Source organism: Tyto alba, unplaced genomic scaffold, assembly GCF_018691265.1.
Source record: "Tyto alba isolate M040663 unplaced genomic scaffold, T.alba_DEE_v4.0 Super-Scaffold_13, whole genome shotgun sequence".
Lineage (NCBI taxonomy): Eukaryota > Metazoa > Chordata > Aves > Strigiformes > Tytonidae > Tyto > Tyto alba.
In genome coordinates, this window is record NW_024881275.1 from 27,111,846 (window position 1) to 27,256,024 (window position 144,179).

The window sequence follows — 144,179 nt, forward strand, 5'->3', positions numbered from 1 at the left end:
ATATGATATGATATACAAGTTTTAAAATACAGTCTTTCTTTAAAGATAATTGTTTTCAGGTTTTCTGCATAATACTGATGTCTTCCAAAGTACAGGTCTTCGTGCAAATTTTTGTAAACCTAGAACATATTGAAAATCTTCAAAAAAGTTACAGAATCAATTGAATATGTGCTGTGTGTGAAATTACTCACTATATCTCACTAGAATCCCTGAGACAGACCTGAAACAATCATAGATGGAAGGGTGGTTATTCTATAATAGTAAATTTTTATATCTTATTTTTAGTTACATAAGGAAATAGTGGCATGAACAAAGACATTCATCTTTTTTCATTCTCAGTTTCAGTTGGGTTTTTTGTTTGCTAGGAATGTGTTACTGAAAACAAATCTAACTAGGCTGAGCTGTATCTAGGCTGAAGCATGAACTAGTGAGAAATAGCTTTGTTATTTTAGAATTTCAAGATTCCTTCTGTCAATAGCTAAGCTAAAATATATAAATAACAAATCTAAAATAATAAAAGAGTTTAGAATTCATATTCACGTTATTCTATCCCCACTGTTATCTAGACATAGTAGCTATGTAAAAGCATCCTGGAAAAAAGTAAAAAATATATTACCATCTCTTAGATAGGATTTCTTTTCTCAATCAGTAACTTATTTCTCTACAAAGTGTTAGATGGAAAAAAAAGTGAAAAGTGAACACAGCAAAGTGTAGAAAGGGAAGAAAAATATGTTTGGGGAGTGAAAAGATTAGTAAATACTTAGAGAAATGTTTTGATTATATCTAACATAACTGAAAAGGCAAACACATTTCCACCATTATAGCTAATCACAGGTACCCATTAGTTCTACTAGATAAAAGAGAAGATTCTAATTTAGAAAAACAGAATAAATCAGTCCCTCAATTCCTTATTCAAGGCTGAACTGGGAGATTTGAATGAGCTTGAACATATCCATTCATTCGGATCTATGCTTTCTATTATTTTTACAAGTTTCCTGATAGATTTAAAGTTTGGTTCTGATCACACAGCACTGTATTTCTTTTTTTCAGTTCTGCAGCTATCTGATTTTTCATAATCTTGACCTTTCTCTTCTGCCCTTGCCTGTTGTGTGTATTTTTTCTGCTCATTGTCATGATTGCTCCCATGTCACATGTTCCAGCCACATCTTCTGTTGTTTTATACCTCTTATTCTTCAAGTTTCTTCTTCCTTTTTGCATCTGCAAATCTGTAATTCAATTTTGTTATAATTCTTCTGCAAAACAATAACAGGACAAATCTACATCTGAATATCAGCTGATGTAGTGTTAATTTTTCAAACTTTTTACCACTCTGTCTGTACCCTCGAATGTCTTCGGTGTTCCTCTTCAATTATCTTTCTTCTATTTTCCTATTGTGTTCTGATTAATAGATTGAGTGGGGCTGAACATCTAAGTTACTGTTTCATTGACTAACATAAGATTATCTCAGACCTTAAACAAAAAGTGCCTGCAGATTCCCAAGAGCTTCTGGCTGGGTGAAGTCTTTCCACAAATTTTCACCTATAAAATTCACCGAATTGATAACGGATATAAAAATATTAAATATCTGAACACCTTATGGCATTTTATGCTGAAGCACCTCAGATAAAAGGACTGTTTAAAATAGCAGCAGCAGTAGGACAAAAAGCCTTTATATCAGCAGCAATCAATTTGTTTGGTTGTTTTCTTGTTTATTTAAATGAATGGACACTGCAAGAACCAGAGGATGAGAATAAACAAACCAGAGAGGGAAATAAGGATTATGGTGTACTGATACTTAGGAAACATAGCAGAGATTTGATAGATTTGCTTGAGATTGGATGTAATATGGTCTTCATCCATTATACATGTTGAGGCTTGACCTTCTGAACATAGTTGAATATTGTAAGGATAACAAGGTAGTAATACAATATTAGAAGATGGGGCTGTGGACTTCATTGTAAACCATTTTAGGAGGACAGTTAGGTGAAGATACTATTGCAATTAAAGCAGGAACTAAACTAATTTATAGGAGCTATGTAAACAGGAGACAAGTCCACCACTGAAGATGAAGCTAAAAGAATGCAGAAATGAGACAGCTGCACTTCAAAATGTTCTCATTGGTCAGTAAGAGTATTGCTATTTCTGAGGCATTCATGTTGAAGAATACGAGGAAGAAAATTTCTGTAAGAGGCCAACAAGAGAAGTGAAAAAAGCCAGGCATATATACAGCAGAATACATTCTTCATAGACGTGGAACAAAGGTCAACTTGGTGTTTAAAATGCTAATCAGATTACTTCTACAAAACTATTTATGTTGTGGTGTAATGCTAGCAAAATCATACTCTGAAAGAGGCTAGAAACAAAAATGGGTGGAAAACAAAGGCACTTGCAAAGCTGGAATATGTTACAATGAAAACCACCACTCTTTTTTTAAAAAAAGTTTAGCATAAAAGTTTGGGTTCTTTTCTTGCTATTCCTGGAACAGTAATCAGGACTGGACTTATTAAGCATATTTGTTTTGTCCTGAAACTGTCAGGTTTTCATTTTAATTAGCATTGAACACCATGAACAAAGAGATAGCTTTGTACATGCAGGATCAAATGTCAATGAAGCTCTGGAATTTATACAACCTGAGGATTCTCCAGCCATTTATTTAATACTTTCCACTTAAAATTATCTTTCACTAGCCCGGGTGGCATTCCCAGATCACTTTGAAGATCTGTACTAGACAAATACTTATAAAAAGAAGTTTGGTCTTAGTTATCCTTCATTATGACAGCACTTTGCTTAGCTGTAACACAGTGAAAGTGTCTCAAAGGCCATTTGAAGTCATCTTTCATTGAAAGGCCTGTTTAAAAGGGACTTTAGAATAAAACAAAGATCAAGGCTCTTGTCTTTGAAAAACTAATACCTTTTTACAGAGAAAAAACTGGATAACATCAGCATTTTATCTCATATATTAGAGTGAAAACGAATAGTAATGTTAAAAAAACTTAATGAATTAAAATATATGTATGCAGTTTACCTAGCATATTAACTACGTGGTATAGATGTGCATTTTGAAATTAATGTTATGCAAGTGAACAAATGAATCTTGATCTTTTCTACTGTAAACCTCTTGCTCGGTGAAACCACTGATATTAATGAATCAGTTGAAATTCTTTGTTATGCTGACCATTACTAATGCTACAGCTGCAGGCCATAATTAATCTCACCTCAATATTTTCTCTGGTGCTCTGACTTAAATGTAGCATAGAAGGGGAAATAGTAGTAAATCTTAAGGATTAGGTCTTCTCAAGAGGAGAAGTATCTGTGTATCATAAACCTTGGTCATGTCTGTATGGAATCAGTGACTGGAAGCAACTTAATGTGATTGAACTGATCCCTGTCAGGCCAAACTGGTGTATCTTGTGATTCTTTTCATCTGAGGGAAAAGGGATTAAAGGAAAGCAGTAACATGGTCTGAATGACAGGTGAGGGGGAAAAAATTGGCAGTCTGGATCTATGTTATCACTCAGGTGAAGGGAAGTAAAGTCATATCAGGAGGAACAGTTGTGTTTAATTTTCACTACTGTAGCATGCCTTGTTACATCAAATATAAACTTTAGGAGTATACTGAGCTAGAACACAATTTGTCTAAAATACAGGTTTTTTATATTTTGAAGGCAAACCAACAAAATATTCAAAATTACAATCACACTGACATTTTTGCTATATTCTTCTTCTATGAGTATGACTTAAATCCAATTAATTCTGAAGGCTTTACTGCTCATTTTTAAAATGGCATGTTGACTTCTTTGCTGATGGGCAAACTATGCAATTCTTCAGTTATTTTTAGCAGACGTGGGAGTGTAAGTCAATAAGGCTCATCTTAGTTTTGGTTTTATAATTCAGTATGAAGTAGCAGGGGATTGAAAAAAAAAAAAAAGAAAAGAGAGAAAGCATGCCACTGTGACACGGGCATGACTTTCTACCAGTTTGGCATTGCTCTCATATATAACATTACATTTGTTTTAGCTCCTAAGATTATTTTTCAAAGAAAGAGAAATATAGCCTGTCAATCCTTACAAGACTTGTCTTGAACAGTGCCAGAAGTTAGATCAAACATTCAGTTGCTCACATTTGCAGACTAGAAGATAGAATACATTAAGAGTCTCAGTGACAAATTCAAACCCATCTGCCCCTGGCTTAAATGGCTGTGTAATTAATGTATGTGAAATGTAACATATGGACAAAGCTGTATTATCTTTCTTACTCTTTATTACAGTATTTTTATAATCTATTCCAGAGTTTGTTGGTGTTGTGGTTTAAATTCAGATGGTAACTAAGCACCACGTGGCTGCTCACTCACTCCTTCACCCCTGGTGGGATGAGGAAGAGAAAATATAGTAAAAGTCTTGAGGATCAAGACAAGGACTGAGAAGAATGACTCAATCAGCTATGATCACAGGCAAAAGACAGACTATGTTAGGGAAGACAAAACATCAATTTAATTTACACACCACCACCACCTCCTCTAATTTACAAACCAAACAGAATAAGACAGTAAGAAATAAAACCACATCTCAAAAGCACCTTCACCCTACCCCTGCCTTCTTCCTGGACCCAGCTTTGTTCCCAGTTTCTCTACTTCCTCCCTCTCAGCATCATGGCAGGCAAGGGATTGGTCTTGCAGTCATCACCAGTTGTTTCTGCCTCTCCTTCCTCCTCAGAGGGAGCATGCCTTACACTCTTCCCCTGTTCCAGCATAGGGTCCCTCTCATGGGAGACAATCCTCCATGAAATTTCTCAGATGTGAGTCCTTCCCACAGGTTGCAGCTCTTCCTGAGCTGCTCCAACATGGGTCCCTTGTGTGTGTTGCAGTCCTCCCAGAAACAAACTGCTCCAGCTTGATCTTCCTTCAGAATCCTGGACTACTTCAGACGCAGACACCTGCTCTGACACAGGATCCTCTATGGGAATTAGGTGGGCATCTACTCCACCATGGACCTCCATGGGCTGCAGGGAGACAACCTGCCATCTCACCATGGACTGCAGGGGAGTATCTGCTCTGGCACACCTCCACTTCTCCTTCCTTTCTTCAACTGACCTTGGTGTTTGCATAGGTATTCCCTTCACTGTTCCTCCTCCTCTCAGGTTCCCCTTCTTAAATATGTTATCATAAAGACACAACTACCACTGTTAATTGGCTCAGCCTTGGCCAGTGGCAGGTCTGACTTGGAGCCAGGGAAGCTTCTAGCAGCTTCTCACAGGGACCACCCCTGTAGCCCCTCCCCCACTACAAACGCATTATCCCTATACCCCCTCACACCCCAAATCCAATACACTTGGAAAGAGAATTTTTAAGATATTATTGGAATCTTCTGTTGTATATTACTATCATTGATAAAACCTTAAGACTAAGTTTTAACTGAATTACAATTCACTTTAACCTAAGGGAAAGGTGATTTGCCAGGAATTATAAACACAATTACACGTATATGCATATGCATATGCATATGCATATGCATATGCATAGGTATAGGTATATGTATATGTATAGATGTGCATGTATATGTACATCAGTAGATTCAGAATCCCACAGCTACACATCCATGTGCACATGTAGGCTCTGATCTTATGAAGAAATAGCAATATGCAGGTGATTTGAAGCTTCAGCTTTTCCTTTGCTAAACAAGAAAACCCTGTGCACAGCTTATTGTATTTGAGGGAATAAATAGATAATGGCATATTTACATATAGATTCACCAGGTCAGCATGCTTACTGACATCATTACACTTTCAGCAAAAGCAAGTTGTCTTTTATACCATCTGAGAATGTAGCTCAGTATCAGAATGAAGTCTGTGATGCAAACATAGGGACACATAAATAAGCTTTCCAGTAACAGAAGTAATTTCTGAAAGTATATTTACCAAACTTAATGCACACGTTGAATCCAAATCTGACTATTCTGCAAGGCAGAATGGACTCAAACCTTTTTTCAGCTATCTGAATTTCTCATCAGAATCTCCCAATCAGTCTGAAAAGTCTTGTTTTCACACGACCAACATAACTAATGTAAAATATAGCATAGCTGGTACCTAGGTGTAGTATGGGTTAATATAGTCTTTTTACCCTAGAAGTAAATAATAATAAACTACCAGGTTTCTCAATGCATCTGTGAAGCTTCATTCTGAAGATGACATAGGAGGATTATAGAGGTAGAAGTTAATCTGTTTGAAGAATATGCAATTACAAATGCATTAATTTTAAGTATATATTAAATAAAGCAAGTATAATGGTTGTGGTGTGAACATTCCTTAACTGTAGTTATGTTTTGGTATTTGTTATGAATATATCATAGATATGTGCATACAATTATATATAAAGGTTTAATTACATGTTTGATAAACAGAAAATTCGTACTATAATTATTTGTGTAACTTTATGATAAAGTGAGATAAATAATCATTTTCTGTGTTTATGACAGTCATGTATTCCATAATTAAACACTTAATTTCATCTTGAAATTAATGAGCAAAATAGCAAGAACAATTTCATACATAAAACAAACAACACCATCTATCTGGAGAATTTTCCCATGAAACAGATACCAAATAATGCAATGAAGTACAGTACCTAATGCAAAAGTGCCTGTAGGAAAACTGGGAGTGCAACATGTACTAAGCAGAATGCTGCAATATGCTTAAAAGCCTTGCTGAAACAAAGGCTGTTGCTGAAGGCAGTTTGATGCTAAGGATCGAGGCAATAACTTTTTTCTAGGCTTTGGGCTGTACTTTGTACATTTGGAGCTTTCACTGTCACTTGGTCCCATGGCTTTGCACTCCACTGTGTTGGATATATGCATGTCACAGTTTATATCAGAACAAACAGTCTTATTTCCTTGTGTTATAGAAAAAAACCTAACTGACATTACCTTCATGTTTCTACTGTATTTGATGTATAAAGATTCAATGTATTGCAACTAATTTGGAGCTATGAACATTTCATAATCCATACCCAAACACACCCAGAAGACTTTGAAAAGGATCCTACTAATGATTAGAATGAAGTATTATTTTGATTCTGTATTTCTAGCTGTACCAAATATGTACAAGGGAAAAACTTTTATTTCTGTCATTGGAATATGCTTTGTAAGTCTTACTAGGCCAAATACTCTGTGGAAAAAAAATTATCTACTTTCCTATCCTATATCCATCTGTGCTATATGATACTTTCTAACTGAATTGGTCAGTTAATCATAGGTCACATTAGCAATTTCCTCTAAAACATAGAGTTAATCAACAATAGTAGACAAATTTTTAATTTAAGAATGGTAGCCACACCAGATTGTCAAGCTGATGCTGGTCAAATAAAGACAGAATCAATTTCTGACCTCTCTAGTGGTCCAAAGCCTTCAAGTCCATGGAAATGATTGGGAGAATATTTCTTCTTAATGAATTTTTAGACTTTTATTTTCTTCATTGAAGAGAATCTATAAGTCAGATGAAGTAAAATTTCCATACCTGCAAATCTCACCTGACTGAGATGAACATCCTACTTCATATTAATACCACGGGTGGATTTCTTGGACAGGAGAGGACTATTAATTTGCGTGTAGTGAAGGAACAGTGCAGAAATATTAAAAAACAGAGCATGATCATAGCAGAGTTCACTTGTGAATTAACTGTTTCTCAAGCATGAACCCAGATGAATTCAGCTTACATGACTAAAGTCATAGAATCATTTAGGTTGGTAAAGACCTCTAGGATCATCAAGTCCAACCATAACAATAACACTGCCAAGTCCACGACTAAACTATGTCCTTAAGTGCCACGCGTCCAGGGATGGTAATTCAATCACTTCCCTGGGCAACTTGTTCCAGTGTATGACAACCCTTTCAGTGAAGAAATGTTTCCTGCTATCCAATCTAAACCTCCCTTGGGACAACTTGAGGACATTTCTTCTTGTCTTCTTGCTTGTTACCTGGGGAAAGAGTCTGACACCCAACCCCTACAACTTCCTTTCAGGTAGTTATAGAGAACAGTACGGTTTCCCCTCAGCCTCCTTTTCTCGAGGCTAAACAATCCCAGTTTCCTCATCTGCTCCTCTTAAGACTTGTTCTCCAGACCCTTCATCAGCTTCGTTGCCTTTCTTTGGACATACTCCAGCACCTCAATGTCTCTCCTGTAGTAAGTTGCCCCAAACTGAACCCAGTATTTGAAGTGCAGCCTCACCAATGTAAGGTACAGGCGGATGATCACTTCCCTAGTCCTGCTGGTCATGCTATTTCTGATATGAGTCACGATGCTGTTAGCCTTCTTGGCCACCTGGGCACACTGCAGGCTCATATTCAGCTGGCCGTCAACCAACACCCCCAGGTCCTTTTCCACAAGAGAGCTTTTCAGCCACTTTTCTCCAAGCCACAATTCTAACCTGCTTCAAGAAATATACAATACCGTTTCTGAATAGAGTAGTCCATATGAGACTGTATTCCACCTATGGATTTCTTGAAAAACAAAATTTATTAGCCAAAAATATTTAAAGTTTTGTCTATGACATTTGAAACAGTCCGAGCATGGCCTCCATCCTGTGAGAGTGAAAAATATAAGTAATTTCCCTTTCACCACTCATGTTCTTCACTGATGTTAGAGCAAAAGTAACTAACAGGGTGTTGTGGTTTGAGTTTAGGGGGCAACTGAGCACCACACAGCTGCTCACTTCCCCCTTCCTCTCCAGTGCTGAGAAGGAGAAAATAAGCAAAGACTTGGGATTTGAGATAGGACAGGGAGAGATGACTCACCCATTATGGTCACAGGCAAAAGACCATAGGGGAAGGAAAAAAAGAACATAAATTATTACAAACACTAAAACCAACAACACATAATAGGCAGAGTAGGACAGTGAGAAGCATTACCACATCTGTAAAACATCTTCCCCACCACTCCTTTCTTCCTGGGCTCAGCTTTTCTCCTGGTATCTCTACCTCCTCCACTCAGCAGCACAGGGGACAGGGAATAGTGGATATAGTCAGTGCTGCTGCTGCTTCCATATTGGGCTGGGGGAACTTCTGGAAATTTTTCCACCTGCTCCAGTATGGTCCCACTCTCACAGGAGACAACCCTCCACAAACTTGCTCTGACTTGAGTCCCTTGCATGGACCACAGCATTTCCCTAGCTGTTCCGGCATGGGACACCCCAGCACATTGCAATCCTCCCAGCGCCAAACTTCAACATCTGAGGCTGCTTCTTTCCACAGGATCCCAGCCTCCTTTGAGTGCAGTAACCTGAGATGGACTCCACGGGTGGCAGGGGAGGGATGGACCCTTGCTGTCTCATCATGGACTGCAGGGGTGGTCTCTGCTCCTGCACACCTCCCTCCCCACTTTCCTCCTCCATTTTTCCACTGACCTTTGTGTTCACATAGATGTTGAAACTCCTCCTCACAACTCCAACTCTTCCTCCCAGGTCCCCTTCTTAAATATGTTATCTCAAAGGTGTGGCCACTATCACTAATTGGCTCAGCCCTAAAAATAGGTGCAGAGCAGGTAATTTTAAAATGGGCTGCACTAATATGAATTTTATTGTTTTGACAGAAACTAATCTTTATTCATATTTGTGTATATTTTATATCTAGAAGGAATCGTGATTGCCTCTCCTGACCTCTTGCATCATTTGGAACACAAGACTTACAGATATTAATACTTACTTCATATCTAATAGATGTGCTTGAACATCTTTCAGAGGGAAAAAACATGTTTCAGAGGAAAAAAAAAAAAGTTGAATAATGATTTATAAATTTCCACCTGTTCAAGTCTTGATAAAGTGTCCCAGTATTTAATTACTATCTAACATGAGAATCCGTATCCTGTTTCTGCTCTGAATTCATGTAGCTTAAACACCCACCCATTGCTTCTTCTCCTTTAGATTGAGGAACGCTCCGTTAATCAGATTTCTGTTCCTCAGTAAGCACCTATAGACTGTACTTTGCTTGTATCACTCTTAATGTTTCCCTTGATAACCTAAATAGAGTGAACTCCTTTCAAGTCTGTCATTACCTGTATGACAAAAGGGGAAAACAACAAATTGCTGGTCATGAGTATAAATCAGAGGGTAAGAACTAGGGTTGAGAGGGAAAAAATATAGGGAATGTACAAATCTACACTGCCACCCATATAATTATAAAAATGTGAAATGAATAGTGTGAGCAAACAGTTTTGAAAGACTGCTACAATGTAATTATCTCAACTCTTGAATAACATGTTTGAATTTTCTTTGAACTTCTGAGTTTTTCAACATTATTTTTTGAAAAAATAATGGAGTACAGACACCATAGCTGGAATCAGTATTCCAGTCATATCCATGTCAAAACTAGAGATATATACATGACACAGAGTTAATAAAAGTTCTACTTCAATTAGATTATTACCCCATGGAAGAGGATTCATTCATTCATTCACCATCAAAGTTTTAGCCATCATAACACACATATTTATCATATATTTTTGTTTAAGAACTATAATTTTCTTTCATAATCAGTGCTTTCTTCAATGATTCTCTATTTTACTAGCATGTACTACATTTTTCTGTTTGACTAATTTAGTTTGCACCTATCATATTGTAATCAGCCAGTTTACAAGTGACTTGATTTATGTCAGGGATCTTCATTATTTATGCTTTAATTAATTGATATTTGTTATGTACAAAATTTATTAGTAAAATTTTATTAATGATTCTTTATTTCTGGTGGACCAAGAAGCAAATCCTACTGAGTTCTTCAAGATACACTGCTAAATATACTTTATTCCAAGAGGATTTTGTATTGTTCAAGTCACTGCATCAAAATAGAGTGATTCAAATGAAGAGATTATGTGCATCCCCCAAATTTGCAGTTATATTCAAAGGAGATATTAAATTGATCAGACTTATTTTTCGTAAGTCTGTTAATTAACACTAATTATATTAACTTCCCTTAATTATTTTTTAATCAAACTCTGTACCAGCTGCTCCATTATGTTATTCATGATCAATAGGAGTGACAGGCCTATAATCAACCTGATCTATTACCCAGGTTAATTTACCCTTTCTAAATATTGACACAACATTATCTTTCTACTAGTATTCAAGAATTTCCATAGTCTTCCAAAACTTACTTAAAACTGATGCAAATAAGTATGCCAATTTAAAAACATTTAATGTTAATATGTGTCACTTAACATGCTTCAGAGTTAGTAGCAGAATTAAGAGTGTTTATTGTCATTATCACATGAATACTGCAGCTAGCTCTTCCTGAAATACAGACATACTAACTGAACACTTCTGTTTTCATTGCATTGCTATTGTCAATGTTAGGATGTCCTTCTATAACAGTCCATTATCATGCAGATGATTCCTTAGTGCATGTTAACAAAAGATAGGTCAATGAAATCCATAGACTCTTACACTTAAATGTGGCAACTTAATACATCAAAAAGTAAAGTGGTGTAAATTTATTATGCTGAGACTAGAAGCTGTGTAGTACTATTAAACTATCACTTTGCTTTATTTGGACATTAATAGTAAAAAGTAGTGAGTAGCAAAATTAAAAACACAAGCTCAACTTTTTGATAGTTCAGGCTGAGCCATGAAAGGAAATTGAACCCTCGTCTTCTGAACTTGGGAGTAGCTATTTGCAAGCCATTCCCCTCCATCACTGAAGGTAAGGCTTATTAGCTAACAATGCTCCATAGTGTTTCTGTATTCAGAATGACTTGTTACTAAGCATATTGACACCAGTGGAACTTATTTCTCTTAACAGTGCAAGCAGTCGAGTGGGTTTTTTATTAGCTATTTGTTTTACTTATGAATTTCTACAGTTGAAATTTCTCATCACTATCAATTTTCTTTTCCTTCCCAATCATTTGCTATATTGTAGGATTTTGATTTTGCTTTTTGATAGATGTTTTCAGTTCAGTTAAAAGATTTTTTTAAAAGATTTATTACTTTTTCACTCATGGAGTCTAGAACAGTTGTCATTCATTTATTTAAGTATTTATTGTCCAACCTGATTCCACACAAAATAGTTTCTAAGACTGGGCATCCAACATATTTTTTAGTATCAGCTATATTTATTAATAGTTTGGATCAAAAATGTAGCACATTTAATCATGTAATTTTTATTCCTTTGATCATACTATCTTTGACTGTAACAATATCTAATATCAAATTCCCATATGTCAGAAACAATAATTTATTAGAAACTAGATAATACTTTTAGAAATAGATGCATCATTCTATAGATAGAGTACTTAAAACTTGTCATGTGTATTATAACATGAAGGCATAGTTATCCAAAATTGTTACCTTCAGACTTTTCAATGCTTCACAATTAATTAGTACAATATTTGAGATAGCATACCACCCCTTCTCCACTTTTGTTCACTTAATCTGTAAGTGATTTATAACTATGGATTTTAACAGTCCAATAATGTGAATCTCACAAGTTTCAATATTACTAATTAAGGCAAATTTATGCTCATAAACATGCAGTTCTAATTCTTCTTCTTTATCACCTACACTCTTGGCACAGACATGTATACAATTAATTTTTTTTTTCCTTCAAGGTTCTTGGTGCATCGATTAACTTTATTCTTGACACTTTGACTTTATATGCTAAGTGAACTCTCCTTTGTTCACCTTTTGCTATTAGTTTAGTATCTCCTTGAGGAATTAATTTAAGTTATCTTCTAGTTGATTATCTTACTACTAAATATATGTCACTGAGACTTTTCTCACCAGTAAAGAGAGGACAGCACACCATAAGACCAAGATTTCCTACTTGATGGAACAGCAGGATTTTAATAAAGCAAAAATGTAACTTGAAGACTATGATTGTAGTGAATTCTTCACAAAACAAGTTGCTTGAACATTTAAGGAAAGTAATAAATTTCCAATTCCTATATATAGCTAATTACACATGCAAATATTCTCATAATGCCTAGAGTTCATATATATGACTGTGGTAGAAAATAAACAGAAGGGGTGATATTATACAGAATGCACTATAAATTCTAAACCAACACAGAATTCTGAAATTGTATTTTCAATACAATCAATTCCATTAGCCTTATTCTTCTACAGATCACAGTTTAACTCCAAGATATAGTGTACAGAATCTTGATGTTTCAGGTCTTGACTGGAAGATCCTACTGTACCAACTTAAAAAAAATAATTTATTTTATTTTCCACAGAAAAAAAAAAAAAAAAAGCTGTCAGTGTCCAATTTCTATAATGTAAAATGTTTTAGTTGGACATGTAAGGAATACATTTATTTTTGTTGTTGAGTAAACATTTATCTTCAGATTTAGGTATCCAATTCACATATTCATGAATAAAAAAATTAGTGCTGATTTGTTCAAATTTTTTGCAATAACTACTGTAAAATATTCTTTCTTGATAAGTTGCTACAGGTAACTATTTGGCCTCTGTGAATTTGAAAACAAATTAGATAAATACTTCTGAATAAATATGTATGGGATGTGTTTTACAGTATCCACTCAAGTCATAATCTTTAAAAAACTTAAAAATACACTTTTTTATTTCTTTGATTGATATTGTCTTCCTATTTGATAGGCACCGACTAATACTTTCCTTTACTATTAAGAATCAAAAGCCAGGTTTGGTATTCTTTCTTTGGTTCATTTTCTGTCTTTCCCCACAGATTAACACACTAGGAGAGCTGGAGGCTGACTTGAGCTCCTTCTGCAGGACAGAGTTAAGCCCAGTTTGTACTCCAAAATTTTCTTACACATTTGGAAACACCTTACAAAATACAAATGTCCAGCTTTGGCAGCATTCCAGTAACATCCAGGTCCTCACAGCAGCTTTTGTGTTAACAAGCAAGATTACTTTCCAGACATGAGGAAGGTACATTAACATTCATGGCTGCATATTATCTTCTGGTGAAATCTGGTGCCAGAACATGCATGACTTTGCAGCAGTGGAACTTCATTCTGACACAGGCCCACCACTCTTATTGCTTTCCTTTCAAAACAACATAACTTTGAGAAGAAAATATAGGTTGGTGATCAGTTAATATATTCACGGATATTTGTAGCAGGTGAAAAATTACTTGTATAAACTGACCTTAGTGGCTACCGTAAAACAATCTAATTATTGCATTCTTAGAGTGACTATAATTAATGTAATCTCTAAAGCATTAAGATATTAATATTTCAGGTTGCAGATTGTCAGTAACATTTGCTGCACAATCTGGTGTTTTAATGTGCAGGCTGTGCCAGAATTCACTGCTAATCTTTCAATACTGTACCTTTACCGTGTCAGTTCTTAATAAATTGCAGCTGTAAAACTGTAGATTTGAACCTAGCTCTTGTTGAAAATTAGCAATTAAAAAAACAGAAGTAGCCTAATATAAAAATTTAAATTAAAAAAAAAGAAATAGATACCATCTCTAACGGTAGGAGTTGTAAACAAGAGCAAGGTATTATTAAGCAGGCATAGATTTTACATGGTATTTAAAAAAGCTGACATATTGCATTCATTGTTTGATAAAGATCTTCAAAATCTTAACCACTGCTCAATGGAGTTTAAAGAAACAGAACATAATGTTATTGTTCCCTATTTGAGTGTTATAAAAACTGAAGTGTAAAAGTCTTATATATCATGACTATTTAAAAATAACCTTTTGTCATGGTTTGATCCCAGAGGACAACTGAGAACCATGCAGGCATTCATTCACTCCTTCTCCTCTCAGGAATGGGAAGGAGAAAATGAAGCAAGATGGCTCAGGACTACAGATAAGGGCAGGGAGAAATACTCACCCATTATGGGTCACAGGCAAAAGACAGACTTGTTAGGGGAAGAAAAAAGGTACCTCACTTTAATTCAAACTTACAAAGACAATGCTTAAAAGTCAAAGTGGGAGAGTGAGAAGTGTCACCACATCCAAAAAAACACTTCTACCCCCCACCCTCCATCACTTCTTCCCAGGTTCAGCTTTGCTCCTGATATTTCTACCTCACCTAGAGTCACAGGGGCCAGAGAGTGAGGTGTTACAGTCAGTTCAGGGAAGAAGAGGTGAATGCCATACATTCTTCCTCTGTTCCACATGACTCCCCTCTCATTGGAGACAGTCCTCCATGAACCTTCTCTGAGCTGAGTCCCTCCCACAAGATGCAGCCATTTCCATGCTCATTTGGAGTGGGCCACCCCGATGTGTTGCAGTCCTTCCAGCGCTGAACAACAGCAAGGGCCATTTCTCCCCTCAAAGTCCTGAGTTCTTTTAAGCACAGAAGTCTGTCCTGATGTGGGATCCTCCACAGGCTTGAGGTCCATCTAAGCTCCACTGACTTCCATGGGTGTCAGGGTAGGTGGCCCTGTCATGCTACAATGGGATACAAGGTGCTATACTCTGGTGCATCCCTCCTGCTTCCTTCTCCTTCCTTCTACTGACCTCAGTGTTCACATAGGTGTCTGTCTGGTTTGGGCTGGAATAGAGTTCATATTCATTTGGTAGCTGGAGGAGTGCTGCAACACACTGAGACTCCAGAGGCTCCCCAGGCCCCAGAGTCCTCACCTGTGTGCGGGGGCGGGGAGAGCACAGCTGGAGGGCTGGGCCGGATTGGCCAATATGCCATGTCATGTGACCTTGTGCTCACTATATAAAGGCAGGAGTGGGCCAGCAGGGGCTCTCACTTCTGGGAGTGTTGCCAAGGTGCATTTGTGTTTGGGATCACTGGCCGGGAGCAGGCGGGTGTCGGTCTATGGGTGGTGTGCAGCTGTATTGTACATTACCCGTTGATACTGCTGTCAGTGTATTATTCTGTTACTGTTATTAAACTGTTTTTATCTCAACCCGCGAGTCTCCCTTTGTCCCTCCAATTCCCTCCCCATTCCCAAGTGGGGGGAGGGTGGGTGAATGACTGTGTGGCATTTAGCTGTCAGCCAGGCTCAAATCAAGACAGTTCTTTTTTAGCACCCAACATGGGGCACGAAGTGTTGAGATAATAACAGATTTGATCTGTGCATGCTTAGAAGTTTATTATAAAGTCGATTGCCCATCCTGTTATAATGTCATTTGCTTGACTCCTAAAATCGTGGGGTTTGTTGCTGCAGTTGTGTTATACATCACATTACTTACCATATGTAGTCCCCATGCTGCTGCTTATTACACATGGGAATTGGATTAAGATTTTTGCCTTGCTGTATTATGTAACACTAATCTACGGCATCTTAAAATCGTCAGTCCTGGGAGTAGTGGGGCATTTGTACTCAGCGTGGTCGTCGTCTGTGTAGACAGGGGGGCACCTATTGGAATGGGTTAGTAACTACGCCCTCCACCTTTTCTCCTCGGAGAGCCCACCCAAGGGGAAGATACCTTCTTCCATCTTCCCCTTCTCCAAGCTACTTGCAACTGTACTTGAGAATGCTGAGAACTCTGAATATCCATGGAATGCTCATATTAACAATGTTGTCTTGTTGCTGGAAGCTGTAGTGTTCCTGAATGTGGTTCAGGTTTTGTTTCAGGTTAAGCAACTGTTTCTGAATACCACCCAGAGGTCTACCTCAGGGTTGGAGAGTTAGGAGTGGCTGGGAGTGTGGGGTATCATGGGCAAGTACGTAGGACAGTGGGGACCTCCAATGTTTTGGAGCTTCAGCCCTGAACAAGTGCGAGATCCTGAGAAACTAGTAAAATATTTAGAAAAGCTATGTTGTCATCTTGACACCTCAAGAGAGACACAGAACATTGCAACATGCTGGGGCCTGGCCCATGCCTGCTGAACCGTGCTCACCACTCTGCAGTGTCCTCAAAAGAAAGACGCCTCTGCATCTGCGAGCAAAACCAGCACTGCAACCACTCTGACACCCCCACCACACACTGCAGCCACTCCAACTCGGGCAAAAGACACTGCAGCCAATCTGACCCCTACAATAAGTACTGTGGGTGAACTGGAGCATCAATCCATGACAATGTCTGTTGCTCCCATTCAGAAGAAGAAATACAATAAAAAATCCCCTCACATTGTAAAAGATGATGGTGAACAAGGGCTGTTACAAGAACAGGAGGAGGAGGCAGAGCCAGTGGTAATCACCCGATCTCTATCCCTGAGTGAACTACAAGACATACGAAAGGATTTCAGCCACCATCCAGGGGAACACCTCCTTACCTGGCTGCTCCGATTCTGGGATAGCGGGGCCAACAGTGTGGAATTAGAAGGTAGAGAGGCCAGGCAACCGGGATCCCTGTCCAGGGACGCAGGCATTCACAAGATGATTGGAAGAAAGACACAAACGCTCAACCTTTGGAGAAGACTACCGTCAGGCGTGAGGGACAGATATCCCTTCAAGGAAGATCTTATATGTCAACCAAGTAAGTGGACCGCCATGGAGAGAGGCATCCAACACCTAAGGTAACTAACTGTGTGGGAGATGGTTTATTATGATCCAGACAATGCACAGCTAGCCATTGACCCAGATGAAGTCATATGCACCCGGCCCATGTGGCGGAAGTTTGTATGGAGTGTTCCATCATCGCATTCCAATGCATTAGCAGTATTTGACTGGAGAGAGGAAGAGGGGCCAACTATGGATGACTTGGCTCACCGACTACGGCACTATGAAGAAAGTCTCTCTTCTTCCATTGTCATGGCTGTGGAGAAAATATCACAAGAAGTCTAACAACTCAAAGAGGACATGTCCTGCTCTCCACCTCCACAGACTAAGGTCTCAGCTATCAGGAGCAAATGGTTCCCTACTCAAGCGAGACGATATTCACCACGGGGGAACCTATGGCGTTACCTGCATGACCATGGAGAAGACATGAAAACATGGGATGGGAAACTCACCTACCTCCTAAGATAGCGGATTCAAGAGTTGGAAGGAAGAATGGCTACAAATCAAAGTTCTTCCAGGAGAAGTGCCATTCCAGTCTCTGCTAATCAGTTACCCAAACAGCGTAGAAGAGTTGACTTTGCCCCTGATCCTATGAGGAGAACATACGAGTTGTACTTACAAGAAGTGATTAACCAGGATGAGACCGAGGTTCGCACAGACTGTACTAACCCCTTCATCAATAATGGATACTATGAGCAGCATTAGAGGGGCTTTGCCTCCAGCCAGGTGGAGGAGAGGGACAACCGTGTTTACTGGACTGTGTGGATTCGATGGCCTGGCACATCTCACCCCCAGGAGTATAAGGCTTTGGTGGACACTGGTGACAAATGCACCCTGATGTCATCGAATTTCCAAGGAACAGAGGCTATTTGTATTTCAGGAGTGGCAGGGGGGTGTCAACATCTGACTGTGTTGGAGGCTGAGGTGAGCCTAACTGGAAATGAGTGGCAAAAACACCCTGTTGTGACTGGCCTGGAAGCTCCCTGTATTCTTGGAATAGATTATCTCCGGAGAGGGTTTTTTAAGGACCCAAAAGGGTACCGGTGGGCTTTTGGCATAGCTGCCTTGGAGACAGAAGAAATCAAAGAGCTGTCCACTCTGCCAGGGCTCTCAGAGGATCCTTCTGCTGTGGGACTACTGAGGGTTGAAGAACAACAGGTGCCGATCACTACCACAACTGTGCAATGATGGTAATATCGCACCAACAGAGACTCTGTAGTTCCCATCCACCAACTGATTTGTCAACTCGAGAGCCAAAGGGTGATCAGCAAGACTCACTAACCCTTCAACAGCCCTATATGGCCAGTGCGGAAGTCTAATGGAGAGTGGAGACTGACAGTGGACTATCGGGGCCTGTATGAAGTCACACCACCGCTAAGTGCTGCTGTGCCAGACATTCTACAGCTTCAATATTAATTGGAGTCAAAGGCAGCCAAGTGGTACACCACTATTGATATTGCCAATGCTTTTTTCTCAATCCCTTTGGCAGCAGAGTGCAGGCAACAATTTCCTTTTACCTGGGAGGGTGTCCAATACATCTGGAACTGACTGCTCCAGGGGTGGAAACACAGTTCCACTATTTGCCATGGACTGATCCATACTGCACTGGAACAGGGTGAAGCTCCAGAACACTTACAATACATTGATGATATCATTGTATGGGGGAATACAGCGGAAGGAGTTTTTGAGAAGGGAGAGAAAATAGTTAAAATTCTTTTCAGACCTCACTTCTCCATAAAACACGGTAAAGTCAGGGGCCCTGCACAGGAGATTCAGTTTTTACGAATCAAATGGCAGGAAGGGCATTGTCAGATTCTGATGGACATGATTAATAAAATAACGGCTATGTCCCCACCAACCAGCAGAAAGGAATCACAAGCTTTCTTAGGTGTGATAAGCTTCTGAAGAATACATATTCCAAATGACAGTCAGATTGTAAGCCCTCTTTATCAAGTGACCCGGAAGAAAAATAACTTTTTACGGGCCCCTGAGCAAAAGCAAGCTTTTGAACAAATTAAGCAAGAAATCATTCATGCTGTAGCCCTTGGGCCAGTTCGGGCAGGACATGATGTTAAAAATGTGCTCTACACTGCAGCCGGGGAGAATGGCCCTACCTGGAGTCTTTGGCAGAGGGCACCAGGGGAGACCCGGGGTCAACCCCTGGGATTCTGGAGTCAAGGACATAGAGGGGACGAAGCCCCTTATAATCCAACTAAAAAAGAGATACTGGCAGCATATGAAGGGGTTTGAGTTGTTTCAGAAACACATTGGTACAGAAGCACAGCTCCTCTTGGCATCCCAGGACTGGTCTGGATGTTCAAAGAGAAGGTCCCCTCAACACATCATGCAACTGATGCTACGTAGAGTAAGTGGGTCGCGCTCATCACACAGCGGGCTCGAATAAGGAATGCCAACTGCCCAGAAATAATCACAAATTGGCCAGAAAATAAAGACTTTGGAATGTCACCAGAGGAAGAGGTGACCGAAGCTGAAGAGGCACCGCCATATAATGAACTACCATATAATGAGAAGTGATATGCCATATTTACCAATGGGTCCTGTCACATTTTAGGGAAACATTGGAAGTGGAAGGCAGCTGTGTGGAGCCCCACACAACGGGTCACAGAAGCTGCTGAAGAAGAAGGCGAATCCAGTCAAATTGCAGAAGTGAAAGCCATCCAGCTGGCCTTGAGTATCACCGAGCGAGAAAAATGGCCAGTCCTTTATCTCTACACTGACTCATGAATGGTGGCAAATGCCTCGTGGGGGTGGTTGCAGCAGGGGAAACAGAGTGGATGGCATTGTAGAGGCAAACCCATCTGGGCTGCTGACTTGTGGCAAGATATTGCTGCTCGAATAGAGAACTTGATTGTGAAAGTACGCCACGTAGATGCTCATATACCCCAAAACTGAGCAACGGAAGAACATGAAAACAACCACCAGGTGGACTAGGCTGCAACGATTAAGGTGGCCCAAGTAGATCTGGACTGGCAGCATAAGGGCAAAAAATTTATGGCTCGTTGGGCCCATGACTCCTCGGGCCATCAAGGAATGTCATTTGCTTGGCTCCTAAAATTGTGGATTTTGTTGCTGCAGTTGTGTTATACGTTACATTACTTACCATATGTAGTCCCCATGTTGTTGCTTATTACCCGTGGGAATTGGATTAAGATTTTTGCCTTGCTGTATTATGTAACTCTAATTTATGGCATGATAAAATCTTTGGTTCTGGGAGTTATGGGGCACCTAGTGGAATGGGTTAGTAACTAAACCCTCCACCTTTTCTCCTTGGAAAGCCCACCCAAGGGGGAGATACCTTTTTCCATCTTCCCCTTCTCCAAGCTACTTGCAAGTATACTTGAGAATGCTGAGAACTCTGAATATCCATGGAATGCTCATATTAATGTTGCTGTCTTGATTCTGAAAGCTGTAGTGTTCCTGAATGTGGTTCAGGTTCTGTTTTGGGTTAAGCAACTGTTTCTGAATACCACCCAGAGGTCTACCCCAGGGTTCCGGAGTTATGAGTGGCTGGGGGTGTGGGGTAGCATGGGCAAGTACGTAGGACAGTGGGGACATCCAATGTTTTGGAATTTCACCCCTGAACAAGTGCGGGATCCTGAGAAATTAGTAAAATATTTAGAAAAGGTGTGCTGTCATCCTGACACCTCAAGAGAGACGCAGATCATTGCAACATGCTGGGGCCTGGCCCATGCCTACCGAACCCTGCTTGCCACCATGCAGTGTCCTCAAAAGGAAGACGTCTCTGTATCTGCGAGCAAAACAACCGGCACTGCAACCACTCCAACTCAGGCGACCGACGCTGCAGCCAATCCGACCCCTACGATAAGTACTGCGGGTGAATTGGAGCATCAATCCACAACAGTATCAGTTGCTCCCATACAGAAGAAGAAATACAATAAAAAAATCCCCTCGCATTATAAAAGATGTTGATGAACCAGGGCCCTCACAAGAACAGGAGGAGGAGGCAGAGCCAGTGGTAATCACCTGATCCCTATCCCTGAGTGAACTACGAGACATGCAAAAGGATTTCAGCCGCCATCCAGGTGAACACCTCCTTACCTGGCTGCTCCAGTGCTGGGATAGCGGGGCCAACAGTGTGGAATTAGAAGGTAGAGAAGCCAGGCAACTGGGATCCCTGTCCAGGGACGCAGGCATTGACAAGATGATTGGAAGAAAGACACAAACACTCAGCCTTTGGAGACGACTACTGTCAGGTGTGAGGGACAGATATCCCTTCAAGGAAGATCTTATGTGTCATCCAAGTAAATGGACTGCCATGGAGAGAGGCATCCAGTACCTGAGGGAACTGGCTGTGCGGGAGATGGTTTATTATGATCCAGACGATGCGCGGCTACCCACAGACCCAGATGAAGTCCAATGCACCCGGCCCATGTGGCGGAAGTTTGTATGGAGTGCTCCATCTTCACATTTGAATGCACTAGCAGTATTTGACTGGAGAGACGAAGAGAGACCAACTATGGATGACTTGGCTCGCTGACTCCGGCACTACGAAGAAAGTCTCTCTTCTTCCATTGTCATGGCTGTGGAGAAACTGTCACAAGAAGTCCGACAACTCAAAGAGGACATGTCCTACTCTACCTCCACAGACTAGCGTCTCTGCTATCAGGAGCAAACGACTCCCTATTCAAGCGAGATTGTATACACCACGGGGGAACCTACGATATTACCTGCATGACCATGGAGAAGATATGAGGAAATAGGACGGGAAACCCACCTACGTTCTAAGAGAGCGGGTCCGAGAGTTGGAAGGAAGAATGGCTACAAATCAAGGTTCTTCCAGGATAAGTGCTGCTCCAGTCTCAGCTAGTTACCCAAACAGCGTAGAAGAATTGACTTTGCTCCTGATCCTATGAGGAGAACTTCTGAGTCGTACTTACAAGAAGTGAGTAACCAGGATGAGACCAAGGTTCGCACAGACCGCACTAACCCCTTCATCAACAATGGATACTATGAGCAGCATTAGAGAGGCCCTGCCTCCAGCCAGGTGGAAGATAGGGACAATCGTGTTTACTGGACTGTGTGAACTCGATGGCCTGGCACATTGGATCCCCAGGAGTACAAGGCTTTGTGGACACTGGTGCCCAGTGCACCCTGATGCCGTCGAATTTCCAAGGAACACAGTCTCTCTGTATCTCAGGAGTGACAGGAGGTTTTCAACAGCTTACTGTGTTGGAGGCTGAGGTGAACCTAACTGGAAATGAGTGGCAAAAGCACCCTGTTGTAACTGGCCCGGAAGCTCCCTGTATTCTTGGAATAGATTATCTCTGGAGAGGGTATTTTAGGACCCAAAAGGGTACCGGTAGGCTTTTGGTATAGCTGCCTTGGAGACAGAAGAAATCAAAGAGCTGTCCACTCTGCCAGGGCTCTCAGAGGATCCTTCTGCTGTGGGACTACTGAAGGTTGAGGAACAACAGGTGCCGATCGCTACCATGACTGTGCATCGACGGCAATATCGCACCAACAGAGACTCTGTAGTTCCCATCCACCAACTGATTTGTCAACTAGAGAGCCAAGGGGTGATCAGCAAGACTCGCTCACCCTTCAACAGCCCTATATGGCCAGTGCGGAAGTCTAATGGAGAGTGGAGACTGACAGTGGACTATCGGGGCCTGTATGAAGTCACACCACCGTTAAGTGCTGCTGTGCCAGACATGCTACAGCTTCAGTATGAATTGGAGTCAAAGGCACCCAAGTGGTATGCCACAACTGATATCGCCAATGCCTCTTTCTCCATCCCTCTGGCAGCAGAATGCAGGCCACAGTTTGCTTTCACCTGGAGGGGTGTCCAGTACACCTGGAACAGACTGCCCCAGGGGTCTAAACACAGTCCCACTATTTGCCATGGACTGATCCATACTGCACTGGAACAGGGTGAAGCTCCAGAACATTTACAATACATTGATGACATCATTGTATGGGGGAATACAGCGGAAGGAGTTTTTGAGAAGGGAGAGAAAATAGTTAAAATTCTTTTGAGAGCTGGCTTCGCCATAAAACGGGGTAAAGTCAAGGGCCCTATGCAGGAGATTCAGTTTTTAGGAATCAGATGGCAAGATAGACGTCGTCAGATTCCAATGGATGTGATTAATAAAATAACGGCTATGTCTCCACCAACCAGCAGAAAGGAAGTACAAGCTTTCTTAGGTGTGATAGGCTTCTGGAGAATGCATATTCCAAATGACAGTCAGATCGTAAGCCCTCTTTATCAAGTGACCCAAAAGAAAAATGACTTTTTATGGGGCCCTGAACAAAAGCAAGCTTTTGAACAAATTAAGCAAGAAATCATTCATGCTGTAGCCCTTGGGCCAGTTCGGGCAGGACATGATGTTAAAAATGTGCTCTACACTGCAGCCGGGGAGAATGGCCCTACCTGGAGTCTTTGGCAGAGGGCACCAGGGGAGACCCGGGGTCAACCCCTGGGATTCTGGAGTCAAGGACATAGAGGGGACGAAGCCCCTTATAATCCAACTAAAAAAGAGATACTGGCAGCATATGAAGGGGTTTGAGTTGTTTCAGAAACACATTGGTACAGAAGCACAGCTCCTCTTGGCATCCCAGGACTGGTCTGGATGTTCAAAGAGAAGGTCCCCTCAACACATCATGCAACTGATGCTACGTAGAGTAAGTGGGTCGCGCTCATCACACAGCGGGCTCGAATAAGGAATGCCAACTGCCCAGAAATAATCACAAATTGGCCAGAAAATAAAGACTTTGGAATGTCACCAGAGGAAGAGGTGACCGAAGCTGAAGAGGCACCGCCATATAATGAACTACCATATAATGAGAAGTGATATGCCATATTTACCAATGGGTCCTGTCACATTTTAGGGAAACATTGGAAGTGGAAGGCAGCTGTGTGGAGCCCCACACAACGGGTCACAGAAGCTGCTGAAGAAGAAGGCGAATCCAGTCAAATTGCAGAAGTGAAAGCCATCCAGCTGGCCTTGAGTATCACCGAGCGAGAAAAATGGCCAGTCCTTTATCTCTACACTGACTCATGAATGGTGGCAAATGCCTCGTGGGGGTGGTTGCAGCAGGGGAAACAGAGTGGATGGCATTGTAGAGGCAAACCCATCTGGGCTGCTGACTTGTGGCAAGATATTGCTGCTCGAATAGAGAACTTGATTGTGAAAGTACGCCACGTAGATGCTCATATACCCCAAAACTGAGCAACGGAAGAACATGAAAACAACCACCAGGTGGACTAGGCTGCAACGATTAAGGTGGCCCAAGTAGATCTGGACTGGCAGCATAAGGGCAAAAAATTTATGGCTCGTTGGGCCCATGACTCCTCGGGCCATCAAGGAATGTCATTTGCTTGGCTCCTAAAATTGTGGATTTTGTTGCTGCAGTTGTGTTATACGTTACATTACTTACCATATGTAGTCCCCATGTTGTTGCTTATTACCCGTGGGAATTGGATTAAGATTTTTGCCTTGCTGTATTATGTAACTCTAATTTATGGCATGATAAAATCTTTGGTTCTGGGAGTTATGGGGCACCTAGTGGAATGGGTTAGTAACTAAACCCTCCACCTTTTCTCCTTGGAAAGCCCACCCAAGGGGGAGATACCTTTTTCCATCTTCCCCTTCTCCAAGCTACTTGCAAGTATACTTGAGAATGCTGAGAACTCTGAATATCCATGGAATGCTCATATTAATGTTGCTGTCTTGATTCTGAAAGCTGTAGTGTTCCTGAATGTGGTTCAGGTTCTGTTTTGGGTTAAGCAACTGTTTCTGAATACCACCCAGAGGTCTACCCCAGGGTTCCGGAGTTATGAGTGGCTGGGGGTGTGGGGTAGCATGGGCAAGTACGTAGGACAGTGGGGACATCCAATGTTTTGGAATTTCACCCCTGAACAAGTGCGGGATCCTGAGAAATTAGTAAAATATTTAGAAAAGGTGTGCTGTCATCCTGACACCTCAAGAGAGACGCAGATCATTGCAACATGCTGGGGCCTGGCCCATGCCTACCGAACCCTGCTTGCCACCATGCAGTGTCCTCAAAAGGAAGACGTCTCTGTATCTGCGAGCAAAACAACCGGCACTGCAACCACTCCAACTCAGGCGACCGACGCTGCAGCCAATCCGACCCCTACGATAAGTACTGCGGGTGAATTGGAGCATCAATCCACAACAGTATCAGTTGCTCCCATACAGAAGAAGAAATACAATAAAAAAATCCCCTCGCATTATAAAAGATGTTGATGAACCAGGGCCCTCACAAGAACAGGAGGAGGAGGCAGAGCCAGTGGTAATCACCTGATCCCTATCCCTGAGTGAACTACGAGACATGCAAAAGGATTTCAGCCGCCATCCAGGTGAACACCTCCTTACCTGGCTGCTCCAGTGCTGGGATAGCGGGGCCAACAGTGTGGAATTAGAAGGTAGAGAAGCCAGGCAACTGGGATCCCTGTCCAGGGACGCAGGCATTGACAAGATGATTGGAAGAAAGACACAAACACTCAGCCTTTGGAGACGACTACTGTCAGGTGTGAGGGACAGATATCCCTTCAAGGAAGATCTTATGTGTCATCCAAGTAAATGGACTGCCATGGAGAGAGGCATCCAGTACCTGAGGGAACTGGCTGTGCGGGAGATGGTTTATTATGATCCAGACGATGCGCGGCTACCCACAGACCCAGATGAAGTCCAATGCACCCGGCCCATGTGGCGGAAGTTTGTATGGAGTGCTCCATCTTCACATTTGAATGCACTAGCAGTATTTGACTGGAGAGACGAAGAGAGACCAACTATGGATGACTTGGCTCGCTGACTCCGGCACTACGAAGAAAGTCTCTCTTCTTCCATTGTCATGGCTGTGGAGAAACTGTCACAAGAAGTCCGACAACTCAAAGAGGACATGTCCTACTCTACCTCCACAGACTAGCGTCTCTGCTATCAGGAGCAAACGACTCCCTATTCAAGCGAGATTGTATACACCACGGGGGAACCTACGATATTACCTGCATGACCATGGAGAAGATATGAGGAAATAGGACGGGAAACCCACCTACGTTCTAAGAGAGCGGGTCCGAGAGTTGGAAGGAAGAATGGCTACAAATCAAGGTTCTTCCAGGATAAGTGCTGCTCCAGTCTCAGCTAGTTACCCAAACAGCGTAGAAGAATTGACTTTGCTCCTGATCCTATGAGGAGAACTTCTGAGTCGTACTTACAAGAAGTGAGTAACCAGGATGAGACCAAGGTTCGCACAGACCGCACTAACCCCTTCATCAACAATGGATACTATGAGCAGCATTAGAGAGGCCCTGCCTCCAGCCAGGTGGAAGATAGGGACAATCGTGTTTACTGGACTGTGTGAACTCGATGGCCTGGCACATTGGATCCCCAGGAGTACAAGGCTTTGTGGACACTGGTGCCCAGTGCACCCTGATGCCGTCGAATTTCCAAGGAACACAGTCTCTCTGTATCTCAGGAGTGACAGGAGGTTTTCAACAGCTTACTGTGTTGGAGGCTGAGGTGAACCTAACTGGAAATGAGTGGCAAAAGCACCCTGTTGTAACTGGCCCGGAAGCTCCCTGTATTCTTGGAATAGATTATCTCTGGAGAGGGTATTTTAGGACCCAAAAGGGTACCGGTAGGCTTTTGGTATAGCTGCCTTGGAGACAGAAGAAATCAAAGAGCTGTCCACTCTGCCAGGGCTCTCAGAGGATCCTTCTGCTGTGGGACTACTGAAGGTTGAGGAACAACAGGTGCCGATCGCTACCATGACTGTGCATCGACGGCAATATCGCACCAACAGAGACTCTGTAGTTCCCATCCACCAACTGATTTGTCAACTAGAGAGCCAAGGGGTGATCAGCAAGACTCGCTCACCCTTCAACAGCCCTATATGGCCAGTGCGGAAGTCTAATGGAGAGTGGAGACTGACAGTGGACTATCGGGGCCTGTATGAAGTCACACCACCGTTAAGTGCTGCTGTGCCAGACATGCTACAGCTTCAGTATGAATTGGAGTCAAAGGCACCCAAGTGGTATGCCACAACTGATATCGCCAATGCCTCTTTCTCCATCCCTCTGGCAGCAGAATGCAGGCCACAGTTTGCTTTCACCTGGAGGGGTGTCCAGTACACCTGGAACAGACTGCCCCAGGGGTCTAAACACAGTCCCACTATTTGCCATGGACTGATCCATACTGCACTGGAACAGGGTGAAGCTCCAGAACATTTACAATACATTGATGACATCATTGTATGGGGGAATACAGCGGAAGGAGTTTTTGAGAAGGGAGAGAAAATAGTTAAAATTCTTTTGAGAGCTGGCTTCGCCATAAAACGGGGTAAAGTCAAGGGCCCTATGCAGGAGATTCAGTTTTTAGGAATCAGATGGCAAGATAGACGTCGTCAGATTCCAATGGATGTGATTAATAAAATAACGGCTATGTCTCCACCAACCAGCAGAAAGGAAGTACAAGCTTTCTTAGGTGTGATAGGCTTCTGGAGAATGCATATTCCAAATGACAGTCAGATCGTAAGCCCTCTTTATCAAGTGACCCAAAAGAAAAATGACTTTTTATGGGGCCCTGAACAAAAGCAAGCTTTTGAACAAATTAAGCAAGAAATCATTCATGCTGTAGCCCTTGGGCCAGTTCGGGCAGGACATGATGTTAAAAATGTGCTCTACACTGCAGCCGGGGAGAATGGCCCTACCTGGAGTCTTTGGCAGAGGGCACCAGGGGAGACCCGGGGTCAACCCCTGGGATTCTGGAGTCAAGGACATAGCGGGGACGAAGCCCCTTATAATCCAACTAAAAAAGAGATACTGGCAGCATATGAAGGGGTTTGAGTTGCTTCAGAAACACATTGGTACAGAAGCACAGCTCCTCTTGGCATCCCAGGACTGGTCTGGATGTTCAAAGAGAAGGTCCCCTCAACACATCATGCAACTGATGCTACGTAGAGTAAGTGGGTCGCGCTCATCACACAGCGGGCTCGAATAGGAAACGCCAACCGCCCAGGAATACTAGAAGTAATTACAAATTGGCCAGAGAACAAAGACTTTGGAATGTCACCAGAGGAAGAGGTGACCCGAGCTGAAGAGGCACCGCCATATAATGAACTACCGGATAATGAGAAGCAATATGCCTTATTTACTGATGGGTCCTGTCGCATTGTAGGGAAACATTGGAAGTGGAAGGCAGCTGTGTGGAGGCCCATGCGTCGGGTCGCAGAAGCTGTTGAAGGAGAGGGTGAATCCAGTCAATTTGCAGAGGTGAAAGCCATCCAGCTGGCCTTGAGTATCACCGAGCGAGAAAAATGGCCAGTCCTTTATCTCTACACTGACTCATGAATGGTGGCAAATGCCTCGTGGGGGTGGTTGCAGCAGTGGAAACAGAGTGGATGGCACTGTAGAGGCAAACCCATCTGGGCTGCTGACTTGTGGCAAGATATTGCTGCTCGAATAGAGAACTTGATTGTGAAAGTACGCCACGTAGATGCTCATATACCCCAAAACTGAGCAACGGAAGAACATGAAAACAACCACCAGGTGGACTAGGCTGCAAAGATTAAGGTGGCCCAAGTAGATCTGGACTGGCAGCATAAGGGCAAAAAATTTATGGCTCGTTGGGCCCATGACTCCTCGGGCCATCAAGGAAGAGACACAACATATAGATGGGCTCGTGGCCGAGGGGTGGACCTAACTATGGACATTATATCACAGGTTATCCATGAATGTGAGACATGTGCTGCAATCAGGCAGGCCAAGCGGTTAAAACCTCTTTGGTACGGAGGGAGATGGTTAAAGTATAGATATGGGGAGGCCTGGCAGATTGATTACATCACGCTCCCACAAACTCGGCATGGTAAGCGTTATGTGCTCACAATGTTAGAAGCAACTACCGGATGGCTGGAAACATATGCTGTGCCCCATGCCACTGCTCGGAACACTATTCTGGGACTTGAAAAACAAGTCCTGTGGCGGCATGACACCCCATATAGAATTGAGTCAGATAATGGTACTCATTTTTGAAATAATCTTATAAATACCTGGGCAAAAGAACATGGCATTGAGCGGATATATCATTCCCCTATCATGCCCTGGCCTCCGGGAAAATTGAGCGGTATAATGGGTTATTAAAGACCATGCTGAGAGCAATGGGAGGCGGAAATTTTAAGCATTGGGACACACATTTAGCAAAGGCCACCTGGTTAGTCAATACTAGAGGATCTGCCAACCAGGCTGGCCCTGCCCATTCAAACATTCTACATACTGTAGATGGAGATAGAGTCCCAGTAGTGCACCCTAAAAACATGCTGGGGAAGACCGTCTGGGTTATATCTCCTTCAGGTAAAGGTAAGCCCATACGTGGGATTACCTTTGCCCAAGGACCCGGGTGCACTTTGTGGGTAATGCAGAAGGACAGGGAAGTCCGATGTGTGCCTCAAGGGGACTTAATGTTAGGTGAAAATAGCCAATAAATTGTATTAGATTAATCACCACACCACTCTATCAATGCTTTGTTATGGTAAAAATGAACTTGGATGTAGTTAGGACTGGTTTCACCAACTAATGCCCAGCGACTGCTGCAGACTGTTAATACAGACAGCATCAGATGCATCAGCCACCAGCTCCAACTGCAACAGAGACTGCATGCCATCCTCCTGACAGGTCCAAGGACACCTGTGCCCTACTGACTGAACATTGCCCCTCCTGCCTGAAGGGACTGTTATGACAGACGGAACCTGAAAATATGGACCGAATGAACTCATGATACTTTCTGCAGTAATGGCCCATGGACTGAGGGAATGATATCTGTGTGCACATGTCTATGACCAAGGAAGAGGATAGTAAATAACTAGAATGTATTAGAAATATGGAATGTGAGCATAACGTGAATGATATGGAATAAGGGGTGGATACTGTCCTGGTTCGGGCTGGAATAGAGTTCATGTTCGTTTTAGTAGCTGGAGGAGTGCTGCAGCACACTGAGACCCCAGGGGCTCTCCAGGCTCCAGAGCCCTTGCCTGTGTGCGGGGGTGGGGGGAGCACAGCTGGAGGGCTGGGCCGGGACTGGCCGATATTCCAGGTCATGTGACATTATGCTCACTATATAAAGGCAAGAGTGGGCCGGGCGGGGCTCTCACTTCTGGGAGAGTGGCTGTGGTGCCTTTGTGTTCAGGATCACCAGCTGGGAGCAGGCGGGTGTCGGTCGGCGGGTGGTGAGCAGCTGTATTGTACATTACCTACTGATATTGCTGTCAGTGTATTATTCTGTTACTATTATTAAACTGTTTTTATCTCAACCCGTGAGTCTCCCTTTGCCCCTCTGATTCCCTCCCCATTCCCAAGTCGGGGGAGGTTGGGTGAGTGGCTGTGTGGCATTTAGCTGCTGAGTAGGCTCAAACCACAACACTTGGAAAAGTAATGAATATTGTAATTAGTTCTTAGAATTTACATTAATATGTGAATCGTGTATAAATATCATAAACTCCACTACGGTGGTATGCATACTAGGAGGAATGATCCCCTATGTGTCTCGTGCATTTAATAAAGAATACCTGCTATTACGGCTATTGAGACTGAATTCTTGGCTTCACCTTCCTCTTCCTCTCTTTCTCCCTCTCCTCCCCTTCTTCATGTGTGATGGGCAAATAAAGTTTTGCAACACTTGACCCTGTTTTGAGTCTTAATCCTGTTCCCAAGAATACAAGCGAAACCTTGCTTCGGTCTCTGACCAGCTTGTGACATTTTAATTGCTGTCGGGGACAGGATTCTCAGAGAAACAGGAAATGCTCATTTGCTTTACCAAGGATACTTGTGAGCCTGTGACTGAGACATACAGAAACATTTTAAGGTGTGTCCTTCTGAGAGTAATAGAGGGGGAAGTGTGAATTTAAGGTGTGACCCTCCCAGGACAAAATAACCCCTCTTTGGTGAAATGGGTGCTCACATGCTAATTGATGTTCCTACTCATTCTTCAAAGAATGAATGGAATGTGGATCTATACAAACTGGATGACTTTTTGGGAACCTATTGTGCTCATCGATCCCCCCAAGGGTGAGAATGGACAAAAAAATCACTGGTTCCAACCACAGAGTATAGTGGATAGGATCAAGGTACTGCAGAAGGAGGCTAAAGTTAGGCATGGGAAGGGAAATGACATAATTTGTGCTGTTTTGGGAGCAAGTTTGACAGCTGCCATAGAAGATAGAAGGCAGAAACTGTATCAAGATAATACCATGATAGACTCTCTGAAAATAACAGTTGCATGACAACAGGAGCAGTTAAAAGAGACCAAGCAGGTGTTGAGGAAAGAAACAACAATTCTATACTAAAGGACTCATTGAGAGATAAATTGTGGAAAGAAAGCAATTCATCTGGAGAAGTGGGGGCAAAGTTAGAAGAGAAAGTGATTAGCCAAATTTATCCCCAAGGGGACTTGCAGAAAGCAAAGAAGACAGTAGGAAATCTTCTTCATATGTACCCCCTAGTTAAGATGGAGTATTTTGTATGAGGCAGGTGATGACTATCCCCAAATTGTTACAAAAGATGTTCTGTTTACAGCGACTGAATTAAAAAATTAAAGGATTTTGCAAGGTTTCCTAAGGAATCAGAAACAGAATTTGTCTGGAGAGTATCATTGTCAGGAGGAGATGGAATTTTCTTGTCAGAGAAGGAAGCAGAAGGATACAGAGGTCCCGGTGTGTTTCTAACTACTGGCAATCCTTGGGCCCCATGGTCACTGACAGAGGGCAAAGCATTGGGCCAGAGGACTGAACCCTCTGGAGAGAGGGGACTCCCTAGCTATAATAAGTACAGTGGATCTGTTGCAGTTACCCTAGTAACATAGCCTGAATCCTGGAATACTATTTTGATTTTAGTTTAGAATATAATTTTGATATTAATATGGATTTATAGCAGCTATGAGAATATAAAATATGTTGCAGCCCATAGGAATAGGTAACTAGTATGATCTGTGCCTTGATCACTGTGAGAATCGTTACAGACTCTGAATTAAAACAATGGGTACTGGTTATGGAACTTGAGTCAAAACAATAGGTACCAGATGATACTGTGTTTGGTATGGAAGATCAGCCAAACATGAAATGAGCATGCACAAAGATGGAGTTCAATCAGCAGACGCAGTGAGGAAGACTATTGATGACCACCAGAGGACCTTGTCCAACATAACCACGCATGTGTCAGAGACATTTGCATATCATAATGACTTCCAGGAAATAACATGAATATGCTAATCATTACACTCCCCTTTTTATATTCAAATCAATCAGTAAAGTTGACCAATGATTTCTGTAGAATAGGAATATAGATAAGGTAAGGTAACTGAAAGCCAATCATTATAGAGGTCAAATTAAGAAGCGGGCATTCTATGCATTTAATTGATCTTATGTAGCCATGTCTGTGTTGAAAAAGTGTCTAAATATGTTGTGCTTTGTACCTGTTATTGAACACGTCTTTGATGGAGCTATCCTCGGTGTTCCCCAGTTCTGGAATAAAGGAGTGCCTGCTTATCTGCTTTGTGTAGGTAAGTTCTATTCACGATTGTGACCACTAACAGATCAACTGATAGAAAGTGTGCAAAAGGTGGCTTGTTTGCAGATGATGTATGAAAGAGAACTTAAACTTAAGCAGGGCTCTCCAGTGATGATGCCTGTGGATCCAGAATGGATGACTCCTCTAATCCGAGGACTTCTTGATTCTCTAAAACCCATCAGGATCCAGCTGCAAGGGAGTGTACAAAATACCCTGTAGCAGACAGGGTTATTACTGCTCTCGAGGGAGCAATGACCCCTGATCACCGGAGGTCAGAAAGGAAGGTGTGGACATGGGGAGAAATAGCCCGGGAACTGATTAACTTTGGGAGGAAATATCATCCCGTGCATGGGTACAGGCAAAGACCTGGAACTAGGACAGTACAAGCTATGAAAAACGGCGAAGTGCAGTTGGCACTGGTCCAGGGAAGTCAGGATTCAAGATTGGTCCAATCTAGTAATCCTGGAAGAGACAGACTCCTAAACCAACAGGGATTGTGGCAGCTAGGACTCCAAAAAAGGCATTTCCTGAGATCTAATGGATGGGCTTCCAACCCCAAAATTGGAGTTACTTGTTCAAAGATGGTTGGGACTAAAAGCCAATTCTGAACCAACCACTAGTGCCACACCACTGATAGACCTGGGGAAGAAACTGATGAAGGGAAAAAGGCATTGGGAAACTAGACATTCTGTTCCCTGTAGGTGAGGGGGGAAATGGAGGATGGATGTTTATTAGGCAATTCACCTTAAATGTGAGAAGAGATTTATTGATTACAGTGGCTGTACCGCCACTAAAGAAACCAGTAACTTTTTAAATTGATACAGGGGTACAAATCACCACACTGATGCAGACTGAGGCAGACCAATGTGGAATTCCTACTTCATCTAAAAACCTAATTGTCTTAGATGCTTTGGGGAAAACCCGGTCAGCATCTATGGTCTTGGCAACATTGTGGTTGCCCAGGGAGGAAGACCCAGTTAACATCAAGACTGCAGTAGAGCCATTCCCAACAAATCTCTTGGGCATAGATGTATTGAAGGGTAGACAGTGGTATGAAACTCAGGGAAACTCATGGTCCTTTGGCACTCTTCATATCAGAAGATTAGATGAAATGTCCTGGAACAAAGTACGCCTGTTGCAAGGGGCGCCTGCCCTCACCCCTTCCAAGTTAATTAATGTGACACCCTACCCTTTGCCATTAGGGGCCCAAGAAGGGATAGTCCCTGTGATTGAAGACCTTAAACAACAGGGAATGCTAATGTTTACTCACTCCCTGTATAACTCCTCAGTGTGGCCAGTGTGTAAACCAAACGGGAAGTAGAGACTGACCGTAGATTATCATCAACTCAATATTAATACTGGTCCCTTGACAGCAGCAGTGCCTAATATAGCTGAACTAATCTCACTGACTCAGGAACAAGCTCACTAGGTGATGGCCATGGCTGATATGAAAGATGTTTTTCATTGTTCCCCTGCAGGAAGGGGACAGTGATCGTTTTGCCTTCACATGGGAGGGACAAAAATATACCTTCACCTGTCTCTCTCAGGATTATAAACAACCACGACAACCATGACAGTTGGAATGAATTATGGTCTTAGTTACCAGAGACTCCATTGGTGAAATGACTTTTATCAGTTGTGTGGACTAGCAGCTTTAATGTTTTCACCCTGCATTATACCATGACTGGTACAGTTAATCCGAAGTGTTGTGAGCAACATGCAAGCAATTGCTGTGACTTTACCTGACAGAACAAAAGAGGTTAGATTTATGAAACAAGACAAATATGACACCATCCAAATCATATGAGTTGTAGCTTTTGCATTTTTCTTCATTTTTTTTTTCTTCCCCTTCTTCTTTTTCCTCTCTCTGTTTCTTTTTCTTTCCTTGTTCTATACCACCCTTGAGCGATGTCAGTCTTGGGCCACGGGATGGAAAAATTGGTGGGCACAGATAGAAATTTATTGCCCTCACCTAACTTTGGGGTAGAATATTCTATACCCAGACTGCACATGCACCTTAAACCAAAGCGGGGAGTGGAAATTTATTTTCTTGCTGTGTATGTCATTCCCAACTCCGGCGACACAAGGTAGTGGACATGTGGACCACGAGGGCCTACACTATGTGGTGTTGAACTGAAAAGTATGGAATGCATGGATGCACTAACTGGAATTCTTTCTATGACATCAACTGTCTTTATAATTGCTCTAATACTCCTTTTGAAATTGGTGTTCTGCCTTCATAAATGCCTGCCTTGCAATAATCCATGTAAATGATCTCCCCCCTCTTCTCCTTCTGATGTCACCAAACCTTAAAAAAAAAAAAAAAAAATAGTTTTATAGAATGGTCTGGTTTTATAAAGTTTGTTAAATTTAAACATGTTATACTTGTTGGCTGTTGTTAACTAGATGTGATTAGTTACTGTGTTTATAAGGTTACTGCTCATGTGCTACCTCTTTCCTTTCTTTATCTCTTTCTCTTTCTACCATCATGGAAAACCTTCTCTGAGGCAGAAGTGTCGAGTCACAGGGTGGTGTCAGAGACTGTTTATTTTCCTCGGCATTGCTGAAGCAAGACTCCCAATATCACCACTGCCATAGCAGCAGCTACCTCACGCCCATGCATGCACCCAGACCCAGGGCCACCTAAAACTCCAGAGTCAGACCCTCCTCCCCAGAGACAGTACTGGGCATGTGCACCACTGCTAGTGGTAGGTGGGGTTGAGGGAATAAAACAGAGATGAGGACCGAGAGCAGGGTCTTTCTCTTCGTGCCACCACCACTCTGTTTCTCCTTGCCACCAGTCTCTTTCTATTCTCCACACCACCACCGCTCCACTTCTCAGATCTGCTTCTCCTCACCACCACCACCACTTCTCCTTGCCACCATCATTGTTTCATGGACATCTCTCACCTTCGTTGCATGGACTCATCTCCTAACCAGACTGTTAAGCTTCAGTTCCATGGTGGTAGCTATCACAAACTCTTTCCCTTTTCTCTTTCTCTCTTTCTTCCCCTTCTTCATTTTTGATGGGCAAATAAAGTTTTGTGGCACTTGATTCTGTTTCGAGTCTTAATCCTGTTCCCGAGAATACAAGCAAAACCTCGCTCCAGTGTCTGACTGGTTTGTGACAGTGGCTAAATGACAAGACTGATAAGAATGTGCAATTTTGTGTCCGTTAATTCCACAATATAATGAACCACATTTTCGTATTTATCTCAAAACCAATCTTGTTTCCTTAGAGTAAGCCAAATGAAATATTGAACCTGTTCAGATCCTTATGCCTAAGTAAACAGTGTCCTAAAAACTTCAACAGAATATTATTATTTTTTTTTTATTCATAATAATCAGTATTTGGAGTAATAGATTTGATTGTACTGATCAACAAGCTAGGTAGTAAAGCATATCACTTCCATATCTAGTAGTCTCCAATATGTATTAACTAATCTAGATAGAGCAGTGTAAAAATGTTAACCTAGAGGATATAAAATGCACCAACCCAAAAAACCCCCAAACAAATGCAGTGGAATATTACTTTTATCCCTCTATATCTACCTTCTAGCTTGCTTTCAGACTTTCAATGCCAAGGGCAATTTTTGAAAGTAAGTGGCATTTTACCCATTATACTTCTAAAAAATGTATTTACAGGAAGCATGTCTACTAAAACTCTTCATAGTTTCACATATTAGCAGGATAGACATAAGCTGAGCAAGAAGGTTCATTTGTAGCTCAAATCCCTTTCAACACAAATATAGTACCTCCTGTTAATTGCTTTTGTAGTTTAGATCCTCCTGGAAACTGCTAAGGCACACAGAAAATAAGGATGTGATTGATGACAGACAAGATGACTTCACTAGGGGCAAATCATGTCTGACAAATTTGGTCACCTTCTACAACAGGGCTACAGTTTTTGTGGATTAGGGAAAAGCCACTGACATCATATACCTGAATTTATGCAATGTATTTGACACTGTCCTGCACGACATCCTTGTCTTTAAATTGGAGAGACATGGACTTGATGGATGGACCACTTGGTGGATAAAGAATTGTCTTAATGTTCCCACTCAAAGAGTTGTGATCAACAGCTTGATGTCCAAGTAGAGAACAGTGACAAGTGGAATTCCTCAATGGTCAGTATTGGGATCTATGCTGTTTAACATCTCTGTCAGTAATGTAGACAGGGGGATTGAGCACACCTCAGCAAGTTTGCTGATAATACCAAACTATTTGGTGAGGTTGACAAGATGGCAGGAAGAAATGTCATCCAGAGGCACCTTGACAGGCTTGAGAGGTGGGCCCATGCAAACCTCATGAAGCTCAACAAGGACAAGCACAAGGTCCTGCACATGGGTCAAGAAAGGTCAAGGGATTTGGTTCTCCTGCTCTGCTCTTCTCTTGTGAGACCCCACCAGGAATACTGTATTTAGCTCTGGGGCCCCCAACATAAGAAGGACATAGACTTGTTGGAACAAGTCCAGAGGAAGGTTACAAAGATGATAAGGGAGATCAGGATTGTGGTGGGTTTGAGTGAGTGGTGGGGTTTTTTGGTAGCAGGGAAGGGGGCTACAGCTATGGCCCGCTGTGAAAAACTTCTCAAAGCTCCTCAAGATCCAAGTGAGACCCACCTCTGCACCAAGGTTGAGCCAATCAGCTGTGCCTCTGCAATAACATATTTAAGAAGCAACCTGGTGGGGAGGAGTTGGACTTGTGAAGAGGTGGTGTGACAGCTGTGTGAATACCAAGGTCAGTGGAGGAACGGAGAAAGAAAGGAAGAGGAAGGTATGCTGGAGCAGAGGCCCCCATGTATCTTGTGATGAGAGGGAAGGCAGCCCCCCTGCCACCCATGAAGGCTTACAGTGGAGCAGACACTGATTTTTTGGCAAGTAAGGGGCCCCATGCATCCAATTAAGGTGTCTGCACCCAAAGCCAGCCTGGAGCTGTGGGAAGAAGCAGCCCTTGCTGTTGTAGTTTCTCACTGGGAGGATTGCAACATGTGGGGACATCCCTCGCCGGAGCAGCTTTGGAAGGGCTGCAGCCCGTGGGAGGGACTCAACTTGGAGAAAGATAGTGTCCCACACCAGAGCAGCTAGGGAAAAGCTGTATCCCATGGAAGGAACACAAGCCGGAGAAAATTTGTGGAAGACTATCTCCTGTGAGAGGAGGACCACACTGGAGCAGGGGGAAGAAGTTCCAGAATCTCCACCCACTGAAGAGAGAAGAAGCAGTAGCACTGAGTGCACCCCCTTTTCCTTGCCCCCTGTGCCACTGGCAGGAGGAGGTAGAGATATCCGGGGCAGAGTTGAGCCCAGAAAGAAGGGAGTAGTGGGGGCTGGTGTTCTCAAGGTGTGGTAATGCTTCTCACTGTCCTACTCTGTTAAGTGTTGTTGTTGTTAGTGTCTGTAGTAAATCTGTGTTCTTTTTCCCTTCCCCTAATGAGACTGTCTTTTGCCTGTGACTGTAATGGGTGATTTATCCCTCCTTGTCCTATCTCAAGTCCCAAGCCTGGCTGATTTTCTCCTTCTCAGAGGAAGGAGTGAGAGACTGGTGTTCATTTGTCCTCTGAGCTCAAACCATGACAACGGGGATGGAGAAGCTCCCCTGTGAAGACAGGGTGAGAGAGTTGGGGGTTGTTCAGCCTGGATTAGAGAAGGCTCAAGGGAGACCTTATAGTGGCCTTCCAGTACTTAAAGGAGGTCATACAAGAAAGGTGGAGAGGGACATTTTACAAAGGCATGTAGAACAAAGGGTAATGGTTTTAAACTGAAAAAGAGTAGATTTAGACTAGATGTAAGGAAGAAGTTCTTCACAGAGAAGGTGGTAAGGCACTGGAACATGTTGCCCAGAGATTTTACAGATGCCCCCTCCCTGGAATTGTTCAAGGAAAGGTTGGATGAGACTTTGAGCAACCTGATCTATTGGAAGGTGTCCTTGACCATGGTGGGAGGGATTGGAACTAGATGATCTTTAAGGTCCCTTCCAACCCAAACCAATCTATGATTCTGTGATTTATTGAACTATGCTTGGCCTGTGTCAGGTATTTCATTGTTAACAGCACATTATTTAACCAAGGCGCTTCATGCTTTGTAAAGATATAAGAAATGTGTGCTGGGTTTCTGCGGTGGGGTTATTGGTAACAGGGGAGGGGGGTTACAGCAGTGACTCCCTGTCCTGACCCAGAAAAATCCAGTGTGAGGAGATCCGTTGTTATTCCCAGAGTGAGATTAAGACACAAACAAGGTCAGATGCCATAAAGAAAAGAAGTTTAATAGTTACATAAACATTCGTATATATGCAAAAAAGAAAAAGAAAGAGAGAAGAAAGGAAAAGGGAAGTAAGGGTTCAATAGCTACCACCATGAAGCTGCAGCATCCCATCAGTACAAATAGACTCCACATCAGGTGGGCAATTCTATTTGATGCTGGTCATCGTGGTTCTTTTATTGAGGTGTTGTCACTATTCCCAAGAATTGATTAGCATATTCCATGAACTCACCAACCACTTGGCATTGAGGCAAGATGTTCCAGCAATGTTGAGACAGATATCCATTGAGGCAAGATATTCCAGCAACTTTGAGACAGACATTCATTGAAGCAAGCACAGTCCCAACACAGTCCTTTACACCCCCTGTGAGAAGCTTCTTGAAAGCGCCCCCAGCTCTAAGTCAGACCTGCCTCTGGCCAGGGCCAAACCCATTAGCAACAGTGGTTGTACTTCTGTGAGAAAGTATCTAAGAAGGGGAATGTTCTGGGTTGAGTGAGTGGTGGAGTTTTTTGGTGGCAGGGGAAGGGGCTATTGGGGCGTCCCCCTGTGAGAAGCTTCTCGAAGCTCTCCCAGCGCCAAGCCAGCTCCACTTCTGTTTGGGAAATTGAGCCAGTCAGCTGCGCCTCTGCGATAATGTATTTAAGAAGGGACGTGGTGATGTGCAGTCGGACTTGTGAGAAGGAGTTGCTGCAGCTGCATGAACACCAAGATCAGTGGAGGAATGGAGGAAGAAAGGAGGGGGGAGGTGCGCCAGAGCAGAGACCCCCCTGTATCCTGTGGTGAGACGGCAGGGCGGGTCCCCCTGCCACCCATGAAGATCTACGGTGGAGCAGACATTGATTTATGGCCTGCTGCTCCTGCTCGGCATATTCAAGGTTCTGTGCCCGAAGAAGGCCACGGTCTCATGGGAAAAGGTAGCCCCGCTGCTGTAATTCAGTGCTGGGAGGATTACAGCATGCGGGGGAGTCCCACGCTGGAGCAGCTCGGGAAGGGCTGCAGCCGTGGGAGAGAATCCAGTCGGAGGAAGTTAGTGACCCATGATGGAGCAGTGTGGGGAACACTGCGGCCCATGGGAGGAACTCGTGTTGGAGAAAGTTTGTGGAGGACTGTCTCCTGTGAGAGGGGGACCACGATGGAGCAGGAGGAACAAGTTCCGGACACTGCCCTCACCGAACATGAAGGAATGGCAGCGCTGACTGCACCCCCCATTCCCTGCCCCTGCGCCACTGGGGGAGGAGGTAGAGATATCGGGAGTAGAACTGATCCTGGGAAGAAGGGAGGGGTGGGGGGAAGGTGTTCTCAATATGTGGCAATGCTTCTCACTGTCCTACTCTGTTATGTGTTAGTGTCTGTAATAAATATATGTTATTTTTCTTCCCCTAACGAGTCTGCCTTTTGCTCGTGACCATAAAGGGGAATTTTTCCCCATCCTAGTCCTATCTTGAACCCCAAGCCTGGCTCTCTGTCCCTTCTCATTGCTGGAAGGGAAGGGAGAGAGAGCTGCTGCAATGTGGTTGGCTGCCAACCAGGCCCAAACCACGACAGGGAACCTGAGAGGGGGTTGGGGTACTTGTAAAGGAGGAATTAAGAGAAGGACACTGTCATGGTTTGAGCCTGTGCTCAACAGCTAAATGCCACGCAGTAGCTCACCCACCCTCCCCCCACTTGGGAATGGGGAGGGAATAGGAGGGACAAAGGGAGACTTGCGGGTTGAGATAAAAACAGTTTAACAACAGTAACAGAATAATACACTGACAGCAGTATCAACGGGTAATGTACAATACAGCTGCTCACCACCCGCCGACCGACACCCGCCTGCTCCCAGCTGGTGATCCCGAACACAAAGGCACCACAGCCACTCTCCCAGAAGTGAGAGCCCCGCCCGGCCCACTCTTGCCTTTATATAGTGAGCATAATGTCACATGACCTGGAATATCGGCCAGTCCCGGCCCAGCCCTCCAGCTGTGCTCCCCCCACCCCCGCACACAGGCAAGGGCTCTGGAGCCTGGAGAGCCCCTGGGGTCTCAGTGTGCTGCAGCACTCCTCCAGCTACTAAAACGAACATGAACTCTATTCCAGCCCGAACCAGGACAGTATCCACCCCTTATTCCATATCATTCACGTTATGCTCACATTCCATATTTCTAATACATTCTAGTTATTTACTATCCTCTTCCTTGGTCATAGACATGTGCACACAGATATCATTCCCTCAGTCCATGGGCCATTACTGCAGAAAGTATCATGAGTTCATTCGGTCCATATTTTCAGGTTCCGTCTGTCATAACAGTCCCTTCAGGCAGGAGGGGCAATGTTCAGTCAGTAGGGCACAGGTGTCCTTGGACCTGTCAGGAGGATGGCATGCAGTCTCTGTTGCAGTTGGAGCTGGTGGCTGATGCATCTGATGCTGTCTGTATTAACAGTCTGCAGCAGTCGCTGGGCATTAGTTGGTGAAACCAGTCCTAACTACATCCAAGTTCATTTTTACCATAACAAAGCATTGATAGAGTGGTGTGGTGATTAATCTAATACAATTTATTGGCTATTTTCACCTAACATTAAGTCCCCTTGAGGCACACATCGGACTTCCCTGTCCTTCTGCATTACCCACAAAGTGCACCCGGGTCCTTGGGCAAAGGTAATCCCACGTATGGGCTTACCTTTACCTGAAGGAGATATAACCCAGACGGTCTTCCCCAGCATGTTTTTAGGGTGCACTACTGGGACTCTATCTCCATCTACAGTATGTAGAATGTTTGAATGGGCAGGGCCAGCCTGGTTGGCAGATCCTCTAGTATTGACTAACCAGGTGGCCTTTGCTAAATGTGTGTCCCAATGCTTAAAATTTCCGCCTCCCATTGCTCTCAGCATGGTCTTTAATAACCCATTATACCGCTCAATTTTCCCGGAGGCCAGGGCATGATAGGGGAATGATATATCCGCTCAATGCCATGTTCTTTTGCCCAGGTATTTATAAGATTATTTCAAAAATGAGTACCATTATCTGACTCAATTCTATATGGGGTGTCATGCCGCCACAGGACTTGTTTTTCAAGTCCCAGAATAGTGTTCCGAGCAGTGGCATGGGGCACAGCATATGTTTCCAGCCATCCGGTAGTTGCTTCTAACATTGTGAGCACATAACGCTTACCATGCCGAGTTTGTGGGAGCGTGATGTAATCAATCTGCCAGGCCTCCCCATATCTATACTTTAACCATCTCCCTCCGTACCAAAGAGGTTTTAACCGCTTGGCCTGCCTGATTGCAGCACATGTCTCACATTCATGGATAACCTGTGATATAATGTCCATAGTTAGGTCCACCCCTCGGCCACGAGCCCATCTATATGTTGTGTCTCTTCCTTGATGGCCCGAGGAGTCATGGGCCCAACGAGCCATAAATTTTTTGCCCTTATGCTGCCAGTCCAGATCTACTTGGGCCACCTTAATCTTTGCAGCCTAGTCCACCTGGTGGTTGTTTTCATGTTCTTCCGTTGCTCAGTTTTGGGGTATATGAGCATCTACGTGGCGTACTTTCACAATCAAGTTCTCTATTCGAGCAGCAATATCTTGCCACAAGTCAGCAGCCCAGATGGGTTTGCCTCTACAGTGCCATCCACTCTGTTTCCACTGCTGCAACCACCCCCACGAGGCATTTGCCACCATTCATGAGTCAGTGTAGAGATAAAGGACTGGCCATTTTTCTCGCTCGGTGATACTCAAGGCCAGCTGGATGGCTTTCACCTCTGCAAATTGACTGGATTCACCCTCTCCTTCAACAGCTTCTGCGACCCGACGCATGGGCCTCCACACAGCTGCCTTCCACTTCCAATGTTTCCCTACAATGCGACAGGACCCATCAGTAAATAAGGCATATTGCTTCTCATTATCCGGTAGTTCATTATATGGCGGTGCCTCTTCAGCTCGGGTCACCTCTTCCTCTGGTGACATTCCAAAGTCTTTGTTCTCTGGCCAATTTGTAATTACTTCTAGTATTCCTGGGCGGTTGGCGTTTCCTATTCGAGCCCGCTGTGTGATGAGCGCGACCCACTTACTCTACGTAGCATCAGTTGCATGATGTGTTGAGGGGACCTTCTCTTTGAACATCCAGACCAGTCCTGGGATGCCAAGAGGAGCTGTGCTTCTGTACCAATGTGTTTCTGAAGCAACTCAAACCCCTTCATATGCTGCCAGTATCTCTTTTTTAGTTGGATTATAAGGGGCTTCGTCCCCTCTATGTCCTTGACTCCAGAATCCCAGGGGTTGACCCCGGGTCTCCCCTGGTGCCCTCTGCCAAAGACTCCAGGTAGGGCCATTCTCCCCGGCTGCAGTGTAGAGCACATTTTTAACATCATGTCCTGCCCGAACTGGCCCAAGGGCTACAGCATGAATGATTTCTTGCTTAATTTGTTCAAAAGCTTGCTTTTGTTCAGGGCCCCATAAAAAGTCATTTTTCTTTTGGGTCACTTGATAAAGAGGGCTTACGATCTGACTGTCATTTGGAATATGCATTCTCCAGAAGCCTATCACACCTAAGAAAGCTTGTACTTCCTTTCTGCTGGTTGGTGGAGACATAGCCGTTATTTTATTAATCACATCCATTGGAATCTGACGACGTCTATCTTGCCATCTGATTCCTAAAAACTGAATCTCCTGCATAGGGCCCTTGACTTTACCCCGTTTTATGGCGAAGCCAGCTCTCAAAAGAATTTTAACTATTTTCTCTCCCTTCTCAAAAACTCCTTCCGCTGTATTCCCCCATACAATGATGTCATCAATGTATTGTAAATGTTCTGGAGCTTCACCCTGTTCCAGTGCAGTATGGATCAGTCCATGGCAAATAGTGGGACTGTGTTTAGACCCCTGGGGCAGTCTGTTCCAGGTGTACTGGACACCCCTCCAGGTGAAAGCAAACTGTGGCCTGCATTCTGCTGCCAGAGGGATGGAGAAAGAGGCATTGGCGATATCAGTTGTGGCATACCACTTGGGTGCCTTTGACTCCAATTCATACTGAAGCTGTAGCATGTCTGGCACAGCAGCACTTAACGGTGGTGTGACTTCATACAGGCCCCGATAGTCCACTGTCAGTCTCCACTCTCCATTAGACTTCCGCACTGGCCATATAGGGCTGTTGAAGGGTGAGCGAGTCTTGCTGATCACCCCTTGGCTCTCTAGTTGACAAATCAGTTGGTGGATGGGAACTACAGAGTCTCTGTTGGTGCGATATTGCCGTCGATGCACAGTCATGGTAGCGATCGGCACCTGTTGTTCTTCAACCTTCAGTAGTCCCACAGCAGAAGGATCCTCTGAGAGCCCTGGCAGAGTGGACAGCTCTTTGATTTCTTCTGTCTCCAAGGCAGCTATACCAAAAGCCTACCGGTACCCTTTTGGGTCCTAAAATACCCTCTCCAGAGATAATCTATTCCAAGAATACAGGGAGCTTCCGGGCCAGTTACAACAGGGTGCTTTTGCCACTCATTTCCAGTTAGGTTCACCTCAGCCTCCAACACAGTAAGCTGTTGAAAACCTCCTGTCACTCCTGAGATACAGAGAGACTGTGTTCCTTGGAAATTCGACGGCATCAGGGTGCACTGGGCACCAGTGTCCACAAAGCCTTGTACTCCTGGGGATCCAATGTGCCAGGCCATCGAGTTCACACAGTCCAGTAAACACGATTGTCCCTATCTTCCACCTGGCTGGAGGCAGGGCCTCTCTAATGCTGCTCATAGTATCCATTGTTGATGAAGGGGTTAGTGCGGTCTGTGCGAACCTTGGTCTCATCCTGGTTACTCACTTCTTGTAAGTACGACTCAGAAGTTCTCCTCATAGGATCAGGAGCAAAGTCAATTCTTCTACGCTGTTTGGGTAACTAGCTGAGACTGGAGCAGCACTTATCCTGGAAGAACCTTGATTTGTAGCCATTCTTCCTTCCAACTCTCGGACCCGCTCTCTTAGAACGTAGGTGGGTTTCCCGTCCTATTTCCTCATATCTTCTCCATGGTCATGCAGGTAATATCGTAGGTTCCCCCGTGGTGTATACAATCTCGCTTGAATAGGGAGTCGTTTGCTCCTGATAGCAGAGACGCTAGTCTGTGGAGGTAGAGTAGGACATGTCCTCTTTGAGTTGTCGGACTTCTTGTGACAGTTTCTCCACAGCCATGACAATGGAAGAAGAGAGACTTTCTTCGTAGTGCCGGAGTCAGCGAGCCAAGTCATCCATAGTTGGTCTCTCTTCGTCTCTCCAGTCAAATACTGCTAGTGCATTCAAATGTGAAGATGGAGCACTCCATACAAACTTCCGCCACATGGGCCGGGTGCATTGGACTTCATCTGGGTCTGTGGGTAGCCGCGCATCGTCTGGATCATAATAAACCATCTCCCGCACAGCCAGTTCCCTCAGGTACTGGATGCCTCTCTCCATGGCAGTCCATTTACTTGGATGACACATAAGATCTTCCTTGAAGGGATATCTGTCCCTCACACCTGACAGTAGTCGTCTCCAAAGGCTGAGTGTTTGTGTCTTTCTTCCAATCATCTTGTCAATGCCTGCGTCCCTGGACAGGGATCCCAGTTGCCTGGCTTCTCTACCTTCTAATTCCACACTGTTGGCCCCGCTATCCCAGCACTGGAGCAGCCAGGTAAGGAGGTGTTCACCTGGATGGCGGCTGAAATCCTTTTGCATGTCTCGTAGTTCACTCAGGGATAGGGATCAGGTGATTACCACTGGCTCTGCCTCCTCCTCCTGTTCTTGTGAGGGCCCTGGTTCATCAACATCTTTTATAATGCGAGGGGATTTTTTTATTGTATTTCTTCTTCTGTATGGGAGCAACTGATACTGTTGTGGATTGATGCTCCAATTCACCCGCAGTACTTATCGTAGGGGTCGGATTGGCTGCAGCGTCGGTCGCCTGAGTTGGAGTGGTTGCAGTGCCGGTTGTTTTGCTCGCAGATACAGAGACGTCTTCCTTTTGAGGACACTGCATGGTGGCAAGCAGGGTTCGGTAGGCATGGGCCAGGCCCCAGCATGTTGCAATGATCTGCGTCTCTCTTGAGGTGTCAGGATGACAGCACACCTTTTCTAAATATTTTACTAATTTCTCAGGATCCCGCACATGTTCAGGGGTGAAATTCCAAAGCATTGGATGTCCCCACTGTCCTACGTACTTGCCCATGCTACCCCACACCCCCAGCCACGCATAACTCCGGAACCCTGGGGTAGACCTCTGGGTGGTATTCAGAAACAGTTGCTTAACCCAAAACAGAACCTGAACCACATTCAGGAACACTACAGCTTTCAGAATCAAGACAGCAACATTAATATGAGCATTCCATGGATATTCAGAGTTCTCAGCATTCTCAAGTATACTTGCAAGTAGCTTGGAGAAGGGGAAGATGGAAAAAGGTATCTCCCCCTTGGGTGGGCTTTCCAAGGAGAAAAGGTGGAGGGTTTAGTTACTAACCCATTCCACTAGGTGCCCCATAACTCCCAGGACCAAAGATTTTATCATGCCATAAATTAGAGTTACATAATACAGCAAGGCAAAAATCTTAATCCAATTCCCACGGGTAATAAGCAACAACATGGGGACTACATATGGTAAGTAATGTAACGTATAACACAACTGCAGCAACAAAATCCACAATTTTAGGAGCCAAGCAAATGACATTATAACAGGATGGGCAGTCGGCATTATAACAAACTAGATAGTACCCACAGATCAAATCTGTTATTATGTCAACCTTTCGTGCCCCACGTTGGGTGCCAAAAAGGACTGTTGTGGTTTGAGCCTACTCAGCAGCTAAATGCCACACAACCGCTCACCCACCCTCCCCCCACTTGGGAATGGGGAGGGAATCAGAGGGGCAAAGGGAGACTCACGGGTTGAGATAAAAACAGTTTAATAATAGTAACAGAATAATACACTGACAGCAATATCAGTAGGTAATGTACAATACAGCTGCTCGCCAACCGACACCCACCTGCTCCCGGCCAGCAATCCCAAACACAAAGCCACCACAGCAACACTCCCAGAAGTGGCAGCCTCTCCCAGCCCTCTCCTGCCTTTATATGGTGAGCATAATGTCACATGACATGGAATATCAGCCAATCCCGGCCCAGCACTCCAGCTGTGCTCCCCCCCACCCCCGCACACAGGCAAGGGCTCTGGAGCCTGGAGAGCCCCTGGGGTCTCAGTGTGCTGCAGCACTCCTCCAGCTACTAAAACGAACATGAACTCTATTCCAGCCTGAACCAGGACACCAAGGAATCATTGGAATATGTTGCCGCCTGCTTTCTCATGCACACTACAGTCTCTAGGTGGTCTCCTAGGACCCCTGGTGGTTGTTTACTTCATCTCCCTCATCTTCATCACAGTGTCCCTTCTGTGAACTTGGTTCTGTCTTCCCCTTTCCCTTATAAACCCAATTACATCTGGTAGGTCTGCAGGCTTCAGTGTCCTTCTGCTGTTATCTCGTTTTTCCTAGATAGGAGTATACTTAAATCATGTAAGCAGACAGGCTCAAGGCTCGATCCTGTTAGTCATAGATAAGGTGTACCCTGTTCCTTCATTAGGCAGATTTCTAAGCAGAACTATAAACAAAATATTATTAGATTAAGCAGTCCTGTAGACAAACCTTGTTGCTACTGGCAATTTATATTTTTCCATATGTCTTTCCTCTTAATTCCCTCCCTTTTCTTTTATTCTTGAAAATTCTTTTGCAACATTTCACATCCCTGGTACCGCTGTACTGCTATACAGGCCCACATTTGCTGTGCTATTCTTACTATAAGGTTTTTAGTGCAAAAAATCATAATGTCTACTGCTACTATTACTATGAGAACTGTTATTATGTTTTGCAGCAATGATGATATCCATTCAGATAAGGAGAATCCCAACTTTTTTAGAATAGTATTTAATCTGTTTCCCTCCAGTCCTTCTCTAATTCCCCTACTGTGTTGAGCAACTTGTATTTTCTCTGTTTGATTCCCTAGATCCTGGGTCACATTTGGAATGTGAATACAAGTATCATTATTTAGATCAAGATAACCACATAGTCTATGTTCTTCAACAAGTATAAAATATGAAGCTAATCTATTCTGCAGAGTCATTTTACTTGTGGCTTATAATTGAGCACTTAGGTCTTGTAGGCTTTGCTCAGTTGCGTTAGATAGGCTCTGTACCTGAAAGGTTAGATTATATATAACCAGTTTGTTTTCCAGTGTTGAAACACCTGGTAAAAATAAGGGTTCCAGTACCCATCTTACCCTAACTCCCGTACTGGGTCTTCGCCAGGTATCTTCCGTTTTTGTTCGTAACCACCATTTAGGTCTTAAGGAGGTTTATTTCCACAGGGGACATAGAATTAATAACCCAAAAGTCCATTCTTTAATTTGTCCCAAAAGGGGAGCATGGGTGGTCCATTCTCCATCACTACTAACCCATACCTTTGGACCTAAGCTTTCTACTCTATCCGCAGTACAATCTATGTTAAGCCAGGTGTTATTGTTAGTCAGGTACAACCAAGTATTATTAATTGTTGTTGTCCTGTTTCTACATGCACAACCCAGCCATAATAACTTTGCCACAGGGTAGAGCCTCTGTATTTCTGGATCTGTAGAGTTGCAAGTAAAGATATTTCTATGGTTCCACTTCCTGTTTACCTTACCATCTGGAATATTGTTTAAGTTTATATTCCTGCATCTGATTGACACTTGTAGAGGATCTTTGGGCTGTCCAAGAGGTCCTTCAAATCTCAAGCACCACTTGATTTCCTCAATATGATCCCATTCTCCCTTCTGAGGCCCTTTCCAGATTGATGGAAGATGACAACCCCATGGTGTATTTGTACATTCATTTCATAGGACAGAAAGTGATTTCCTTTGCCCATAGTATAGGAGGTTTAGTTATGTTACAATCCACAATAGTACCACTTACTCTGTTGAAACTGAGAGAATAATTGCCTTCCTGATTGGTACACTTTAGACTGCTCACATTGCCTTGCCACATATGCTGCCATGTAGTGGTAAGGTTAGTAGTAAGAATTCCCCAAAGGACTTGATTTTGTGCTGATTTAGGGAAGGGTAAACATGAAGTTACTGATGACACATTCTGAATCTGCCCAAATCCCTGGATTAATTTTAAAACCTGATTATCATCAAGTGTCTCAGAACTTTTCACACCACATGTAACTAACAACTTTATTTTAACAATGTCCTGTATAGTTACTGTCGTCGTTTTTCAGCTTTTGTGGTGATATAGGAAACTATCTGATTTGCAATTTCTTAATAATCCTGTTTACCTTGAATGTTATTTTGAAGCCTTGAATGTTCTTTTGAAACGTGTTTACTAGAGACTGATGCTTAAGCTTACCGGGGACTGGTATTTGTCAAGGACTGTATGTCAGATACAGGGGGAGATAACAAGAATAACGGAGTTAGCCTGACCATAAAACTGGTTAGAACCTGTCAAGAAACTGCTGAGATCACCAAGTACAAAGAGATCATGTGTAAATGACTAAAGTTCATCTAAAGGACAAAAGAGGAAGAGGAAGATAAGACCCCTGAAGAAGTAAATGACCACCAGTGACATATCTGAGTCTGTGCAAACTAACCCCGCCTCGCTTATGCATATGTATGTTTGTGCTGCGTAATCCCATGAATATGTATACTTGCGCAGCATAAATTTCTGGCAAAATGTGCTGTTGGTGTGCAAGCTAGGAGGAGTGATCCCCCTTGCACCCAGCACTGCATTAAACATACCTGCTTTATAACTCTTTGTGAGCTGTAAAATTTGTTTCTGTGCTTCAGTGGTCCTGAAGATTCAGATGTCCATTACTGACTTGGAGCCTTCTTTATCTGGAAGTAATGAATCCAATCAGGTTGTTCTTTGACCTTGATTGCAGTGAAGGTAGTCATCAGTGTTTGGTGTGGTCCATTCCACTTCTGTAGCGGATCACTTGAAAAATTCTTAACATAAACTTAGTCCCCTGGGTTGAAAGGATGGATAGGATGGTCCAGTCCTTTCACTCGAACTCCCAGTACAGTTTCGTTAATTTTTTCCAATTGTTTCCCCAGTGCTATAATATAATCTTGCAGATACAGGTTTCCTAATTGATTTAAATATTCCCCTCTATATTTAGCTGCATAAGGCCGTCCATAGAGGATTTTGAAAGGACTTAGACCTTCCTTAGCGCATGGTTTTACCTGTATTCTCAATAAGGTAATGGGGAGGGCTTGATGCCAAGACAAATTTGTTTCTTGACATATTTTGGATATCTGTTGCTTCAGCATATGGTTCATCTTTTCTATTTGCCTGCTAGTTTGAGGCCTATACGGTGTATGCAACTGCCAGTCTATTTCTAGCAGTTTACTGTCTTGTTGTACTACTTGTGCACAGAAATGTGTGCCTCTGTCTGATGAGATTACCTCAGGAACCCCAAACCATGGTATGATCTTGTTTAATAATGCCTTAATAACCTCCCATGCTTTATTTGTTCTGCAGGGGAAAGCCTCTGGCCATCCAGTAAGTGTCCACCAACACTAACAAGTATTGGTAACCCCCTTTTCTTGGGAGTTCAGAAATATCTATTTTACAATGTTCTCCCAGGATAGCTCCTCTTCTGATAATTCCTAGTTGTACCTTATTGTCTGTATTGGGATTATTTCTTAAACAAACTTCACATTGTTGAGTTACCTGCTTGATAATGGTATATAAGTTTTTCCCTACCAGGCTTTGATTTAGATAGTTATACAATGAGTCTACACCCCAATGTGTCCTATTATGTTCCTCTTTAATTATTCTCCAGACTTGTTTGGCTGGGATCACTATTCCACCATCTTTCAAATATACCCACCCTTTATCCTGGACTGTCTCTCCTAATTCTTGACTAAGTTCTCTATCCATCTTTGAATATTCAATTTTCTTAGGTTCTAAGTTAAAGCTTTCTGCACTTGTTGTCTGGAATTAGGGCTAAGAGATTTTTCTTCACTCTTTCTGCTGCCCTTTTGGCCTCTCATCTGCCATTCTATTGCTTTTTTTTGAACCAGTGTCACCCCTCAAATGTCCACCACAATGTATAATAGCCACCAGGGATGGCAACTGTACCGCCTCCAATAAGCAGAGTATTTCCTCAGCATACTTAATTGGTTTTCCCTCTGTGGTAAGCAATCTTTGTTCTTTCCAGATTGCACCATGAGCATGTACTACTTCAAAAGCATATTTTGAATCTGTTCATATGTTTATCCATTTTCCTCTGGCCAATTCCAAAGCCCTAGTGAGTACAATAAGTTCTACCTTTTGAGCAGCTGTTCCAGCAGGTAACAGCTGCGACTCTATTACCTTGTCTGTAGTAGTCACTGCATAACCAGCCTTACTAATCCCTTGCCAAACAAAACTGCTTCCATCTGTAAACCAGGATTCTTCAGCAGCTTCCAGAGGCTCTTCTTTCATATCTGGTCTGCTAGAATAGATGGTTTCTATGGTCTCCAGGAAATCATGAATCAAGGGATCTGCTGTTGCTCGGCTGAGAAAAGAAGCTGGGTTCACATTAGTTACTTCAGTATTGACATCATCAGATTCAACGAGTATGGCCTGATATTTCAGAAACCTAGATGGTGAAAGTCAATGATTCCCCTTCTGTTCCAAAACTGAAGATACAGTGTGGGAGACTAGTACTGTAATCTTCTGACCTAAGGGAAATTTTCGTACTTCAATATTCAATATTACTGCCGCCATGGTCCATAAGCACCCAGGCCAGCCCTTGTTTACTTCATCCAGTTATTTAGAGAAGTAAGCTACGGTTCTTCTTCTATGTTGTGGTTTGAGCCTGGTCAGCAACTAACGACCACAGCTAGTCACCTACCCTTCCCCCTCCCCACCTGGGAATGGGGGAGGGAATTAGAGGGGTAAAGGGAGACTTCCAGGCTGAGATGGGAACAGTTTAATAACGACAATAAAAGGAGAATAATGACAATAATAATAATTAAATATATATATATATAAACAGGCAAAGCACAATGTAATTGCTCACCATCCTCTAACCAATGCCCAGCCTGTTCTAGGCTAGCGACCCCGAGATACCAAGATCCCACAATCGCAATCCTGGAAGTGAGAGAGAGAGAGCTCCTTCCTGACCACCCTCCTCTATATAATGAGCATGACGTTCCATGATATGGAATATTTCATTGGCCAATTAGGGTCAGGTGCTCTGGCCGTGCTCCCTCCCTGCTTCCTGTGCCCTTGCGCACAGGCAGAATATGGGGAGTTGGAGAGTCCTTGAAGTCTCGGTAGCAGCTGAAAACATCAGTGCACTATCAGCATTTTTCCCATACCAAACCCAAAACTAAATCCAAAACACAGCACTCATCTAGTCCCTGAAAAGGAATATTAACTCTATTTCAGCCCAAACCAGGACATTCTGGTTCCTAATTGTTGACCAAGGACCCCAAGAGCTGTTCCCTGTCTTTCATGAGAGAACAGCCAAAAGGGTTTAGTCACATCCAGTAGGCCCAAAGATCGAGACATCCTAAGTTCATTTTTGAGGGTCTCAAAGGCACTAAGTTGTTCCAGCGTCCAAATTAACTGAGTATGTGTCCTGGGTTGAGTGTGTGGTGGAGATTTTTGGTGGCAGGGGAGAGGGATATCGGGGCGTCCCCCTGTGAGAAGCTTCTCGAAGCTCCCCCAGCTCCAAGACAGCTCCACTTCTGTTTGGGAAATTGAGTCAATCAGCTGCGCCTCTGCAATAACGTATTTAAGAAGGGATGTGGTGACGAGCAGTCGGACTTGTGAGGAGTAGTTGCTGCAGCTGCATGAACACCAAGGTCAGTGGAGGAACGGAGGAAGAAGGGAGGGGGGGAGGTGTCCCGGAGCAGAGACCCCCCTGTATCCTGTGGTGAGACGGCAGGGCGGGCCCCCCCTGCCATCCATGAAGATCTACTGTGGAGCAGACATTGATTTATGGCCTGTGGCTTCTGCTTGGTATAATCAAGGTGCTGTGCCCGAAGAAGGCCACGGTCTCATGGGAAAAGGTATCCCCACTGCTATAATTCAGTGCTGGGAGGATTGCAGCATGCGGGGGTGTCCCATGCCGGAGCAGCTCAGGAAGGGCTGCAGCCGTGGGAGGGAATCCAGTCGGAGAAAGTTAGTGACCCATGACGGAGCAGTGTGGGGAACACTGTGGCCCATGGGAGGAACTCGTGTTGGAGAAAGTTTGTGGAGGACTGTCTCCTGTGAGAGGGGGACCACGATGGAGCAGGAGGAACAAGTTCCGGGAACTCCCCTCACCGAAGACAAGAGAAATGGCAGCGCTGACTGCACCCCCCATTCCCTGCCCCTGCGCCACTGGGGGAGGAAGTAGAGATATCGGGAGCAGAACTGTGCTCGGGAAGAAGGGAGGGGTGGGGGGAAGGTGTTCTCAATATGTGGCAATGCTTCTCACTGTCCTACTCTGTTATGTGTTGTTAGTGTCTGTAATAAATGTACGTTCTTTTTTTTTTTTTCCCCTAACGAGTCTGCCTTTTGCTTGTGATCATAAAGGGGGATTTTTTCCCCCATCCCAGTCCTATATCAAACCCCAAGCCTGTCTCTCTGTCCCTTGTTATTGCAGGAAGAGAAGGGAGAGAGAGCCGCTGCGTTGTGGTTGACTGCCAATCAGGCCCCAACCATGACAGTATGTCTTTCCTTTAAGAGTTCATATAGTGGCTTTGTCACTTTGCCATAATTATAGATCCATAATAGACACCAACCTGTCATTTTCAGGTGTCTTGGTTTGGGCTGAAATAGAGTTAATATTCCTTTTCAGGGACTAGATGAGTGCTGTGTTTTGGATTTAGTTTTGGGTTTGGTATGGGAAAAATGCTGATAGTGCACTGATGTTTTCAGCTGCTACCGAGACTTCAAGGACTCTCCGACTCCCCATATTCTGCCTGTGCACAAGGGCACAGGAAGCAGGGAGGGAGCACGGCCAGAGCACCAGACCCAAATTGGCCAATGAAATATTCCATATCATGGAACGTCCTGCTCACTATATAAAGGAGGGGTGGTTAGGAAGGAGCTCTCTCGCTTCCGGGATTACAATTATGGGATCTTGGTCTCGGGGTCGCTGTCCGGGAACGGGCTGGATATTGGTTAGTGGGTGGTAAGCAATTACGCTGTACATTGCCTGTTTATATATTTCTTTTTGTTTTCCCCCTATCATCGTCATTGTTCTTGTTTTATTGACATTATTAAACTGTTTTTATCTTAGCCTGTAAGTCTCCCTTGACCCTTCTAATTCCCTCCCCCATTCCCAGGTGGGGAGGGGGAAGGGTGGGTGACTAGCTGCGGGGGTTGGTTGCCGACTAGGTCCAAACCACAGCACCAGGAAAGCTCTGAGCTACTTTACTGTCTGAGTGAGCGGTGTCCTGCAGATAGGGTCCTTTTTTTCTATTCCAAGTCCTCGTTGTCTTCCCAGCAGTTCATATCCCAGGTAAGTCACTTGCTGCTGTATCATTTGGGCTTTCTGTTAAGAGACTCGATATCCATTTAATCCAAGAAAATTCAGTAAATTTACAGTCCACTGAATGCATTCAGATTTAGTCTCTGTTGTTATTAGTAGGTCATCAACATATTGCAGGAGGGTTCCATTCTTCAAAGGGACCTGCATCTTTTCAAGATCTCATGCCAACTGATTTCCAAATATTGCTGGGCTATTTTTAAAACACTGAGGTAACACTGTCCACGTAAGGTGAGTTTTTCTGCCTGTGGTGGGGCTCTCCCATTCCATTCAAATGTAAACAATTTCTGACTTTCTTTGGCCAGGGACAGACAGAAGAAGGCATTCTCTAAATCCAGCGTGGTAAACAATGTCTGGTTATCTCTTAACTTGGTAAGTGATTATGGGATGTAAATCTTTAGCAATTTTGTTAATTTCCCTTAAGTCTTGTACTAGCTAGTACTAACAATCTGGTTTCTGTACTGGGAGTACTGGGGAATTATATTTTGACTCGCACTCTATCAGTAACCCATGCTTGAGAAATTTATTAATTGGACCTTCAATTCCTTTACGGTCTTTCGGTCTCAAAGGGTATTGCCTCCTGTGTACTGGTTCTTTTCCTTCTTTAAGTTCTATTACTTTAGGAGGTGCATTCTTGTCTTTCCCTGGAATCCCAGTATCCCATACTGCTGGATAGGCCTGACCAATAATTTCTTGAACTTCCAGTGTCAATTCCTGTGTCTTTTCTGGATTCATTAGAGCTAGACTAAGTACCTCCATTAACTTTTGATCCCTTACCTTAAACTCCATTTTTCCTTTCCACTTAAAAGTGATTTCTGCTCCCAATTGTTCTAATAAATCTCGCCTTAATAAGGATTTAGGGGCATTTGGCAAATAGAGAAATCGATGTATTCTAATATGCTTTCCCAATTTATAGGTAAGGGGTTTTGAAAAGAACACTTTTTCCTGTTGGCCAGTGGCTCCCACTACATTTAAAAAATTGTTGTTTATGGGTGTTAATTCTTGATTAAGAACAGAAAGGGAGGCACCTGTGTCAATTAGAAATTTCCTGCCCCCCTAGTTTAATGTTAACCAGGGGAACTGTTAAGGTAGATACCCCAAGTCCCCTTCAATCTGATGTCACCATTCCTGGTACTAAAGCTGGTGGGTCAGAGGAGTGTTTAGGGCATTTGTTTTTCCAATGTCCTTCTTCCCAAAAATAAGCACACTGATATCTTCCCAACATCCGTCCCCCCACCTCATCCTCCCCTCATACCAAAACATCTATTTCTGAACTGTAGTCCCCTTCCCCACCCCCTAAATCCCTTGTTAAATACTCCTATTTTCTTTAAAGCTTCAATAGTAGCTGTAACCATAACCTTAGTTATTTTCCCTTTTCTTTATCCTCCCAGTTCCTGAAAATGCCCCACACTTCCTCTACCAATTTTTCTAAGTCCCTTATGTCAGGTTCCTTTATTTTCTGGAGCTTTTTTCCTTATATCAGTAGCTGATTGTCCCAAAAACAGAGAGACCAGGTGCTGTTGCCCCACATCGGATGAAGGGTCCAGAGTGGTATATTTTCTCATGTCCATCCTTAACTGATCCAAAAATTCTGTCAGAGATTCTTTTGACCTTTGTTTGACAGTGTAAAGTGCTGACCAATTAACAGCTTTTGGGATTGCATTGTCTAGCCTGAAATTAATCCAATCTCTGTATTTTCATAACATTCTGTAGTCATTTCCATCATTTGGATCTCAGTGTAGGTCAGTTAATGGAACACGATCATCTACATTCCCTTACAATGTTCCACCAGTAATCTGGGTTTGCACATGGGTTTGAGCTGTTTTTAAAACTAGCTGTTTTTCTGTCTCAGTCATTTCTTCCAATATCAAATCCACATCTGACCAGTCAGGGTATTGATTCTTAATTATTAATTCATATCTCCTTCCTACTCTAGCAGGATCATCTCAGTTCTCTTCAACTATTTCTCTCCAGTTTTCTAAATAATTTGTAGAGAATGGGACCTTTATCTTTGCTAACCTATCTGCACCCATTACTTCCCTTTAGGGAGCAAGGAGTTGTGCCTCCTTTTGAGTTTTACTCCTGGTGTGTGTCATAACTGGAGTGGAGGCAGAGTCAGTAGGTCCACCTTTTTCCTCCTCTCTACTGCTACTACTATCCCTGCCATTCTCAGTAACAAGAGGTGATACCAGGGATACTGGAGGAAAAGCAGGGGGGAGGCAGGAAAGGCTGTACTAAATCCTCCAGTCAATCTTCCACCTCCTCTTGACCTGGTCTGACAACTTTCAGACATTGCTGCCCAACATTACGTGCCGAACAATACCTCCTTAGGTTTTCTTGTTCCTGTCTCTCAGGTTTTTGTGCCTTTTCTAAGGACAAAACAAGAGGGTCCTGAGGTGCAATATTTATTCCACAATCTTTCTGCCACTCTGGATGGCTTCGCAGTGTGAAAAATATATCAGCATACAACACTTCATCCCATTTCTCTTCCCTTTGTAAAAACAATATTAATTGCAGGAGGGTATTATAATTTAAGGACCCATTAAAGGGCTATTTTTCCTGATCTTCTGGTTTATATAGGAACTACCACTGATTACCGTATTAGTTAGAGTTTTCTTATTTACATTACCTCCCAGTGGTCCCCCTATTTCTTTCTATTGTTCCATAACACACACTAAAGGACTTTTCTTTAGAATGCTACCACTCTGACTTCCACCCATTGTATGACTCTAATGACCAGTATAAATCAATTGAAAAGAATACCAAGGCAGAAGGGGGGGGGGGAGGGGAAGGGGGGGAGAGGGGAGCAGTTTTTAACACAAGCAGGGAGGATAGAATAAAGATTTACAGTACAGGCATGAAACAACAAACAAATAAATTCAAATTATCTCCATCTCCATTCCTAATTCACTTCACATGAAAGTTTGTAATACCAAACTTATAATCATTACTCAAGTCCGTATATCCATATTCCAAATCCAAATACTGAAATTACAGTCAGTCAATACCAAATAAAACAAACACCAAATAACCAGACACCAAATAACCAGAAGTGTATTCAGAGCTAGCTACCTGATACACCCAGCCCAGCATGGGACATCTCCTCAGAATTTATGGGTCTTTTACTCAGAAGACCGGTCCCAATACCAGAAACCCAGAAAAAATATAAAATAATAACTTATTGCTCAGACGGTCCTTGTGTGCCCCTGCAATGATCCAGATGAGACGAGAGGTCCCTCCAAAAGAAATCTCCGGGAGTTGTCTTCTCGATGGGTTGAGCAGAGAGAGATTGTCCCATCTGGGTCGCCAAAATAAAGCTGAGAATTCAGTCTCAATAGCCGTAATAGCTATTAAGCAGGTATTCTTTATTCAGTTTGTGGGATCATTCCTCCTGATATGGGTACCACTGTGGTGGAGTTTATGATATTTATACACAATTCATTTACATATTCATGTAATTTCTAAGAACTAATTACAATATTAATTACTTTTCCAAGAAATCATTGTAATATGTTGCCGCCTACTTCCGCACGCACACTACAGTTTCTAGGTGGTCTCCTAGGACCCCTCATAGTCATTTACTTCGTCACCCTCATCTTCATCACAGTGTCCTTTCTGTAAACTTGGTTCTGTCTTCCCCTTTCCCTTACAAAACCAGTTGCATCTGGTAGTTCTGCAGGCTTCAGTGTCCTTCTGCCATTATGTTGTTTTTCCTAGGTAGGAGTGTATCCTCTTCAAAGGCGAAAGGGTCTGTGATAGCTATCACCATGGAACTGAAGCCTGACAGTTTGGTTAGGAGATGAGTCTGTACAACGAAGGTGAGAGGCATCTATGAAGCGATGATGTTGGCAAGGAAAAGTGGTGGTGGTGGCAAGGAGAAGCAGAGCTGAGGAGAAGTGGAGCAGTGGTGGCATGGAGAAGAGCAGAGTGGTGGCGAGGAGAAGTAGAGTGTTGGTGGTGTGGAGAAGAGAAAGAGACTGGTGGCAAGGAGAAACAGAGTGGTGATGGCACGAGGAGAAAGACCCTGCTCTCGGTCCTCATCTCTGTTTTATTCCCTCAACTCCACCTACTACTAGCAGTGGTGCACATGCCCAGTACTGTTGCTGAGGTGGAGGGTTTGACTCTGGAGCCATACATATCATAAACATTTTCTGACTTCTCTGACTCTCATTTAAGGGTGTTTTTAAAGTTTGAAACTTAATATGAACCTCACAACAGTTTTGCATTTCTCTTCTGAGTGACTATCCTTTTTACTCTGGAATTGACCCATTAGAAGGAGGAAGAGCTTCCAAGATGACACTTTGATTCATTTTGTTATGACTCAGGCAGCCTATGATAGCCAGCTTCTTTCTTCCCGTCCTCTACAAGTATATTATAGATATAGTGACCTCCAAAGAGGACATACTTTGTTTCTCAAAAGTCAATCACAATGAGAAGATTGTTCACCTGTTGGTAAATTATTTATTTCTAGGACTTACAGTATCCTACAAAGTCATTAATCACATAAATACATGCATATATAGTCCAAAGCTTTCTTTGTCCCTTTCTTTAACAAATGAAGTAAATTACATGCTTTCAGATACATTTTTTTCTCAGTAAATATATATATGTTGTATCCATTCTGGTAACATTTTAGCGTGCTTTCTGCTACTGTTTGTACTGGTGTTTAGAAAAAGGTATTGTTTTAAACACCTTAGGGTTTATGCTGTTTTCCATCAAGGGTGTCAGTAGCCTCTACTTGCAACATAACATTTTCCAGGATTTTTTCCATGTTATATGTATGTCAGCACCTTTACATATACGCACAGCCTTCATTATTCCAAAGATGACGAGACCCAAAGACTGGTTGGTCAGCTGGAAGCACAGCTGTGGGATGTTAAAAGCAAGTAGATAATCAGAGATAATGTATTAGACATTTAAAAACAGCTAACAAACTTTTGAAGGTAGAAGGAGTAGTAGAACAGAGCTTAGCTTAGCTCAGCTTAGTTTATGTGCACTTCTCTTACCTTCTCTTAGTTTCTCTTTTCTGCATTTACATTTAGTCAGATCTACTGCCCAAGTCAGTGACATGTGGTGTCATCTATCTATCTATCTATCTATCTATCTATCTATCTATCTATCTATCTATCTATCTATCTATCTATCTATCTATCTATCTATCTATCTATCTATCTATCTATCTATCTATCTATCTATCTATCTATCTATCTATCTATCTATCTATCTATCTATCTATCTATCTATCTATCTATCTATCTATCTATCTATCTATCTATCTATCTATCTATCTATCTATCTATCTATCTATCTATCTATCTATCTATCTATCTATCTATCTATCTATCTATCTATCTATCTATCTATCTATCTATCTATCTATCTATCTATCTATCTATCTATCTATCTATCTAATCTATCTATCTATCTATCTATCTATCTATCTATCTATCTATCTATCTATCTATCTATCTATCTATCTATCTATCTATCTATCTATCTATCTATCTATCTATCTATCTATCTATCTATCTATCTATCTATCTATCTATCTATCTATCTATCTATCTAATCTATCTATCTATCTATCTATCTATCTATCTATCTATCTATCTATCTATCTATCATCTATCTATCTATCTATCTATCTATCTATCTATCTATCTATCTATCTATCTATCTATCTATCTATCTATCTATCTATCTATCTAATCATACTATGTATGTATCTATGTATCTATCTATCTATCATATATGTATCTATGTATGTATGTATGTATGTATGTATGTATGTATGTATGTATGTATGTATGTATGTATGTATGTATGTATGTATGTATGTATCTATCTATCTATCTATCTATCTATCTATCTATCTATCTATCTATCTATCTATCTATCTATCTATCTATCTATCTATCTATCTATCTATCTATCTATCCATCCATCCATCCATCCATCCATCCATCCATCCATCCATTCATCTAACTATCCAACTATCACACTCAGGAGATCCCTAAAGCTAATTGTTCTATCACTTCTGTAGGTTTTTTATGGCCCTGCTCCATAAAATTTCTTGACATGAGTTTAGATTTTACTATATGACTAGTCTTATTTCAAATGTTTAAAGTGAAGCATATGTTAAATTATACTGTTGATGTCTGAGGCTAATTACAGAAAGTAGTTATTCAGTATATATATTCTGAGCAATTGACTTCCCCTACAGAAATAATAGCAGTATCAATAAATCTGGTTTTAAATACATATATATATAATCTTTGATGTTGATGCAGTTGCAATAAAGATAACTCTGACCTAGTAAAATTGTCATTTTTTTTTTTTCAATAAAAATGAAAGTGGACAAAGAATAAAGCTAATGGCAAATATATATAAATATCTCCATATCACTGTGTTTTTCAAAATTATTATATTTATTTTTGCTTTCAGAATAAAAGTACTTCAGACTGCCACAAATATACAATGTTTGGAGGGGCAGTTGTACAGGAAAGAAATAGCTGGGCAAGAAAGTGAGCTAAGATAAATGAACAGTGTGTAACTTCAAAAATGAAGTGAAAATGTTAAATTCATACAAATTTAAGGTAATTCTTGTTTCTGTGCTTGATACATTGCAATCCATTGAAGAAACTAAGAAAATTCAAAATCTGAGCTGAAATTCTAACAGCTCAAATCATATATTAAGAGATTTAATCCTGATCTTGATTATTTATGCATTATATTTCAATTTACAACTCCTAAAAGTACCAAATAACTATGTATTAGATATACAGTTCTGTCAGGATTTATCTAAAATCTGTTTGAACAAATATAAGTAATCAGCATTTTGCAAGTGAACTTTATTAATAGAAGATGTGTGAAAATCATTAGCAAAGGAGGAGGAGTTAAATTTGTGACTTCATAACAACCAATTTCCCAGGAAACTTTACTTGTCTAAGAATGCCAGGGTCAAGAAAGATATGTCCAAGAAATCTTGGCTGTGCTTCCCTCTGCCTTCTGTTTCTCTTAAGAAGAAATTATTAAAACAGTAGCGTACTTTGCTTATCATAGTTTAAAACCAATTGAAAATATTTTCTGGCTAATAGTTTGGAGGAAACTAGAAACAAAGGTATTTAAACAGGCATTTAGAGGTATTTTAAGCAAATAAAAAGTAATTGCTTTACAGCAATTTGAAGGGAAAAGGTCAATAAAATTAATACTAGGGAAGAAAATCTGCAGAAACATTAAGAAAATCTGCAGAAGCATTATAAAGGACATGAAGCAAACCACAAAAACTCTTTGATTGTCAAATTTCTTGGCAAATTGGTAATATTTTTCAATATTGTAGTTTAGCAAAATATTTTGTAGACATAATTTACAAAAGTTACTATATTATCAAGTTAAGGTATGAGTGTTTAAACTTGGCTGAAATCACAGATTTTTTAACCAATTCATGTGAAAGAAGAAAAGCTCTTGAACCAAGGCAAAAAGAAGTTCTCTGTAACACTGCTGAAGCTTGGATATCTACAGGCACATCAACTGAATTGTAAAGAGCCTGGTAATGAAAAGTCATATGAAACACTGAACTTCCTTGGATCTCCACTGGTACAAAGACAATTAACACTGCATGAAATGGAATATTTGAAGTTTATGAATCAGTATCCTTAAACCAGGAAATCTTCATTCAAACACAAAGAAGTCAAGACAGTTGTTACCCAGGTACATTGATCTTTCCAAGCATGCCAGTTGTGTTGTAAAAAAAGGCTGTTGTATTAAATCTCTCTGTCACATTTCCCTGACAAAATGATTGATTGATGAACTTCAGTATGCTTATTGTCTACAACCCGTATCTGAATTTATTTTTTTTAGAGAAGGAAATATACACAAGTATGTCCAAACTGAAATCCATTTGTAGCACAGAAACAAAATGTCAGAGTTATGTGAAAGAGACCTTCCCTGACTTCTCTCAGATTAAATTAACAGTGTTGACATTTCAATTATCATCACTGGAAATATATATGAAAACTTTTAGCTGAAAGAAATAGAAAATTTCACACATTTCATAGCTGCTTTTCATAGCTACATTTCATGCCTCCCTACAAGCTTAAGCAGATGCCTCAGAGATGTGCTGAGGTTTCCTTTATTACAATCATAAATACTAGACAAATTTTTAAAATGGAAAGTCAGAACTGGAATAAAAGGACAGAAGTTTATTTCTCTGTTTCCTAGCAACAGTGAATAGTCACAAAAAGCCATAAACACATAATTATATCATTTGCCCTCTTTTCAGAGGTGTCAGAGTCACATATTTTAAGACCCTGGGAAATAAACTATTCTTTTTTGCTTGAAGTGATTATATCATTCAAAGGTAAATTTTCTACCCAATAAACAAATAATATTTCCATATTTTTTTTTATTTACCTTTCTGATGAATCCACAGTTCTGCAAAATTACCTAAAAATAAAAAGAAATTCTGTTGTTATTCTTTCAGGAACACTAGCATGTGTTTTTACCAATTCAAAATCCGTATACTTAAACTCTACAAGTTTATGTCCCGAAGTGAAAGATTTCTCTGTGTTTCATTCCTATAAATTTCTACATAAAAGCAGTCCCCAAACCAAGATTGAAGGTTCTAAACTTTATAAAGGAGAATTACCAAGTCTAAGGCCACCCTGGTACATCTGGTGGATCCATCCTTCTTTGATGGGCTGTTTGCCATGCTTAGTCAGACTATTAGTGTCAAACAGAGTTTAGAAACAAAATCAGCTGGAATTTCTCAGAAGATGTGTGGAAAGAAGACAATTCCTTGAAATCTTTCACTGATGGTCCATTGTACTGGGTTAGTATGGCAGGGTTTTTGGTAGGAGGGGAGGGGGCTACAGTGGTGGTCCCTTGTGAAAAGCTTTTTGAAAGTTCCCCTGACTCTAAGTCAAACCCACCCCTGGCCAGGGAAAAACCAATTAGTGGTGGTGGCTATGCCTCTGAGACATCACATTTAAAAAGTGGAACCAGAGAGAAAGAAGGGGGAACTTGTTAGGAGAAGTTGGGAGGACACCTTTGTGAACACTGAGATCAGTGGAAGAAAGGAGGAAGAAAAAGGGGAGGTACACCAGAGCAGACACCTCCTCTGTGTCCCATGGTGAGATGGCAGGGCCACCCTCCTGACACCCGTGGACGTCTAAGGTGAAGCAGAGTCTGTCCTGCACCCTGTGGAGGACCTCACATCAGAGCAGGTGTTTGCACTTAAAGGAGGCCAGAATTCTAAGAAGGCTCTAAGCCCCTGCTGTTGTAGTTCATCACTGGGAAGACTGCAACACATGGGGGTGTCCCACACTAGATCAGCTAGAGAATGGCTGCACCCTGTGGGAAAAGACTCACACCAGAGAAAGTTCATGGAGGACTGTTTCCTGTGAGAGGGGAAGCCTGAGGAGGAAGAAGTGATGAACTGACTGCACCCCCTCATTCCCTTCCCCCTGCAACACTTGGCAGGGAGGAGGTAAAGAGATTGGGAAAAAAACTGAGCCTGGGAAGAAGGGAGAGGTGGGGGGGAAGGTGTTTTTAAGATGTGGTAATGCTTCCCACTGCCCCCTCTGTCTGTTAAGTGTTGTTGTCGTTAGTGTTCTTTTTCTTCCCCTACTGACTCTATCTTTTGCCCATAACCTTAATGGTTGAGTCAGCCCTCCCTGCCCTTATCTGGATTCCCCAGCCTTTTACTTTATTTTCTCCTTCCCATTCCTGAGGGGGAAGGTATGAGTGAATGGCTCCATGATGCTCTGTTGCCTTCTGGGCTCAAACCATGACATCCATCAGCAATTTTTGAAAGAAAATATGCTCAAGCATAACTTTGTAGATTCTCTTTGATACTACTTTAAAATGATAATAGATGCTTATTGTTTACGAACTGTCCTATTTGTTAAGGTGTATACTCCCTGTATAAGAAGTTTGGTTCATTTTTATGTGCCTACACTGTCTTGTGCACAGTTGCACATTGAATGTTCATGCTTTGTTAGGGGAACTGATAGAAAAATGTAAACACAGTTATGTGTAAAGTCCAAATATGGGGATCTATTATGGTTTTACAACTTGTTCTTGCTCTCTTTGCACCGAAAAGTAACAAACCTCTATGTCTTCTCTTGTAAACAGCCTTCTGGAGGAGGCTGGCTGAGAGTGGATAGCAGCTGGCTGGACAACTTAAGTACAGATGGAAAGATATTTATGTGTGGAATCATGGTCCCTATAAATGTTAAGTTTCAAGACTTGTTATGTTTAACATAGCATGACTTATTGAGGAGAGCCATACGCAAATGTAGGTGCTGTCTAATTTTGTGGAACTAAGTGCAAATTTGTCTGCATATTCACCATTAAATATGCTACCGTACCTGTGAAAACGGTAGCAAGTAAAAATCACTTAGTACTAAGGGTGAAAGTGAGTAGCAAATGGTACCTGAGACCTAGTATTTAAACTATTAAACTACCAAAAGTTTTCAGTGAAATATATGTCATCATTGCCTTTTGGTTTTCACCAGAACATTTCTCACAGTGTTCAGCATTCTCTTTCACTTTGCTCATCAGACACATTATCTTTCACCTCTTCCATTTCCCTTCAGTCAATAATATTGAAATTTTAAAATGAAGGAACAGTAAAATTTGTTAATAATTATCAATTTAGTTCATTCAAAACCACCATTAGCCATTTGGAGGGAAAATGTGTCTGCTTTTCTGCTCCTTGTTATTAATTCCCTGATATATAAAAATTCACAAGCCATAATGATGTATGAAGTGCACTTTCTGTTTGCTAGGAATAAAGCATAAATTTCATTTGATGTGTAGTCATTAAGGTAACAATATTTTTAGTGATTTTGGTAGCACAGTGAAGCAAAGGAGGATGAAAAAGATGTAAATCATCTATATGTCAATTATTATTTTTAGTTTTCTAAATGCATAAAAATATATATATCCTGATCATTATCCTGTTTTTAGCAATTGAAGATAAGAGAACATATCATTAAGATATCACAGTGGTTGCTGTCTATTTATGGTATGTGATGAAAAAAGGAATGAATGAAAAAATAAGGCTGAGTGATGATCATATAAGTTTGTTTTGTTTTTTTTTTTTTTTCCTTCTTACTTTTCTCCCCCTTTACCCTGCTTTATGAAGTACAAGTGCCTGAAAAGGGGATTTTAGCTTCATTTGCCTGTTCCCTATGAGCCTGTATTCAGTGATGTGATAGCTGGTTGTTATGGAAATTATTTTTATTTCTGAAAAACTGAGGCTAATAGGGAATAAGCTATAGGAAATGATGAGTTCTTTAAGTGTTTCTCTTTTTTCTAATGCAAATGATGATTTTAAAAAATAGTCTAGAATATTCAAAACAATGGTAGACTTTATCTGTAATAGCCTTCAGAGAGACTTAATACTCTTACATCTGTTTATTTAGAAGTGTTACAGCAAGCAGAAAGACATCACAGAGGCATGTGTGTCTGTGGTGGCAGCACTTGAAGAGACCTAGGTGCATGTGTATAGTATGGCTATGCATGTGTGGTATTTCTAGTGAACCTGAGGCTGAATGAGAGAGCAAGTAGGATGGGAAGCTGAGGAGGCAGTGTCAAAGTGGTCATAAGACTGGGCTGGCTACTGGATTGATGGGCTGAGGCCAGTTGTAAGAGATTCAACAAGGCTAGGTCCTGGGTCCTGCACTTGTGTTACATCAACTCCATGCAATGCTACAGGCTTGGGAAAGAGTGGCTGGAAAGCTCTCTTGTGGAAAAGGACCTGGGGGTGTTGGTTGATGGCCAGCTGAATATGAGCCTACAGTGTGCCCAGGTGGCCAAGAAGGCCAACAGCATCGTGATTCATATCAGAAATAGCATGACCAGCAGGACTAGGGAAGTGATCATCCCCCTGTACCTTACATTGGTGAGGCTGCACTTCAAATACTGGGTTCAGTTTGGGGCAACTTACTACAGGAGAGACATTGAGGTGCTGGAACATGTCCAAAGAAGGGCAACAAAGCTGATGAAGGGTCTGGAGAACAAGTCTTAAGAGGAGCAGATGAAGAAACTGAGATTGTTTAGCCTGGAGAAAAGGAGGCTGAGAGGAGACTGTACTGTTCTTTATAACTACCTGAAAGGAGGTTGTAGGGGGTAGGTGTCGGTCTCTTTCCCCAGGTAACAAGCAAGAAGAAAAGAGGAAATGTCCTCATGTTGTCCCAAGGGAGGTTTAGATTGGATATCAGGAATCATTTCTTCACTGAAAGGATTGTTACGCACTGGAACAGGTTGCCCAGGGAAGTGGTTGAGTCACCATCCTTGGAAGTACAGGATTAAAGGATTAAGTGCACCCTCAGTAAATTTGTAGATGACACCAAGTTGGACGGGAGTGTTGATCTGCCTGAGGGTAGGAAGGTTCTATGGAGGGTTTTGGACAGACTGTACCCAGATGGGCAAGAAGGTTAGTAGCATCTTGGCAGTGACTTACACCAATATCCATGTTCAGCTAGATGTTAATTAACACCACCAGGTCCTTTTCTGTCAGGCAGCTTTCCAGCCACTCTTCCCTAAGACTGTAGCATTGCATGGGGTTATTGTTACACAGGTGCAGGACCCAGTCTTTTTGAATCTCACATAATTGGCCTTGGCCCATTGATCCAGCCTGTCTAAATCCTTCATCCAGGTCATTGATAAAGATATTAAACAGAACTGTCCTCAATATTGGGCCTGGGGGAACACCACTTGTGACTGGTCACCAACTGGATTTAACTCCATTTATTACAAATCTCTGGTCCTGGTCAACTAGCCATTTTTTTACCCAGCATAAACTACACACATCCAAGCCACAAGCAGCCTGTTTCTTCAGCAGAATGTTGTGGGAAATAGTGTCAGTGGTTTTATTAAAGTCCATCAGCCTCTTCCTCATCCACTAAGGAGGTCACCTTGTCATAGAAGGAAAATCAAGTTAGTCAGGCAGGACCTGCTTTTCATAAACCTGTGTTGACTGGGCCCGATTGCCTGATTGTCCTGTATATGCTTTGTGATTGCACTGAAGATGATCTGCTCCATAACCTTCTCTGGCACCAATGTCAGAATGACAGGCTTGTAGTTCCCCATGTCCTTCCAGCCCTTCTTGTAGATGGGCATCACATTTGCTAACCTCCAGTCAAATGGGACCTCCTCAGATTACCAGGACTGTTGATAAAGGATGGAAAGTGGCTTAGTGAGTGATTTTGCCAGCTCCTTCAGTACCCTTGGGTGGATCCCATCCAGCCCCATACACTTGTGTATGTCTGAGTGGTGTAGTAAGTGGGCAATCATTTCCTGTTGGATTATGGGGGCTTCATTCTGTTCCCCATCCCTGTCTTCCAGCTCACAGTGCTGGGTACCCCAAGAAACATTGAGCATAGTATTAATACCTGAGGGAAAGAAGGCATTAAGTACCTCAGCCTTTTACTCAGCCTTTGTCATTATGTTTGACCCCACATCAAATAAGGGGTGGAGATTCTCCTTAGCCTTCCTTTTGTTATTAATGTATTTATAGAAACATTTTTTATTTCTTTTACAGCAGTAGCCAAATTAAGTTCTAGTAGGACTTTGGCCCTTCTAATTTTCTCCCTGCATAAACTCACAGCATCCTGAGTTGTCTGTCCCTTCTTGTGAAGGTCATAAAATTCTTTTTTCCCCTGAGTTCCAGAGAAAATTCTCTGTTCAGACAGACCAGTCTTCTTCCCTGTTGACTCACCTTTTAGCACATAGGCACAGCCTGCTTCTGTGACTTTTTAAAGAAGATTTTCTTCCTGAAGAATGTCTAAACTTGCTGGACTCTTTTGCCTTGAGGACTGCCTCCTAAGGGACTCTGTCAACCAGATGAAAGTTTGCCCGCTAGAAGTCCAAGGTAGCAATTATAATAACACTCCTCCTCACTTCTCTAAGGATCGAAAACTATAATTTCATGATTTATGTTCTCAAGACAAACTCCAACCCTCACATCACCCACAAGTCCTTCTCTGTTTGCCATCAACAGGTCCAGCAGGACACCTTCCCTAGTTGGCTGCCTCACCAACTGCATCAGGAAGTACCTTCCACAGACTCCAGGAAACTCCTAGACTCTTTCCTCTCTGATGTATTATATTTCCAGAAGACATCTGGTAAATTGAAGTCCCCCATGAGAACAAGGGCTAATGTTCATGAACCTTCTCTCAGCTGCTTATATAATACTTCATCCGTCTCTTCATCCTGGTGGGGTCATCTATAACAGAATTCCACTATGATATCTGCCTTGTTGGACTTTCCCCTGACTCTTACCCATAAGCACTTGGCACTTCATCACCATTGTCAAGTTCTAGATAGGCAAAACACTCCCTAGAATACAGGGTTACACCACCACCCCACCTTCCTTGACTACCTCTGCTGAAGAGTGAAGCACTCCAGTTGTGTAAGTCATCCCACCACGTTTCCAGGACTACAATTACATCATAGTTTTCCAGCTGCAGAATGGCTTCCAGCTCCTCCTGTTTGCTGTCTGTGTTATGCGCATTGGTGTAGTTGCACTTCAGTTGTGCTACTGATCCTGCCACCTTATTTGGGGAGAAGCCCTAATTCATATGTGTCTGTTCTCAGGTGCTTCCATGGTTTCTAACACATCAACAACACTTGTATCATTTCTGCTGCATGGATCTGCATACCCTACCTCCCCTAAGATGGCTAGGGTACTTCATGAAGTAGTAGAGGGACATTTCACATGTGTTCCAGTGTACTCAGCACCTTGTAGAGCAAACCAAGGAACCTCAATAACATACTATTCTTCAAATATTGGCATGGCATCTCTTTCCTCCACTCAAATCTAGTTTAAAGCTCTTTCAATGAGCTCTTCTAACTCCTGCTGAAAAACCCTTTTTCCCCTTGGAAAGAGCTATATGTCAAATGGTGTCATGTAGACCAACCCGTGATCAAAAACCTCAAAATTTTGTCGGTGTCACCAGTTACAGAACCAGGTATTGATCTGCTGAGTCTTCCTGTTTCTTCCCTCATCATTCCCTGCAACTGAAAGGGTAGAGGAGAACACTGTTGTGTTCCTGATCCCTTAAGCAGTCATCTCAAGGTCCTGAAATCTCTTTTGATTACCCTTGGACTTCTTATTGCAACTTTATCACTGCCTACATGAAAAATGAATAATGGATCCAAGGGCTGTACCAGTGTAGGAAGTTTTCTTACCACATGTTTAACTTGGGCTCCAGGTAGGCAGCAGACTTTCCTAAGAAGTGGGTCCAATCATTATCTTCTATTATTTCAGAGGACCTTGTTGCAATTTTCAGGTTTCCTAAATGAATGGAATGGTGTTTCTTCACTCCTTATAGTATTTTCTGCCATTTTTACATCTCTTTATTTCTTATATTCTTTGGTTTAACTTTTTTTTTTTTTTCTGTGATTTAGAATATATTCCCTTTGATTCATTTACTTGATCTGCCTGTTTTTTTCTATCACACTAACTCCTGATAAAAATTGAACTTGTAGTCTGCTTCTTTTCAGCTGAAAATGACTGCCTCAGTTGATTTTATACAAACTGCTTTACACAAACTGAAACAAATTAAATAGTTAAGTAAAAACACAGAGCTTGGCTTTAAGTACACTGTGGATACTTCAAGAGCTTTCAAACACTCAATTGCTGTGTAATTAACTCTGAATTGTGACCAAATGTGAAAAATAATAATAAAAAGAAGTAATATAAAAAAAAACAGCATCTACTTTGATGAAAGTTATTTCTATTCATTAAGAAAGTCTATTTTATTTTATTTTTAAGTGCCAGGGTAATCCTGACAGTTCTGCTAACAAATTGTACACTCCTCTCCATTTATTTCCATGAATTTAATTTACCATTTTAAGAAAGAATTGACCATTTATGATAACAACAAGATAAAAGCCAGTAATTGACTGAAATGCATGGGTCCAGATAGCTAAAAACACTTTCAACTAATGGAAACCTGTATAGGTGGTATGAAAGCTTCGAATAACAAAAAAATAACAAAAAAGCTCACTTTTTTTTTTTTTTTTTTTAAGGAGGAATGAAGAGAAAATGTTTTGTATATGAATTATGGACACTATGACATAAAAAAAGAAAAGATGGAGAGAACAAATGGTGATGTTTGAAAATAATGTTGCATCATGCCTGATTACTTCAAACCACACTGGATATAATATGAAAAATTGATATTATTTAAAAAGCTTTCTCTGGTATTATTATGCTGTCAGCACAAAGCTATTTGATGTGCATGCATTCAGAAAAGTTCTCTATTTTTTTCAAGAGCCAGTACTTACAAGCATAATGGTATTCAAACAATGTTTTGGTAGGTTTTATGCAACAGGCAAGCCAAGCTCCTGAGAACAAATATGTCTTCTGAATAAGAGTTTTACTTGTAAACAATTCCAAAAGTACAATTTAAAAACCAGGTTTGCATAGCTAAGACAAAGGCATAATCTGCACTACCACCTCTCCCCCACATCCCCATTTTCTTTTTTTCCAATCCTAGTAACAAAAAAAAGACAACTCTTGAGGAAAGTAAATTATCTTTGTCCTTCTGCAAGTACCTCTGTGTCATTTGGGATTTGACAGACTAGAGAACAAAGCAGAACAGAATAGTTCAACTTCCATTCTACATAAAGCATGAAAGAATCATCCTAAAATTTTATTAATGCCTTATATGTGATGTCCCCCTTCTTGTTTTAAGTTCCTTCTGTGCTTTTGTCCTGGGTTGAGTGAGTGGTGGAGTTTTTTGGTGGCAGGGGAGGGGGATATCGGGGCGTCGCCCTGTGAGAAACTTCTCGAAGCTCCCCCAGCTCCACGTCAGCTCCACTTCTGTTTGGGAAATTGAGTCAATCGGCTGCGCCTCTGCGATAATGTATTTAAGAAGGGATGTGGTGACGTGCAGTCGGACTTGTGAGGAGGAGTTGCTGCAGCTACGTGAACACCAAGGTCAGTGGAGGAACGGAGGAAGAAAGGAGGGGGGGAGGTGTGCCGGAGCAGAGACCCCCCTGTATCCTGTGGTGAGATGGCAGGGCGGGCCTCCCCTGCCATCCATGAAGATCTACTGTGGAGCAGACATTGATTTATGGCCTGTGGCTTCTGCTTGGTATAATCAAGGTTCTGTGCCCGAAGAAGGCCAGGGTCTCATGGGAAAAGGTAGCCCTGCTGCTGTAATTCAGCGCTGGGAGGATTGCAGCATGCGGGGGTGTCCCATGCCGGAGTAGCTCGGGAAGGGCTGCAGCCGTGGGAGGAAATCCAGTCAGAGGAAGTTAGTGACCCATGATGGAGCAGTGTGGGGAACGCTGCGGCCCATGGGAGGAATTCAAGTTGGAGAAAGTTTGTGGAGGACTGTCTCTTGTGAGAGGGGGACCACGATGGAGCAGGAGGAACAAGTTTCGGACACTCCCCTCACTGAAGATGAAGGAAGTGACAGTGCTGACTGCACCCCCCATTCCCTGCCCCTGCGCCACTGGGGGAGGAAGTAGAGATATCGGGAGCAGAACTGAGCCTGGGAAGAAGGGAGGGGTGGGGGGAAGGTGTTCTCAAGATGTGGCAATGCTTCTCACTGTCCTACTCTGTTAAGTGTTGTTAGTGTCTGTAAAAAATGTATGTTCTTTTTTTCTTCCCCTAACGAGTCTGCCTTTTGCTTGTGATCATAAAAGGGGGATTTTTCCCCATCCCAGTCCTATCTTGAACCCAAGCCTGGCTCTCTGTCCCTTTTTATTGCCAGAGGGAAAGGGAGAGAGAGCTGATGCATTGTGGTTGACTGCCAACCAGGCCTAAACCACAACAGTTTTCTATTAATATTCACTTATATTAATCTTTAAGGTGCAAAACTACAAACGTTGAAATATCTCATAAAATGTGAGAGTGTTCAACAGAGAAACAGAGCTCTGTAGGTGTAATTCTTTCTCTCAAAATAATGAAACATAATCCAGAATTTTTCATTATTTTTATAGAAACTCAACCAGCATGCAAGAAATGTGGGCCAAGATAAAGTTGCTTCAGGCAGCCATGCTACACATTATGAAGATAGTGACATTAATTTCTGTCAGAGTAATAGGAAAATAGTATTGTGACCCTCAATTCAAACTGTTCACACATCTAGGAGGAAAAGAGCTGTGATATTACAGACATAGGGAGTGAAAACTGGATAAGGATTCTGTTCATGCTAAACTATTACAGCTAAAACCAAATGCAATAGTTAAAAAGCATATCAATGAAAGCATTTGAAGTAACTATAAATATCATGGGGCCAGATCTGCATTTTTGTTTGGGAGATCAAAGTGTTGAAAAGAGATGCAGAAAAGGAAAGGAGAATGAATTCTGTGACAAATTATTGTCTTCAGGACTGTGACTAAGGCTAATGTGCTTCAGATATTTGCCTTCGGATGTCTATTGCTTTTGGCAGCTGTCACAGGGGGACTAAAAGAAACAGTCTGGCAAAATCATTCTGAGACCAATCTGTATTAATCAGTTGGCATTCAAGTAAAATATTATGCTTCTGTAAATCATTGGTACACAAAGATAAAAATGTAACCAATGAAACCTAAGCCTCAGCAGATGTCTTGATATTGTTTGGAGCAGCCAATGCATTATGCAAAATGTGGATCTATTGTCCATTCTATGGGCATTCAAGAAATCTCACTTCCACATCACAGTATGTTAATTTATTATTCCATCCAGGTAAACATTTCAGTTTGGCCCAGGAGTGTGCATTTGCTATGATTGTCCTGGTCACATTCACTGTCATACTTTTAGGTCACATCACAGGTGGGTCTGAGAGGGCAGGACCTGGTATGATCTTGTAAGCAACTAAACATATGCACGGCAAGGTTTGGTGTTCCCTCATGACTAATGAGTGTTAAGTCCAGATTGTCAAAGTAAAGATGCTACAAAAAAACCCACCACAAACAAAATCACCCCACACCTCCAAAATGCACACAGTGTGAACATAAAACACTAATTCTCCCATTTTCATATGTGCTCCTACTAGACTACATTTTTCATTACTGTAGATAAAATTTTTATCATACAGATTTCAAACATTTTATGCAAATAACTCATAAATGCAATAATCCATAATGTGGATAAAATAAATCCAGGATATAATTTTACTTATATACTCATGGCTCTAAAAGGGGAAAAAATAAGCTGTTAAGTATACTAAATATGAATTGCTTTAAAATTCAGCTTGCATTTTATAAAAGCAAGTCCAAATCTACTTTGTATGTATCTAATTCTTCATTGTGTTTATGAACCACACTATAGAACTCAGTAATTTTACAAAAAGAATTAATATCACAAGAGATTATTTTTCTCAATTTATAGGCAGATAAAGCCATATATACTCTGATTATTACAAAAGAAACACACAAAAAACACCTTTTTCCTTTGTTCTGAAGAGGCATGTGGCATCTATATTTTTAACAAAAATTAGGAATATGGGCATTACATTTGGTTCTGGTACTTCAGCCAATTTTTAAATCATGTAGTGAAGATGTGCCTTTTGATGATTTAACTCATATTGTTCCCAGTGATAAATGCAAATAAAATATTCTGAAATGTGCTCTTTAAAGACTAATCTATGAGAAAATAATTCATCTTAATATCAATATTTAATTCCCATATGGATTATGGGATGTTAAATTTTGCAGACAGATATTTATATAAATTAGGTCTATATTTCTTTGGCAGTCCTTATTTTCCACCCTTCCACTCTATCACTCAAAAATGTAAGTGAGGGGAAAGAAGGGGTTTATTTTTGATTAGAACTTTACCTGATGCCATGGAAATCAATGTTTGATCCTCACTGACTCTCTTCACATATACCTTCACACATACCTAATAACAGCCAAGTTCATTATCCATAGTCCTGGCCTGAGTTCAGAAATTACTCAAGAATACCCAAATAAATCTGATAGGTTATGAATTATTGATGTTTTCATAAAAATAGGGGTCTGAAAATGAAGTCAATTACTTAGATATACCTAGGATTTCATATAGAGAAAATCTGTATCAGGCTAATACACCCTTAAAATGTAGTTACAACATGAAAATAATGGGTCTGTACATCTGTTATTATGCAATTTAAACTTAAACTAAAGGTCTCAATGTTTAAGAAAAATATTATTCTAACTGCATATGGCAATTAGCTTCACATGCTTTCATGGTTCAGATCAGGCTTTCCAGATCCATTAAAAAATTTATATATCTACTGACACTGAATGGAGATTAGAAGGCTACTTGATACTTCATGTATTTTTAGTAGCTATCACAGTCCCTTCCTAACAGAATCTGCACTGGTCTAATTATAAACATGTTTTGATAATTTTATTTCAAAATACAATGGATGTTCAGACATGTATCTGCTTTTATCTCACTCAAGAAACAAGGGACCATCATCATTTCTCTTCAGAGCTTTCTTCAGAGCTGTCAAGCCATTGTATAAAGCACCACGGACGAGGGTACTTCTGTTCCTTCTAACTGTTTTGAAGAGTTCAAGACAGCTGAACCAGAGAAGAGATATGTTGTTAATAAATAGATATTTTTATCATTAATGATGTTACAAAGATAACATGTATGTGCTACCTTTCACAATGATGAGTACTAACTTAAACATTGAAAACTACTTCACACAAAACTGGCTGTGCCATTTTTCTTCTCCCATTTTTTACTTGCCTTGTCTTTCCACATATATTAGCAACCTCTGCGAAGTTTTTCCAGAAAATCTACTTTTTGTCATTGTGATGACCTCAGAAACTTTATCAATCTGTAAAAAGGCTGTAACAGTAGTAACAACATAGTCTGTGACCGTCTTAAACATTCAAACTAGAAGCAGTAATCACTACTGGAAATAAATTATAACTTTCAGTTTTGCTAATCACTTTCTTCTAAACAAGAAAGATAAAGTAGATTGTGAATGACTCTAACCTGGTTAGGGTGTATGGATGCAGGAAACAAAATGCATTGGGTTAGCTTCTGGTAGTTCCAGGCAACTCTTTCATTTTCTGGTAGAAAGATAAGACATCTATAACAATATTATAAAAAAGTTTTTAATTGCCATCACAGATGGTTTTTGCTTTCAATATAATCTTTTGACTCTCTTAGGCCCACAGATCCATATTTTGATTCACCAAGAGGACTGTTATTTATTTTCTTTTTTGCCAGCTATGACAACAAATGGAAGTGAAATAAACAATACTGCAGAGTTCAAGTTTTACATGAAGTCTCATTTCCTACCCAGTTCATGTCATGTAACAGTGTGACCATAATGCTTGTAGAATCATTTCACTCTGACATGAATCAGTGGATTTCTGTGTAAAAGGTGTAATTGCAGCTGCTACAGTTGGAAGTACACAGCCTGAGTGTAAGGTAATGCTTTTACAAATAATACAGATTTGTATATAATATATAGATAGCAGATGACAAGAGAACAATACTGGGATGACTTGAGCTTTAAATCAGTATGTTAGTTGGTTCATCAAATATAAGTCAGTTGCACATACAAAGAAATTTCCAGCACTTTGCATGATCTCTTAATTTCTTGCTTTTATAATGCCTTATTAGAAGGAACCTTTTTAAACCTGAGATATTAATAATAGTGTCCACCCCTGGGTTTTGGCATATGCTTTCCAAAACTTTTGCCTGAGGACTTTGAATTATGCTTGAATGTTCTCTATTAGTACAAATCATAAATAAAACTGGGAAATATTTCAGAGATAGAAGAAATAAAATACTGAAAACCAGGAAACTATGTTTGTCATGACTTGCTTTTCCATATTTTATATGTGCATGAATGTAACCTAATTAGTATAGAATTTTTCTCTCACACTGTTACAAATAGGTTTTAAAAATTCTTTTGCATCTTTTATTAAAAAAGTAGACTAGCCATGTATATTATGCTAAACCCAAAGAAATTGTTTGGCATGTTTTCTCTGATTCTGTGCAATGTTAATAGCCCTATATCAGAAGCAATAAACATCAAACCAGATCTACAGATACTTGAAAATTATGTATACATTACAGTGGAAAAGGTGACACATCTCTATATCTACAAATGGGTGCAAACATTTCACTAATTTTTAAAAAGGGTAGAAAGAAAGATCCTGGGAATTACGGACCTGTCAACCTGTGGAGGTGCAATTCTCAGTCCCCCTGCCCTTCTTTTCTGGGCCAGTTTCCTGCTGAGTGTGATTCTACCCACATCCTTGGGCTATATACCAACCTGGGGAGATAAGGACTGTTAATGGTAGTGAATCAAGTGTTAAGGTACCGCTTTAACAAGACTAGTTCCTGCCCTCCCTATTGCTGGGAAATGCTTATAACAGTTCATCATCTCCTAACAGCCTGACACACTCGTACCTGGGATGTGCTCAAATGAGAATAACAGAGTTGCACATTCATCAAGTTCTTGTGCAACTGTTGGAAGATGCCAGAATACTTCATTGTTTGAGCATGGCCTGAGCAAAAAGTACCTGACAAAAGTCAATTAATTTGGACCCTATAAATTGTGACTCCAAGTGAGACCCTTTGAGCTCTCCTGGATAACAATGGGCCTGTGACCAGTATCTCCCTTGAGCTGGGATGCCTCTTATGTATCAAAAAACTTAAGTTGTCATCTGCTGTCAGAACTGATGGGAAACCAGGGCAGTCAACCTGCTCAAGTCTCAACTATCACTCACTGAGGAATGCCAAGGCATTGTGAGTATTTACTCTAAACTCGAGAGGAGGGAAACTTTTACTTTGAGCTAGCTTCTCTTTCACATACTCTTTATCTGCTTATTGATGTGTGGGGTTGCATACTTCATTCTACTGGATCTGAATACTTTTGTCTGTGTGTCTGTGTTTGTACATTTTTTGTTTGTGTATGTACATGTATGTATGTATTGGTTTAAGATACCATATAGTAAGTTAGAGTGAATCTTGTCATCTTAGAATCTGTAAATAAGTCGCTATTTCAATTGTAACATACTTTTCTGAACTATTTTATACATCTTTAAATCGGTTAATGATCAAGTGCTGTTGGTTATTAATCATCCTTGATTTGCTGTTAAATCATTACCATGTTAATACTTTCATCCACAACACAACCTCACCTCTGTGCCTGGGAATATCATAGAATAGGTCCTACTAGAAGCTATGCTAAGGCACATGGACGACAAGGAGGTAATCTGAGACAACCAGAATGGCCTCACCAAGGTCAAGTCTTGCCTGGCCAACCTACTGGCCTTCTATGATGGACTGACTACATCAGTGGACAAGGGAAGAGTACAGATGTCATCTATGTGGATTTCTGTAAGGTCTTTGACATCGTCCCCCACAACATCCTTCTATCTAAATTGGAGAGATATGGATTTGAGGCATCGACTCATTGGTGGATGAGGAATTGGTTAGATAGTCACATCCAGAGAGTAGTAGTCAATAGGCTCAGTATGCAGATGGACATCAGTGATGGGTGGTGTCCCTCAGGGGACCAGTACTTGGACTAGTACTGTTCAATATCTTAATCAGTGACATAGGCAGTGGAATTGAGTGCACCCTCATCAAATTTAAAGATGACACCAAGATGAATGTTGTGGTTGACACACCTGAGGGATGGGATGCCATTCAGAGGGATCTGGACAAGACTGAGAAATGGGACCATGTGAACCTCATGAGGGTCAACAAGGCCGAGTGCGAGGTCCTGTCACTGAGTCAGGGCAAACCTTGGTATTAATACAGGCTGGAGGATGAAGGGATTGAGAACAGCCCTGTGGAGAAGGACTTGGGGGTGCTGGTGGATGAAAAACTGGACATGACCTGACACTGTGTGATCAGAGCCCAGAAGCCAACTGTATGCTGGGCTGCATCAAAAGAAGCATGGCCAATAGGTTGAGGGAAGTGATTCTGTCTGCCTATTCTACTCTGGTAAGACCCCACCTGGAGTACTGTATTTAACTCTGGAGTCCTCAGTACAAGAAAGACACCAACTTTTTAGAGCAGTCCCAGAGGAGGCCCATGAAAATGATCAGAGGGATAGAACAACACTCCTATGAGGACATTCTGAAGGAGCTGGGGTTGTTTAGCCTGGAGAAGAGAAGGCTTCAGGGAGACCCCACTGCAACTTTTCAATACTTAAAAGGGGATTATAATAAAGATGCGAACAGATGTTTTAGTAGGGCCTGTAGTGATAGGACAACGAGTAATGTTTTTAAACTAAAGGAGAGTATATTCAGACTAGATGTAAGGAAGAAATTTTGTATGATGATGGTGGTCAAACACTGGAAAAGGTTGCCCAGAAAGGTGGTAGATGCACCATCCCTGTCAACATTCAAATTCTGGTTGTACTGGGCCCTGAGCAACCTCACCTAGTGGAAAATGTCCCTGCTCAGTGATAGATGACCTTTAAAAGTCCCTTCCAACCCAAACCATTCTATGATTCTATGATTTTGTGATAAGACACCCATTAAACAATCTGAATTGTTTCACCACTTTTTGTAGTTGTGCGGAATTTGTCATATTAAATTGAAATTTAAATTATAAATTATAAATACATACAATTAATTCATTCAATAAAAGCCAAGAAATACTATTAAACTTTCGATGTTTAAAATGTGACTAAAAGTTTCTTCTGAAAAAAAGTGTTGGAAAAATCACTGTTAGTTTTGAAAGTTCTTAATTTAGTCTCCAATGTTAAACAAAAGAATGATCATTTTAGTTCAGTGTACTATTCCAGAAGAATCAGACAAAATAATCAAGCAAATTTATATAATCTCTTAATCTACTGTCTTTACATATTGCATCACCATTTACAAACTATGGCAACTGAATTGCAATAGGTAGGCTAATATAATGACAACTATAGGGAGAACACAAAATTCATTTGTAGTATTTAAATACAACATTTCCATACCCATGCTCACACAGATGAAGTTGTAGTCTTTATGAAATAAGGATAATTTACTACTGATGTCAATAATTACTTGTAGTGGTTTGAGCCTGGTTGGCAGCCTAACAACATGCAGCCACTCACTCTCCCTTCTCTTCCAGCAATAAGAAGGGACAGAGAGCCAGGCTTGGGGTTTAAGATAGGACTGGGATGGGGAAAAAAAAAAATCACCCTTTATGGGCATGAGCAAAAGGCAGACTCATTAGGGGAAGAAAAAAAGAACATATATGTATTACAGACACTAACAACCCGTAACAGAGTAGGACAGTGAGAAGCATTGCCACATCTTGAGAACACTTTCCCCCCACCCCTCCCATCTTCCCGGGCTCAGCTCTGCTCCCAATAGCTCTACCTCCTCCCCGCAGTGGCGCAGGGGCAGGGAACGGGGGTTGCAGTCAGTGCTGCCACTTTTTCCATCTTCAGTGAGAGGAGCTTCCGGAACTTGTTCCCCCCCTGCTTCATCATGATCCCCCTCTCACAGCAGACAGTCCTCCACAAACTTTCTCCGATGTGAGTCCCTCCCACTGGCTGCAGTGATTTTTTACACTGCTCTGTCATGGGTTACTAACCTTCTCCAACTGGAGTCCCTCCCACGGCTTCAGCCCTTCCCAAGCTGTTCCAGCATGGGACACCCCCGCATGCTGCAATCCTCCCAACACTGAATTACAGCAGCGAGGATAACTTTTCCCACAAGACCCCGCCCTTCTTCAGGCACAGCACCTTGACCAGCTAGGTGAAAAACACAGGCTATAAATCAGTGTCTGCTCCACCGCAGATCTTCATGGGTGGCAGGGGGGGCCGCCCTGCCGTCTCACCACAAGATACAGGGGGGTCTCTGCTCCAACACACCTTCCCCCTCCTTTCTTCCTCTGTTCCTCCACTGACCTTGATGTTCACGCAGCTGCAGCAACTCATCCTCGCAAGTCTGACTACTTGTCACCATGTCCCTTCTTAAATACGTCATTGCAGAGGCGCAGCTGATTGGCTGAATTTCCAAACAGAAGTGGAGCTGACTTGGAGCTGGGGTGAGCTTCGAGAAGCTTCTTACAGAGAGCCGCCCCTATAGCCCCCTCCCCTGCCACCAAAAAACTCCACCACTCACTCAACCCAGGACATTACTCTAGATGATTCTTAGTATTGCTAGATGATATCAAAACTAAAATTATACAGAGGAACATGTAAATATCAACAGTACTGAAATTTATGGTAGAGGCCTGCACCAAATTTTGTTTTGTCTAATATATTCAGAAAATTTATTAGCAACAGTTAAAAATCAAGCTTACATTTTTTAGATAAGGAATCTTGACTTTTTACTTTGTATCTACTCCAGACTACTCCAGGAGCAGGACTTTTTATCTTCTGTTGATAGTTCCAGTTTATATCAACACATATGTTTTTATCTGAGTGAGCTAATAAGTTTTTGTTTGTTTCTTTAATATTATTTATTTCCTTGATTTTACATGAAGACTTTTCAAAGCACTATCAGTAATCCTGACTCATAAAAGAAAACCATACCAAACCAAACAAACTTTTCTGGTTTAATAAAATTGTTTTCATACTCGTTTCTAACAAGACTTATCAGCCCAATAACTCTCTAGGGGAATCACTAATTTGAATTGGACAGTAAGACCTACTTTAGTGGATTTGATCTAAGGATCCACCAAATCAATATAATCTTGTCTTTGATAGTAGCCATGAGTGATTTTCTTGCTAAAATCACTGCATATATACAACATATATACTAAATATATAACTCTCTAATCTTGCCTGCATAGTCTACTTTTTCTTCAGAAAGGAGGACTATGGCATCAATCCCTTTTTTTTCATTATAATAACTGTCAACAACCTGTAATCTTCCAACAAATGCTGATTTTTCACAGTTAGTTATTCAGTCTGAACTAGAGGGATAGATAGAAAGCTTATTTGCACTTCTATGTGTGAAGACAGGCAAAAGTTGATTTCAACTTTGAGATGAATCTGTGACATTTCTAGAGGATCTCATGGTTGGAAAAAGCTATTCAAGGACATAGAAATTGCTGGAGTTTAAAAGATTTGGGACAGATCCTCAAGAGATATGGAGACATGGATATACTGGAGAGAGTCCAATGAAAGGCCACAAATATGATTAAGGGATGGACCGCCTCCTCTATTAGGAAAATCTGAGAGAGCTGAGACTGTTCAGCCTGGAGAAGAAAAGGCTCAGGAGGATTTTACCAGATCTTATCAATATATAAAAATACCTGAAGGAAAAGTGCAAAAAGGACAAAGCCAGGATGTTTTCAGTGGTGCCCAGTGACATGGCAAGAGGCAATAGGCACACAGGGAAACACAGGAGGTTCCCTATGAACATCAGGAAACACATTTTCACTGTGACTGTGACCGGTCATTGACATGGGTTGCCCAGACAGGTGGAAGCCTCCATCTTTGGAGTTAATGAAAAACCATCTAGATAACAAAGCCCGTCCTGGGCAACTGGCTATAGGTAGCCATGCACTATCAGTGGGTTCGGACAAGATGACTTCCAGAAGTCACTTCCAACCTCAAACATTCCGTCATCTTGTGATTCTGTGAATCCTGCTCAGTATGTATTTCTATTTTGACAGCGGACTATTGAAATATTCACATTTTTCTGATTGTGGTTTCACTTAGACTACATACTCCCAACTTCTTCGTAAAACAGTGTTTTACAATCTTGCTTGCTGTTCCAGCCCATCCACTGTGTAAGTCACTACAATATAGAAAGGAAAACAACTCCTTCGATATCTACAGCTGATATCAAAAATATGGGCTGAGAGGACTTTTACAGATTCTCTCTTTTTTATTTAACCTACTCCCCAGAAATCTTATGTCAGCAAAGCATCTTCTGGACCTGAAAGCTTAGTATGTAAATAAAATTTATTCCATAACTTAATGAAGAAATGGAATTGAAACAGGTGGTTATTCCTAGATGTTAGTTTAAAAGTGCCTAGTACTGCCGCTCTTACCAGTTTCCATGTTAATAATTTGACCTAGTAATTTTACTCTACAGAAACAAATTCACCTATCTTGGGTACAGAGGAGGACTAAAGTTTCACATTATGGTAGCTATTGGACTTTTAGAAAGCTGTGCTGCCAAGATACAATGTAACACATAGGGTAGTAGAATACCGTGAATAAGCAAGTATTTACTACCTTGCAGAAAAAGGAATGAAATCCATATACTTAGTAACATTAAAGAGAAATATATGTAGATTATATAGACAAGTCTTAAAGGACAAAGCTGTGGAAAAAATCCAATGACCGCATTTTATAAAACCAATTCAGCCACCTTTACAATAGAGATGTACCATACAGCACTGCACCATAGTTATCTCTGAAATAGATGATCTTTGAGTGCTTCTGTATTGAGAAGCTTGTTGGTTTTTTTTTTTTTTTTTTTTCATCCTGTATTTATTTAAGATCACAATTCAGAGATATGGAATAGGAAAATGCAACTCTGATCTGACTGCCTGGCACAGCTCCTTTTTCAAAGAAAACACAAATGCTTTTGGAAGGATCACTGTGTCTGCTTTTGTGTACTGTCAGAATGAAATGTACTTTTTATTTTTTTTTCCCCCAACAGTTGCCTGAGGCACATAGAACACTGGACAAAAAGGTAGCATGTACATTCAAAATAATTTTAAAATTTCCCTAGTTAAAAATATCCCAATGATACATAAAATATTAATAGATGTGCGTGCGTCTGTGTCTTTTCCCAGAGCACCTCATAAGTCTTCAGGCTGTGAGAACTGTTCAGCTTTACTTTGTGATTCACCCAGCCTTAAAAGCTACATACATGCTCTGACAAGAAAAAAGAAGCATGTCTATACAGATATATAATAGTTTCCCTCTGTGATAAATTCTTTGGATGAAGACATCAGTGGCTTTGGATACAGGAGAATCAATAGAGAAAAAAAAAAAAAAAAAAAGAAAAAGGTTGTTACAACACACAGTAAGAGAATGGTAACAGTTTATGTTTGATAAAAGGACCATCAGCTTGTGACTGAAACTTTGCCCTCAGAAAAAATGAGTAATACTACAATAATAAGATCCTGGTGAGGACACACATGGCAGGGTGTCTGTTTAAAAATAAATACAGTTTTCAAGTTAGACTATTTGCTAAATATTGAGTAAGTCTGACCTTAAAAGCTGTCTAGATAAAGATTTTTTTCTGATATTATATCACGGAACAAATTAATCACAGGAAAAATGACAAAAATCTCCTTCACATAGACAAAACATCAGCTTCTCCTCTTTGCCAAACTACTAGAGCAGAAAACTTTCATTTCTGGAAGTTACTTTTTTTCTGTATACAAGGAAGAGACTTAATTCCCCTTCTTTTGAGTATGTTTCTCAGATGGTAGGATGTTGTTAGCAGGTAAGAGGAAGCTACTTTGAACAAATGTTTGTCAGAATAAACCATTTCTAAGTTACTGAAAACCATTTAAAGTCCCAGTGTTTTTTACTGTCTCTTGAGAAAACAACTATTGAATATGATCTGGCATTTGCCATGTATTACAGTTATTGATGTAGCAGTACACAGGATTCTCAAGCAAAACTAAGGTTCAGTGCCGTTGCTTTAACACAGATGTCATTAAGACTTGTTGGCGTATCTAAGATAGCAGCATGAAACTGTCAGATTTCACCCAGATCCCGTCATAACCATGTCCTTTTGTAAGCCAAGAGAAGTACTCCAGGGAGTTTCAATTGACTTTTGCTTAGGCAGCTGAATCTTGCCCAAGTGACAAGAGGCATGGAAAGGAAGAGAAGGAAGGTGACTTTTAAATTACAAAGCAGGCCAGCAACAGTCTTCAATCACTTTGAGTATGGGTTTCTTGATCCTTCAGGCACTAATCCATTTCCTAACAATCCCTTCCTATCTTTATATATATCAGAAATATTTATTTAAATGCATTATGTACTAATTTATTTAATACTTTGCAGCTATTTCCTTCACCTCTCCCATAAAGGAATAAAAAATTCAAGTATCTGTTGATGAATTTACATTACCTTCTTCTAAGGACCTTGTACTACTCATCTGTTTAACCATTAGATTTTTAAAAAAAACTAACAAATGTCACACATATATTAAAGAGCATAATTGTAAGAAGAACAGCATTTGTCTTAAGTAAGGAGTTGAGGATATATATCTTGGCTGCACAAATGTGTCATATTAGAAAATTACATATGTGCCCAGGTGTTTTATTACCAATGAAGCATCAACCAATATAAAAATGTGTGCTTCCTTTTGCCACTGTCATGTTTCACTTTTTATTAGTCTGTCACTATGGTTTTTACATAGAAAGCATGCAAGCTGTGATAGAATAAGCCATTTTACTAGAGCTAAATAAATGCACTTGTCTATACTGTCTAACCCAGTTTAGTCAATACTTAGAATACTGCCTTTATCTCAGGGTGATTTTGTTTGGCAGAAATTCTTTTAGAAGAATGCAATTAAACAAGTAAAAAGATTAAGCCAGTGACATGCAGTAAAGATATATCTATGGCAGGATTTTATGAATATATAATGAAATAAAAGAATACAGTACAAGTTAGTTACTCCGGTGAACCAAGAATTCAGATATAACTGCCCTTCAGGTAATAAGCTAGATCCCCAGCTGATTAAAAATTGTATTATTCTTTTAGATTATCAACAATTGAGTAAATTGCAGAACAGTATAAAATGGACTAAAACCTATCATATTAAGGAAGAGAAATTATATGGACAACAAAAAAGACAGCTAGCTGTTAGCATTTTGAGGACAGCCTTACACTTTCTATCATAAAGTATGTGCCAAGAGCAGAAGAGGTGTGGAGATTCAAGCAATACTAGTGTCTTATCCTCCAGGTATCTAAATTGCTGTCAAAAATCAGTCACACTGTATAGATAAAGAGCAAGAAATGTGGTCCCATTACCAGAGTTTAATCTTGAGTTGACAGTTGGCTGCTATACTGCTCAGTAGATGCAACAGTGCAAGTCACACAGCTATTACTTGGGAGACATGCAGTTAGCTGTAACAGCACACCTGTGTAAAACATACAGTTGAATTGAATTTTTAAATATGCAAATGTCTATAAAGGTATAGATTAGCTTACATGTGATACATTAATGTGATATTTGATTTATAGCCTAAATACCATGGTTTCAGTCAAGACAGAGGAACTCTTGTGCTAAAGACTTCTAAATAAAGGTATCTTTATTATTTTTTTCAGTTAGGGATGTCAATTTATTTTTTAATCCTTTTAGATTTTCTGAATATATGGCATATTTTTGTGATATAACTTTATGGTTAACTGACTTCAGAGACTACATCCCATTTTCAAGATATTGTTCATTACTTACAAACTTAAAATCCATTAAGTGATATGCTTTCAGAGATACTTTTCTGAAAATGGATTCTATATGGTCTTCATTACTTTTTTTTTATTTTCTCATAGATTTCTCTACCTCATTTTGGTTTTCACTGTTTTTCCACTTTTTTCCTATCATTATCTTTTTGTACTCCTCTTATCTGCTCATATTCCATATATCTCTGTACCTAGAGCTGTTGGACATCAGAAAACTTACTATTAAAGCAATTGAAGTAGCAGTAATTTAAAAGTTTTAAATGGTTTTGCTTTCTTTGGGTCCTGGCTAGTCAGGTGGAAGCACAAATTTCCACAATATGTCAGTTCCCTCTTTTTTGTTCTACTAAGTTCTACAAAGATTTATTGATTTCTATCTGTAGATTGTTCTCTCCTTCTATCATTCAGATCGAACAACAGTTGTAAAGTTTTTTTGAGTAAAGCCTGTTTTATGAAGTGAGCTGTGATTAATCCTGAAATATATAAGTACCTCATCTGAAAGAAGGAGACTAGAATGACACAATAGAGAAAAATGAATGCCAATATATCTAGAACAGATTGTCCCCTTCACAGTAGAGATGCAAAAGGCAAGAATTCATGGACTAGCAAACAGTGAGTCAAAAGAATTACTTTTTTGAAATTGGTATATATTTACCATTTTCTGATATGGTTCATTCATGTTATGTTTTGAGGTGTAGATCTAATGTGAGGCTTAGGTTTTTATTTGCTTTTTTTTCCTGAAACAGTCAATTAATAAAGAGATCTTTTTATGCAGAAAACCAGAAATATAACAAGGAATAGCTGTATGAGAGCTTTTAAGATCCATTTTAAGAGAATTTCAACCTAAGACATTATTTACATACTGTAAGTCTTCCTGAGAAGTAGTTTTGACTTTTGACCAAGAGACAGATCAACTTTTCATATTCTCCAGTTACATTATTTTTGATCAAGAACAAGAATACTTAATTCAAAGTAATTTCAGCCTCTCTATAAATAGATAGCTATTAAGATATAAAAAACATGTAAAAAAATAAAAAAGAAAAAAAAAATTAAGACGTGTTCCAAATATGAAACTTTATCTGTGTTCCAGTCCATATCTGTAAATAATTAATGGAATATGCTTTTTTAGTGTAAACCTGATCCTAGAAATGCCTGTACATATAAGCAGCTTTATTCATTTAAGAATTCCCCTTAATTTCAAATTACTTACAGAATAAATATTTTCCAGATCAAGAGCAGAAGTAGAATGTTATCTTTCTCATTTATACCAAGTAATATTAATGTGGAAATATTAATAATATTTTATTGCAAATAATCTAAAGCAAATTTTTCCCTTTGTATTTTTTTAAATTAAATCTGTTGAAATGCAAATATATCGGTCACTTTATGAAGATGAGGTCACAAATCTAGAAAAACATAGAGTGGCCTGTATCGCTATGTGTTTTGCATATATGACATTCAGCTCCCTGGATCAACAACAGTCAATACAGGGACATTCAGAGGGTCATAGTCACTTGCACTTAGTGACTACTGTAGGGCTCTAGATTCTGAACCAGGAACAGCATGGAGTGTGGTGCTAGGGCAATACATCTCCTGAGATGTTTCACATTAGTCTGGTGTATTCCTGTTTTTGAGCATGAGAGGCTATTGCATCTACTCTGAACAGGCTGAGTTTTGCCAGACCAGAGCAAAGTAAGAGATTAAAGTGCACAGTGTCTAAACCAATCTTATGTCAAGACTGAACACAGTCCTGTTAAGCAGCAGTTAGAAAACAATATTCTGCTAAGCTAGCCAAGCTATTATTTTTCATTTTTTATCTTAGAAGTGAATTGTTTACAAAGCTAATCTTTTCTCTATAACTTTTGATATAGCACTATGGACATTCCTAGCTGTTTCTCTGACATTTTTAACATAACTGTTTTCTCCAAGTTTGAATTTTTCTGACTGTAAAATCGTGACTATGGTGGTCTATTCAACACCTGCAAAACAAGAGATGAGCACTAAGCTCATCAAATATATGAGTAACATACAGTAAAGGTAATTTTATTCTGAAAAGTTGTATTTTCTCTTTCGTATGACATTATTGATAATTATTGATTATTCATAAATGGCTACCATTCTGATGCAAAACCTGTGACCTTGTAATTGTTAGTGGCTTTAGAAAATGTGCATTGTTCTGATGATTCTTACTCTCAGTAAGTAGGAAACCTCACTTGCAACAGAGTTAGCACAGCTGTTTCTAGACTTCTGATCCTCTAAACTCTCCTCTTTATATGCCTTATTTTTTTTTTCCTAGAAGAGATTTCTTCAGAACCTTCAGTAGACTCCTTTTCACTCAGGGAGAAAAATCAATAAGCTTTATTCTTATGTAAACTCCCTCCCCCAAAATTTATTTTCTGTGACATCATGAGATCAGTTGTCCTTTTCTTTCATTAAACACATTATTTCTTATATGGCGATTAAGTCCTTCTTTTCATAAAATTTTCCTACTAGGCATCCTTTTCACTTTCCAACCTAATTTTCTGAATCTTCTAGTAAGAAGGTAATTTGTCTATCTATATGCTGCCATTCCTTGTTACTCTTTTGCTACATTCACTACTTGTATCTTATTTACATTAAATTTTAAGTAACTAAGTATTAAGGTCTTTTTCCAGTAAGAAAAACTGGAGGGGTTTTTGATCCTGACTGGATCTTTTAACCATTAAAGTTCAGAAAATATTAAAAACAAACATTCTTTCTTTTCATGCAGTGACATCATATATTGTTTGCAGCTGATTTCTACTCTTCAGAGGATGTGCTCTGCTGTCATATTCTGGCTAGTAACCACTAATTTTCATGACAATTTTCTTGATCTTACTTCATTATTTCACAGTAATAAACAAATACTTTTCATAACAATCCTCAGATGACAGCAGTTATATAAGCATTCATTTAATTATTATATAATCATTCAGTTAATTAATCAATTATCAGAAGACCAGTCTCAATTCTGGTAATGAAAAGCTGAAGTTTTGCATAATTTCAATGCTCATACAGTAAAATCTTGATATATAGTGACTTTACAAGCTTTTTGAATGGGAGTTGGAAGAATGAGACTGTAGAAATAAGGATGTATCAGCACACAAAAATGGAAGAGATGGACCATGGTCCAGGAAATCTTTGAAAGCTTCCAAACCCATCTAAGTTGTGACAAATGTTATTCCATGGGCTGAAGCTTTAACAGGTTCAGATGTTTCTTTTCATCCTAATTCAGCTCTTTTTCCAAACTGATATTTCTGGACTGAATTTCTTAAAAACAGTATATGTTATCCCAGAAGTTGTATGAGAGCTCATAACAGTAACAACATCATACTTATATTTTATCTTGTCATACTACTATTGCTACAATTGCTGCTGGTTTTTGTGATGCGTTACACAGGGAAGGTAGTTGTTTATTAAATCTGCTTCCATTAAAATGGATGGGAAATTACACAAAAATGCACTAAATACTTTTGAGTTAAAAAGCATCCCGTGTCAATAGGTAACTGAGCGATAGGACTAAGAATGCCCCTCTCAATTTGTCAGTGGGCAGACTGAATAATTTGCCTATGAATGACTATTGGGGCTGGTGATTTAAATGTCAAAATTTATGAATAATGGGAAATTAATGATATTTTAACCTTTTTTGACCAGTTTATCTTTCTTTTTGCCAGTTCACCATTTATATGGTTTGATCTACATACAACCAAGTTCACGAGCACTAAACACTCAAATCTTATTTTAAAATTTTTCTTGAGAGTATAAATATGTTTAGCTTTATAAGAAAAACTACTCATTCAGGTTGTCCTGGATTAAAAAAAAAAAAATAAAAGAAGTATAAAAATCTAAACTATTTTGTCACTATTATCATGAAAACTGTAAGTACTTTTTTTTCACATCCTTAGCAAAAGGCACAGTCTGTCTTTTCTGCTCTTTTGTGCTATTTAAAGATGGCTTTTCTACCTTCTTCATGGATATTTTGTGTGAACAGAATTAGTTCTGTATGCTAATAATCCCGCATCTGCTATTTCTAATGCTGTGAGAAAGTGCAAACAAATCACCTAACTTTAATCACGTGTGCCCTAATTTAGATTGGCAGTGTAATAGTAGTGATTTGGTATGACAGCACATCTGCATGCAGATGAGTTTGTATATTCATCCACTTATATCTCTCTTTCATAGTAGAAAAATTACATTAGGTTTACATTTGCAAAAGTAATCTTCAGTATGATACCCCAAAAACGAAGATGAAAGACGAAGAGTTGTGTCTGTGGTGAATGTTGCTTTTTTTAAGTTTAAATTATCATTGCAAAAAACTGAATTGTTTCCACAGACATAAGTGTCTCAGTGTAAATGAAATTGCAGCTGGCACTGAAGTCAAACTCTGAAGAAATTCTTATGGTGATTCTACGGTGTAATCAACAGATGGGAGTGGGAAAAGGAAAAGCAAATAAATATAAAAAGAAGGAAGAGAGGTGAACTGAAGCACAAGCTCTCTAGGAAATTAAATCATAGCTTCTACTGTGATGGGATAATTTAACAAGCTTCTCTGAATTTTGTGAAAACTTTATAAAAATTTTATTAAGCCTCCAATACTTATCATGAAACAATTCAGAATTAATGTTATGTCAGATATACTGGTATTTCTAAATATTTAGTACAGCAGTTTTGTTGTACATCAGCAATGCAGTTAAGTCTTTTTAATTGTCACAGATTTTCCCAAACAAGAGAAAAACCTAAACAAAAAAACTTTCTACTTTTTATTCCCATGGTCCAGAGCCAAATGTTCTGGATTTGATTTTGATTAGTCTTATTTTGAAATAAACACTTTTCTTAAAATGAAAAGAACATTTCATCTGAAATGAATATAACAAATACAGTGTCTTTCTTGGTGCAACAGCATGGCACAGAAAATGGAACCTCTGTGTTTCTGTGTTAAATGCACTATGTGTGTATTAACTGTGAATTGTGAATTATCACCATCAATTACACAGCATAAAATTGGTAACTACAGCACATTCTCATGGATATTTTCTTCCACATAACTGTTCAGCGCTAAGGATAATTAGGACCATGGAAATTCTCTCTCAGTTATACTTCTTTCTCTGTTCTGTTTTGGTTTTGTGTTTATTTTGTTGCCACTAGTGTTGTTTTAGGCAATCTAAATTTGTTAGAGATGTCTATGTTTTAGATTATTTTAATTTACATAATTAGATCTAAGAAATTACAGCCATGAGCTCTCTGAAATCATAGAATACTGCATAAGAGCATTGTATAGGCATATTTACTCACGTGAACCTCACTCCTTCAATATATTACCAGTTGGAAATTTTTGCTTTTTACATATTAGGTTACAGTAAAGCAAGATAATTCATTTTCAGTTTTCCACATTAAAAGTATTTTGTATATTTGAAAAGTTTGGATTTGTTCTTTTACACAAGCTTTTCCTGCCCATGTGTATTTATTTACATTGTAATTGTAGATTTAATGATGCAGTTTGCACACAATTCTTCCAGCTTCTTGGTAAGAGAGCTGTAAAGTAGCTAATAGGAAAGGTTATAGCATGAATGTTGTAGTTTGATTTCCAGGATTTTACAGAAATCAGGAAAAATTCTACAAATTAAGTGCTTTCAGGATTATGTCCTTGATAACTTCCTTCACAGTCTGTGCAAAGTAGCTCTGAAATTCAGTGGATTTGTCTACAGATAAAGTATGACAAATTGATAAACCTTATATTGTTACATTCTGGTTTATTGATAAATCATGTTTACAGAGTAGTACAAGCTTGGATGTCCTCGAGAACTCACAGAAAATTAATGGTTGTTGTTGGACCCCATGATCCATCCATCTCCTCTTGCTGAATGATTAGGAAGCTATTTGTTCTCTTTTGCTCACTTCAGTTATGGACAATCAGGTTTTTCTTCTTACCACAAGTGCAGATACAACAAAGAGATTAAAGATAACTTGATGCTTCTTTGTATTTTGCCCATTTCTTTGTATCTTGACCAAGAGGAACAAAGTACCTCTAGCACTGTGTAAGACAAAATCTGAGTTTAAATGAGTTTATCAAAAGACAATCATATGTGACTGCAAATTGTTTATCATGGTTCCCTGCCAGTGAGGCAGATCCCCCGTTTATCCTGGTGAAAAATACAGATAATGTAAATGTGAAATGCAAACCAGGAAACTGGAAGGTAGTTTCAGAAATGAAAAATCATTTGGTCCTGCAGGACTTCAAATAGATCTCAAGACTGTAATTGGGAATTTTTTCTGCACTATGCATAGTCCTAAAACTCAAAGTACTTAGCTCAAATTGTGAAACCACCGTACCTGCTACCATCTGCAAACAAAAATTTTCTATAGGAAAAATTACATTTCTGTTGAATGCAATAAATATTTTCTATTACTTTTATTACAAAATATATCAAAACTGTGCTAACAGAACTAATGTATAGATCATAATTTATGGATTCTTGACATTCAGGAACAATAAAAAAAATAAAGTTTTCTTCCAATTTTATATTATTGGGTTTGAGGGTTTGGGGAGAGTTGTATTTTTTTGCTCATTTATTTAGTTATGTTTGTAAAGCTTATTATATATCTATATAATATATATTTTTATATGTTATTTGAGAAGATGGTTTAGTGAAGTTTTTTTCTGTCCAGGAAGTACCAGAATAAACAACATATAAGGGATAAGGAGATGTTTTTCATTTTCGTATAATCTATAATACCTTCAATGTACCTATGTTTGAATATGAAAAGGTTTTGTTTTGATGTCCTTTAGTAACGTTCTTAAAGATATCATCTGATAATACTTTCTATCACTAATTGTTTTAATGCAATGAGATTGGTTAACAGGCTTTTAATCCTTATAGTGGATTCTTATATTAATTTCTACCAATATTTAATTAATAAGCTTTCCTCTTTTTGAGTGTTGGTTGGAAATTAACACAATTTACTGATTATCTTTATCTCTGACTAGAACTTATTATCTTCTTCAGAGCCATCAAGTGCTTCTAAGACATAGTGTCTGAGTATTAAAGAACAGCGAAGTTGAGGCCAACAGCATATACTGTAAGTCTATTACTTGGAACCCTTGGATCCTATCTTATTGAATAATAAGGATTAAGATTGTTGATGTTTCTGAGATTGAAACTTTCTACTACAGAAAATAGGAGAATACTTCATCAGACTTTAAACCGTCTTTAAAACCCCTTTTTGTTATTAAGAAACCTTTCTCAACACAGATGGCAGAGTTATTTTCATTTCTGATATATACTTCTTTCAAAGGTATTTGGAAAGATTACTTGTATTCCGTTGCAAACTGAAGTTAGTTTGATCTATTAAACTTCAGGTTCACTTATACCTATCTTAAGTTAACACTAGAACTGTATTATGTGGGTTTTAAATTGAAACCAATGTGGCTATCTAGAAATACAAAAAAAAAAAAAAAAAAAAAAAAAAAAACCAAACCAAACCAAACCCCTAAACCGAAACTTTTAATTAACAACTTATTTTTTTTCTGCCCCTTGACATGGTCAAAATACTGGTGTTTTTTAGGTGTTTTAATATTGAACTCAGGAACTTAAAGAGTATAGAGTATTTTGTATTTTGTGCTAGCTTTCTGTTGCTCACTATTATAAGGATTTTCTATAGCTGGCTTTACCACTTCTATAAGGCCAAAGCCTCTATCTGTATTCCTTCTGCCTTTCAGGAAAGAGCTAATTCATTCTTTCTCCTTATGATTCCATTTACAATCTTCTTTATGTACCTAGTAATGGTATCTCTTGTCTAAATGCTTACAAAAGTGTTAAATTCTATTGGAAGAATATTGGAAGAGATGGGGTGATGTTATTACAGAGGAATTAATTTCTGTCATTGATGTTTTGATCTGCAGAAAGCTGCAGAAGTACTTAAGTCATGAGCAGCTGATAAGAGATGCATTTTTCTTCTCAAATATTTCCACACTTAAACTAGAAAAAAGATTGAAGGCTCATAAAGGGAGAGCTATTATCCTCTCCCCACTGCCATTTCATTTATGAGCTCTAGTTATTTCACTTGAACTTATATCTTGCTAACAGTACAAAGTTCATATGTAGTCAATTACAGAATCAGTTTCTTCAGCTGTCACAAGAGCTTATTTGGTGTTTCATAGAATCATAGAATAAATCAGGTTGGAAAAGACCCTTAAGATCTTCAAGTTCATCTATAATCCTAACACTACCAAGTCCACAAGAAAACTGAGTCCCAATTTAACACATCTGCATATCTTTTAAAAACCTCCAGGGAAGGTGACTCAATCACTTCCCTGGGCAGCCTGTTCAAATGTTTGGCAAAAGGATCTATAAACAGATGCTTGTTTATTAAGAAGAGACACATTTATTAACAATACAAATAAATGCATTTCATCACTTTGGGTTTTTAGAACAGCATAAAAATATATATCTCAAAATAAGCTTTGGAAGTGAATTTTTGAAAACTTCTATAAAATCATCAGTTTTGCTTGTATACAGTTATGTACCATTCTGTATCATGGCTAGATCACTATGGATTACAGCTCTCTTGTAATACACCCATCAATTCTGAAACTCTCTCCATGATAATATCAGTTGCATCTAAAACCATTATAATTCCTATCAACTTGATTATTAGTAACACAGTTGACATTGAACCTGATTGAGCAAATATCTTTGTGGTTTAATTTCTAAAGTTACAATGAAGTAACAATAATCTCAACCCTGAATTTCATTGAAGGAGGTAGTACCCTTCCTTGGTGAATCTATTTCATCTATCACAACTGTAAAACAATTTCGAAAAGTTTTCTCAGAAGTATTCCTGTGATTATGAACTCTTATCTTCCATTACCTAATTATGAATAATTGAAAGTGTGAATTTACTTTATCTCAGTGTGGCTGAAAAAGTGTCCCTAGATCATGTCCTGCTCTCAAACAAAATTGATAAATTTGAAAGAATTCAATAAAGGTAGGGATTTTTTCTTATTATTATTTTTTTCCATATAGCAAATTTATAGCCCAAATTCTCATCTGCTATGGTAATACAGACATTTAATTCTAACTTTGCTGTGACAGATTATGTAGCCTGGTGGTTAAACTCTGCAGAGATGAGGCAGACGTATGTAAAGGCCTGAAAACATGACTAAACTGTCTCCAAAACCAATATTATCATAAAAACATCTAGCATCTCAGCTACTCAGACAAATGCCTCAGCATCACATTTGTAGGACAGAGGTGTGTGGTGCACAGACATCATTGGGGTATGAAGTCAGCCCAGCTGTGTATATTGATAATGGCTTACTAGATCTCTGGTGTTTAAGAGATGTTACTATTTTCCAATAATTCATGAGGAAAAGGAACAGTCCAGTGTCATCAGGTTTTCTCTTCTGTTCAAATGTAATTGGATTGTAATCAAACTGATATTGATAAAGCTGACAACTTCCTTACAGAGAATCTAGAAAAATTACTGTGTTTCAATATTTCTGGGTTGCTTCATATTGCCATTTTCCTGGTGAGTGGTTTTACTACAGCTAAGAATTTTATGCTTTCCCATTTCTTTGATAAGTACTTAAAAAAAAAATATGTTACAAGAAAACTCAGTAGTTCCTTGAAAAAATATCAGCTTTGAACTTCACTCGGTATTCAGTACTTTCATAACAATAATGACATACTGTAATTAAACATAGGCATAATACTTTCTGAAAAAGTTACATGTTAAGTTGTCATCTGAGATTTCTCATAGTACAGATTACTGTGTAGGACAAATGAATATAATGGCTTATAGTTTATCTACTGAAAAAGATGAAAAAACCTTTTTTTTTGTTTTCAGTTTCATATCTTTTCTCTCTTGCATAGATAACTGGTAGCCTGAACAAAACTAGTGGTCTTATGACTATCAAACTAGTATTGGATTCTCAGGAGGCAGCTGAATGTGTATTTTTCAGGAATGAGTAAGAAATTATTGGTGATTCCACCCCATCTGGTTAGAAGACTTAAATGACGATAATTGTCTCTTTTAGATAAATGTCATAATAGTGACATTGAAGTTTTAATTAATATTTCACTTTAATCATCATACCATGTGCCCAAATAATAATACTTAATAAAAAATACTTATATAATAAAAAAATATTCCTGTCACCGGTATTTAAAGATATATGTCTTACAACAGAAATGTACTGGTTTGAAAAAATCAGTTCATCCAATGGCACTCACAATAAACTTTATGAAGATTAGATACTATACTCCATATTAGTTTGACAGGGAAAAACATGTGAAATCACAAAATGTAACAATACTACATCCTATATACGAAGCTATTTAAAATTTAGATGGGTAAACACTTTGTTTTGCTTTTTAAGATTTAAGAATTTTTTGTCAGCAATGTGGTAGCAGTGGAAAGGTTGCTATTTGAATACCAGTCTAACAGAAACAAAGATGACTGCCTTTGACGATAGCCTGTGTGATAAATGATTTGATCATAAATCCAAGATACAATGCACTTCATTGATTAAAACAACCTTTTGTGTAGTTATTGTATACTATAGCTTTTTAAGATCCATTTGCCATTTTTAATTCAAACAGTCTGCAAATTGCCCCAGCATGGAGGAAAATTAACATAAAGGGAAAAAAAATATTTAATTAAATATTGAATTACTCTTCATAATATTCAAAGTAGAAAAACAATATTAGCAACACCACAAATCTTTCAGACAAAAGTATCTTGATTCTGGGAACAGATAAGTTGAAAAAAAAAAAAAAAAAGTATGCATTTATTAACAATAATTTGCTTGCAAGATCACTTATTTTAATAAGCCCAGAAAGCCAAGAATGAACAAAGGAAAGACTGAACTAAAAGCAGCATACTTCAGAAACATTCCAAAATGCTTCATATGAGATTGGGTGTGGGGTTAGATTTTATGCTCTTATAAAAACAGATTTTTTTTTTTTTTGACAAAATTTTGGATGGAATTCTGCTTGTACAGAATAATAAATATACCTGAAAGACTATTTTAAGAATGAATTTTCATGCTGATCACCTACGAAACAAAAACATCACCTTGACTATTAGTAACAGAAGAGCCTGTTATTGAGAGTTATATTTGACAACAAGCTGCAGACATAAATCTTGTCTTTATAACCATTCTCTTTCCCATAATGACAAATCTTTCAGCTTAGCTTCTGTCTCACACCACTGATCAGATGATCTTGCTTGTCTTTAGTGTTCCTTCCTATTTTCTGTAGTGTTTTCCTGTGCTACACATCAAAATAAACACAGCGCATACCATTAGGGTAGGAGAGAGATTTTCAGTGATATTTCGTTTAATAAATGCAGTCCAATGTTTTGTCATTATATGCAAATAGACTCCAAATTCCGCAGAATAGTTAAAAACTTACAGACAGATGTACTTCCCTTGCAAATGAGTCAAGAACTATCTAGCACTTATCATATTTGTTGCTCATAATGCTATGTTTTTATGTCTCTTCCATTTCACAAATACTTCTGCTCCCTATGGATGGTACTTTAAAATAGTTGCAAAAATATTGGTTACATTGCAAATGTTCTACACTCTCCTCCCACAATGTTCCCTTCAATCAAATGTATCATCTCTAATATCTGAGAGACAATAAAGATTACTGCAAAGCAAATGAAACAGCACCGTATTTAAAGTTTAAATAAGTTTATTTAAAACTCTTTAAATAAAGTATCTTACACCACTATTCCATGTTGTACTGCTTATTAATGCAAGACAAAAAGCTGAAAAGTACAATAAACATCGCTCACTGTGGAATGACAGTTTAGCAGTATAGTTCTGGGTTGAGTGAGTGGTGGAGTTTTTTGGTGGCAGGGGAAGGGGCTATTGGGGCGTCCCTCTGTGAGAAGCTTCTCGAAGCTCCCCCAGCTCCACGTCAGCTCCACTTCTGTTTGGGAAATTAAGCCAATCGGCTGCGCCTCTGCGATAACGTATTTAAGAAGGGACGTGGTGACGTGCAGTCAGACTTGCGAGGAGGAGTTGCTGCAGCTGCATGAACACCAAGGTCAGTGGAGGAATGGAGGAAGAAAGGAGGGGGAAGGTGTGCCGGAGCAGAGACCCCCCTGTATCCTGTGGTGAGACGGCAGGGCGGGCCCCCCCCCCCCCCCCCCCCGCCACCCATGAAGATCTACTGTGGAGCAGACATTGATTTATGGCCTGTTGCTCCTGCTCGGCATATTCAAGGTTCTGTGCCCGAAGAAGGCCAGGGTCTCGTGGGAAAAGGTAGCCCCACTGCTGTAATTCAGCGCTGGGAGGATTGCAGCATGCGGGGGAGTCCCACGCCGGAGCAGCTCGGGAAGGGCTGCAGCTGTGGGAGAGAATCCAGTCGGAGGAAGTTAGTGACCCATGATGGAGCAGTGTGGGAACGCTGCGGCCCATGGGAGGAATTCAAGTTGGAGAAAGTTTGTGGAGGACTGTCTCTTGTGAGAGGGGGACCACGATGGAGCAGGAGGAACAAGTTCCGGACACTCCCCTCACCGAAGATAAGGGAAGTGGAGGTGCTGACTGCACACCCCCCATTCCCTGCCCCTGCACCACTGGGGGAGGAGGTAGAGATATCGGGAGAAGAGCTGATCCCGGGAAGAAGGGAGGGGTGGGGGGAAGGTGTTCTCAAGATGTGGCAATGCTTCTCACTGTCCTACTCTCTTAAGTGTTGTTAGAGTCTGTAATAAATGTATGTTCTTTTTTTCTTCCCCTAACGAGTCTGCCTTCTGCTCGTGATCATAAAAGGGTGATTTTTTCCCCATCCCAGTCCTATCTTAAACCCCAAGACTGGCTCTCTGTCCCTTCTCATTGCCGGAGGGGAAGGGAGAGAGAGCTGCTGCAGTGTGGTTGGCTGCCAATCAGGCCTAAACCACGACAAGTATGAACCATGGAACGACCCTCAGTCAGTCTTACAGCTAATAAATTGAAAGATGAGACATGGCTGAGAACCTATTACACATTGACAAATCAGATACGGAATAAAGTTATCAACTCCTTAAAAACCTGCTTATTTACATGTATGAAAAAGAAGTCAATATAAAATTTCTGTAAAAAACAATAAAACACACTCGGAGTTTCTAGGAATTATAAGAATTTTCATTCTAGCAGAAAATATGCAGCATAATTTTATATCAGCTTTGACAGAAAATTAAAGATAACAGATCAATAAATTGAAAGTGAAGGCTCACCTTGCTGAAGAGACTATTTAATTAGCCATGCACAAACAAAAAACTACTCTTGATTTGAATACACCAATAATTTTGGCCTAATTTTCCAGAGTTTAATTCAAGCTTACAAATACTAATATAGTAAAACTTTAGCTGATAATAAAAATGTTTTCAGAATGATTTATTATGTATTTAAAAGATATAGTTCTGAAAAATAATTTGTATAAATACTTATTTAATATTCTGTTAAAATGGAAGGAATATATGACAAAAGCAAAATACTTAGCTACTATATGTTCAAGACAACACCAAATAAAAGAAATAGGGAGTAAGAAAGTGTCTTAATGTGACAAAAATAGCTGTAAGAAAATGTACTTTGATATTTCATTGTACACAAAAAAGATAAAAAATAAATTTCTTACGTTTCCCCTATATTAACAGTGTGAGATACCTTAATCTCAAGAGTATTAAACTCAGAAAGATTGTCTCTGATTTACTAAGTCTCTGGGTGTTTGTTTTTCTTTTTGTGTTGTCATGGTATGAGCCTGGTCAGCAGCTAAATGCCACCCAGTCGCTCACCCACCCTCCCCCCACTTGGGAATGGGGAGGCAATTGGAGGGGCAAAGGCAGACTCGTGGGTTGGGATAAAAATGGTTTAATAACAGCAACAGAATAATACACTGACAGCAGTATCAACGGGTAATGTACAATACAGCTGCTCACCACCCACCGACCGACACCCGCCTGCTCCTGGCTGATGATCCCAAACACAAAGGCCCCGTGGCCACACTCCTGAAAGTGAGACCCCCTCCCAGCTCACTCCTTCCTTTATATAGTGAGCATAACATCACATAACATGGAATATCGGCCAATCCCGGCCCAGCACTCCAGCTGTGCTCCCCCCACCCCCGCACACAAGCCAGGTCACTTGGACCTGGAGAACCTCTGGAATCTCAGTGTGCTTCAGCACTCCTACAGCTACCAAAACGAACACGAACCCTATTTCAGCCCGAACCAGGACAGTATCCACCCCTTATTCCATATCATTTATGTTATGCTCACATTCCATATTTCTAACACATTTTAGTTGTTTACTATCCTCTTCCTTGGTCATAGACAAGTGCAGACAGGTATCATTCCCTCAGTCCATGGGCCATCACTGCAGAATGTATCATGAGTTCATTTGGTCCATATCTTCAGGTTCCGTCTGTCATAACAGTCCCTTCAGGCAGGAGGGGCAATGTTCAGTCAGTAGGGCACAGGTGTCCTTGGACCTGTCAGGAGGATGGCATGCAGTCTCTGTTGTAGTTGGAGCTAGTGGATGATGCATCTGACACTGTCTGTATTAACAGTCTGCAGCAGTCGCTGGGCAACAGTTGCTGAAACCAGTCCTAACTTTACCCAAGTTCATGTTTGCCTTCATTAATAGGATGTGGATAGCCTAATATATATCAACCATAACAAAGCATTGATAGGGTGGTGTGGTGATTAATCTAATACAAATTATTGGCTATTTTCGCCTAACATTAAGTCCCTTTGAGGCACATATCAGACTTCCCAGTCCTTCTGTATTACCCACAAAGTGCACCCGGGTCTTTGGGCAAAGGTAATCCCACGTATGGGCTTACCTTTACCTGGAAGAGGTATAACCCAGACAGTCTTCCCCAGCATGTTTTTACGGTGCACTACAGGGACTCTATCTCCATCTACAGTATGTAGAATGTTTGAATGGGCAGGGCCAGCCTGGTTGGCAGATCCTCTAGTATTGACTAACCAGGAAGCCTTTGATAAATGTGTGTCCTAATGCTTAAAATTTCCACCTCCCATTGCTCTCAGCATGGTCTTTAGTAGCCCGTTATATGGCTCAGTTTTCCCAGGGGCCGGAGCATGATAGGGGATATAATATATCCACACAATGCCATGTTATTTTGCCCAGGTGTTTATGAGATTATTTCAAAAATGAGTACCATTATCTGACTCAATTCTATATGGGGTGCCATGCTGACACAGGACTTGTTTTTCAAGTCCCAGAATAGTGTTCCAAGCAGTGGCATGGGGCACAGCATATGTTTCCAGCCATCCGGTAGTTGCTTCTAACATTGTGAGCACATAACGCTTACCATGCCGAGTTTGTGGGAGCGTGATGTAATCAATCTGCCAGGCCTCCCCATATCTATACTTTAACCATCTCCCTCCGTACTGAAGAGGTTTTAACCGCTTGTCTTGCCGGATTGCAGCATGTCTCACATTCATGGGTGACCTGTGCACTAGTGTCCATAGTTAAGTCAACACCTGGGTCAAGAGCTCATCTATATGTTGCGTCTCTTCCTTGATGGCCGGAGAATTCATGGGCCCAGTGAGCCATAAACTTTTCACCCTTATGTTGTTAGTCCAGATCTACCTAAGCCACCATAATTTTTGCAGATTGGTCCACCTGATGTTTTTATTGATGATGTTCTGTTGCTCGATTTTTGGGTATATGAGCATCTATGTGGCGTACTTTCACAATCAAGATCTCTATCCGAACAGTAATATCTTGCCACAAATCAGCATCCCAGATGGGTTTGCCTCTATGCTGCCAGCCACTTTGTTTCCACTGCCGCAACCACCCCCACAAGACATTTGTCACCATCCATGGGTCAGTGTAGAAGTAAAGTACTGGCAACTTTTCTCGCTCAGTGATAATTAAGGCCAGCTGGATGGCTTTCACCTCTGTTTTCTGGACTGTTTGTGATTACTTCGAATATTCCTTGGTGGTTGGCATTTCCTATTCGAGCCCTCTGTGTGATGAGCACGACCCACTTACTCCACGTAGCATCAGTTGCATGATGTGTTGAGGGGACCGTCCCTTTGAACATCCAGCCCAGTCCTGGCAGTCAAGGTGCCAAGAGGAGCTGTGCTTCTGTACCAATCTCTTCAGAAGCAGCTTGAACCCCTTCGTATGCTGCCAGTATCTCTTTTTCAGTTGGAGTATAATGGGCTTTGGATCCTCTATTTCCTCGACTCCAGAATCCCAGGGGTTGACCCCGGGTCTCCCCTGGTGCTCTCTGCCAATGACTCCAGGTAGGGCCATTCTCCCCAGATTCAGTGTAGAGCACATTTTTAACGTCATGTCCTGCCCGAACTGGCCCAAGGGCTACAGCATGAATGATTTCTTGTTTAATTTCTTCAAAATCTTGCTTTTGCTCAGGGCCCCGTAAAAAGTTATTTTTCTTCTGAGTCACTTGATAAAGAGTGCTTACAATCTGACTGTCATTTAGAATATGCATTCTCCAGAAGCCTATCACACCTAAGAAAGCTTGTGCTTCCTTTCTGCTGGTTGGTGGGGACATAGCCGTTATTTTATTAATGATGTCCATTGGAATCTGACGAGGTCCATCTTGCCATTTGATTCCTAAAAACTGAATCTCCTTCATAAGGCCCTTGACTTTACACCGTTTTATGTGAAAGCCAGCTCTGAAAAGAATTTTAACTATTTTTTCTCTCCCTTCTCAGAATCTTCTTCTGATGAATTCCCCCATACAATGATATCATCAATGTATTGTAAGTGTTCTGGAGCTTCACCCTGTTCCAGGGCAGTGTGGATCAGTCCATAGAAAATAATGGGACTGTGTTTCCACCCCTGGGGCAGTCTGTTCCAGGTGTATTGGACACCCCTCCAGGTGAAAGAAAACTGTGGCCTGCACTCTGCTGCAAAAGGGATTGAGAAAAAGGCATTGGCGATATCAATAGTGGTGTACCACTTGGCTGCCTTTGACTCCAATTCATATTGAAGCTGTAGAATGTCTGCACAGCAGCACTTAGCAGTGGCGTGACTTCATTCAGGCCCCGATAGTCCACTCTCAGTCTCCACTCTCCATTAGACTTCCACACTGGCCACTGTTAAAGGGTGAGCGAGTCTTGCTGATCACCCCTTGGCTCTCAAGTTGACGAATCAGTTGGTGGATGGGAACTACAGAGTCTCTGTTGGTGCGATATTGCCGTCGATGCACAGTTGTGGTAGCAACCGGCACCTGTTATTCTTCAACCCTCAGTAGTCCCACAGCAGAAGAATCCTCTGAGAGCCCTGGCAGAGTGGACAGCTCTTTGATTTCTTCTGTCTTCAAGGCAGCTATACCAAAAGCCCACCAGTACCCTTTTGGGTCCTTAAAATAACCTCTCCAGAGATAATCTATTCCAAGAATACAGGGAGCTTCCAGGCCAGTCACAACAGGGTGTTTTTGCCACTCATTTCCAGTTAGGCTCACCTCAGCCTCCAACACAGTAAGCTGTTAAAAACCTCCTGTCACTCCTGAGATACAGAGAGACTGTGTTCCTTGGAAATTCGACGCCATCAGGGTGCATTGGGCACCAGTGTCCACCAGAGGCTTATACTGCTGGGGTTCAGATGTGCCAGGTCATCGAATCCACACAGTCCAGTAAACACGGTTGTCCCTCTCCTCCACCTGGTTGGAGGCAGAGCCCCTCTAATGCTGCTCATAGTATCCATTATCAATAAACAGGTTAGTGCAGTCTGTGTGAATCTTGGTCTCATCCTGGTTACCCACTTCTTGTAAGTATGACTCAGAAGTTCTTCTCATAGGATCAGGGGCAAAGTCAACTCTTCTACATGGTTTGGGTAACTGATTAGCAGGGACTGGAGTGGCACTTCTCCTGGAAGAACCTTGATTTGTAGCCATTCTTGCTTACAACTCTCGAACCCGCTATCTTAGGAGGTGAGTGGGTTTCCCATCCCATGTCTTCATGTCTTCTCCATGGTTGCACCCGTAACGCCATATGTTTCCCCATGGGCTGGGTGCATATGACTTCATCTGGGTCAATGGCTAGCTGTGCATTGTCTGGATCATAATAAACCATCTCCCACACAGTTAGTTACCTTAGGTGTTGGATGCCTCTCTCCATGGCGGTCCACTTACTTGGTTGACATATAAGATCTTCCTTGAAGGGATATCTGTCCCTCACGCCTGACAGTAGTCTTCTCCAAAGGTTGAGCGTTTGTGTCTTTCTTCCAATCATCTTGTCAATGCCTGCGTCCCTGGACAGGGATCCCGGTTGCCTGGCCTCTCTACCTTCTAATTCCACACTGTTGGCCCCTCTATCCCAGCATTGGAGCAGCCGGGTAAGGAGGTGTTCACCTGCATGGTGGCTGAAATCCTTTTGCATTTCTCGTAGTTCACTCAGGGATAGGGATCAGGTGATTACCACTGGCTCTGCCTCCTCCTCCTGTTCTTATGACAGCCCTCGTTCACCATTATCTGTTACAATGTAAGGGGATTTTTTATTGTATTTCTTCTTCTGTATGGGAGCAACAGACATTGTCATGGATTGATTCTCCAGTTCACTCTCGCTACTTATCGTAGGGGTTGGATTGGCTGCAGCGTCTGTTGCCCAAGTTGGAGTGGCGGCAGTGTGTGGTGGGGGTATCAGAGTGGTTGCAGTGCCAGTTGTTTTGCTGTCAGATGCCGAGACATCTTTCTTTCGAGGACACTGCAGAGTGGTGAGCAGGGTTCAGTAGGCATAGGCCAGGACCCAGCACATTGCAATGATCTGCGTCTCTCTTGAGGTGTCAGGATGACAACACAACTTTTCTAAATATTTTACTAGTTTCTCAGCATCCCGCACTTGTTCAGGGCTGAAGCTCCAAAACATTGGAGGTCCCCACTGTCCTACGTACTTGCCCATGCTACCCCACACTCCCAGCCACTCCTAACTCTCCAACCCTGGGGTAGACCTCTGGGTGGTATTCAGAAACAGTTGCTTAACCTGAAACAGAACCTGAACCACATTCAGGAACACTACAGCTTCCAGCAACAAGACAACAACATTAATATGAGCATTCCATGGATATTCAGAGTTCTCATCATTCTCAATTATACTTGCAAGTAGCTTGGAGAAGGGGAAGATGGAAGAAGGTATCTCCCCCTTAGGTGGGCTCTCCGAGGAGAAAAGGTGGAGGGTGTAATTACTAACCCATTCCAGTAGGTGCCCTGCTGTGTACACAGATGACGACCATACTGAGTACAAACGCCCCACTACTCCCAGGACGGACGATTTTCTCATGCCATAGATTAGTGTTACAGAATACAGCAAGGCAAATATCTTAATCCAGTTCCCACGGGTAAAAAGCAGCAAGATGGGGACTACATATGGTAAGTAATGTGATGTATAACACAACTGCAGCAACAAAACTCACAATTTCAGGAGCAAAGCGAATGACATTATAACAGGATGGGCAGTCGGCATTATAACAAAGTTGTTAGCACACACAGATCAAGTCTATTGTTATCTCAACCCTTTGTGCCCCAGACTGAGTTCCAAAAAGGACTGTTGTGGTTTGAGCCTGCTCAGCAGCTAAACGCCACCCAGTCAGTCACCCACCCTCCCCCCACTTGGGAATGGGGAGGAATCGGAGGGGCAAAGGGAGACTCACAGGTTGAGATAAAAACAATTTAATAACAGTAACAGAATAATATGCTGACAGCAGTATCAGCGGGTGATGTACAATACAGTTGCTCACCACCCGCCGACCGACACCTACCTGCTCCCAGCTGGCGACCCCGAACACAAAGGCCCCACAGCCACACTCCCGGAAGTGAGAGCCCCTCCTGGCCCACTCCTGCCTTTATATAGTGAGCACAGTGTCACATGACATGGAATATCGGCCAATCCAGTACCAGAACTTGAGTTGTGCTCCCCCCCACACCCCACGCACCCATACAGGCAAAGGCATGCAGAGCTGGAGAGACTCTGGAATCTCAGTGTGCATCAGCACTCTTCCAATTACCAAAAAACTATGAACTCTATTCCAGCCTGAATCAGGACATGTATGTGGACGGTTCTTTAAATAAACATAGACCGGTAATGTAAATCATGAGGTTTTATTGTTTTTAAAATAGTTTTAACATAAAATGAAAAATTTTTAACCTATTCAACTGAAGATTCACGTTATTAAAGTATAAAAATATGCTAGCAGATGGCTTCTTAGTTTGCCAGATAGAAATCATAACAAATCAAGGGGAAGATGAGATTGTTAGAAATAGAGAATTTGTTTTTATTCAATGTAAAACAGTCTGGATTGAAAACTTCTGATAATAGCATTGACATCTTGTTTCACTGTTTTCACAATTAAAGTTTTAAGTTAATGATTTGACATTGAAAAAAAAAAATAAAAGCCTCATTGCAGTACTTATAAAGATAAACAAAAGTAAATAACCATAACGGAAATATTTTCTCTTTCTGAAAGTAAAATAAAATAGCTAATAAAAATGTAAGAATTTTTCCAGAATTTTTGTCTCGGAGCATTAAAACTTCCTGTTTGGTCTTACCTGACATGAAGCTGGATGTAGAAAACTCAAAACCTTTGCAAAATGAATATTGTTTACTCTACACAGCTTTCAGGAATTTATTTAATGTTGTTGCCAAGACCGGAAAATATTCCTCATGGAATAGAAATATGCAATATATTGCATACCTGAACAAGTCTGAAATGAGAATTCATGTGCAGAATGCTGTTTCCAAATAACACACGAACCACAGAAACATTTACAACATGCATGAATGTAATTTGTCTCTATGGTAGTGTGAATATTTGTGTATGTTTTTACACTTTATTTCCCACTTAGAAAATAATAATACAACTGAAAATATATGAGAGAGAAGGATAATTTTAACTTTGTAAAGCATCATCTTTTTCTTACATGGATGGAGAACATGGAAAGGATATGGATAAGTACTAGCTGGAGAATATTACTTGAGTACAAAAGAAACAATAAAATATATAAAAATCGAGTAGAAATATTTTGGTGCAAGAAAAGGTGCTTGGATCAACTATTACATTAAAATCAATTTAGATTTCCATTCACTGGAAGATATTGGGACATTAGAATAACAGTATCAAAACCAAAACCTTGTATGTGTAATCAGTAGTCAGTGATGACATTTGTGCCTGAACTGATTTAATTTCATACTGAAAATTTTGATTTTGGTTTTTGGTTTTGGTTTTTCTTTTCCTGAACATCTTACTATTGCTGAAACAATCTTTTCTATTTGTGTTCCAAATGCTAAACCAGCAGTGCTGTTTGCTGATCAGATATTTGCAAAGTACATTTATGTTAATAATGTCTGCTTTGTGTAGCTACAATTATAGGATCCCCTTGAAAAGATGCACTGAATATGATTTCTATTTCATAAAAATCATATCTCCTCATCAGCAAAAGAACTTCCCATTGAAAAATCACCTTCATTTACCATATATGTAATTTTTAAAAATGTGATCCATCAAACTTAAACAGTAACTCTGCAGTTTATCTCTTGAAACAATGAATGATCTCAATCTAAGTGGGAACGTAACCTAACCAAGACTGGAATCAAATCTGAGCCTTAATTACTTAAATCATCTTAATAATCTAGTGTTTCATGCATGAAAAAAAAAAAAAAATCTGAACATACTTTAACATTTAGCTTATGAGGAATGCATGTAAACTCAGTGGATTTGGCTAAGATAAATAAAGATAACTGTGGCTATACCGATTCAGAAGCTCTGGGTCTGACATGAGCTTGCACAGTCTATATTCAGTATGGTTTTAGTGTTGCAATTATCATAATAGAATAGCTTGAATCCCAGAATATTATTTTGATTTTAGTTTAGAATATGACTTTGATTTTAATATGGAGTTATAGCAGCTATGAGAATATAAAGCACACTAAGGCCCTTAGGAATAGGTAGCTAGTGTGGTGTGTGCCTTGAACACTGTATGAATCGTTATGGACTCTGAATTAAAACAACGGGTACTGGTTATTGATCTTGAGTCAAAACAATAGGTACCAGAAGAGACTGAGTTTGTTTTGGAAGATCAGCCAAAGAAGAAATAAGCATCGGCCAAAGATTAAATGAGCATGCGCAAGGATGGAGTTCAATCAGCGGACACAGTGAGGAAGACTATTGGCGACCACCAGAGGACCCTTGTCTGACATAATCATGCATGCGTTAGAAACATTTGCATATGATAACGACTTCCAGGAAATAACATGAATATGCTAATCATCACCCTCCCCTCATTCTATTCAAATCAATCAGTAAAGATGACCAATGATTTCTGTAAAATAGGAATATAGGTGAGGTGAGGTAACTGAAAGCCAATCATTATTAAGGTCAAACTAAACTATGAATTTTGTTGATCTTATGTAACCATGACTCAGCTAAAAAAGTGTATAAATATGTTGTGCTTTGTACCTGTCGGTGAACACGTCTTTGGTGGAGCCAAAGCCCCGTGTTCCCCAGAGCTGGAATAAAAGAGTGCCTGCTTATCTGCTTTGTATAGATAAGTTCTATTCGCGATTGCAACCGCTAACATTAGGATGTATGATTCTGCAGGTTTCATGCACTTTGAAGACAATAAGGTCACTCAACATCCATAAGGATATTAGGTCAATGACAGTCATGGTTTTCTCTGAGTCTGCCCTGTAGTATATGAATGCATTCTGCTGAGACGTGGGATGGGAGGTATTAAGAGAGAGAGGATTTTAATTAAAAGAGGGAAGCTTTCTGAAGCCTTGACTTTAGAAACTACAATTATGTCTTCCTGTTTTAGTCAGAAATGGTACTCGTTTCAATGTACTTAATTGTCAGTATAGCTGACAATGTCAGCAAATAATAATTAACAAATAGTAGTAATATAATTAGTAAAATTAACAATTAACAACAACAAATAAATGAAATCTGGAGCCCAGCCTACCAGTTTAAGTAGAATCTTAACTTTTCTGTTCTAGAAGTCATATATCTGTTATTTACTGTTATACTTATAAGCCACATAGTCTCTCTGTGCGTTAAATTTTTTTCTTGTAGAAATAAATATAATGACTTAAATGTTTTTATGTAAATAAATATAATTTACAAAAAATCTTGGGTAATTTCACATGATGCGTGAAAATGACTCTTTATATCATTTATTTTTTTTTTGCCAAAGGAAAATCTCTGCCAAAAGAAGAATTTATACCAGTAGCAGATATGACTCTGAGATCTGCTCCTATAGGATTTCATCAGACAAAATATCAGTTTCTTTTCTATCTGTCCATACCAATCAACAGTAATTAAAGTGTAACTAGATTCATTAGGATAACTTGTGTTAATGAACAGTGCCCATGAACAGTTCTACAAAACGTGAAGATAACACTCGCTCTGTAAAAGACTGATTTTTTATTATAGCATGTCTGTATTTATACTTAATCTATCAGCAGAATGAATGAACTACACACATATAGTTTAATGGAAATATTACAGAATGAGTCCCATCAACTTATTTGACTTCTGCTTTCACAGTTATGATATGTTAGTGATGTCTTCCTGAATTTGATGAGTTCATTTAGTAAGATTAAAAATGTCTGATGTGACACAGTAGAGTTTGCCCACCAGCACAGTAAGGTTTTTTCATTCTACTTTACTGAAAAAACTGTATTGGCCAATGTGAGTGAATCTTCAGCCTGAGCTGAGTGTGCATTGCGCAAGGCCAATTACATGAGTTGTCTAAACACAAACACCATTTCTATTGTTTTCTGTCATGCATTTTGCTCCATGTCAAGTAAAGAAATTAATCCTGAAACAGAGAATATTCTGCTGTTTCTCAAATCACACGTGTAGCTGAAGAAAACAGATTGCATATGTAATAGTTTATACTCTAAAAGTAGAATAATAGTTCAGTAAAGTGTGCTATCATTTATTTTTCAATAAGCAGAGCCTGGTATCTCTGATTCAGTTCCTTTACTTCTTGAAAGCACAAACAAGAATTCATTATTTATAATATGTCACATCATGATGTAAACATGTCTTGTACGTGTTTCAGCTCACTGGACTTGGAAGAGTGCCCCATTAGAAAGGAAATGCAGATTTGTGATTTTTCTGTTATAATAAATGCCACTGAGTGTGCTTTACTTCTTATCATCAAATGTGTAGAAAACAGACTCTATCTTCTCTTTTTGATAAGCTCAGATCAACCAGGTCAGGCAATATACCTTTTACAAGGTACATATAAAAAAAAAGCCCAAAACAAAACAAAAAAACAACCAAACCCAAAACCAGGAACACAGTGAAAAAAAATTTCTATACAATATTTTATGCTTTGCCTCTTACCCATTTTTTTCCTTACGGAAAATTATGGTCTTACCTGTTATTCATTTCTTAAAATCAAATTGTATTGATTAACAGTAGAAACTAAGGCTTTATAACAGTTTTCAAATTAAGAAATAGTGATGGTATTCTGGATGTCTTGCTCTTGGTATAGGACAAAAATTATTCAATGGCTATGACAACAGCACAAACGTGCAAGGTGATCTCAATCATAGCCTCATTCTTCAATTAGTGTCTCTAAAACTAGGCTATTAGAACTCCTTTAGTTCTCATATCTCTGAAAGATATTTTAGAAATTGTTAGGTGCTTTCAGAACATAGCAAAGTATGTTTTGAAAATAAACCAGAAATGCAGATTTATTGGGGGTGAGGTGATTCTAGAATTTATTTTATTATATGTATTCAATGAGTGTTAACTTTCATTGCGATCATCTGGATAATGAGTGTTAAATATCTTCACTCTCCTTCGGAACACTACAGGATGCAAAAAGCCCCAAACCACCTAATTCATATAGTTTCCCCTTACCTTCACATAAGCTTAGCTTTAAGGATAGGGGTAGACAAGGTTTAGGATTAGAGCTAAAAGTATATTATGAGGAAATCCAAGCAATGACATGGACTAAACTTTTCAGTTTTCATCCGGTTATAGGAAATGGGTTAGCTAGATATTTATAAAGATTTATTCAGAGATGCTTTCGTTCCTGACAAAATTATTCTTTTCCCACATCATTCAGAGATTCATCTGCAAACCTAAAACTAAATTCATACTTTGCTTCTTCCTACTTTAATAAAGGGGTTTTTGAAGCCTTCATAACTCTACTCTCCTCCTTCCTCTACTTTGACTGGCTTTTAAAAAAAATAATAGCAAGTTTTCCATAACACTATTAATAAAATAGTGAAGTAAAATGCCACAAACTTTTCATGACTGTCCCATGGCTTCAGAACAAAGAATAACAAAGAGAGAGAGAGAAGGGGGGAAAACAGCCACTATTCTAAAATGTTACCCAAGCTGAAAAAGAGTTGTTACTTTCCAGTGTAATAGAATGCTGATATCATCTTAAAAAATAGCAAACATGGATATCCTCCATCTGGATGCAACATATGTTTTGCTTTCAAACCCAAAGTATTAGAGAATAAAGTTCTAGGAATGTGCTAGAGGCAGTATTCAGAAAAACGTAGGCAGCCAGAGGTGAATATACAAGGCTAATTTTTACTGACTAGTTAAATGAAGTTTCCAAGAGTTTCTTCTGATCTTTATAGAATAGTATGCCATAAAATATCATGTGATTATAGTTATTTCTCTGTAACATGGTGGTGTAACACTGAACTCCTGCATTAACTGTATTTATTTTAGCAGGGCTTGACTTGCTCATACTTTTTCTGAACAAAAATTTCTGTTCCTTCTCTTTATATATTACAAAGCATCACTGCAAGGGATATCTTAATGTTAAGCTAGTAGAAATTACGAGTCAGACACATAAAGGTTTTCTATCAGAAACAAGGAGAGTAGGATAAAATATTGCATACCAAAAGACTCACAACAGTAGTCACAATAACTGTGCTACTTTCTTCATATATTTAATTGACTGGTTGATGAGGTCTTCTCCAGGTCTGTGACTTGGGACAGATTTATTCTTATGCATTGGACAAACCTTCTTACCAGTGACAAGGACATGTACAACTGAATAACCAATACTACCAGCAGCAGTGAGAAGGCACAATAGTCCAGATCCAGAGACTATTTTATTCAACTTTGCATGCTTACTCTCCAGATTTTTTTTCAAGCCCAATAAGGATAGGATTACACTTGACAATGCTTTTCGGTATGCCTGATTTCTTGTTTCATGGAATGACAGTGAAATGGGAAGAAATCTAAGATAGTGATAAAGAAAGAGATATTGACTTGTATAACATATCAAATCAAAAACCTCAGTGACAGCCAGTGATTCTGTTCACCTTTTTTCTAAGACCAAAAATGTAAGAGATTTCAAAGAGTTTCTCTTTATGAGGCTATATAGAGGTCAAAGTGGTCATCTATCACTTTATTCCTTGAACTATAGCAATAGGGTGAATTTCAATAACATTTCAAAGACTTTCCATTTTAATACAATAATAGGCAATAAGTCAATGAATGCCAAGAGAAACCTAACTGTCAATTAATGATCCAAGGTCCTACTCTCAGTTATGAACTCCTTCAGCTAAATTCTTGGGGAGAGGTTTTGGATTCTGTTTCTATTTTTCTAAATATTAGTAATAAATAAAGTAGAAAAATTAATGGACATTTCTAAAAAATATTACAATAATATGGTGTGTAGTGTTTCATATGGCAATCCACAATACAAGATCATAATTTGATGGGAAACAGAGGGTAAAATTTGTAATACGCTGATGATTTTAATTTTATTTGATATGTCTCTAACTAGAGTGACAAAGGATTAGGACTAAAGGAAAAAATATTCATCTTTAAAGTATGACTTAGTAGAAAAGAGTTCTCAAGTGTAAATTTATTTGTTGTAGCTACATATGCTTTCCTTTAATCAGAAATAAACCCTGTTCACCTTAGCAGTTACTCCACTGTAAGAGCAAACTCTCTGAATGTAACATAATCCAGGTACCAAACAATGTCCACTAACATGAATAGTTCAATGTCAAGCTTTTGAGATGAGGGGTTTTTTTTCAGTTTTCCCAAGGTACTCACTCCAACAGACATCTCACAGTACAACTTGCACACAATTGGCAGAACTATTGTTGCACAAATTGTGTGAACTTGTGGATTGGCATGGTGGCTTTTCAAAATCAAAACAAAGCAGACAACATTGGTGACTAAAACAAATAGTTAAGATGTGGGTACGATCCTCTTCAATGATAGAGAAAACAAATATTCAAAAGACCAGGTCCTAAACACCAACTATGGAGCTGTTTAGAGAATATAAATTTTAGAAGGAGATAACCTTTGTAAATTCAGTTGCATAAATAAATATATTAAAGAAGACTGTGATTACATTTTGACACTCAAATAATTTTCTTAGGAACAAGAGAACTGTGTGTTCTGTTTCCTGGTTTCTCTCAGGATTTTGCATCAAAATATCAGTAGAATAAACTCAATCCTGGGAAAGAAAACAGGAAGGTAGCTTTTTTTTTTTTTTTTCCCACTGTAACCTGTATTTTTTTTTTTTTTTTATTACAGGCATTTTAGATTTAGTAGTACCCAGTGTTATGACATGGACTGGGTACCCAGACAGCTGTAGAGGATTCATGATCCCCTTGGGTTAAATTAAGATGAAATAACATCAAACAACTGATTAAAATGTTTTATTTGTGGCAAAACCAACTTAAACTTGCAAAAAAATAGTATGTAATATGGCCACTTATTGAAAATCTGTAAGAAAAAAAAAAAAAAAAGAAATAAAAGAAAATTAAGGGAGAGAAAGAGAGTCAAAGAATACAGATCACCATCTTTGGTTCCAGTGTTGTCTCAGGTCCAGTAATCTTGGGTGGTGGGTGCATACACAGCAAGGTTCTCTGTCACCTTTTAAGTTCCTCTTATCAGCTGATTTGCATACTAGAAAAAGAGAGGTGTGTTTTCCACAAACTCATTTGCATGAGAAGGAAGGAAAAGGCAGAGCATGGGTCCTGTGCAATAGTTGAGGGGGGATGGGGTGCATTAACCCTTTTATCCAATTAAGTCAGGTGTTGCGATCTTCCCCTGTTCCCTTTACCTTTCCCCCAGTTTCCATAAATTTTGATGAGTTTGTGTTTCTTGAGCAATCATCCAGCCTTTGGATCCTTCTGGGGCAGTATGTTCCCCTCTTATCAATCTTGTAGTTCTTCTTCAAGTGTATAGTCATTAACAAAGCCTGCATTGTTTATACAAAGTATCAAGGTTACACAATAGAATCAGTGTTTAGCAATCCTCCTTAGAAATCAGTGAAGTTCTAAATTAAATTTTAAGCATTAATTCAAAAATATAGTTTTACTCAGCCTACATTTTCCCACCTTGAGACTATTTAGAGAACATGGCAATACAACCACAAGCGAGAGGAGCCATGTACCCTTTGATGAACTCAGTGTTTCCTTAGGCAGATAGTTTGTTCTTTGTATGAACCATAAAGGTCACAGCTTATCTTTCCACATCCACAAATGTTTGAGGCATTAACTTCTTCAGTTTCTCACACCATGTGTGACTCAAATACTCAGTGAAACTTCAAGGTAGTGATTGTCAAGAGTGGCAATCTGGACATATCAAACAGAGGGAGAAAGAGAGGAAACAATGTGGAAGCTCATATATTTCACTGTAGGAATATCTAGCATTATTGAAAAAAATATTGTCAAAATTATAAATTCAATGCTTGTTACATGATTAGTAAAACACTGGTACTTTCACAACTATGTCTCTAAGCTATGCAACTTCATGGGAAATCAAGGTCAGCATCATGTTACTTGTCTTTAAGGTTACTCAGAAGAGAAGAAAGAGAGAGAGAGAAAAGAGAGAGAGAGAGGGAGAAAAAGAGAGAGAGATGTCACCACCCTTAGATCCCATGATGATCATGTCAGATGTGACAATACTTTGTTTCCACTATCTTTCTTGCCCTCCTCTGGATGCATTCAAGGACCTTCACATCATTTTTAAATTGTGGGGCCCAGAACTGTAGACAGTATTCAAGGGGAGGCTGCATCAACTCTAAATACAGCAGGATAATCACCACTTTTGATCATCTGGCTGCACAGTGTTTGATGCACCCCAGGATGTGGAGGTTTGCCCTCTTATCTGTCAGGGTACACTGCTGACTCATACTGAACTTGCTGTCAACCAACATCCCGAAATTCCTTTCTGCAGGGCTTCTCTCCAGCCAGTCCCCTCCCAGTTTATACTTGTGTCTGGTGTTATTCCATCCCAGGTAGAGAATCTGGTATTTGTTCCTGTTAAATTTCATGCTGTTAATGATTGTCATTCTCCAATCTATCTAGATCTGCCTGAAAGGCCTCTTGTCCCTCAGGAGAGTCAACAGCACCTGCCAGTTTGGTATCATCAGCAAACTTGATGGTGGAATCAACTCCTGTAACCAGATAATTGATAAACATATTGAACAGAACCAGTCCTAGAATTGCAATCTGAGGAACATCACTGGTGGCTACTTGTCAGCTAGATGTAGCCCCATTTGACCTGTTAGTGGAGAGTGTATTTTGAAAAGAGATGAAGAAGAATCTTGGGAGACTATGTTTTTGTGTGACAGGTGCACCCACCCAATAAAAATGGGGCTTCCTCACTGCTGAAATGTGGTGGTCATCTATCTATCTATCTATCTATCTATCTATCTATCTATCTATCTATCTATCTATCTATCTATCTATCTATCTATCTATCTATCTATCTATCTATCTATCTATCTATCTATCTATCATCTATCTATCTATCTAATCTATCTATCATCTATCTATCTATCTTATTTCATTTATTTATTTATTTTTCAATCTAGCAATCCATTTATTTATTTATTTATTTATTTATTTATTCATTTATTTATTTATTTATTTATTTATTTATTTATTTATTTATTTATTTATTTATTTATTTATTTATTTATTTATTTGTGTGTGCTTATTCTCAGGGCTTTACAGTAATTGGAGTCCTCAGACAATAAGGGTTGATACTGACCACAGATCAGATTTGGCTTGGGTATAAATGAAGTCTCCTGGGGGACCCATTTTGAGGCAGTCCCTCCTGGAACAACATGCTGTGGTTCAAGTCCCTTGTTTCAGGATGCCACCCAAGGAAACTGCTTGAGCTTTTCCCTTATGGGTTGGGAAGCTACCCAAAGAAATTCCTCAAGATTGAGAGCCTTCACTTTTTAGGTGAGTGACAGCACATTTTGGATTGTCATTAAATCCTAGGATTCTGTGTAGTAATAGTTTTGTTCTCCTTTCATGGACATCTGGATCTGCCATTTGTATCTTTATTGGAGTGTCAGTTGACTGTATTAAAAAAAAAAATAATTATTATCTGTTTATCTTGAGAGCCTCCACAACAATTTGAAAATAATTCTTCAAAAGCGTTTATCCTTTCTTAGTCTTTCCCTTCCCGTGTAAGCCACAAAAAAAATGTTTCCTGTAGGTGTTTTAGGGTTTGTATTTTTTAATTATTATTTTTATTTGTTTATTTATTTACTTTTTAATGGACATTGAATTAGGGCTCAGATAACTAGAATAGGCATATGTGTTCCATAAGCAATACCACTAAGTCTTTTCATTCCTTCCTTGTCTTCTGAGACATCAAGAGTGAGGATAGTCCTAACCTTATTCCCATAGTTCTGTTGTATTCTATTTTCTCCCACTTTACTTTCCCCTAACATTTGAATTCTTACAAACTTGCTTGAGGTTTCTCATCTTAGCTTTTTTTCCTTCTAGATCAAAAGAGAGGAATATACTTGAACTTTAATGTCTTGGAGTCTATAAAAGTATGATGTATTTACAAGTGATATCTATAAATTGAATGACAGTTTTGAGACATACCTGTGTGCTCTCACTCTCTTCAGTACCTATTACTAGATGAAATATTTTCTGGCAGAAGATCCACCAAAGAGGATCAAGGAACAAAAAATTTGAGCACATGTTTAAGAATGTTATCTACGGAAAAGGAAAACTCTCAAAAGCATTCTGAATAGAAACAAAAGAGCTTTACCATCCTATGATTAATCCAGCTCTTAAAATTTCCCTTGTTGTGATTTAGTGGTTTAAAAAGTCCTACTCTCTTATTCCCTAATGGTATCATAAATTTAATCTTTCTACTGTTTTTATTTTATTTATTTACTTTACACATAACTTGAGTGTGAATTGCCATTTTAAGATTGCATTTTACCTATTTATCTTCTCCACCCTGCAGCCATTATTTTAGTTTCTGTATAAACTTTTGGCACCCTGCTGGCTTGTCTACCAACTAAAAATTTAAAAAATTCTCAATTTAACTTCAGTTCTTTTATCGTGTCTGTAGTACTGTTTCTTACTTGGGTTTCTTTTTCTGAGTTAACAAAAGCTTAAAATATCTTACAGTTCATTACTGGTTATTGTCACATAAAAGCATACTTTCTAACTTCCATTTTACTACCACTTATTTCTTGAAATTCAGGATTTAAAATACTCCTTCAGTCTAATCATTCTAACTTTTGCATAGCTTTTAACTGGTCTCTTTTACACTTGAGATTTTTTATTTGTTCATTTGTTATGTTGCAATTCATTTGTACATAACCTTAAGCCTTGAAAATCAGCTCTTCTAAAGGAAATTCCCTGATTACATTTTACCCATAGGACCGTTAAGTGCCTCCTATCTCCTAAACATATACCAGAGAAATGTCTCAGTCTGACAGCATGAGACCTTCTGACACACCAGAGCCCCTATCTCTTAAAGTCCTATAGTTCAAAAGATCAGAAAAAAACAGAACATATAGGCCAAAATCAAGCTCTGAATTGCTCTGTCTGGGTATCTGAGAGATACACCTGCCCACTGTCTTGACATTAGTTCTGTAGTTAAGCTTTTTAAAACCCCATGTACAAATTGGCAGGAAGAGCTTTCTTAGGCTTCAGGAAATGTTAATCTATACATATTTTTTAATGCCTTTAGAATACAAGCCTATGATGGGACCATTGTAACAGCTACTCATCGGAAAACGTCTGAGTGTTCCTACTGATTCAGGATGTGTTATTTTTTTCATGTTCTAGTAACATAACAGCTCCTGAAGCTTTTTATTTTCTTTTTGGAGTTGATACAAATTCTTATTTTTAGTCTTAAAGATATAGATTATTTGAGTCCAAATACCTTTATCCCAGTGAAGCTTTGTCACACTAGTCTTCACTTAATCACTTTTGATAATTCTTTTGAGTATTTTCAAAGATGGGATACATGAAATGTCAACAGTGTTGGAGTTGAAGATGTAATAGAAGATCTGCAGGAAACCTGTGTTGTTGAAATAGCCAGGGAGGTTGTTGTAACTCATGTAGCACTAAACACCAGTGCTCAGGTAGCTGAATTGAGACCCCAGATGTTGAGACCCCTGGCATGCCTGCAACCTGTATGTTAACTACTAAACTACTATTAACTCAGTAGATTTATGAGTATCTTAAAAGATGTTCTGTAAAGTTATTTAGGCTTCTGTCTTAGTAAGGGTCATACATACATTAACAGGAATGTATGTTTTTCAGCCATCACCTCAAATCCTGTTTTTCCCTTTTTAACAATAAGAAATCTAGATGGCCCTTAAGAAATTACATTTTTTAAGGAAAAGTTTTAGGTATCATTATATAATTAATCAACTATCCTCTCATTATTTTCTAAAACCACTGCCCGTTTTTGACAAAGTGCCTATTCTTTAAAGCTTTATAGAGGTGTAATTTTTTCTGAATAAACTTCAGAGAAGATTGCAAGGAACAGCTATAGTTTCTGAATATCTAATAACTATCTTTACTATATATTCATCAGTCACACACCTTGTATAGTTTGACTATATATGCTGACTTATTTTAGGAGAAGACTGATTTATGAATCAGCATTTTAACTCCTTTCATATTAACTTATTACGATATATAATTTTTCTGGAATATGATTTTTTTCATAGGAATGAAGTATACATTTTAAAGGATTCTATTTCTGCAACAATACATCTCAAGTTGATGTTATTTTGTGGTCAGTAATTCCTGTTATACATGAAATTTTATAGTATAGACTTTGCTATAATTAATCAGAATAATACTGTCTCTTTGAAAAGAAATTAAATGTCTAGAAACTACCTCTACACTATTCTAAAATGTCCCTACTCTCTTGTATCCTAGCTCAAAGGGATAATATTTAATGGTGACTAATATTTTGGAGTCACTCTAACTGCCTTTTCTGTTAAAAAAGTAGAAAAAATACTAAATTCTGAGGACAGTCTTACAGATTTTCAAAACCATAGTTCTGTGTGAAGTTTGGCAGGAACTCAAATCTCACATAGGATCTCACATGTGTATAAAGTACAGAAGGACTTTTTTGCGCAAGAAATTTTCAGGAGTATTATCTACAAATGAAGGTGTGTTTTCTGTAAGCTTCCATGTTTCATATGAAAATATTACTAAAACAGTCTTACATAAAGAGAATAATTGAAACAAAACTTCTCCTATTTCCATTCTTGTTTGTTATTCAGAGATGTCTGTTTATTAAGGTAATCAAGAGAACTGAGCTTCAAAGTGTTCCTCAGGTAAAATTACTTTATAGGGTTTTTTCTGATGTTACTGAACAAAGTGGAATTCATATGAAGATTTTTTTATATAAAGGAAAAGATAAAATTATGTAGCAGAACCGAAGACACTTGTCTCATTGAGAGATAATATTTTAGGAAGGAGAGAGATACCATTTTCATCTTTTATTTTATTATGAAATAAATAGTTCTGCCTACTACAATGGAACACAAAAGTGTGCCACTGTTCTCACAGTTTTAGCAATATCTGAAGTAAGTTCTTGATTTTGGGCAGAAATGTCAGTATTTTTTTTTAATCTCCCATGAGGAATTCTATAAATTAGAATAATGGAATTTTTTAATGAATTGACACAAAATCACAAAGTATTCAGTACATATTCTTCTTGTAAAGAATTTTCATTAGTCTTGATTTATTTTAGTTTGTCTGCATTATTTTCCAGACAACATTCAAAATTCCCAGGTGTTCCAGACACCCACACTAGTATGGTTAATTGTATATCACTAGGAAATAATATTCCTTTAAAAAAAAAAAAAAAAAAAACACAACAACCTGACTTTAAAAATCATCTTCCTGAGGCTACCACCCAAAGAACAATAAAACCCCCATACATTCATTTTTGTGTTGGAAGATTTCATTAATATTGGAATCACTGTTATTACATTTGAACTAATTGAGAGCAGCTGGTTTGAGATAGCAGTTTTTACAAAGAACAAAGGCTAAGACAAGTCTGTCATGACCTGTTCAGACGAGGGAGACAAGTGACTTAGATTCTGTCCTGGTTGGGGCTGGACTAGTGTTCCTGTTGGTTTGGCAGGGGGAGGAGTGCTGGAGCACACTGAGACCCCAGGGGCTCCCCAGGTCCTAGTGCCCTCACCTGTGTGCGGGGGTGGGGGGAGCACAGCTGGAGGGCTGAGCCGGGATTGGCTGATATTCCATGTCATGTGACACTGTGCTCACTATATAAAGGCAGGAGTGGGCCAGGAGGGGCTCTCACTTCTGGGAGTGTGGCTGTGGGGCCTTTGTGTTGGGGTTGCCAGGTGGGGGTCGGTTGGTGGGTGGTGAGCAGTTGTATTGTACGTTACGCGTTGATACTGCTGTCAATGTATTATTCTGTTACTGTTATTAAACTGTTTTTATCTCAACCTGTAAGTCTCCTTTTGCCCCTCCAATTCCCTCCCCATTCCCAAGTGGGGGGAGGGTGGGTGAGCGACTGTGTGGCATTTATCAGCCAACCAGGCTCAAACGATAACAGATTCATAAATCCCCAGCAGAGAGAACAATGATAAATCAAGTCTCAAAGTCCACACACAGACATTTATTAATTTCTCACTATGTACTTATTGCATACATAATAATTGGTTAAGTATATACTGAATTATGACAAGCAATATAGTACATCTTGTGTTACTTAATGGTAATATAGGAAAAGAGGAAAAAGAAAATAAAAGATAAGGAGAGTAGAGAAATAGAGAGCACTGGTCAGGGGTCCTGTGTTGGTCCCATCTGAGTTCCTCAGGGATGCATCCGTCTTCTTCGTTTCTTCATGTCCTCTTTTTTCTATCTATTGCTTGATTGCATTCACTTCTCACCCCACCTCAATTTATACACACTTTCCTTGAGTCCCTCCCCTAGGTTGACCCACATACCTATGTATCATATGTATGGTGGGGAGGAGTAAGGTGCTTCATGGGATGATGTAATTAGCATGTTCTTGTAAATCTTCATTAGCATGTTCAGAAGCATCAATTTTAATATGCATTTTGTGAATAATGAAGCAAAGGTCATTCATTGGACAGATGGTCCCTGAAACTTTACAAGATGCACCAGAGCAGAGCTATCCTGCTTTCACAGGACTCCCTCACCCACTGCATCTTGTGCTATTTGGGCAGCCTTATCATCCTCAGACTCCAGAGTAATCACCCTGTAACTATAGTTTTGTAATTGCTAGTGTTTGAGACATTCTTCAGCTGAGAGGGCCTCCGCTGGCTTCCATCCCATATCTCTTTTTCAAGATGTCTATCTCAGTCTCTGTTTTGGGGAGTTACAGGTTGTCTCTCACAAAGTCTTAACGCAAGTTACATTATTAGAGTGTTTTCTGTAAGTAAGGAGATAAAGTAGGGCATATAAGTTCACTGAAACTAGACAATGTAAGGGAGAGGACAAATGTAAGGCAGAAAAGGATTGACCAGCTTAACCCTAATGTGACAAGTGATGAGCAACACCTGTCCTTGCTGCTGCCCACCGCCTCTACATTTGGCTTATGTAGTTTAGGAATGTTTGTAGTTTCACAGGGAAGAATATTATGTCTGTTGTTAGTCCCTTTACCCACTTGCTCTGCCTTGGCATTCACTCTCACAGTACCATGTCACAGCTTTTTCCTGTGAGACCAAGGCATCCAAGAAAACTCTGGTGCTGCATTAGCAGCAAGGAACATTGCAGATGTGGGAAAATGAAACTAGTGCAGTCAAAGAACCCACAGGGACATTAAACTTTTTCTAAGTTTTACCCTTGTGTCATCCTTGGTAAATCAGTGTATTAAACAGGCTGGTAGAAAGAAGCCCTGAGACTGGCCTGCAAGCAGTCATGGCCTGAGACTGAGAAAGGTGAGAGATATGGTAAAAGAAAGTGTCATAGAAACTAGGATTACATGTTGAGTAGATTATGAAGGAACTGACTGCAGTTCCTGGCTTGGAGGGCCAGACACCACCTCTGCCTACACCTCCAAGAGCCCTACTTTCGACTCTATAGTAGGCAGAGATCTGATAAGAATCCCCAAAGCATCTTAGAAAAAGTTAATAACACCTATTTTAAGCCATTGAGAATAAATAGATTTAAAATATGTTTGAACTGTCACATAGTATTCCAAACTTCTGCCACTAGTAAGGGAAGAAAGATTTGGAATTATAAGGTGTATCAGTGATTCATCAGCAAGTCTTCCCTCTTCATAAAGATTAAGAAAACATTAATTTTGCCATTTCACAGGAACTGGAGAACAAGAGAGAACTTGTGTTTCTTGCATATATTTCTTGCATAAAATGCAAATCTGCTCTTTCACAGAATAAAACCCCATGCACTAAGCCAAAGGGTTTGAGGTCTACTTAAGAATAGTTCCACAAAATATTAAATTACATACTGATACAGAGTATTAGCTCTGTATGTAATCTATTTTATAGATTAGCTATGAATTATACAAAGTCTAGCTGAGAGTGAACAATTACTTTGGAACATTAATTATAGTATTTATTAGATTTAGATTTATTAGATTTCTTTTAGATTTAGATTTAGATTAGATCCCTAAACTGGAATCTGGGTTCTCTCTTTACTCTTAGTGACACACTTTGATTGGAGGTAATATTACTAAATGTTCAGTATGACATCAAAAGAATCAACAGAAATTTAACTTCTGGGGATCAGTGAAAGCAGTGTGGAACTCTTCAGACATGTAATGCTGATGGTAAAGTAGTATGTTGTTTACTCTTCAAGGTCAACGTGAGATGTAAAATTAAGCAGAATAAAGAGGTAGTAGTGAAGGGTAAGCTCCAGTGTTTTAAGGAGAAGAAAGTAGGTGGCTAGGACAATCCTGTTCTTATCTAATGCAAGCTTCAACAATTGATATGGGAATAGACTTTTTTTGATCTTGTTTTCTTGTCTTGATGTAGAAGATTAACATTGATAGAGCTTACACATAAAGATCCTGACCCAGGACTATATGTGTTCTTTACACAAATACCAAACAAACAAAAATGCTAATAGATACATCTAGCCCTTGTTTTCAACAATTGTTTGTTTCCAACAGTTGTTATTATTAGTTATGTGCGGAGCCGCGGACGAACGACACGCTGAGACGGGTTCAGTGTGAGTGATAGAGCATCAATCAACGTGTGTCTTTATTGGTCCAGGGTACATATATTTATACAGACAATGATAATTATTATGCCTACTAGTCACTAGCTGATTGGCTTAAGCTCTAAAGGTCGTATTCGCACGGTCCACCTACTTGCAGTTAGCTTACAGCACAAGCTTCTCATAACACTAAGTTTCTCATGCTACTATTTCTGATTCCTGTTGACTTGTTTTCGACACACGACAGTACCGTAACACAATGTTTCTCAGACCACCATTATCATAACACTAGGTTTCTCAGACCACTATTCCTAATTCCCCTTAACCTGTTTTCGACACACCACGGTACACAGGGCTGAAGCGTCCTTGACATTCCTCCTGTATCAGCAGCTGCGAGCAGCTGCAGGCAAACCCTAGTGAGGCTCAGCATCAGCAGCTAGAGCAGGCTCTGATCATACAATTGCTCGGTGGGCTCAGGACCCTTGTCTCTGAGCCATTCTCCAACAATTCCCCCTTTTTCTTTTTGTATGAGCAGAGCCTGCGCTAACGTTCGTTCAAAGATTTTCTTAATACATGACAAGGCACAACTTAGGCATGCAGGCTTACAATCTACTGGCTAAAGGCACTTATCACGCACCCGGAAGTGCTGTGATAGGTCTGCATCGTTAGTACGCGTGAACAAACTAAATCTACTTTATGGTTAGTGCATCCAGGCATTCAAACAGGGAGGAAGCACTAGATTGACTTCCTCATTCTTGCCCTTCCAGGTGACCTCAAGGGCAGGATTACCATGTGGCAGTTTTCTGCTCAGAGACCCAGCCTGGATTGTCCAAACCCTGTAGGATCAGTGCATAACCCTGATCCCCCCCAAAAAAAAAATTCCTACCAGGTTTTCCCCCTTTTTCTTTTTTGGACAATCCAGACTCCTTTTAACGTTTGAATCGTAGCATTCATAAAGCATTTCCACACAGACCCCAATACCATCATGACAATCATAATGACAATCAGCATTGCCAGTCTATGCATCAACAAAGCTTTCAGCCACCCAGTAATTTCCAAGTTTTGTAGATTTGCAACCATCATCAGTCCATTATCCAAATTCCCAAGTCTCGTAACCAGTCTGTCAGTCCATGTTCCAATCTTATGCAGTCTTATGTAGCAAGAAAACCATCCTTACAGTTTTAAAAGTGTCCGCAATTGTAACAACAGAGTATGCAATACAGAATGTAATACAGGTTTCACCATGCTATGTTCTAAACATTGCAATGAACCCACAACATACAATGAATCTGATACTACATGAACAAGTTTTTGATACCAGTGTCGATGTTGAAACACCATACAATGAACCTGATACTACATGAACAAGTTTTTGATACCAGTGTTGATGTTGAAACACCCAAATGACAGTTCAGAGTTGTAAAGTTCGTAAGGAGTCTCCAGACCCCCTGAGGAGAATCTTGTGATCTTGAGTTCCCAGGTGTCCCCCATTTGTTGTCACTACCGGGCAAGCCAACGCTCCAGCAGCATGCCTGTCCACTTTTAACAAGGCATCATGAATCACCCCACTCCATCGGGACTGAGCTAAAAGCGGAGCTGGTTCTGATAAAGGTGATGGGAGTGGGTGTGGTGGGGCTGCCAGCAGCGTTTCCTCTTCTTGTAATTGTAAATGCAGAGTTCTGTTCTGTAGCTCAACTTCTGTAATTTTCTTTCAAGTTCTTGGACTTTGTCACTGTCCCTTACCGATGTGTGACCCTGTTGCTTTAATTCGGACAGAGCCGCCGCTTTTCTCTCCGAGCCAGACACTGATGCGCCGTCAGGGGCGGAACAATCCGAAGGGTGGGGGGGCAGGCAGAGTTTATGGTGGCACGCCGCTCCACCTGGTACCCCTGCGCCACCTGATTTCTCTGCCGCTTCTTGCACGGTGGAGCAAACAGGAATACTTGGTGACATGCCCTTAATAGAGCGGAGCTGTTGATTATACCCGAGGAAGGTGGTTAATCGTGACGGACGATTGGTTTCGGAAGGGACCGGTGGGGATGGTATAGCGCTGACAGCCGCCATAGCAGCAGCAGCTACTTTCTTTTCTGCTTGCATCTCCCCCAGAGCTTTTACGATCGTTCGCCAGACCACCCCGTGCTGTCGTGCTTCACTGCCTTTATTGCCTCCAGTGATAGTCTCGTCCCACAGTAAATCACCTACTTCGCGCCACTCCTGTTGGCTACATACTAGCGAGGGGCCATCGTCCCTCTGCCCCTCCGCCTCCGAGGTAGGGGGGAGTGGGGGGGGGCATGACTGTAAAGATACTGGGGGGGGGCTGGCCTCCAGACTTTCCCTATTCACATTAACTGTAACTGGCCCTCCTGTTGATGGTACAGGAATACGATCACTATCAAAAAGCATAGATCCGGATGCCTCACTATCTGGGGTAACAGTGGAACTTTCCCCCCCCAACTTTGCAGTTGCCACAGCTGCAAGGTTCTTTTCAAGCTGACACCGCTTACTATTATTCACCACCTCCCGCCATGGTTTCATCATTTTCCTTGCAGCTTTATCCTTGTCTATTACCATATCCCACAAAACATCACCTAATCGTCTCCACTCCTCGACATCAAAAAGAGAATTAGGATCTTGAAAACATCCTTTGACCCGTCCTAATGCTACTAAACCCACGAGTGATTTTATACAATCCACTCCCCGCTTTTCTAAAAAGCGCTGTAATAAATCTAGGGCTACCTCCTGTCCCATCTCGTCAACCTGGTGCTCCTTGGTTAAGGCACCTCCGGTCCTGTGCTCCCTGGATAAGGCACAGTACCGTTACTGCCGACCCACCCCTGATTAAGGCACCGTCGGCCCTTTGCTCCCTGCTTAAGGCAAAAAAAAATACTTCCGCCGGCTTGTGCTCCCTGTTTAAGGCACTAAAAAATACTCCCGCCGGCCTGTGCTCCCTGTTTAAGGCACTAAAAATACTCCCGCCGGCTTGTGCTCCCTGTTTAAGGCACTAAAAATATTCCCGCCGGCCTGTGCTCCCTGTTTAAGGCACTAAAAATACTCCCGCCGGCTTGTGCTCCCTGTTTAAGGCACTAAAAAATACTCCCGCCGGCCTGTGCTCCCTGTTTAAGGCACTAAAAATACTCCCGCCGGCTTGTGCTCCCTGTTTAAGGCACTAAAAATACTCCTGCTGGCTTGTGCTCCCTGTTTAAGGCACTAAAAAACTACCCCCTTTGATATGTTGCTGATGCTCCGTGACTAAGGCACCAGTTGCAGCTCTTGCCAGCAGCCCTTGCAGAGAGCGACCCTCTATCTCAGTTCAGGTCCTCGGAACGACCTGTCGGAGGCCCACTGTCCGATCGTGCTTGATTCGGCTAGGCGCTGCTGTCTCTGATATTTCCCAGCGTTTGTTTCTGCCACCGCTGTATGCAGCACCTTTCTGCGTCAGCTTCCGTCGCCCCTCTGCGTCAGTTCCGGCGCCCCCCCGCTTCCACTTCCGGGGCCACCCTGCGCTCGCCTCCAGCGCCCCCTCGCGTCCGCCCCCGGGGCCGCTCAGTGTCCACCTGTGGCGTCCCTTCGCGTCCACCCCCGGGGCTGCCGCAGTCGGCTCCTTACCACGTCAGCTCCGGTGTCTTTCTGCTTCCGTTCGTGGGGCCACTCACTTCTGGTCCTGGGGCCGCTCCGCCTCTGCTCTCCGGGGCCGGTCACCTCCGTTCTGCAGGGCTGGTCTGCCTCTGCTCTGCGGGGCTGAAACAAAAAGGGGCCCAAATAATAGGCCTCAAACCAAAGTTGACTTCTGAGTGAATTCCCCGACCAGCAATCAGCATCTTATCAGCAGACTGAAGCAACCAGTATCTTATCAGCATGAAAATGTAACCCTGGGAACAATCCTTGGGAACTATAAGTAAACAATAGGAAGTAACTATAAATCCCAAATGTAAAGAAAAACAGAAACTCCTCAGACATGCCCGGATCCTGGCCAGATCCGGACATGCCTGAGTGAGGCATATCAATCTACCAGATATCTCCTGTGCGTTTTGTTTAGACTTGTTTGTTAAACTGTATAAAAGCTGGACCCTCTCACAGCAAAGACGGAGACCTCACCTACGAGTGGACGCACTGCGTAGGACTTCCCAATTGCCGGGAAAGGCTCTCCGACCCTTCGCTGTGACGGGGCTCCCCAGCTGATGCACGGGTCTGGATGATGGTAAAGTATGAGGGAAATTGGTGATGTATCTTTCTTAATCACTATAGCTAGCTTTAAATAGTAATGTCTAGGTGCATTACCTTGCTTATTCTTTCTGCTATTTCTACTATAGTAAAATTTCTATTTCTACTAAAGTAAAATAAGCCTATTTCTTTAGCTTGGTGTCTGTGTCCTTTGTGTTAACCCCGTCAATTGGCAAAACAGGGGCTGGTCACCTCCACTCTCAGGGCCGCTCTGCCTCCGTTTCTCGGGGGCCAGTCCAGCCGGCTTCTCTCCGCGTACTCCCCCTGGGCTGCCGGGGCTGCTGCCTCTCCGTCTCAGCTCGTGGACCCCGGACGCTGCTGTATTTGGTGTTTCTCCGGGTCCGTTCTCAAATTCCTTGGTCGTTGCTGTTTTGTTTTTTTTTTTTTTCTGGGTCCACCACTCCGTCTGTGTTATTCTTCTATGCAGGTCCCTGTTCGGGCGCCATCTTGCGGAGCCGCGGACGAACGACACGCCGAGACGGGTTCAGTGTGGGTGATAGAGCATCAATCAACGTGTGTCTTTATTGGTCCAGGGTACATATATTTATACAGACAATGATAATTATTATGCCTACTAGTCACTAGCTGATTGGCTTAAGCTCTAAAGGTCGTATTCGCACGGTCCACCTACTTGCAGTTAGCTTACAGCACAAGCTTCTCATAACACTAAGTTTCTCATGCTACTATTTCTGATTCCTGTTGACTTGTTTTCGACACACGACAGTACCGTAACACAATGTTTCTCAGACCACCATTATCATAACACTAGGTTTCTCAGACCACTATTCCTAATTCCCCTTAACCTGTTTTCGACACACCACGGTACACAGGGCTGAAGCGTCCTTGACATTCCTCCTGTATCAGCAGCTGCGAGCAGCTGCAGGCAAACCCTAGTGAGGCTCAGCATCAGCAGCTAGAGCAGGCTCTGATCATACAATTGCTCGGTGGGCTCAGGACCCTTGTCTCTGAGCCGTTCTCCAACAGTTATGGAAATCTAAGAATTGTATCAGGTAGGAATTAATTTGGTCTATATTATATGTGGAAATTAGGGGTTTTGATATTAAATGCTTCCTGAAAAAATATAAAGAAAAGGTATCACCTCTGACAACCTAAAGTTGTCATTCATGAGAATGTTACATAGTTCAAAATCTGTTCCTCTCCACCCCCTGCCCCCTTTTTTTTATTACTTTAGGGAAATAATTATAACAATTATTTTCTATAATTATGTCCTCATCCAGTGATGGTATTTATGTATTATGTAATAAAACTTTTCTATTTATAGAGCAAATCAATGACTATTTAAGAGAGTCTTCTATTGAGACACCTGAGATGGGCAATTTAATGCAACTTATTATTCAGACATTCATTGAATGGTCTGTCAAGGGCAGTTTTCTCTAATATTTATTTTGGAGCACAATTGTGTAAAAACAAATTGTTTAAATATAAATGGAGGGAAAGACAAAGATACCCCTACCATGTTCAGATAGTCCTGTCGGTCAGTAAGGCAAATGGGTATTTCTAAATAGTTTCAAGATTTTAAAAATTCATTTGTCTGCCTAAACCAATAAGCACTATCTATTCCCACTCACTGTATCACAAGCACAATTTTTCAGAAATATTGAAAGGAATGTGACAAGCCAAAAAAAATTCAGCATTTCCATCTTCTACAGAATCCCTGGCCTGGAAGTAATGTCATCAAAACATGTGAGGTGTTAAAAGAGATTCATTATGAGATGAAGAATATGTGTCGTATATATTAACAGGATCCAGTTGCCCAAATTTACTTCCAACAATACTTATAATGAAAGCCAGAAGTATTGGCTCTGTCCAGCATGCCAGAAGTCCTTGTATTTTGCATAGTTCAGCTATTTTCACAGGCCATCAGTTACGCTATGAATTTCACCAAAAAAATAATGCAGATGTAAATATGCATTAATTCCGTAAAGTAAAACAAAGAGCTAGAAAAATTTATTTTATACTCACATAGGACTAGAATAATGTGAGGAATTAATGAAGTGGATTGAACCTTCAATTATACCTCACTTGTCAACAACATCTTTAAGATGTATTGGTCTACACAAATATTTTATAGAATTATGTCTCTGTCGATGATTAATCTTAGAAAGCTAGGGGTCAGTCTTGGTTCCTTTCTCTTAAGGAGAAACTTGACTTGCAACTATATTTTGATCATTTGACATTTTTTCTTGACTTAACATGTTTCAATAACCTGACTAGGAATTCTGGTTCAGCATCAAAGCAGAGGAAATGAATGCCTTTTCTGGTATCTCTGCTGGTTATCATCTGCTAGTTTTATCATCCTGGAAAAGAAAATGTCCTGGTAACTATAAAAGCTGATGGATTTGATTATAAAATGAATGTTTCCATACAAAAAATTGAATACTTCAGGGGGAAAACCCCCAACTTTTTGGAAACAATTTCCTACAACTGAATTTCTAAAGCTTCCTGACAGAAGTTTCACTAACGACAATAAATAAATTCATACAGTTTCATTTTTGTCTTTTAATTTTTTTATGAATTTGACTTCTTTGTCTTATGGCTTTCTAGATATCAGGGGGAATATTTCTTAAATTTTCACTAACATCCAAAATTAAATTTACTGCTTATTATATCCAAGGATTCTTCTAATTTTCTCAGTTTTCAAGTACAGTGATTTTATATCCCTTCTACCTCTTTATGCACGAATTCTGATCATTTAAGACAAATGAAAATGTTTGTGATAATAAAAACACTAGATGAACTAATACAGAGGTTGGAATACTTGTTACCTGAAAAGATAAACTGATTACAATATCAGAATTATGTTAAATCAGAAATTATTTTTCTTGTGATGTTAACTCTCTCCACCTTTTTTTCTCTTTTGCTGTCATATGTTCAGTTAGGATGAGGTGATAAAAAATGTTCAAAATGTTTTAGTAGATCAATTCTTATATATTGACTAGACTCAGAGGTGGTACTTTGGAATCATTGGAAAATTTGGGCCGAATAATGTACATAAGAAGTATATTAAAAATTTAATTTCAGGAGTAGACGAAAACACTTGATGAAAATTGCTTGATGTTTCTCCTGTTATGTCCGTGAAATTTAAATATATATTTTTAAATGCTAACCTGAAACAAATATTTTTATTTCCTCAAGTCTGAGAATATTTAATTATTCTCATTATAGGCTGATACATCAACAGCCTTCATAATCTTTTTTCAGAATGACAGCTTCTTTATTCCATATAAGCAATAAGTAAATATAAATTGATAAATTACTTGACTTCATACTTTGATGCATAAAAAAAGGATTCTAGATCAACCATCAAGTTAGATCATCAATTTACTCAGTTGTGCTGTCTGCCAGACTGAAAGTGCTTTAGTGATTGACGGCTGAGGGTGTTACTGATAGATTTGCAAGAAGTCATTAATTCTTAAAGTTTATATCTCTAGTATGTTGGGGAAAATACCAAGTCAGGAAAAAACTTGTTGGTCAGAAAACCTTATGTTTATATATATATATATATATATGTATACAAATCCAAAGTGTGCATATGGATATATACATGTCTATAAACCTGAGATGTTAAGTGCTTGTTATGGAATCACATTATTTAAGTTAAAATAGTATTAGGCAAAGATGGGCTATAAGTAACCTAAGATGGTAAGAGTGTCAATAATAATTTTATACTGTGGCTTGATATAAAACCAAGAAAAATTATTGATCAAATCTTTTTTTTTTTTTTTAAGTTTTCTTAAAGTTATTAAGATATCTTTTTTTAAAGATATTTTCTTTAAATATACATGTCATTATTAATATAAACTTACTTAGAAAGAGAGAAAATATATGCTCTGTTTTATTAGGTAGAATGCATCTCTGCTCCATAGAATAGGCAGTGTCAATAAACAAAAAGTGGGAAGTGAAACAGATATAGAGAAGAAGAATTACTTATCTGAGGTGAGATAATAAATTGGATTCAGAAAAAGAAACTATATTGATTTCCAGTCCAATTCTGTCTGGTAGACCACATGGCTGCCAGAGGTTAAATTTACTTCTCTTTCCTTCTGAAAGCTTTTACTTCATATATGAAAAAAAAATGCTTTATATATGATTTACATCTTCATTTAGAATAAAGAAAATCCTCTCTTCAAGAAGCGTGCTGTATTAGCAAATCTATTGCAGAGTAATGAAAATAATATGCCTTAATGTTTCTTCCTTTGCTTGCACATTTTCTTATACAATAATTAAATAAAGAAAAAGGAAAGAGAAATATTATAAAAGCAATATCAAAGCTGGTTTATTACTCCTGAAATCACAAGAAAGGGTTCTCAGGTACGTAAACAACAAACAGAAACAAAAGGAAAACATTGGCCTGATGTTAAATAAGAGAGGTTAATTAGTCGTCAACAATGTTGAAAAGAGAGAGGTTCTCAATGTTTTCTTCACCTGTCTTTACCAGTACTGTTGGATTCCAGACCTTGGGAACAAAAACCCAGTCAATGTAAACACAGAACTACCATCAGTGAAGGAAGAGTCAGTATGTGAACTATTACAGGGGCTTGCTTCTTATAAATCACTGGGCCCTGATATTATCCATCAGAGGATGTTAAGAGAGCTGACTGATGTTGCAAAACCACTCTTTATAATCTCTGAGAAGTCATGGAGATGGGGACATCCCAGAAGACTGAAAGAAGGATAATATCACTCCCACCTACAAGAACAGCTTAAAGAAGAATCCAGAAAACTACAGGCTCATCAGTTTTACTTCAATCTCTGGAAAAGTTATGGAACAAATTTCCCTGGGGGATATCACAAGTCAAATAAAGCACGTGACTGGGAAAAGTCAGCATGGATTCACGAAGGGCAAATTGTACTTGACAGACCTGATCACCTTCTATGACAAACAAACCTGCCCAGCTGATGTGGGGAGAGTGGTGGACAGTGACTACCTGGATTCCTCCAAAGCTTTTGATAGGTTTCCCTGCAGCCTCCTCCTGGAGAAAGTGATATGTTACAGTCTAGACAAGTTTGTTCATTAAGTGCAGAACTATCTGGCAGGCCACACTCAGAGATGTTTCTGAGTTCCTTTTAAAACTGTCAACCTGCCACAAGTGACATCTCCCAGGGATCAATACTGGGCCCTGATGAAGTTTGTTGATGATACCAAACTGACTGGAGAAATAGATGCTTTGGAAGGGAGAGCCACTCTTCAGGATGATCTGGATAGGCTAGAAGAGTGGGCTAACAAGAACCTTAGGAAGTTCAACAAGGACAAATGTAAGGTCTTGCACCTGAGAAAACATAATCCAGGAGTTCAACATAGACTGAGATTTACCTGGCTGGAGAGCAGATCTGTGGAAAGGGATCTGGGGGTCATGGTGGACAAAGCTCTATGTGACTGAGCAGTGTGACGAAGCAGCAAAGCAAGTCAATAGGATGCTGGGTTGCATCAACAAGGGCATCACCTGCAGGAATAAAGAAGTCACTATCCCACTCTACTCAGTGCTTGTCAGACCACGCTTGGAATGCTGTCTTCAGTTTTGGTGCCCATTATAAAAAAAGATGTGATCAGGCTAGACAGTGTTCAGAGGTGGGCCACAAAGATGATTAAAGGACTGGGAAGCCTGCCATATGAGGAAAGGCTGGGAGATTTGGGTTTGTTCAACCCTGAGAAGAGAAGGTGTAAGGGAGACCTCATAACCATGTTCCAGTATTTAAAGGGTGGCTACAAAGAAGATGGGGACTCCCTTTTTACAGAGTCACACAGAGAAGATGAAGGGTAATGGGGTCAAGTTACTCCCGGGGAGATTCCCTCTGGACAGAAGAGGAAAATTTTTCACAATCTGAACAATCAGACACTGGGATAATCTCCCCAGGAAAGTGGTGGATTCCCCAACATTGGACAGTTTTAAGATTCATCTAGACAGGATGCTGGGACATCTTGTCTAGACTCTGCTTTTGCTAAAGAAAGTTGGATCAAGTGATCCTTGTGGTCCCTTCCAACCTGGTATTCTATGATTCTATGACATTATTTGAGCCTTATATATGAATACAGTGTAACCTCTATACAGAAAAGTTAATAAAAGGCACATTTTTGTATAAATAAAAAGTTAGTGTGTTTGAATTCTCTACAGCTAAAGCGATTAAGCTTGTACTAAATAACAAACAATCAAACTAGGATATTGTAACAGATACACATCTTTCTAATGACTTGCTAACAAAACATTCGCATACCTACACTATTTCCATCTCTTAACATAATTCAGAAAAAACAATCCTGGTATCTTTTAGATATTCAGGTGTCAAGCTACACCTTTAAGAACTCAACTGTATTTAAATAATACATAAGTAAAATATAGGTAAGTAGTACAACTTGTTGAGAAAGAAACTGAGGTTAAGACCAATATTAATCTTTCTTACTGTCATTTTCACTGCTTTATTTCCACCAGTGACTAACTTTTAATGAAAGGAAGTCCCTCATAGTATACAACAAGCCAGTTTTCCTTCTAGAGGAAGTATGATGACTGGTCATTGGAGTTGCTAGGTAGAGACTTTGTATGGTTAATGGAAGCAACGGAGGTGTGACATGCTTCTACTGAAAATCAGAAAAGATGAAAAAGCTTACCTTCTTTAAAATTATTTCTTCAGAGGGTACAATATGTCCTTGTCATGAATCCACTTGCAAAATATTTTATAACCTCTAATATAAAGTGTGAAAATCTTTTAAATTCTAATTTATATTTACAATTTATAGTTGTATATCATAGCTCGTAGTCTCATTGGAGAAAAGTGTTTGGTATAATTGTGCAAGTAGACAGCATTTACCTATTATTTAGAAGTTCCATCTTAAGTACTTCCAATCAGATAGCAAAACCAACAAAACATGGGAAAGCATAAGGTGCTTTTTGAAATGAGGCTTTCTAATATAGATTTACTATATGGGAATGAATAATGGAACCTTCTACGTGCCTCAGTTTCAGACTAATCAGAAAAAGACATGGAAATAAGATAATATAAAACCCCCTACTTTCTTCTTTGTCATAATTTAATTTTAAAATAGTTTTCTTCATTTACTCTAGACTTTTAAAAAATACTCTGTATCAGTTTTATTTGTCTAGACAGATACACATTGTCAGAGTGCCACATCAGTCCCAGAAGTATATTTGAAACTTATTATGTTTCAGGGGTAAATTACATACTGCACAACCAAGTATTTTCATATGTAAATTACAGATTTGCTTTTTCTATCCCTTGCTAAACACTTCTTACAGATTTTTTTTTTTATATATTAATACAGAAAAACCCATCTGATTAAATTAGAAAATTTTTAAAGGGGGCCAAATATTGTCTTGACTTGTGGTGCTCCCAGAATAATATATTATCCAACAGTGAACAACAAGTAAGTCTTACAACGTTAGCATTTTGAAACACTCAACAAACGTTTATACAAAAAGAGTTTATATAGTCTTCATGTATTAACTATTTAAAAAATTTAAAATGTATATTACTAGTTACAGGGGAAAAAACCTACAAAGAAGTACACAATTAGAAGCATTTGCATTATGAAGCAGTTAGGAGGTGATCATTCATGTAATTGATATCAAAATGAGGTAAAATAGAATATTGCATTAGAATGGATATAGTCACAATTTTCACTTGATATGAATAATATGGAAGAAACAAATATCATATTCTTGATATGGTGAATAACAGGATGGATGAATTCCCTCCCTTTCTTGGCCTAGTTGCTGTATAACTTTGTTGCAGAATAGAATTTCCTGTTTATAGTTTTTAAAAATTTAAATTACCTTATGAAAGAAAAGTTCTTACAATGAAACAGCTCCTACATTATTTTACTGCCTCTTATCTGAGAAAAAGGTACTCTTGTTGATGAAGACTTTTCTTCTGCATTCTTTTTCCAATGCTGTCACGGTTGATCAGAGATAATAAAGTATTTACCATATTATATGCTCTCCATTAAGATAGAACTTTCCTATTTGGAAAGTATTGAGCATCATTGAGTTCAACGGTAATTCGGGACTGTATTTTTTGAAACCATGTTTGTTATTCAGGAAAGTGTACTCTTTGTTGTCTGCTTCTTACGTAACACTTGCACGTGAGCTTTGTATTTTATTCTGATAATTGATTTTTTTTTTTTTTTAATACCAAAACCATTTATATCCCTGAGATAACACAGAAGTAATTCTACTGCTGTATTTTTTTTTTTTTCAGCAAAGCAAAGTTAATAAATGTGAAATCCTTTCTTCACACTCAAGATATCAAGGTAAGGTAGATACGTTTGAAAAATTGCTCTAATACATCTGAAAATATAAAAATCAATAAGCTATAAAAGCTAAAAATCTTCTTCAATTTTGTCCCCTTATTGCTCAATATAGTTGGCCAGGGCACTGAGAACAGTCTAAAGTTGCAAAAAAGCTATTATACATCTAGATGTGCATAGTAAAGAGTACAAGAAACCCCTAAGCAATTCTGAATGTACACCTGAGAAACAGGAGGGAGCCAACAATAGCCTTGAAGTTCTTGCTCATTTGATTGAGGACTTGAAAGTGTGCTTCAGGGATTCTGCAGCCACAGCTGTGGTTCATGTCATCTTTGTATGAACACGAGAGGAATCCTTTAAGACTGATTTCTGGTTGTTTTCCTTGCATCTTTTTGGGCAGTGGAACATCCATTTCTTATTTTCACTATATTCAGAAATTAAGGGCATAAACGTGCATGACCCGAGGGATTTTTGGAAGTTGACATGTTACTTTATTAATGTATTTATATCCAAAATGCAGATACAGTCATTTGAAGGTTGTCTGTATTCTGAAAGCTGAAATCAAAGAAAAAAAAAAAAGACAAAAAAAAAAAAAATGCAAGTCCTTCACCTTCTTTCATCTTCCTTCCTGTAGACATGAACCCACTCCCAGCAGAAGGATACAGTTGTTCCATACCCTGGTGGCCTTTCCACAAGAGGGATCCAGTGCTTCTGTTGTACTAATTTCACAGCCTAGAAGTTCTAGAAGTAGATCAAGAAGCTTTTCTAAAGTGCTATTTTCTTTCTATTAATGACTACATATATAAGAAATAATAAATCAGAAGATAGCCAAACAGAACATTTTAGCTGAAAATCACCATTGAACTTTAGCCAAAACCTTTTAGAATATGATTCATATGGTGTGGTAAAGGTGTCTATGCAGAAACTAAAGTGACCAATAAGTCACTGGTGTATAGTCTGGTCTCTGAATCTTACTGCTCTAATTTCCAGTGGTAGGCATGGAAATGCTCCAATGTGCTCCATCTACATGCTTCCCAAGAAATCTTATATCACGTGGGAATCATCCAGTAAAATCTTCCCCTGAATTTCACCTTCCTCTCTCCTTTGTGTCTCTAAATTGGAGTGAGGGTGAGGAAGCTGAGATGCTATCCTACACTTAAATACTTATTTCCATTACACAAAAGTATTATTGTATAGATTTTTAGAACAAATTCCTCTAAAATTTCCCAAGATTTACAGATTGATACCTCTTAAGAGACTATTCATATGACAGAAAGAAAATGAATCATTGACATTCTATCAAAATAAACTCATCTTGGTCAGAGTACGCAACTATTTTGAGCAGTCATTGCTTGCAATCTAGAGGTCAGGAATTGTTCTCAGGTATACTTTATGCTATTTATTATATTCTGAGAAAATACAGTCCTGATGTTCTTCTTCATATTTGTTCAGTCGAAATTCTCAATTTTTCAAATTAGAGAAAAATCTCTGCTAATAGATTGTGTTCAAAAGAAGCATAGAAAACTAGTGTAAGAAACTCAATACATGTAAGGAAATCAGATTATCAGATCTTTCTGGCACCATGTCAAAATGTACACAAACAAACATTTGACAATGCTTCGTCTGAACGGCAACACCGACAAGACTTCCTTTGATTTCCTGAGTTAGCCATTTAGAGAGCTGGGGCTGGGATGCATGTCAGTGAAAGACTTCATAAACATCACTTTTTCATATACTGTCCTCAGATTCAGAGACACAGAATCTGAATAAAGACCTCAGCAAATGCCCCAGTATTGTACTGGACTTTGTGATAGATTAATTCAATAGAATTAAGGAACTGTAGTAGTTCATTTAAGAACTGGAGAATACAGGCAATCTCAGACATTTAGCAAAAGCACTAAATGATATTTTGAAGGAATAATCAAAGACAGGGATGTAAAATGAAACATGAGATGAATGGGGAAAAGAATGAAATACAACATTGATTTGTTGAAGGAACAATCTAAATATATACAACACTATTAATGACAGATCATTTAATTAAGGATAATACTAGCAAAGGAAGAACACACTATGACCTAAGCATCAATACATGTAACCTGGAAACCATCTTTACAGTGAGGATCTGGGATTATAGTCTGAAAAATATCATGGATCTGATCTGCTCTGCTCTACAGAAGTATTGGCAAATTTATCTGGGTACCTGATCCATGTTTTAAGACAGGCTTGATAAGTTTCTGGAAAAGACTGTATTCCTCAGTTGCTCTGAATGCAAAGGGACATATGATTTGCCAATTGACAGGGTTAACAGAAAGGACACAGACACCAAGCTAAAGAAATAGCCTTATTTTACTTTAGTTTAAAGCAGCAGAAAGAATAAGCAAAGTAATGCACCTAGTCATTACTACATAAAGCTAGCTATAGTGATTAAGAAAAAATACATCACCAATTGCCCTCCTACTTTACCATCATCCAGATCCGTGAATCAGCTGGGGAGCCCCGTCACAGCGAAGGGTCGGAGAGCCTTTCCTGGCAGTTGGGAAGTCCTACACAGGGCGTCCACTCGTAGGTGGGGTCTCCGTCTGTGCTGTGAGAGGGCCCGGCTTTTATACAGTTTAACAAACAAGTCTATACAAAATGCACAGGAGATATCTGGCAGATTGACATGCCTCACTCAGGTGTGTCTGAATCTGGCCAGGATATGGGCACATCTGAGGAGTTTCTGTTTTTCTTTACATTTGGGATTTATAGTTACTTCCTGTTGTTTACTTATAGTTTTCAGGGATTGTTCCCAGGGTTGCATTTCATGCTGATAAGATGCTGGTTGCTGGTTGGGGGATTCACTCAGAAGTCAAGTCTGGTTTGAGGCCTATTGTTTGGGCCTTTTTTGTTTCAACAAAGTAGCCTAAGGGATTATTCTCCAGTTCAGTCTTCTGCTAAAATAATGGTTGAAATGGATTTAAACTAGGATGAAAATAATAACTCTCAAATATTATCCCAAGTCCTTCATATTTATATCACTTAGTATGGATTGTGGTTTGAGATAGTTATAATTTGCCTTGTCTTTTCAACCTGTGCAGACATTTATGCTACATCAGCTTTTCCTGCCAAAGCCGGAAGTTTAATTTTACAGCTTGTTTTTAATTTATTGTTTATAGTAACAATGTAAGTTAATGATATAAATTTATGTTGCATATTTGTGCATAATTAATTTTTAAATTTACTCTAGCAGCAATTCTGAAATGTATTCTGAAATATATAAAAATATTCCAGTGTTATCTGGACTTATTAGGATGTATTTTTAATTATATCAGATCAAAGAATATTTTTTAACAAATATAGAATAGATTAAGTTGATTCAAGGTACAGTGTGAAATCAGCCTTCTCTATATGTTTTTGAATGAAGTCATGTCTCTCTAAAAATAAATATAGTTCTATCAAAGAAAAGTTGTTCATGGACCTGATGAATTGTCCTGTCTGCTTCTTGTAGCAGTTCTCAGTATTCCCAGTGATGAATGATGGAAAACGGGAACTCAGTTATAAAGCTAAGAGCTGATCAGTATTTCTGTAGTGGTACATCATCAGGGGGACTTTTAAAACTCTTCTAGACTATGAGCATAGAGTTTGTCCCTAGCTTTGAAAGGGAACAAGAAAGAGAAGGGAGAAAGAGAACAAACATTGTTTTCTATGAAAAACTAATTTAGTCTGTGATTGTTTTTGGTTACACGTCTATTGAATGTTTAATGGATAAAAATACAAGTTGGAATTTCAAAATATTTAGTTTAAAAGATGCTTTTCTAGTCATATATGTTTCAACAATGGAAACCCATGTACCATATAGATTTTTTTCTTCTTTTTTGGTCAGAAAACAGGACTAGAATGATTTCTTGAAGTATATGGTAAATGCCTTCCTGATTTTTTAAATTTGCAGTAAAATATATCTGTGTTTTACACAGTACTGATATTTTCTAAACACTCTAGTATCCACAAAAACACTGTTGTTATTTCGTGCCTATCTTTTATATATATATATGCATATATATACATATTAATGGCTCAACAATATTTACAGTCAACTTTTCCCTGCAATCCTGAGAGTAAAGATTTATAAGAAGGGCCAAGAAATAGATACAAATATGATTAGATTACATGATTAACAAATGACTAAACAATGAAATATTGAGCCAGTCCTTTTTCTTCCATCTCCAGGCATTTTACAGTGGATGTGCAAATATATTCTTACAAGATTTATAAAATCAGATCACAGCTTTCAGATAAACACTAATTCATTCCTAAAGCTTGAGTCAAAAGTATACATACTCTGTCAGTAAATTGTTTTGAGAAATGTTGAATAAGGGAGCTGTGTAATATTAATGTCTACACTATACCCTGAAAAATATACCATAGGGTACAGGACTTCTCACTTGTTACTATTGTATTTCAAATAGATTAAAATTTTATTTTTATTATAGAAAATTAATATGAAAATGATTGCATTCATTCATGTAAGAAATCATCTGTTGCAGCAGCTAGACAAAGTCAGTAGGAATTTGGTACTATTCATTGACAAAGGTTAATTACAAAGGAAAAACAGATGTACTTGTGCTTTTTACTGCTCCTTTATGCTTTACAAAGCTGATTATGTTGGGAGGTTTCTTGTTTGTTTGCTTTTTTGGTAAGATTTTTGCCCTGGAAACCTGTTATTTACTTTCAGTTATTTGCAGGGAAGCCTACAAAAAGCAAAGCACTTGTATGGGATAATAGCATCACAGTGGCCAAAAACCTGTCCCGATTTTCCATCATCCTTTAATTAATATAAATGCAGAATCAATAAAGGTTTCTGGAAACTACAGTTCTAAATTCAGCCTGAATCTTTTGAACCATATCTTTCTGTTACATCTGTATGATCTTTGTATCAACAAAAACTAAAATGTATAAACATCCGCCCATTGGAGAAGCTGAAAACAAATTGCTTCCTAAACACTCAGTCTCCTGGTATTCCACAGATATCCAGAAATAATATCTGTCCAGACTTGCATTGCTTAATTTTTTTTTTTTTTTTTTTTGTGATGATAAGCTTCCCAAAGTAAGATGAATTAATTCAAGTAGATAGAATTAGCAAAACACATTGTGCATTTTTTTCTGCACTGCAATCTGAATCAAGCCACTTTTGGTCTAGTTGAATTGGTAGCACTTATGCACAATACTTGTAGAATAAGCATAATACTTCAGCTTATGCAGGAGTCTTGCCAAGAAGAAGCTGGTGGGTTACATATATTTATATATAAAATTATTAAAAATCAAAGAAAATAATGCAATGTGGGAAAAATTCCATTCAATAGCTAAGCTTGTCATTATCTAGTGATATTTCTCAATATGCAGCTCTTTAATTCTTGAGCAGCATAGACAGCTTTTATGTATTAATTTATTTGATATCATGTTTCTACTAAAAGTGCATAGTTTACCATCTTGATACAATAACATAAAATAAATCATCTTTTAAAAAAAAAAACTTTTTTTTTTTTTTGTGGACACTGCTTAAAAGCTAAAGAGAACTAAGAGGAATAATAAATACATCTGAGTCTGTTGAAATACTAAATGTAATTAGTAATTTGTTGTTTTAGAATCCCTCATACTTCAGAAAAATAATTAGAAGAACTTACTACACAAGTTAAGGACAGAATTTGAAGGAACTAAACTGCAGCTGATTTCTTGAAGAATAAACATAATTTTCCATTAATTTCCATTAAATTTCCACCGTAAACAGTGTTTTCATCAAAAGTCCATACCTTAAAGCTGATGAACGGTCTTGAAAAATTCCCAGTCAAGGAAAATATTGGCAAACTTCATTAAGAAATTCTACATGTTATATGCTATATTATTTGCTGTAAGTTGATATTCCATAGATTTTGTGATTCTAGAGGTCTATGTATCAAAAGGAATTTGATAGAGTCTGGGTTAAAGCAAAACCAGAAAAAAATCCACAGTATTCTTAACTATATATTTATTAATGTGCATTTTCACATGTGAGAATGTAAGTACATGTAGAAATCACTGTTTTTACATGACTGGTAAACCTTAGGTAGTTTGTACAGAGTTGCCCTCTTAGAAAAGAAACATATTAATATGTAAATAAGTGCCTATACAAAGTATACAGTCTTTGAGGACACATGTAACCAACAAGATGTCCTGGAGTTTACTTTAAAATCAGCGCTAGATTTTATCATTCTTTCCAGATTCTAGTTTCAAAGTTAACATCATAGCTGTCTAAGCTTCTCTGTATTTTCTGATGGATAACATGTCTAGTTAGATTCAGCAATATTCTAATAACTTATTTTCATATGGAGAAACAAGTTATTACACAAACAGCCTCATTATTGGCAAGGCGATTACTTTGGCAGAAGGAGCTATTTAGTGCAGATAAAGATACCAGCAATTAGACCATGCTCTTGCTCTCCACAGTTAAATTCTGGTTTTAGCAGGACATTTTGGTAACCATGGAGATGGGAGACTTTATATATACGTAAGATAAATGTCTTAACCCCCAGTCTGAAAATTGTTCCTATCTCTATGAATTTTTTCTGTCTTAATGTAATGAAAACACAGTGGTTTTGAAACGGTATTTAGAGTTAGTTATGAAAAAGAATCTGCTTTAACAAAGGCATAGAGTGCAATGCAAAATAATCAAATAAACAGCTACTGAATTTTTACTTTATTAAAGACATTTTTGTTTCTTGGACTTCTAAGCAAAGACATGTAGATGTCACTCTAGTGCATTAAGCTTACATTATTATGAAGCAAACGTTTATTTATTCGCTTAACCAAGACAGAAGGTTTCTGACTGTATTCTAAAGAAAAGAGAAAAATAAATGTTTTTCATGTCTTTGATTTTTACCCTTGATTATATTTACTGGGCTTGTTAACTGTGGAGAACGCATACAATTTAAGTTGGCTAGATTTCTTCAATGAGAAGAAGCCTGAATATCTGAAGAACTGAAATACTTGTATGATCTTTTCATCCTTTAAACAGTTCACATGGAATTCTTGTGAATATAATGTGGCAAACAATAGATTTTGTTAAAACTGTCCATGAAAAGCAAGAATAATATTTGATGACTAAGGTGAAAATATCTTCACAGTTCATAGTATCAACTACAGAGCCAATGAAAAATATACTTGATTAAAAACATTAATTATTTATATATAAGAGAGCTGAGATGCTAGCAGTTAATTAGACACAAGGGGAAATTAAAACTAATTTCCTAGTTGACACTTACTATCTGGCAACATTATATTAAACAAAATAGATTTGGATTTGTCATAGCTGGTACTCTGAAATTCTGTAGGAATGATCAGGCACATAAACTAGATTAAAAGCTGACAGTCACGGAGGTCAGCAATATATCAGGAACTTTTCCAATCAATATTATTTTTGTTAACAATTAGCAGCTAAACTAAATCACAGTGATGCATTCCATGGTTCACAGGAATGTGATTCCTCTTGGTCAGTGATTTGTCTTTCATTATGCTGAACAATTTTATAGAGCTGCAGCAAAAAGTTTGTGTGTTAACAAGGTCAGATGAACAATGAAAACTTCTCAAAACTTCTGTGCTTGTTATGTTAATCTCTGAGCCAGAGTGTACACATTAAATCATAATGGAGAGGAAGATCTGAAAGGGAAAAAATTAGAAGGATAATACTGGAAGGAATGCCTTTTAAGAAGGAACAGATTGAAAGAGCTCCAAATGCATGGAGTAAAGAGTTAAGATGGGATGATCACATGAAGTACCAAAATATATTGAAAATAACACCTCTATAGTTGTCGTCGTTTGAGCCTGGGCTCAGCAACTAAACGCCCCACAGATGCTCACCCACCCTCCCCCCAATTGGGAATGGGGAAGGAATTGGAGGGGCAAAGGGAGACTCACACGTTGAGATAAAAACAGTTTAATACAAGTAACAGAATAAAACGTTGACAGCAGTATCAAAGGATAATGTAGAGTACAGCTGCTCACCACCCACCGACCAACACCTGCCTGCTCCCGGCTGGTGATCCCGAACACAAAGACACCACAGCCACTCTCCCAGAAGTGAGAGCCCTGCCCAGCCCACTCCTGCCTTTATATAGTGAGCACAATGTCACATGACCTGGAATATCGGCCAATCCGGGCCCATCACTCCAGCTGTGCTCTCCCTGCCCCCGCACACAGGTGAGGTCTCTGGGGCCTGGAGAGCCTCTGGGGTCTCAGTGTGCTGCAGCACTCCTCCAGCTGCCAAACCAACAGGAACTCT